Genomic DNA, 144,179 nt, shown 5'->3' with positions numbered 1-144,179 from the left:
GTATGTATGTCTTGTGTGTGTGTCTGTATGTGTGTCTTATGTATGTGTCTTGTGTGTGTGTGTATGTCTGTATATATGTGTGTCTTGTCTTTGTATGTATGTCCTGTGTGTGTCTTATGTATGTGTCTTGTGTGTGTGTATGTCTGTATACATGTGTCTTGTCTTTGTATGTATGTTGTGTGTGTGTCTTTGTATGCATGTCTTGTGTGTGTGTGTTTGTATGTATGTTTTGTGTGTCTTTGTATGCATGTCTTGTGTGTGTGTGTTTGTATGTATGTTTTGTGTGTGTGTGTGTGTGTGTGTGTGTGTGTGTCTTTGTATGTATGTCTTGTGTGTGTGTCTTTGTATGTATGTCTTGTGTGTGTGTGTGTCTTTGTATGTATCTATTGTGTGTGTGTGTGTGTGTGTGTGTCTTTGTATGTGTGTCTTTGTATGTATGTCTTTGTATGTGTCGTGTGTGTCTGTCTGTATATATGTGTGTATGTATGTGTCGTGTGTGTGTATGTATGTGTGTCTGTTTCTTGTGTCTATCTGTATGTGTATGTGTCTTTGTATGTATGTCTTTGTGTGTGTGTGTGTGCCTGTCTGTCTGTATGTCTGTATGTGTGTCTGTATGTATGTATGTATGTGTGCCAGTCTGTTATAGTGGGATACCTAGCTCAGCCTTCCTACTGGGCATTGCTATAAGGAAGGTTAAAAAAAGGGGGAAAAAAGGTGGGGAGGGGAATTAAGGAGGGAGAAGAGGGGAGCTGACGCACAGATGAGAAATCATATTATGCGCAAACAGAGAAGTCGTCTGAATATCACCGAAAGAGGAGACCTTCGTTTGTTCCTTACAACCTCAAGGATCTCATTAATCACTAGTAAAGGTAATTTCAATTTACTTTATTGTTTTCTCATTAAACTTTTTATAAAGTTAAAAAAATTATAAACATGCATTAATTGCAAATAAAAAGATAAATGTACGTACATTTATTTTTTTTAAAACACCCTCCTTTCGAAAAAAATATTCCGCACTTGCGCGAAAACTGGTGGGCGGTAAGGAAATTTTTTCAACCAAAAAGATGCATTAGTGGGCGGTAGTTAGAAAAAGGTTGACTACCACTGCGCTAAACAGTAGATTTCATAAAAAAAAAATTAGAGGTAAGGGAGTATTCCCACCCGGGTGCCCCAGGAAGGAGTGGAAAAACCCCAAAGTCACACTAATAGGTCAAAGGAGCCAGGCACTCCTAGTAGTTTCATCAAGCAGGCATACTTTATTTAGGAACAGTGTACAGCAAACTTTTAGACCTTAATCGAGCTTTTGTCAAGCCTAATACAGTAGTTTCATTACTACAAAGTTGTTTACCTGGCGTTATAGCTCCCTATAGTGCCCCCATCCATAAAGGCCCCTTTGTGGTGCATAAGGGGCTAAAAATTCTTCTGTCACTTACATGATTCCATCGGCGATGTCATTCGGCGCTGGTTCAGGCTCCGCCTCCGCTCTTCCCCTGCCAATGTCACCTAGCCGGGGGACCTAATACACATGCGGGACTTCCCCTATAAGAAAGCTTTTATATGGTATTTTTGGTGACGCTGGATGTCCTCATGCATAATGTGAAGACATCCAGCATCAGTTAGGCAATGATGTGTCGCCTAACAACCCAGAAGTCACTCTAGTGGCTCTCTGATAGACAGCCACTAGAGGTGGAGTAAACTCTGGCAGGTAATTATTGCAGAATAAAAACTGCAATAATTACCACTGCAGGGTTAAGAGACATGGGCACTGCACCCAGACCACTTCAATTAGCTAAAGTGGTCTGGTTGTCTATAGTTTCCCTTTAGGCTTCACAAAGGTTTAATTGTTGGCCATAACTTTGCTGTACACTGTTCCTAAATAAAGACTGGCTGCTTAAGAAAACTACTGGTTCCTGGCTCCTTTGATCTACCAGTGTGGCTTTGGGGGTTCCCCATACCTTCCTGGAACACCTAGGTGGGAATACTCCCTTATCTCAAATGTTGTACAAAATCTACTGTTTAGGTAGTGAGATACCCTATCAATTTAATTGGGAATAGGGGAAAAGCAGAATTGAGCATTTTGACCACTTCTGGAGAAAGGCATCCATTATCCTTCCTGATCCAATCTTCAAATGTTAAACAGTCATCAGATACATTAATATCATGTGGGATCACATGAATATCTACTGAAATGACTGACTGATAGCACACATGCTGTCATTTTTCTCTGGTTTGCTTGAGGTTCATTTGCTATTGATATGTTTCACTTTGTTATAAAATGTCCCTGAATTACCTAGCTTTCTGCAGAAATGAATTACACCTTTTATACAGTAGGATATCCTATGTTTTTAAAAGACTAAAATATATTTCAATTAGTTAAAATGAAGTTTTATTGCAGAATTGGCATTAATTTACTTTCCTTTACCTACAAAATTAAAATAACTACTAACCTTCATAAAATAAGAGAACGCAGGATTAAATTACAATTTATTTTTCTGGCAAAAAGTAATGGAAAGTATTGCTAATGTTCTAATACAATAATTCTGAAAACATATATTAGTGAAGAATGTAGCATGAATTAGGAAATAACATTGAACACTGGGAACCTTAATATGAAAGGATTAATATTAGAATGTGAAATTTTAGATTGGCTTATCCTGTTATTAGTGCGGAGTCATTTAATGGAACGTCTTGGTCAGTTTATTCAACTCAAAATTAGGATTAATGAGATGGCTTTGTGCATAGGTGGACTAGATCAAAGTCAACGTTTGAAAATATATCAGATCCAACTATTTTTAAAATGTTTAAGACACTCTCCAGGCAAGTACACAAACAAACATGACAAAGCAGAGTGCATTTTTTGTGGCATGTCAGTGTCGTGTTTTTGCAGCAAAAAAATCAGTAGCACTCTGTTAGCTATTTCTACACGTGTTGCTCTTTGCCTCTTAACTGTTTGTACTGCCATTTATATTGATATTGAGTATCACTTTCTACTCTTTTTTTTCTACTCTTTAGCTCTTTGCACTATAATTTGCGTTCTCTTCCCTTTTATTTTTTTCTGTCCCTTCTTTCTGTGCTCTACAGCTATTAATATATTTTATTCTTAAATATGTATCTTGTATAAAATGCTTAAAAAAACAATAATAATTCAGCAGCTTTGTTTAGGATTTGGATGCACACTTTTTTTGTTTTGTTTTTATTTATGGGGTACATTGCAGCATACAATACAGTAAAGAAATTGTGTCACATTGTAATTGCATACGTGTTACAATACCCTTATAAAGAAAAGCTTAAAAGAAAAAAAGTAAATGAACAGATAATCAGGCCATGGTCATATCATATACAGCAAAACATCAAAAATAACTCCCTGGGATTCACTAGATTGTCTCCTGAGTAACAGGGTCGGCGAGATCGGCCTTGGGGCTACTGTTGTTTGATATCATGGATAGCAATATGACCCTGTGGGTTAGCTCGCCTCAAAGGGATGCCAATATTAGCTGGTGATCATATCCTGTGTAGTTGGCAGAGGGATAAGGGGCTTTTGCGTCTACTATCCTTTTGTGTGGTAAGAGACCCAGGAGTTCCATCTCTGCCTATTGGCTTAGCGCTTATTTAAGGAGAAAGCTGTAAGTTTTTTCACACATCTAATGTCTTTTACCTTGTCCCTTCACTCCCTCAAGTTAGGTGTGTGCGGAGACCTCCAATGTAGGGGGATGAGTGATTTATCTGCTGTCAACATCAGTGGGAGGCTGCATTGTTTCAAAGTAAGAAGAGGTATAACAGTGTGAACTAAAAGAACAGCCACTAATTTGCTTTATTATAGTGAGTACTGCATCCCAAAAACTCAGAATTGGCAAGCATTGCCACCAAATGTGAAGCAAGAAGCATTTATATATATATAGATTTTTTTTTTTTTTTTTACTTATTTATTTTTTTTTTTTTATCTGTATCTGGGGAAATGAGTGTTAGCAAGATTGTTAGTTTAACTCAATGCACATCTTGTTGCATGTATGGATGCCTGGATGTACCCGTCCATGGTCCATACCTCTGTGATGGTTGTGTGCGAGTGGCTTCTCTGGAAGCTCAGATTGGAGATCTTGAGAAGCAAATCGCAACTTTGAGGGAGATCGACAATCTTGAGAGGAGTCTGCTGCTGACTGAGCAGAGTTTAGTGGGGACAGGTAGTGGAGAGGGAGGAGATATGACAGATGGGGAACAGGCATGTAGCTGGGTGACAGTGGGGCGAGGAAGCAGGGGGGGAGGGAAGAGGAAAGGGCTAGCTAGTCCTGATTTGGTGCAACCTAGCAGATTTGCCCGTTTGAGGGAAGATGTTGGGAGCATCAGCTCAGGAGTAGCTGTATTAGAGGAAGCTGTTACTTCTAACAGCCGAGGTGACAGCCCCTCTAGTACGGGTGGGGATCAAAATGTAAGGAAGGCAAGACAGGTTGTGGTGGTAGGGGACTCTATCATTAGGAGAGCAGATAGGGCAATCTGCCACTCTGATCGGCTCAACCGGACAGTTTGCTGTCTCCCGGGTGCTCGGGTCCGGCATGTTGCTGACAGAGTGGATGGATTATTGGGAGGGGCTGGGGATGACCCAGCGGTCATGGTCCATGTTGGTACCAATGACAAAGTAAGAGGAAGATGGAAGGTCCTAAAGAATGATTTCAGGGAATTAGGTAGCAAACTCAAGAAAAGGACCTCCAAGGTGGTATTCTCTGAGATATTACCTGTGCCACGTGCTACAGTGGAAAGGCAGCGGGAGATTAGAGAGGTTAATGCGTGGCTGAAGTCTTGGTGCAGGAAGGAGGGTTTTGGGTTTTTAGAGCACTGGGCCGACTTTGCGATTGGGTACAACCTATATAGTAGTGATGGATTGCACCTAAACGGAAGGGGGTCTGCAGTGCTGGGGGATAGGATGGCTAGAAGGTTGGAGGAGATTTTAAACTAGTAGTAGGGGGGGAGGGTCATAGCAATCTACAAAATGGAGATAGGACAGAAAGGAGATGGGCTTTAGAACAGTATAAGGAGGGTGGAGACGGGGGGAGGGGCAAGCTCAGAACAGAGAAGCTATGTAATGTTGGTAATTCACAAAATAAACAAGAGACGCATGATATTAAATGTATGCTTACTAATGCAAGGAGCCTAAATAACAAAATGGGGGAACTAGAGGCATTAGCATACACTAAACAATATGATATAATAGGCATAACTGAAACATGGTGGGATGAGACACATGACTGGGCAGTTAACTTAAATGGGTACACATTATTTAGGAAGGATAGGAAAAACAAGAAGGGTGGTGGGGTATGTTTGTATGTCAACCATGATTTAAAGCCAAATCTTAAGCAAATTGAATGCGATGAGGAAAATGTGGAAGCTTTATGGGTAAATATCTGCTTGGGGGAAAAGAAGGGAAACCAACTATTGGTTGGGATATGTTATAAACCACCTAATGTTAATATTGACGAGGAACAACAGCTGTTTGAGCAAATTGAGAAAGCTGCAAATCTTGGTAACACTTTAATTATTGGAGATTTTAATTACCCAGACATAAATTGGGACATAGGGACTAGTAGCTCAGCAAAGGGAATTAGGTTTTTAAACTTGTTAAATGACAACTTCATGTCACAACTTGTACAAGCACCAACTAGAATGGACGCTTGTCTGGACCTGGTTTTAACAAACAACGTTGATCTTTTGACCAACATTCAAGTAGGTGAGCACTTGGGAAATAGTGATCACAATATAGTGTCCTTTGAAATAAACTCAAAAAAACAAAAGCACATGGGGTATACTAAAACATATAATTTTAAAAAGGCCAATTTCAATAAGATAAGGGAAGCTTTACAATATATTGACTGGCATAAACTCTTTAGTGAAAAGAACACTGAGGATAAATGGATCATCTTCCAACAAATATTAGAAAGGTACATTTCTCAGTATGTACCATTGGGAAATAAGTATAAAAGAAACAAATTAAAACCAATGTGGCTTAGTAGAGAAGTAAAACAAGAGATTAAAAATAAGAAAAGGGCATTTAAAGCATTTAAATCAGACAAATCAGATGCATCTTATAAAAGATATAAGAAAGCAAATAATGCGTGCAAAAAGGCAATTAAACTTGCTAAACTTCAAAATGAAAAAATGATAGCTAAAGAGAGCAAAACCAACCCCAAAGCATTTTTTAAGTACATAAATTCCAAAAAACCCAAAAATTAAAGTATAGGTACACTTAAAACTGAAACGGGGGTGTTAGTTAATGAAGACCAAGAAAAGGCAGGAATTCTAAATAACTATTTCTCCTCCGTATATATTAAAGAAGAACCCATGGCAATAGATGTGCAAATGATTGCTACTAAAAACTTGCAGAATAATTGTAATTGGTTAACTCAAGACAATGTGCTGCAGCAACTAAAGAAAGTTAATATAAACAAAGCTCCAGGGCCTGACGGTATCCATCCACGTGTACTTAAGGAACTAAGTGTAGAAATAAGTGAACCTCTGTTTTTAATCTTTCAAGATTCTTTTCTTTCAGGAAGTGTTCCGGAGGATTGGAGGAAGGCAGATGTGGTTCCTATATTCAAAAAGGGTTCAAAATCCTTGCCTGGAAATTATAGACCTGTGAGCTTAACTTCTGTGGCTGGTAAAATATTTGAAAGGTTATTAAGGGATAATATTCAAGAATTCCTTGAGAAGAATATGGTTATCAGCAAAAATCAGCACGGTTTTATGAAGCACAGGTCATGTCAAACTAACTTGATTGCGTTCTACGAAGAAGTAAGTAGAAGTATAGATCAGGGTGTTGCAGTGGATGTGATCTATTTGGATTTTGCCAAGGCATTTGATACAGTTCCACACAAAAGATTAGTGTTCAAACTCAAGGAAATCGGTCTCGATGAAAATGCTTGTTCTTGGGTAGAACATTGGCTTAACATTTTTATAAATGATCTTGAAGACGGCATTGAAAGTCATGTTTCAGTGTTTGCAGATGACACAAAACTTTGTAAAATAATACAATGTGAGCAAGATATTACTTTGCTGCAGAAGGATTTAGATAGACTGGAGGACTGGGCACTCAAATGGCAGATGAAATTTAATGTTGAAAAATGCAAAGTTATGCACTTCGGCGTAAAGAATACACAAGCAACGTATACCCTTAATGGAAGCGAATTAGGGATAACAACACACGAAAAGGACTTGGGAATTGTTATAGACAACAAACTATGCAACAATGTGCAATGTCAATCAGCAGTGACCAAGGCCAGTAGGGTATTGTCATGCATGAAAAAGGGCATTCATTCTCGGGACGAGAATATCATTTTGCCTCTCTATAAATCACTGGTAAGACCACATATTGAATATGCTGTGCAATTTTGGGCACCTGTTCTAAAGAAGGATATCATGGCACTAGAAAAAGTGCAGAGGCGGGCTACAAAATTAATAAAAGGAATGGAACATATCAGCTATGAAGAAAGGTTAACAAATTTAAACCTATTTAGTTTAGAAAAACGTCGCCTGAGAGGGGATATGATAACATTATACAAATATATTCGGGGCCAATACAAACCATTGTGTGGAAATCTATTCACAAACCGGACTTTACATAGGACACGAGGCCATGCGTTTAGACTGGAAGAAAGAAGATTTCGTCTAAGGCAAAGGAAAGGGTTTTTTACTGTAAGAACAATCAGGATGTGGAATTCTCTGCCTGAAGAAGTGGTTTTATCAGAGTCCATACAGATGTTCAAACAGCTACTAGATGCATACTTGCAAAGACAGAATATTCAAGGATATAATCTTTCAATGTAGGGTAATAACTGCTTGATTCAAGGATAAATCTGACTGCCATTCTGGGGTCAATAAGGAATTTTTTGTCCTAGCTTGTTGCAAAATTGTGCTTCAAACTGGGGTTTTTTTTTTTTTTTTTTTTTTTTCTCTTTTGGATCAACAGCACAAAACAGGTGTGAGGAAGGCTGAACTTGATGGACGCAAGTCTCTTTTCAGCTATCTAACTATGTAACTATGTAAGGTACCTTTGTCGGTGCCACATCGCCAACAACATCTGTGGTCGTGGGCTTCCACCTGTGGAGCTTATCCGGCATGTGGTACCATCCAGTTAGGAGCTTTAGGTACAAAGTTAAAGTGATACTCCAGACCCCTAAAGCACTTTAGCTTGCTGAAATTCCTCTTGTGTGAAGTGTTTTTTTTATTTTTTTTATTTAAGTGAGTACTGCATCCCAAACACTCAGAATTGGCAAGCATTTGTTAATGTATATGTGATTTGGAAGATTTTTTTGCCATTAGTAAGTCGTCAAAAGCACCGATTTTAATGCAGACACTGAATGCATCAGGTCAATTGATGCAGATTTGCTCAGGTCTATCAAATTTGCATTTAGTAAATATGAGAATTGCTAATGTGGTCAGATTTTGCTCATTTTCACTAGTTAGTGAATAACCCCAATAGACATGCTAAAACATCAGGTGCCATAATAATTTAATAAATAAAATCAGTTTTAAATACATGCAAACAAAAATTCGTAAAACCTAATATGTAGGCATAAGAGGAGTGGCACTCACATTTTTTATATATTTAAGATTCATTTCAGTGTATTGCTTATATATGCAGTTTAATATAATTTGTTATGGATTTATTTGGATTTAAGCCAACCAGGTGAACTGTGGTTTTCAAAGTAGCATAAATGAAGCATTAATAAGAGCCATACAAAATAGTGCAATAAAAGAGACAACATTAAATAGGATATCTGACACAGAATAACTATCAGAACAAAATACTGAGAGGTAATTTCTCCAGATGGTTCTGATATTGTTGAACAGCACAGTATGCACAAGACTATTAGAATGCAAAAGTAGAAAGTTTAGCAGTAGTTGTGCTTAATTAAATGCCGATTATCAGTTAGAAATAAATTGATACTTTAATATATCCTTCAGCTCAACTATAATCATAACTGCTATTTGAGTCTATGTTTTGCCATATGGGTTTCAATTAACTACATATACATGTAATTTCCATATTCACTTTTATACAGATTTAATATTATAATTTTATACAATTTAAAATGTTATTAAAAGAACACTTCCTTTTTTAAATTTTAGTAGGAACTATCACTTGTTATATATTTAAAGGAACATCCACTGCACAATTTATTTTTTTAAATCACTGTTTAGTAGATATACCCAAAAAAAGTGTCTGCACTTCTTTAGGTATTTTTTTTTCACTAGTGTTTGTCAAAAAGAAACCTGCAAAAGATGTAGTTCTCTTGCCTGCTGCCTTTACAAGCCCTGTCCAATCACAGGCTTTCCAATGCAGCTCAATGAGACATCTTTGCAAGACTGGAGCTCTGGACAATTGCTGCCTCTTGAGTTTTATGTAAAGTGGAAAAAAAACAAAAACACTTTACACAAGAGAAATTTCAGAAAGCTAAAGTGCTTTAGGGGTCTGGAGTATCACTTTAACTTTGTTACAACCCCTTTGGCTGTCAATCAGACAATCAATCCTGTTACTTCCTGATTGTTTAGCTCAGTGGAGCTAAATTCAAGAGGCATCAATTTCACAGAGCATTTGCTTTGCAAAGATTTCTCAGTGAGCTGCAAGGGCTTGCAAAGGCCGAAGGGAATAGATCTGCAGATTTTGTTAGATATACCCTCAAGTAAAAAAAACAACATTATTTAATGTTTTCAATATATCTACTAAATATTTTGGCAGTGGAGTGCACTTTACATTTTTCTGCATATTCCAATGTTTAATCCCAATGAGTGTCACTAAAGTGACAGAAGGTTACAACAAAGGATTGCAATGCTTTATTTAAGAAAAACCTCCTCATAGACAGACTAATTTGTGTCTTGTAGTAAAACAGAAGTGATTTGCATTTTGAATGCTTTCTTACATTGCTTGTAATTACATATTGAAAAAAAATTACCTTATATTATAAAATTGTGATTCAGATGTATATGCAACATCTGCACATGATAAACCATATAAAATCCATGGATTCTTGTTTTAAGCAGTTCAAGATGTTTTTTCAATGTCCATGGATTTTGCATGAGAATTGCATGGATTTTGACAGCTAATATAGCTCACAGAACTATTCACTAGTATGGATATTCTCATGTGCATAGAGCTCATTCTTTGTGTCAGCCATATTGTGGATGATGGTTTCTGCCTAGCATTGCACTAAAAGAAAAAGTATTAATAAAACCTGCAGTTTTAAAATTGTTTAATAACTGAGCTGTTGCATGGGAGATATACTCAGCTTTTGCTATTTTTCTTACAAAAAAAAGTCCATAATGGCCTAAGACATTTTCAAAAAAGATTCTTCCAAAATGTATTGTTTTGTTTGCTTATGAGGAAGCACCCTTCTAGGTGCAAAATGCATTCAATTATTTTATTTTTTAATATTTAAAATATAATTATAAATATATAATTACATTCACACACATAAAAAACTCAGAACTGACAGTGCCCCTTGCTATACTTCCTTTATTCAAAATAAATAAAAAAATATATATATATTCTGGAGCTGCAGTAGAACAAGTGAGAGCAAATGATTGGGCCACCAAGTACACGCTGTAACTAGTGTGTGTAGAATATTACATATTCTATGTTCCTATTTGTATTCATATTAGATATGTATCTATGATAAATAACAGGGTAAATAACAGATTTTAATTGCTATTCTGTACCATGAGAGGTTTGGAATGTGTCTATATCATTACGTGTCCTTTATATGGCCAGAGTTTCAACGAAAAGTTCTGATGTAATTATAGTCATAGCTATATAGAACTGTAGACAAAGAACTTGCGTTGAGTACCCCATGGCGGCCCATTTCCATAAATTTTACCCCTCATATTAATATTGGTCCTTTCAGAGTAAAATATTTAATTATACACTAAGCATACTCACATGCAGACACAGACAATCTCACTGACACACACAAGCTCATTGATACACAGGCTCCTAGACAAACAATCTCACTGATATACATAAGCTCATTGACATACAAACACACGCTCACTCACTAGCAGGCACACACACACACACACACACACATGCAAGCAAGCGCACTCACTAGCAGGCGCACACACACACACAGCTTAATGTAGTGGTTCTGGTGTCTATAGCCTGTCCCTGCAGGCTTTTCAATGTAAACACTAACTTTTCACATAAAAGGCAGTGTTTTCATTGCTTCCTAGTGACAGACACTCAGACGGTCACTAGAGGTAATTCCTGTGTCAGTTCGGATGGCTGAGATCATCAAGCTTGATGATCTCAGCCATAGAGGCAGGGCCAGTTGGACGTGAGGGGAAAAAAGGTGAGTAAAAACACTATTTTTAAAAACAAAGACACACACATACCATGACAGACACACACACCTTGACACACAAACACCATGACAGACACACACACACACCATAACACAGACAGAAACACACACACACACACACCATGACAGACAGACACACACACACCGACCATGACAGACAGACACACACCATGGCAGACACACACACACCATGACAGACAGACAGACACACACACACACACCATGACACAGACACACACACCCAGACACACATATACACCATGAGAGACACACACACACACACACACACCATGACAGACAGACACACACCATGACAGACAGACAGACACACACACCATGACAGACAGACAGACACACACACCATGACAGACAGACACACACCATGACAGACAGACACACACCATGACAGACACACACACACCATGACAGACACACACACACACCATGACAGACAGACACACACACACACACACCATGACAGACAGACACACACCATGACAGACAGACACACACCATGACAGACACTCACCATGACACAGACACACACACCGACACACACACACCATGACAGACAAACACACACACACCCCATGACACAGACACACACACCATGACACAGACACACACCATGGCACAGACACACACACCCAGACACACACACACCGTGACACACACACACACACACAAACACCCCATGACACACACACACACACACCATGACAGACAGACACACACACACCTCATGGCACACACACACACACACACCATGACACAGACACACACCATGACAGACAGACACACACACCTCATGACACAGACACATACACCATGACACAGACACACACACCATGACACAGACACACACACCATGACACAGACACACACCATGACAGACAGACACACCATGACACATCATGACAGGCAGACACACACCATGACACACCATGACAGACAGACACACACCATGACAGACAGACACACACCATGACAGACAGACACACACACCATGACACAACAGACACCATGACAGACAGACACACACACCATGACACAACAGACACCATGACAGACAGACACACACACCATGACACAACAGACACCATGACAGACAGACACACACACCATGACACAACAGACACCATGACAGACAGACAGACACACACACACACACCATGACACATACACTCACACACATAATTAGAACCTGTGTGCAGACAGCTGTCTGGGCTGGCGGCCGCAGGGTGAGCTCTTCGGTCGGCCGCAGGGTGAGATCTGAGGACGGCCACAGGGTGAGATCTTCTTCTAGTGGCCGCAGGGTGAACTCTTCTGGCGGCCGCAGGGAGAGCTGGCTGTTCTGTCTCTTCTCCCCCGCCCTCGCACGCTGCTGAATGAGACCGCGGCCGGAATATGACGTCATATTCCGGCCGCGGTCTCATTCGGCAGCGCGCGACAGCGGGGGAGGAGAGACAGAACAGCCAGCTCTCCCTGCGGCAGCCAGAAGAGCTCACCCTGCGGCCGCAGGTCAGCCAGCTGTCTGCCCGGCCCCAGGTGCCGACGGCCCACCGGGAAATTTCCTGGTATCCCGGTGGGCCAGTCCAGCCCTGGACATACATGCAGACATACATACTGACAAACATGTATACTGACAGACAGACAGACATACATACATGCATACTGACATACAGACATGCATACATACATACATCCTGACACACACATATACATCTCATTTTTCTTGGGTCCCATCAACATGGTTCTGCCGCTACACGTGGCGGCCCTGTATTTGTGTATGTGTCAGTGTGTATCTCTAAGTCTGTGTGTCAGTGTATGTATCTGTTTGTCTGTGTATGGTGTCAGTGTGTGTATCTGTATATCTTTATATCTGTGTGTATTTGTATGTCTGTGTATCTGTGTATCTGTCTGTGTATCTGTGTGTGTCAGTGTGTGTATCTGTGTGCGTAAGTGTGTATCTGTATGTCTTTTTATCACTGTGTGTGTGAGTGAGTGCTTCAGTGTATATATCAGTATGTCTGTGTATCAGTGGGTGTCAGTGTGTGTATCTGTATATCTGTCTATGAGTGTGTGTGTGTATCTGTATGTCTCTCTGTGTGTTAGTGTTTGTATCTGCATGGCTGTGTGTGTGTCAGTGTGTACATCTGCTTGTCTGTGTGTCAGTATGTATTTGTATTCCTGTGTATCAGTGTGTGTCAGTGTGTTTGTATCTGTATGTGTCAGTGTTTATCTGTGTGTTTATCTGCATGTCTGTTTGTCAGTGTATTTGTATGTCTGTGTATCTGTGTGTGTCAGTTTGTGTGTGTATCTCTATGTCTGTGTATCTTTGTGTGTGTGTATGCATGTGTATATATCAACATGTATCTGTATGTGTCAGTGTGTGTATCTGTGTATGTCAGTGTTTGTATATGTGTATCTGCATGTGTGTTAGTAGGGCCGCCATCAGGGGGTAACAACCATGATGGTTGTCATGGGCTCGGCGGCCCTTGGTGGTCCGGGTCCCACGTTTAGCGGCAGAACCACGCTGATAAGGCCCATCAGGTGGCCCTAGCATTTAGGGTCACCCGATGGGCCCTATATCTTCAAGGGCCCGGTCAGCACTGTGTAATAGTGTGACCGGGCCCCTTTAAAAAACTGAAAGAAGTCACTTCCACCCAGCTCACTCCACGCGGGAGGTAGAAGAGAGACAGGCAGGCCATGAAGAGGGAGAGCCAGCTGACTCCCATCAGCTCCAGCCATCCTCCTGCACCGAAAAGGTAAGAAACAGGAGGGTGGATGAAAAATGAGATGTGTATGTGTGTGTGTCAGTATGTATGTATGTATGTCAGTATGCATGTCTGTATGTCAGTATGCATGCATGTATGTATGTATGTCAGTATGTATGTCAGTAGATATCTGTATGTATGTATGTAGATCAGTATGCATGTATGTATGTATGTATGTATGTCAGTATTTGAGTATGTCAGTATGTATGTATGTATGTATGTATGTATGTATGTATGTCAGTATTTGTGTATGTCAGTATGTATGTATGTATGCCATCCTCCTGCACCGAAAAGGTAAGAAACAGGACGGTGGATGAAAAATGAGATGTGTATGTGTGTGTGTCAGTATGTATGTATGTATGTATGTATGTCTGTCTGTATGTCAGTATGCATGTCTGTATGTCAGTATGCATGCATGTATGTATGTATGTCAGTATGTATGTCAGTAGATATCTGTATGTATGTATGCCAGTATGCATGTATATGTGTGTATGTATGTATGTCAGTATTTGTGTATGTCAATATGTATGTATGTATGTATGTATGTCTGTATGTCAGTAGGCATGTCTGTATGTATGTATGTATGTATGTAGATCAGTAAGTATGTCTGTATGTATGTATGTCAGTATGTATATCAGAATGCATGTATGTATATCTGTCTGTATGTAGATCAGTATGTATGTCAGTATGAATGTATGCATTTATGCATGTATATGTGTGTGTGTGTGTGTGTCTGTATGTATGTTAGTATGTGTCTGTGGGTCACTATGTATGTCTGTGTCTGTATGTCTGTGCGTGTATGTCTTAGTATGTGTGTGTGTCAGTATGTATGCCCATATGTGTGTATGTCTGTTTCAGTATGTGTGTCAGTATGTATGTGTGTGTCAGTATATGTGTGTGTGTTTCTGTGTGTGTATTCCTGTGAGCAGGGTTTGGAGGTGGGGGCTGTGGGCGGGCTTGGAGGCGGGCCCAGATCCTGAGCTGTATTAGGGGCCCCAAAATTTCTGATGGCGGCCCTGCACAAATACACAAACATACAGATACACACACTGAGACAAACAGTTGCACACTGACACATACAGAGAAATACAGATACATACACTAACACACACAGATACAGATATAGAGATACACACAGTTACACAGACATACAAATATACACAGACATGCAGATATACACACTGACACAAAGACATGCAGATACATACACTGACACACACAAATATGGACATACAGATACACACACACTGACACACACAGATACAGACATACAGATACACAGACCTACAGATACATACATATACATACACTGACTTACACACAGATACACAGACATACAGATACATGCATATACATACACTGACTTACACACAGATACACAGACATACAGATATATACATACACTGACTTACACACAGATACACAGACATACAGATACCCACACTAGCACACAGAGATACACCGACATACATATACACATACAGATACAAACACTGACATACAAGTCAGGATTTTAGCCATCCTACAGGTCCTGCCTTTGGCTGGGGCTGTTGAGAGTTAAGTTGCTTGCTCCAGGTCAGGCTCCCCCCTCCTCTTGTGCGGTTCAGAGTATGTTTGTGGTGGGAGGATGTGCCAGGCTCGCCATTTCTTCTCGCTCTCCCTGTGGGTAAGTGCCTCATGGCACATGTCTATCGGGTGGCCCTAAGTGCATGGGTCACCTGATAGACTCATGGTTCCCAGCCAGTGAGGTGCGACTGGGGCTGCCATCACTGATTTCTTTTCGCGTACGCCCTGGGACACTGGATTGTAACACATGTGAGTACCACGGGTTGGGAATCCCTGTTCTAGACATATACATACTCTACTTCTATCTGATGATCTATTATTCTTTGTAACATTAATAAAATATGCCATTTGTCAAGTTGTGTACAGCTGTTTGCATAGTTGGTAAAATAAATATATATATATATTTTTATAATGAAAGAAATATTCATATTTCATATTTATGGGGTGATATAGAAGACTATTACCTTTAGCCACTTAAAGAAGTAAGTATATAACTAAAAAGAAAAACTCCAATCACCCTTATTATTGTGTGTGTGTGTGTGTGTGTGTGTATATGTTTGTATATATATATATACACACACACACACACACACACACACACATCACAATGAGACGCTTAGGAACATATTTAAAGAATGTTTTAGTGTCTGATCTCATGAATTAAATTACTATATTAGGGTTGTTGTTGAAATCTAGTTCTGTGTTTTGTATTTTTTGTATACACACCACACTGAATCTTTCAAATTTTAGAGAACAAAATTGAATAGAGGAAGATATTACAAACACATAATAAAAACACATCACCAAATTAGCAGGTCCAGACACCTTTAAAATCAAAGAAAAAAAAGATTAAACACTTTGGTACATACAATACAAAGCTACCATAATGAGCACTAAAAGTAAAAGGTAAACATAATTACTTTTATAAATGTCATATACTCTAGAGATTACATTGTCAGAAATCTAAAGAAAGTGTAGATATTAAATCATTTGTTTTGTCTCTTGGCACAGACAGAGCTTTTCAATTGAACAAAGGAACATTTCCTGTTAAAACTGCCAATGCTGACACAAATATTTTCAAATATTTTTGAAACAAGACAATCAGTGGAAGAGTAAAAGAGTGAATTTTAACTAGTCTTTTTTTTTCCCATTTTTTTATTTATATTTTTTTTTATCAAAGCACATACTAAATCAGTGTTGTCTGTCTGGCTGTTGGTCTGTCTCAAATCTCACACACTATACAAAAGCAGTACCTGCTTTTCCTTTAAAAAGTTAAAAAGTACAATGAAACTCACCAACACAACTTTATTGCATTTGATAGGCTTTGGCCTCATATTCACAATATATTTTCCTTAATAATTAAATCTCCTCTTGAAAAATGTAAAACTATTTTACAGTTTTCTAAATTATAAATCTGCCTTAAATTTTATATATTTGAAAATTATAATAAAGGAATGCTCCAAACACCGAAAGCACTTTAGCTTAAAGATTTCAAAGAAATTAGGCACCAACACAACTTCAGTGGCGCTTTCTGCATTATAACCCTGCCCCTTAGCCATGCCTCCCCTTTTTCACAAAACATATTCCTGTTTGGAAGTACACAGTGTACATACAAAGCTCATCCAATGAGAAATCAGTGTGTGAGCTGAGCTGCTTGCTGACATGACTCCGTCCCCTAGGTATTCACGGGCCATTTTCCCCTAAGCACTATAAAGACAGCATAGAAATGCTATATATTATATATACTTGGTCATAACACATGTGAAAATTTTACTTTATAAATGTCCAGATTATATACTTTATATTAAGGATTTGGTTAAGAAAAGCACAGATTTTACACCAGACACAAAATGGATTCAAAAAGGATAGTTATCATTGGAATGAACACATTTTGTTCAATTTGCTTGTTCCATAACTCCATAAATAGGGACACCAGAAAAATCATCATTAACATATTTTCTAGGTGATTAGTCTTGGAATTTAAATTAGATGGTTTATCATTTTGCAAACGTGGAAAATTTGAAATGGAAATATAACCAATTACTTTGTCTCTTACTATCTACACGTGTATATCCTTTGAGAAAACAGTTCACTTTCAACATCACCATATAGTTCATCAAGCATGCATTATATTTTAATATTTATGTTTAAAAAAATTGAATGTTAAAGATGGTACTTAAAAAAAATTGGCATTGGTAAAGCCATGGTTGAATTATTATTTTCAAATGCTGTATAAGACTACAATCATCTTGCCTACCACATGCCACTTTTCATTTATGTATTATAGGTGATTTATTTTCCTTGCACTGCTATATCCTCTGGTCTTAACTTCTTCATAAAAATGAAAGGTTACCATCAAATGCATAGGTTATCTTGTCGCCTGCCTGAAGTACTTGTTTTAAAGCCCTTTTGATAAATGTCACATTGTCAAGACTTTACGGACACTTATTTAATGTTCAGACATGCTGAATGGTTTGTCTAAATGAACACTTTGTTGTTTCGCTCTAGGAACTTGCTAGGGAATATATGTTACTAACAAATTAATGAAGGGCACACAGGTCTAACTATTTAATTTCAAATATATTTTTAAGTTATTTTCATTAATATTTGACCAACGATTTGTTGCCATTTACTTACACTTAAAATGTAATTTGATGTTAGATAAAAAGGCATATATACATTTCATTGTTAAATATGTAATTATTACTGATATTGAAATTATTATTTGTAGCGGAGCTCCCTGTACTCCGGCTGGGTACCTCTGCCAAGGACCGCTTCCTAGCTGGAACAGGGGAAAACCTCAGCGCTTCTGCCCCAGTCACCGTGGCTTGACTGGGGTCCTCCTGGAGCCTCTCCGTCTTGGACCCGGATAGGGGACTTGCTCTATTTCCTCTCAATGACTGGACGACACACAGTCCTGGGAGCTCTAGTCCTTACAAGGACTTTCCCTGATGAATCCTCCACGAGTTGGAACAAGGTGCTGAGCAGGGATTATAGCCCTTCCCCTTCCAGTAACTAGATGGTACATAGTTCTGGGAGTACAACTGATTTTAATGAGCCAAACTCTGCCTTTTATGCACAGATCCCAGCAGGGGGTCTCTATTGTATTCAACAAAAGCATCTCTGGGCCTGGAAGATAATTGCTGTTAAGACACCCTCAGTGTCTATAAGTAAAAGCGCCGTTTAGTTCACCTTCCCCTCTCACCGTATCAATTCTCCATTCGTATAAATTGTAATCCACGAACCATAACAAGGGGAAGCGGTAATCTCCCGAACGGGATCCGTGAAGGGACTCCGGTTCCCGAACAGAACTTCACGAACTGCCGCTATTAGCCGAACCACGACATCCACCAAGCGGCATACGTTTCCAATAAGCAGTCTCTAAGCGCAAATAATAAATCCCCCCAATAACGAGACAGAAGCTCCGTATTGAGGGTCAAACAGGATCTGGCTTTACTGTGGGCTACCCGCCCGTATTTATGCGGGTCTCCCACTTGGTGGACACTCCCCTAGGGGACCAAATGGAAGACTGAAATTACAGAAGTACAGGAGGACATTCCAGACATACAGTCACAGACTTTTCCCACAATGCAATACGGTTCCCTCCTTCCTGCCCTGGAGATAATTGGGAAAAAATACAATTATCTCCAGGACAAAGACCCATCGCCATTTTAAATATAAAACCAGAAAATACATAAAAAGACATAACTTTATAATAACTGTACATTTCACATTCACATCACATATCCCCAGATAGCCGTGATCTGAGGGCACATTATTGACGAAAAGCGCTTAGATCCCATACGTATAGTTCAATCGCCATGGAGTCAAAGTTCTTACAGTCTTTCGGCAGGCGATTGACTCCATGGGAAGGCTATCTGGGTTTAGTACTTTTCGTCGACGGTAAAACTCCCGAACAGCCGGTGTTCGTACGGGTTTGTCGAGACAGCCAGGCGACCCATGGTTTCAGAGGTGTTCAGCAGAAAGAGTGTCCGCTTTTAGTTCCATGGAATGATAGATGTCCTGCTAATGGGACATCATGCCCTATCCGCAGAATCTCCTGCCGATATTTTGCGGGCACCCCCAGCTGTCGATTCGACGGAGGGGCTACACTCTTTTGGGAAGGTTTTGGGATCCTGTATAGCCTGTCCCCCACCCACTTATACCGTTCCCCATCTATTCCTTCCTCTCCAGCATCTGCTCTATCCCTGTACTTTTGGAGGGTCGGATCTGCCCGGGTTTCCCTCCCAAACTCCTCTGGGGAATCCCAGCGTAAGGGGGCCTGATCTAAGGTACCAGTCGGGGAAAAAGGTCTTACCTGGGTCTCCTCAGCAGGTGGGCTGGCTCCAGAAGCACGGGTCTGAGCACGGGTAGTCACTGGGTTAACGTCCAGGGGGCCCATCGGGGCATAGGCCGAAACCAAAGGGGCCAAATCATTCCCAAGAAGAACATCAGCGGGCAAGTCTTTCATAACTCCGACATCTACGTGTCTAGCTCCCACTCCCCAATCCAAGTGAACACGGGCAACAGGTAAACGGAATACGGCTCTCCCTGCTACCCTCACTGCCACCGTGTCTCCTGTGTGCTGGTGCTCTGAGACTAAGTTCTTTTGGAGCAGTGTCATAGTGGCTCCTGTGTCTCTAAGTCCATTTACCACTCGGCCATTTAGTTTCACAGTCTGCCGGTGTTGCTGGCGATTATCCTGATGGGCTGCTTGCACCGGGTCGGCTTCGTGCAGGATGCCCCAGAACTCCTCCTGCTCTACACAGTGAGCAGCAGGCTGTGGTGGACGCTGATTCCTGTTGGCTGGTTTCCTCCAGGACTGAGCTTGATTGGCGCTATTTAGTGGACACTCTGGACATTTGTGCCCCAACTGTTTGCACAGAAAGCACCTCATGGGTTGTGAATAATCCTGGGCACTGAACTTGGACGGCTGCACATAATTATTGGTTGGTGGTACCACTGGGGTGCGATGCACTGGTGGTTGGTAGGTTGTTGGAGTTGGAGTTGCTGCTGGTCGGTACTCTATTCTGGCAGGGACCTTGGTAACTGTACTGTCCAATTTGCGAGCATCGGTATATTCGTATGCCAAACGGGCCGCCTCGGGTAGGGTAGAGGGTTTTCTATCTCTGACCCACTCCCGGACCCCGGCAGGCAATCTATCGAAACAATGTTCCAGTAAAAACACCTGCAGCACCTACTCCCCAGTTACTGCTTGGCATCCTGCCATCCAGTGGGCTGCAGTACGGTGAACCCTGCAGGCCCATTCTACATAAGAATCACCAGCCTGCTTGTTGGTTTCCCTGAAGCGTCGTCTGTAAGCTTCTGGGGTCACCGCATACCTGGCTAGGAGCGCATCCTTCACTGCCCGGTAGCTGGTGATCTCCTCCTCTGGGATGGCCCGAAATGCTTCACTAGCCCGGCCGGATAATTTCCCAGAGAGGATGGTGACCCATTCATCTGTGGGCACCTGGTGTAGGGCACACTGCCTTTCAAAATCGGCCAGGAACCCATCAATTTCTCCTTCATTTTCAATAAAAGTTTTAAATGCAGCAAAGGGTACCTTTTTCCTTCCGAAATTGTTATTGGGTACCTCTGCTGCTGCAGCTCCTCTTCCCTGGAGCACCTGGTGTGCTGCTACTGCGGCTTGCACCCGTTCCACAATGTCTGCTGAGGGGTTGGGGCCAAAGTGTGCCAGCCTTATTTGTACTGCCCGGTTAAATTGTATTTCTTCGGGTGTTAAATCCAAACTGCTGGGCACATTAGCTCTCTCCATTCCCTGTGTTGCATCCATTTCCACTAGCAAAGCAATAATTTCACGTTTCTTTAAATTGCTTGCTGATCGTCCTCGGCGTTCTAGTATGTCCTTAAGAGTAGCAAGTCTTAACTCTTCGCACTGCATTTCTTTCCTTCAATTGGGCCGTGTAGCTGACCTTCTGTGCTATGGGATTCATCCCGTCGCTTGCCACCAATTGTTAAGACACCCTCAGTGTCTATAAGTAAAAGCGCCGTTTAGTTCACCTTCCCCTCTCACCGTATCAATTCTCCATTCGTATAAATTGTAATCCACGAACCATAACAAGGGGAAGCGGTAATCTCCCGAACGGGATCCGTGAAGGGACTCCGGTTCCCGAACAGAACTTCACGAACTGCCGCTACTAGCCGAACCACGACATCCACCAAGCGGCATACGTTTCCAATAAGCAGTCTCTAAGCGCAAATAATAAATCCCCCCAATAACGAGACAGAAGCTCTGTATTGAGGGTCAAACAGGATCTGGCTTTACTGTGGGCTACCCACCCGTATTTATGCGGGTCTCCCACTTACATAGTTACATAGTTACATAGTTAGATAGCTGAAAAGAGACTTGCGTCCATCAAGTTCAGCCTTCCTCACACCTGTTTTTTGCTGTTGATCCAAAAGGCAAAAAAAAAAAAAAAAAAACCCAGTTTGAAGCACAATTTTGCAACAAGCTAGGACAAAAAAATTCCTTCTTGACCCCAGAATGGCAGTCAGATTTATCCTTGAATCAAGCAGTTATTACCCTACATTGAAAGATTATATCCTTGAATATTCTGTCTTTGCAAGTATGCATCTAGTAGCTGTTTGAACATCTGTATGGACTCTGATAAAACCACTTCTTCAGGCAGAGAATTCCACATCCTGATTGTTCTTACAGTAAAAAAACCTTTCCTTTGCCTTAGACGAAATCTTCTTTCTTCCAGTCTAAACGCATGGCCTCGTGTCCTATGTAAAGTCCGGTTTGTGAATAGATTTCCACACAATGGTTTGTATTGGCCCCGAATATATTTGTATAATGTTATCATATCCCCTCTCAGGCGACGTTTTTCTAAACTAAATAGGTTTAAATTTGTTAACCTTTCTTCATAGCTGATATGTTCCATTCCTTTTATTAATTTTGTAGCCCGCCTCTGCACTTTTTCTAGTGCCATGATATCCTTCTTTAGAACAGGTGCCCAAAATTGCACAGCATATTCAACATGTGGTCTTACCAGTGATTTATAGAGAGGCAAAATGATATTCTCGTCCCGAGAATGAATGCCCTTTTTCATGCATGACAATACCTTACTGGCCTTGGCCACTGCTGATTGACATTGCACATTGTTGCATAGTTTGTTGTCTATAACAATTCCCAAGTCCTTTTCGTGTGTTGTTATCCCTAATTCACTTCCATTAAGGGTATACGTTGCTTGTGTATTCTTTACGCCGAAGTGCATAACTTTGCATTTTTCAACATTAAATTTCATCTGCCATTTGAGTGCCCAGTCCTCCAGTCTATCTAAATCCTTCTGCAGCAAAGTAATATCTTGCTCACATTGTATTATTTTACAAAGTTTTGTGTCATCTGCAAACACTGAAACATGACTTTCAATGCTGTCTTCAAGATCATTTATAAAAATGTTAAATAGAAGGGGTCCCAGAACAGACCCCTGAGGGACACCACTTGCCACCTCTGTCCAGCTTGAAAATTTACCATTAACGACAACTCTTTGTATTCTGTTTTTAAGCCAATGTTCTACCCAAGAACAAGCATTTTCATCGAGACCGATTTCCTTGAGTTTGAACACTAATCTTTTGTGTGGAACTGTATCAAATGCCTTGGCAAAATCCAAATAGATCACATCCACTGCAACACCCTGATCTATACTTCTACTTACTTCTTCGTAGAACGCAATCAAGTTAGTTTGACATGACCTGTGCTTCATAAAACCGTGCTGATTTTTGCTGATAACCATATTCTTCTCAAGGAATTCTTGAATATTATCCCTTAATAACCTTTCAAATATTTTACCAGCCACAGAAGTTAAGCTCACAGGTCTATAATTTCCAGGCAAGGATTTTGAACCCTTTTTGAATATAGGAACCACATCTGCCTTCCTCCAATCCTCCGGAAAACTTCCTGAAAGAAAAGAATCTTGAAAGATTAAAAACAGAGGTTCACTTATTTCTACACTTAGTTCCTTAAGTACACGTGGATGGATACCGTCAGGCCCTGGAGCTTTGTTTATATTAACTTTCTTTAGTTGCTGCAGCACATTGTCTTGAGTTAACCAATTACAATTATTCTGCAAGTTTTTAGTAGCAATCATTTGCACATCTATTGCCATGGGTTCTTCTTTAATATATACGGAGGAGAAATAGTTATTTAGAATTCCTGCCTTTTCTTGGTCTTCGTTAACTAACAACCCCGTTTCAGTTTTAAGTGTACCTATACTTTCATTTTTGGGTTTTTTGGAATTTATGTACTTAAAAAATGCTTTGGGGTTGGTTTTGCTCTCTTTAGCTATCATTTTTTCATTTTGAAGTTTAGCAAGTTTAATTGCCTTTTTGCACGCATTATTTGCTTTCTTATATCTTTTATAAGATGCATCTGATTTGTCTGATTTAAAAGCTTTAAATGCCCTTTTCTTATTTTTAATCTCTTGTTTTACTTCTCTACTAAGCCACATTGGTTTTAATTAGTTTCTTTTATACTTATTTCCCAATGGTACATATTGAGAAATGTACCTTTCTAATATTTGTTGGAAGATGATCCATTTATCCTCAGTGTTCTTTTCACTAAAGAGTTTATGCCAGTCAATATATTGTAAAGCTTCCCTTATCTTATTGAAATTGGCCTTTTTAAAATTATATGTTTTAGTATACCCCATGTGCTTTTGTTTTTTTGAGTTTATTTCAAAGGACACTATATTGTGATCACTATTTCCCAAGTGCTCACCTACTTGAATGTTGGTCAAAAGATCAACGTTGTTTGTTAAAACCAGGTCCAGACAAGCGTCCATTCTAGTTGGTGCTTGTACAAGTTGTGACATGAAGTTGTCATTTAACAAGTTTAAAAACCTAATTCCCTTTGCTGAGCTACTAGTCCCTATGTCCCAATTTATGTCTGGGTAATTAAAATCTCCAATAATTAAAGTGTTACCAAGATTTGCAGCTTTCTCAATTTGCTCAAACAGCTGTTGTTCCTCGTCAATATTAACATTAGGTGGTTTATAACATATCCCAACCAATAGTTGGTTTCCCTTCTTTTCCCCCAAGCAGATATTTACCCATAAAGCTTCCAAATTTTCCTCATCGCATTCAATTTGCTTAAGATTTGGCTTTAAATCATGGTTGACATACAAACATACCCCACCACCCTTCTTGTTTTTCCTATCCTTCCTAAATAATGTGTACCCATTTAAGTTAACTGCCCAGTCATGTGTCTCATCCCACCATGTTTCAGTTATGCCTATTATATCATATTGTTTAGTGTATGCTAATGCCTCTAGTTCCCCCATTTTGTTATTTAGGCTCCTTGCATTAGTAAGCATACATTTAATATCATGCGTCTCTTGTTTATTTTGTGAATTACCAACATTACATAGCTTCTCTGTTCTGAGCTTGCCCCTCCCCCCGTCTCCACCCTCCTTATACTGTTCTAAAGCCCATCTCCTTTCTGTCCTATCTCCATTTTGTAGATTGCTATGATCCTCCCCCCCTACTACTAGTTTAAAATCTCCTCCAACCTTCTAGCCATCCTATCCCCCAGCACTGCAGACCCCCTTCCGTTTAGGTGCAATCCATCACTACTATATAGGTTGTACCCAATCGCAAAGTCGGCCCAGTGCTCTAAAAACCCAAAACCCTCCTTCCTGCACCAAGACTTCAGCCACGCATTAACCTCTCTAATCTCCCGCTGCCTTTCCACTGTAGCACGTGGCACAGGTAATATCTCAGAGAATACCACCTTGGAGGTCCTTTTCTTGAGTTTGCTACCTAATTCCCTGAAATCATTCTTTAGGACCTTCCATCTTCCTCTTACTTTGTCATTGGTACCAACATGGACCATGACCGCTGGGTCATCCCCAGCCCCTCCCAATAATCCATCCACTCTGTCAGCAACATGCCGGACCCGAGCACCCGGGAGACAGCAAACTGTCCGGTTGAGACGATCAGAGTGGCAGATTGCCCTATCTGCTCTCCTAATGATAGAGTCCCCTACCACCACAACCTGTCTTGCCTTCCTTACATTTTGATCCCCACCCGTACTAGAGGGGCTGTCACCTCGGCTGTTAGAAGTAACAGCTTCCTCTAATACAGCTACTCCTGAGCTGATGCTCCCAACATCTTCCCTCAAACGGGCAAATCTGCTAGGTTGCACCAAATCAGGACTAGCTAGCCCTTTCCTCTTCCCTCCCCCCCTGCTTCCTCGCCCCACTGTCACCCAGCTACATGCCTGTTCCCCATCTGTCATATCTCCTCCCTCTCCACTACCTGCCCCCACTAAACTCTGCTCAGTCAGCAGCAGACTCCTCTCAAGATTGTCGATCTCCCTCAAAGTTGCGATTTGCTTCTCAAGATCTCCAATCTGAGCTTCCAGAGAAGCCACTCGCACACAACCATCACAGAGGTATGGACCATGGACGGGTACATCCAGGCATCCATACATGCAACAAGATGTGCATTGAGTTAAACTAACAATCTTGCTAACACTCATTTCCCCAGATACAGATAAAAAAAATAAAGAAAGAAAGAAAGAAAAAAAAAAGAGAAAAAAATAAAAAATATATATATATATAAATAAAAAATAAATTAAAAATTACCTTGATAGTTTAAACCCCTAGTTAGTTAAAACTCCTGGTTTTCTAACTCCTACTTGAAAGAGTCTGCTTTCAAATAATGTGAGCAAGCTCAGTGAGTTAGGGGTGTGCCTTTATAGGGATACAAATCCCACACAGGTGCAATTAATGAACACTCCCCCCAATCAATCAAGCAGCAGCAGCACAAAAGAGGGGGAAAAACCAGAACACCAGAAAAAAAAAAAAAAAAAAAACTTTTTTCTCTTGGTGGACACTCCCCTAGGGGACCAAATGGAAGACTGAAATTACAGAAGTACAGGAGGGCATTCCAGACATACAGTCACAGACTTTTCCCACAATGCAATATGGTTCCCTCCTTCCTGCCCTGGAGATAATTGGGAAGAAATACAATTATCTCCAGGACAAAGACCCATCGCCATTTTAAATATAAAACCAGCAAATACATAAAAAGACATAACTTTATAATAACTGTACATTTCACATTCACATCACATATCCCCAGATAGCCGGGATCTGAGGGCACATTATTGACAAATAGCGCTAAGATCCCATACGTATAGTTCAATCGCCATGGAGTCAAAGTTCTTACAGTCTTTCGGCAGGCGATTGACTCCATGGGAAGGCTATCTGGGTTAAGTACTTTTCGTCGACGGTAAAACTCCCGAACAGCTGGTGTTTGTACGGGTTTGTCGAGACAGCCAGGCGACCCATGGTTTCAGCGGTGTTCAGCAGAAAGAGTGTCCGCTTTTAGTTCCATGGAATCAGAGCCGAACACCGCTGGGCTTTCGTACGGTTTAAAATGGCCGCTGCCTCGTGGTCGACATACGATCGACGGCCACCCTGAAGTCGGTTTAATTGAGAAGTGTCTGCGGTTAACCACAACGTTCTAATTGGGATCAAAAGGTTAACCAGCAGCACACTTCTCTTCTGGGTGGCCATCCGTTTGGTAGCTTTATTCGTTGCAAACAGTCATTCGTATGGCTATGATATTGGAAACAGTCATTTATACGGACGGGAATAAAATAGACGAATCCACCAAAAATAGACAGACGGATGGTTCTGTCACACGGCTCCCCCTTTGTGGAACACTCCGGCAGACCCGGCTTGACCCTGTGGCGGGTCAACTTGGGGATGCCCGGACTAAGAGGTGGTGGAGACGTCCGTTTGCCGAGATAATCCGTCCGCATTTCCGTTCAGCTTACCGGGTCTGTAGCTGATAGTAAAATTGTAAGGCTGCAGTGCCAAGCTCCATCTTAGTAGTCTCCCATTGTCTCCTGAGACCCGGTTAAGCCAAACGAGGGGGTTATGATCAGTCACCAGGGAAAACTCTTGCCCATATAAGTAGGGACTTAACTTTTTCAATGCCCAGACCAAGGCCAAACATTCTTTCTCAACTGCCGCATAGCTCACTTCTCTGGGTAGTAATTTTCGACTGAGGTATGCGACAGGATGCTCTCCTCCATCCTCCCCGACTTGGCTCAACACAGCCCCCAGTCCATACATGGAAGCATCTGTGTGAACAAGAAAACGTTTGTTAGGGACTGGGGCAGCCAAGACAGGGGCATTCACGAGGGCCTGTTTCAGTGCCTGGAATGCAGCTTCACAAGCCGGAGACCACAGGACCTGCTTAGGCAAGTTCTTCTTCGTCAGGCCCGTCAGGGGCTTAGCAATAGAGCTGTAGTCAGGGACAAAACGTCGGTAATACCCTGCTGTCCCCAAGAAGGCCAATACCTGGGTCTTAGTAGTGGGTGTGGGCCAGTTAGCCACTGCTTCTACCTTGGCTGGCTCTGGTCTCTGGCTCCCACATCCCACTCGGTGACCCAGGTACTGTACTTCTGCCATACCTAGATGGCACTTCTCTGGCTTCAATGTCAGGCCAGCGGCCCGAATCTTATCCAGTACCACCCCTATGTGTACCAGGTGTTCCTCCCAGGACCCACTGTAGATCGCTATGTCGTCCAAGTATGCACAGGCAAATTCTTGGAAGCCATCCAGGAGTCTATCCACCATCCGTTGGAAGGTAGCCGGGGCATTCTTCATCCCAAAAGGCATGACCTTAAATTGGTACAGGCCAAATGGGGTGACGAATGCTGACTTGGGGATAGCATCCTCGGCCAGGGGAATCTGCCAGTAGCCTTTACACAGGTCTATAGTGGTCAGGTAACGTCCCCTGGCAATACGATCTAGTAATTTTTCTACCCGGGGCATCGGGTAGGCGTCAGTGGTGGTCCGCTCGTTGAGTCGCCTGTCCACACAGAACCGGGTAGTCCCATCCTTCTTGGGCACCAGGACTACAGGCGAAGCCCAAGGGCTGTCGGAGGGTTCGATGACCCCATTCCGTCTCGGACTGCTTCAGGGATACGGTAGGGTGGTTGTCGTAAGGGGGTTTGTCCAGGGGTCTCTACCTTGTGTACAGTGAGATGGGTATAACCTGGCTCCTGGGAGAATGTTGCCTGCTTCTCCCACAACAATTGCTTCGCTTGTACCCTTTCTGTGGGGTTTAACCTGTCTCCTAGCTGTACAAGGGAGGTGAGGTCAGTCTGGGGGTCCCTTTCTAACAGATCGGGGAGAGGCAAATTCTCAGGGTCATCTGTAGCTGGGGCACATACTGCTGCAATATTCTCAGGTCGTTCTTGGTACTCTTTCAGCATGTTCACATGAAAGGATATCTGGACCCTTTCATCTGTACAGCTGGCTATCAAATAAGTAGTAGCGCAGATCTGCGCTACTACCTTGTACGGGCCTTGCCAAGATGCTTGCATCTTGTTGGCCTTCACAGGTTTGAGCACTAATACCTTTTGCCCAACCTGGAAGGCTCGCTGTCGGGCACCCTGATCGTACCATCTTTTCTGTCTCCCCTGGGCCGCCTGGAGATTCTCCTTTACCATCAGGGACAGTTTCTCCATGCGGTCCTGGAGTTCCAGAACATATGGCACTATGGGGGTCCCCTCCTGCTCTGTCTCCCCCTCCCAGTGGTCCCGGATGAGATCCAGGGGTCCGCGGGTCCATACAGTAACTCAAAGGGGGAGAACCCAGTAGATTCCTGAGGCACCTCCCTGTATGAAAACATCAGATGAGGCAGGAATCTCTCCCAGTCCCTGCAAGTGTCTGTAAAGGTCCTCAGCATCTGTTTGAGGGTACCATTAAAACGCTCGCAGAGACCGTTAGTCTGTGGATGGTAAGGTGAGCTAAGCAAGGGTTTAATGCCACACACTTTCCACAGCTGCTGTGTGAACACAGCGGTAAATTGGGTTCCCTGGTCGGAGAGGACATCAGCAACCGTCTAACCAGGGCATCAGCAACCGTCTCTGCCTCTATATTAGACAGTGCTACTGCCGCTGGATAGCGAGTGGCATAGTCCACCACAGTAAGAATATATTTCTTACCGGATGGACTAGCCCTGGCCAGTGGACCCACAATGTCAACAGCTATGCGGGAAAAGGGCTCCCCTATAATAGGCATCGATGATAGCTTTGCCTTAGGGTGGTCCCCCCGCTTTCCTACCCGTTGACATGTGTCACAAGTACTGCAATACATCCGCACAGCCTGGTTAAAGTTGGGCCAAAAGAAATTCTGTGAGATCTTATAGGCTGTGCGGCGGGACCCTAGATGTCCTGCTAATGGGACATCATGCCCTATCCGCAGAATCTCCTGACGATATTTTGCGGGCACCACCAGCTGTCGATTCGACGGAGGGGCTACACTCTTTTGGGAAGGTTTTGGGATCCTGTATAGCCTGTCCCCCACCCACTTATACCGTTCCCCATCTATTCCTTCCTCTCCAGCATCTGCTCTATCCCTGTACTTTTGGAGGGTCTGATCTGCCCGGGTTTCCCTCCCAAACTCCTCTGGGGAATCCCAGCGTAAGGGGGCCTGATCTAAGGTACCAGTCGGGGAAAAAGGTCTTATCTGGGTCTCCTCAGCAGGTGGGCTGGCTCCAGAAGCACGGGTCTGAGCACGGGTAGTCACTGGGTTAACGTCCAGGGGGCCCATCGGGGCATAGGCCGAAACCAAAGGGGCCAAATCATTCCCAAGAAGAACATCAGCGTGCAAGTCTTTCATAACTCCGACATCTACGTGTCTAGCTCCCACTCCCCAATCCAAGTGAACACGGGCAACAGGTAAACGGAATACGGCTCCCCCTGCTACCCTCACTGCCACCGTGTCTCCTGTGTGCTGGTGCTCTGAGACTAAGTTGTTTTGGAGCAGTGTCATAGTGGCTCCTGTGTCTCTAAGTCCATTTACCACTCGGCCATTTAGTTTCACAGTCTGCCGGTGTTGCTGGCGATTATCCTGATGGGCTGCTTGCACTGGGTCGGCTTCGTGCAGGATGCCCCAGAACTCTTCCTGCTCTACACAGTGAGCAGCAGGCTGTGGTGGACGCTGATTCCTGTTGGCTGGTTTCCTCCAGGACTGAGCTTGATTGGCGCTGTTTAGTGGACACTCTGGACATTTGTGCCCCAACTGTTTGCACAGAAAGCACCTGATGGGTTGTGAATAATCCTGGGCACTGAACTTGGACGGCTGCACATAATTATTGGTTGGTGGTACCACTGGGGTGCGATGCACTGGTGGTTGATAGGTTGTTGGAGTTGGAGTTGCTGCTGGTCGGTACTCTATTCTGGCAGGGACCTTGTTAACTGTACTGTCCAATTTGCGAGCATCGGTATATTCGTATGCCAAACGGGCCGCCTCGGGGAGGGTAGAGGGTTTTCTATCTCTGGCCCACTCCCGGACCCCGGCAGGCAATCTATCGAAACAATGTTCCAGTAAAAACACCTGCAGCACCTACTCCCCAGTTACTGCTTGGCATCCTGCCATCCAGTGGGCTGCAGTACGGTGAACCCTGCAGGCCCATTCTACATAAGAATCACCAGCCTGCTTGTTGGTTTCCCTGAAGCGTCGTCTGTAAGCTTCTGGGGTCACCGCATACCTGGCTAGGAGCGCATCCTTCACTGCCCGGTAGCTGGTGATCTCCTCCTCTGGGATGGCCCGAAATGCTTCACTAGCCCGGCCGGATAATTTCCCAGAGAGGATGGTGACCCATTCATCTGTGGGCACCTGGTGTAGGGCACACTGCCTTTCAAAATCGGCCAGGAACCCATCAATTTCTCCTTCATTTTCAATAAAAGTTTTAAATGCAGCAAAGGGTACCTTTTTCCTTCCGAAATTGTTATTGGGTACCTCTTCCCTGGAGCGCCATCTCCTCTTCCCTGGAGCGCCTGGTGTGCTTCTACTGCGGCTTGCACCCGTTCCACAATGTCTGCTGAGGGGTTGGGGCCAAAGTGTGCCAGCCTTATTTGTACTGCCCGGTTAAATTGTATTTCTTCGGGTGTTAAATCCAAACTGCTGGGCACATTAGCTCTCTCCATTCCCTGTATTGCATCCATTTCCACTAGCAAAGCAATAATTTCACGTTTCTTTAAATTGCTTGCTGATCGTCCTCGGCGTTCTAGTATGTCCTTAAGAGTAGCACGTCTTAACTCTTCACACTGCATTTCTTTCCTTCAATTGGGCCGTGTAGCTGACCTTCTGTGCTATGGGATTCATCCCGTCGCTTGCCACCAATTGTTAAGACATCCTCAGTGTCTATATGTAAAAGCGCCGTTTAGTTCACCTTCCCCTCTCACCGTATCAATTCTCCATTCGTATAAATTGTAATCCACGAACCATAACAAGGGGAAGCGGTAATCTCCCGAACGGGATCCGTGAAGGGACTCCGGTTCCCCAACAGAACTACACGAACTGCCGCTACTAGCCGAACCACGACATCCACCAAGCGGCATACGTTTCCAATAAGCAGTCTCTAAGCGCAAATAATAAATCCCCCCAATAACGAGACAGAAGCTCCGTATTGAGGGTCAAACAGGATCTGGCTTTACTGTGGGCTACCCACCCGTATTTATGCGGGTCTCCCACTTGGTGGACACTCCCCTAGGGGACCAAATGGAAGACTGAAATTACAGAAGTACAGGAGGACATTCCAGACATACAGTCACAGACTTTTCCCACAATGCAATATGGTTCCCTCCTTCCTGCCCTGGAGATAATTGGGAAGAAATACAATTATCTCCAGGACAAAGACCCATCACCATTTTAAATATAAAACCAGCAAATACATAAAAAGACATAACTTTATAATAACTGTACATTTCACATTCACATCACATATCCCCAGATAGCCGTGATCTGAGGGCACATTATTGACGAAAAGCGCTTAGATCCCATACGTATAGTTCAATCGCCATGGAGTCAAAGTTCTTACAGTCTTTCGGCAGGCGATTGACTCCATGGGAAGGCTATCTGGGTTAAGTACTTTTCGTCGACGGTAAAACTCCCGAACAGCCGGTGTTCGTACGGGTTTGTCGAGACAGCCAGGCGACCCATGGTTTCAGCGGTGTTCAGCAGAAAGAGTGTCCGCTTTTAGTTCCATGGAATCAGAGCCGAACACCGCTGGGCTTTCGTACGGTTTAAAATGGCCACTGCCTCGTGGTCGACATACGATCGATGGCCACCCTGAAGTCGGTTTAATTGAGAAGTGTCTGCGGTTAACCACAACGTTCTAATTGGGATCAAAAGGTTAACCAGCAGCACACTTCTCTTCTGGGTGGCCATCCGTTCGGTAGCTTTATTCGTTGCAAACAGTCATTCGTATGGCTATGATATTGGAAACAGTTATTTATACGGACGGGAATAAAATAGACGAATCCACCAAAAATAGACAGATGGATGGTTCTGTCACAATTGCGTTAAAGACTGGTGAGCTAATTATCTCAGAGGAACAGAGCCAAACACAAAAATATAAATATATAAAAATACCCCAAAACATAATAAAATCATAAACTAACCCCACAAAAAATACATATCTAAATAGCCCTGATCTGAGCACACATGTTCTCCAAATAACACTCAGATCCATGCAGTAGAGGGGAAATGCCATGTGTTAAAGTTCTGACTGGTCACATACATGGTCCTATGCCCAAAATAGTTCCAGGGCGTTTGGTGCTTTTGATGGTCAACTTTCGGGAGCTCCTTCAGCTGCAATACTGGGTGCTCCGCCTGGCTCTTAGGTAGCATTTGTTCCCCTTAATCTCAGGCAACTTCCCTCCTAAAAGCTCTCTCTTGGTAGATTTCAAAGTGGTTTAAAACCACAAACCAAGTTGTCCGGAACCACACGGTCACCTCATGCTGAAAATAGTTCAATAACATTCGCAGCTGTTGAGGTAACCGGGAACCCACAAAGTCCTTATGTCAAAATTAGTTCCATAGAGGTCGCAGCTAAGTACCTCTGAGGACTGTTCAGGGGTTTGGTTCATGCGAACGGCCGCCAGAGAGCCAATGTTCGTTTCCATTCGCATAAAGGGAAAGTGCCGAACCAGTGGCACCCAGGGAAAGCTGCTAATGGCGGCTGGGCAGGTTAACTCCCAAACGGTGTCCCAGACCTGAACCATAGTTGGTGAGCAGGAGGCCAGCTTCTACACTCTTTCAGAAACCGGTGGAAAACCTTTGTGAGAAGGAGCATTTGTCACATATCTTCCCTCTCTAGGGGGGTCTAACTAGATCCCAGACCTCCATTCCCAATAACTCGCAGTGCTGTTGGGGAGGAAGGACAATACGCTTCTAGCCCTGAAATTTATACTGCTGCTGGGGAGTGAGACCATTTGTCTCCCCTCCATGGAACATAATCTGCCACTGGAGAGTGGGACTAACTGTCTCCACTTCCTATAATGTACCCTGCCGCTGAGAAGTGAAACCGGTTGTTTCCACTCCCTGTAACATGCTCTGCTGTTTGTTACATTATTCATGTTATTATTACTAATATTATTATCTGTCTTTGAGGTTCTTAAGGATAAAATCCAACTTTTTTGATTATAATAGGTAGCTTTTTGCAAACTGGCTATTTTAGCCTAATTTGGAAATCATATCATCCTATCACAAGTAATTATTTAAGAAATATTTTGGGAAGTAAATTAACTTTTTTTTTTGTGATATCATCCATTTTAAATAAAGTCATTCCTCTTCACCCACTAATTTTTATTCAAGTATAAAGTGTAAAATGGGCTCAATGTTAATGGATCACTTACACCTGTCACAGTGCCAAGAAACTGGGCATCTCATGGTGGCTAGAAAGAAAAAGATGTGAATGAAATCAGAGAAAGCCAATGTTCACTGTGAAGGGGCAGCAAAGTTCACTGACTTAGAGTAGTTTGTTGATGGAACAGCCACATCATGACATGCATGAAATTGTCCTACACATGAGGGTTCTAGAAGAGCAACTTATCCAAAAAGTACCAAGTGAAAACGCTTTGGAGGTTATGTATGAAAAGAATTGTGCTCACTTTTTATTTAGTATATTTATCTGGCACATTTCCTATTTGCACCAATTTCATCCATTATTTGTGCCATAATGTTTCTGGCCGCACCTCTCCTGTCACTTTATTTTACTGTTCTAGAGTTGCTCCCAGTGTATGAAAAGAGCAAGAGGGCACCTTTTTTTCTCAAATGCTTCCATCAGTGTCAGAGTGGTGGGTTTTCTGTGACAGACACGCAGCTTTCACGATCTTCCTCGTTGTTAAAGGAATAAAAAATCTTTCAAATTGCAAATATCTCATGTTTTCCCTAATTATATAACTTATTTGTCTTATTTAGTAAAACCAAGCAAATGTAAAATCTATGGAAAATGAAAGGAACAAAAAAATCAGAAAGAGCAAAAAAGAATGGGGGAAAAAATTGATTATTTTGGCACATTATGAAAAAGGCAGAAAAGAGTGAGCATTGTATAATGGTGGAGTAACAGTTTTGTAGATAAATACCCATTTTGTTTATTGTTTTGGTGCCTGATTAAAAAATTTTTGTACCTTTCTTGAGCTACATGAATTTATTTAACAAAAGTTTTATGCTCTTTAAGAGACTCAGTAAACTGATAGATTAAAGCAATGTGCCCGTTACTATGATGTTGTGAAGTGAGCTGCAGGGTTTCTTCACTAAACAGTGAATTGTGGGGAATTAAAAACCAAATTACCAAATAGAAGCATCTCCAGTTCTGTAGTTTTTCTATGTTGTCCAAATTTGCAGGTTTTTTTTTTTTTTTCCGATTCTTCACCATTCTCAGTTTAGTGATTGAACTCCAATATGTACAAAAAGTTCTAAAAATGGATCAATGATTACGGAAGCCAGGGGAATGTTCCGACTGGATGCTCTACTTTAAGAACTTTTTTCCACAGCTGCTTTACTTATGTAAATCATTATGGGAGATGTTTATTCAATTTTGTAATATGTTGATCTTGTTTAAAAGCTGACATCCTGTGTAGAGGTGGCCCACTTAGAAAAAGCCATTATTTGCATCTACAAATTTCTTTGGAACCCTGGAGAAATGGGTACGGTTGGAAATAACGGTTAATTATTTAACCCCTTAAGGACACATGACATGTGTGACATGTCATGATTCCATTTTATTCCAGAAGTTTGGTCCTTAAGGTGTTAAATGACACAATACTAGTGTGTTTATTCTTTTTTTTTTCTTTCCTTTTATCTTTCTATTTTTTTCTCAAAGATATAAACATAATTGATTTTGTCTAAACAAACTGTTAGCCAGCAAAATGTGAGGAAATAGGTTTAAAAAACAGCGAGTGCATTATTAATAGAAATATAAATGCATAGAGTTTATATTCACATGCATAGAAAAATATGTGTTTGGAAAAGACAATTAATTTCTTTATGCATTGGTAGGACAACTTTCAAATGTGCTTTTGTGCCAAACCTATTATCATGCATAACTAGTTTTGGAAATATTCTTTCCGAACCACAGTTCATCCTGAATTGGGATGGTTGAGTGATAGGTCAAATTCCTGAAGTCCAAGTCAAAAGGTACCCAAATCACGAGATAACTGAAACGTGCAATAGCCAAGCATATTTGTTTGATGTGTAATGGATAGTCACTAAATATGAGAAATGGGCAACAGAGGGTAAAAAGGACGAGCAGTAAAAAAATAAAATCTATATTTATTTATATATTATATATCTAATAAAAATATATTTTAACCCCTTAAGGATACATGACGGAAATATTCCGTCATGATTCCCCTTTTATTCCAAAAGTTGTGTCCTTAAGGGGTTAATATATCTGTTGGTTACTTCTTACTTAATATGTAAACCAAATGACGGGAAAATGCATCTATCAGTATATTGCAAAATATGCACATATAATATTGTGTATATATTTTGCAGTACACTGATTGGCAGAGCTTTATGCCTTTTTGGTTCATGTGATTCAGTTCCCGAACTGAGCTTTCAGTATCAAAATTCTGCTGAGTTAAATCAACTCAAATTCAGGTGTAAAAAAGAAATTCTATTTTTGGAAAACATTGTTCGGTTGTGTCAAATTTTTTTGCTGTGCAAAAGTCTAACAAGCAGAAAATGGATAGCAACAGACAGCATGCATAAAGACAGTACTTTGAGACAACTGACAGAGTATTCAAATAAGGGCCACTGAAATATACCTGGTCATCAATAAAACATATTGTGAATGATTGCAACATGTTAATATGAATAGGATGAAAAGATAAAGACACAAAGCAAACAACATGACAGAAACCTTCTAGAAAAGAATTTAATGAAAAAGTAAAAGAGGGGTATGAGCTGAAGAGCATAAATACTAAAAGACAGAATGCAGTTATTACCTCTAGTAGGCTTTGAGTGGATCTTTTCAAATTTATATAGTAAAGGAATTCAAGATTGCTTGGGATTTGCAAAAGGCATTTACAAATAACAAAAAAGTAAGAGGATTTAAAAAAAAAAAAGATTTTAATATAGGCAAACTAGACGGTTCTTATATCCTATTTAGATCTGGTAAATCGGAGGTCTAATCTGTAAAGGTGATGGTAGATTGATGCAAAGCAAACATGGCAGTCATGGCTAGGACGCAGGACTAGAAAATAACTACAACTTTGTTTTTTTTATTAAATGGTGTGATGTCGATAGGTGAAGAATGCCTTCTCAAAATTTTGATAGTGTAGGTCGGACATAACCAGAGGATATGTAGCAGTAGGGCTTTGCATCTACAGACTCTTCAATAATTTGAAAAAAACTTTTCCATATCATTTTTTGTAAATTGTTCATATGTATGAAAATAGGATAAAAGTCAATGATTATATATATATATATATACAGTTGCAAGAAAAAGTATGTGAACCCTTTAGAATGATATGGATTTCTGCACAAATAGGTCATAAAATGTGATCTGATCATCATCAAAGTCAAAACAATAGACAATCACAGTCTGCTTAACCCCTTAAGACCGGAGGGCGTACAATTACGTCCTTTTTTTAAGCGGCTCTAAAAGCCGCCGGGCGTAATTGTACGCCCCACGTTTTTTTTTTACTTACCCGGTCGCCGGCGATCCCACGCCGGCGATCGCGGTTGGGGGGACTCCAAGGAAGCCCCCTGCGGCACGTCCGCCCTCTTCAGGCCCCCCCGGCTATGTGAGAGTGAGGTCCCTGCGAGGACTTCACAATCACATGGCCGGTATAGCTGGATGCAGCAATGCCAGCAGGGGGACTGCCTGTAATGACAGGTAGTCCCCCTGCTGGCTGGAAATAAAATAAAAATAATTAAAATAATTAAAATAAGTGTAAAAAAAAATTATATACTTAGATCATATATATTATATATATATGATCTAAGTATATATATATATACACAAATACATACACACACATACACCGTCTAGGTGTATTTTACTATATATATATATTAATATCAAATTACACGTAGACTGATACTGATTAAATATATATATATATATATATATATATATATATATATATATATATATATATATATATATATATATTTTGTATTGTATAGAGGGAATGAACTCTACCTCTTACCCTCTTTGCACCAGCAGTCAGTGAAAACTTATTTTCACGTTTTTTGTTATTTATATGGGTTTTGTTTCAAGTGCATACTGACCATATCTAGTTTTTTGGTTTGTATATAATCTACGGGTTTTTGTTTTTAAACATGGATGATTTCTTAGTACAAGCAGGAGCTTACAGCGAACACGCTGAAACCCTCCAATTTTCATCAGAGGAGGCAGCAGATATACTATGGGATGAAACCAGCCAGTGCCTTCCTAGTAATGTTACCCCTAAAGATGTCTACTTTAAATTACTCCGGCTATACAAAAAAAGCACAGATCTAGATTTACATGGCATTTTTATGTCTGATTACTACAAGGCTAAGATGATCCCTCGGGGATTCAGACTGCTTAATATACCCACCATAGGCAGACTCAAGGCTACAGTATGCAGAGACTGGACCCATGTACTCAACAGGACCTCACTAGATCTGATGCTTATAGCTATTAAAGATGTGAAATCTGATTTGGTGGAGGTCAAGCGCAATATAGCAGAGTTGGAAATAGAACACTCAGCACTACTAGCCTCCAGTGAGGGCTTAAAGATACAGCAGCAGCTCAAAACAGAAGTACTCAAATACAAAAGTGAGTTGGTGAAATTTAAAAAACAAAAGTATGAGAGAGTACAGCAAGATTATCATGATCATCGTGTATATCGGTGGCTTGCAGGTGACCGCCCCCCTAGACCTAGAAGGTTTAGGAAGAGAGTGGTGCGTCCCAATATCCCCACGGTGGATATCACATCGGGTGAGTCAGCGTCTGAAAGTGACATACAATCAGACCACACTCCTTTTTTAGGAAAGGTGGGCACAGGGACTATGACCAGAAGCAGACACCGAGGAGACGAAGACACAGGATCAGGAGAGGCCGTAAGATTAAACCCGGCGCCCAAGGGGAAACCGCCACTCAGGAGGTAAATCCCATCTTCAATCTCTCCCGGAGACCCCTCAGCTCTATCGAAATAAGCACTTTAAGCAAAGGGCTGTCGTTTATACCGACTTGTGGCCCTAATGCATTTAAATGGAGTACTGAATTATTTCAATTTGGGAGACAAATGAGATTGAAAGAGTTTTTCCAAAATGCTTCAAAACAGGAGACATCATCAGCTGAGATGGGAACAGGTAGATTTAAGACAAGATCTACATTTGATCCACACAGTACTAAACATACGATTTTTATCCTCTACAGCAAAGATGTCCCAGGAATTTTTTTCTCGCAGATCCAGACAACAGCAAAATATAACCAAACAGGAGCGATCTTTACTCAGGGAACTGTCTAATGATTCCACAATAGTAATCCGCCCTGCGGATAAGGGAGGCGGTATTGTCCTTATGGACTATGGTTACTACTCCGATGATTTAAAAAGACAGCTGATGGACAGCGATACGTATTACCAATTAAAGGGAGATCCCACAGCAGAAATACAGAAGAAACTTGTAGATATATTGGATATGTCTTTAAGGGCCGGATACATTGATATAGCATTATATCATTTTTTGAACAAAACCCATCCCCGCACTCCGGTGATATACAGTATCCCTAAAATACACAAGAATGCTCAGAGACCCCCGGGGAGACCCATCGTCTCAGCCATTGACGGCATACTTGAACCTATTGCACAGTGGCTTGATTTCATCTTTAAGAAACCAGTTGAAGCCCTATATACTTGTGTTAAAGACACACAGTCTCTACTACAACATCTTAAAGCCTTGGTTTTCCAGGACACGATACCGATTTTTATTACCATGGATGTATCCAATTTATATACACTCATCCCACATATAGATGGGGTGGAGGCGATGCGGCAAGTGCTATGCAACACATCACTATATCAAGGCCCTCCGATTGAATCTGTATTGGAGCTATTATTGTTTATTTTGAACAACAACTACTTTAGATTTGAAGACCAATGGTACTTACAGACAGCGGGAACTTCTATGGGCTCGGCAGTAGCACCAAGATATGCGAACGCATATATGTATATGTATGAAGTACAACATATATTAACCCCATATGCAAGATCTATTATGGGGTACTACCGCTACATTGATGATCTCCTTATAATTTGGAACGGCACAGCAGAACAAGCTCAGGATATGGTACACACATTGAACCAGTTACCTACACCAATTAGGTTTACCTCTAATATCAGTGAACACTCAGTCCAATATTTGGATTTGGAGCTGTCCCATGGAGTTAATGGAGTTGAGTACACTCTGTTTTCAAAACCAACCGATAGAAACACCCTTTTGCACGCTCAGAGCGCACACCCGTGGGCTTTGAAGAAATCTATACCCAAAGCGCAATATCAGAGGGTCATACGTAATAACTCAAACACAAAGGCAGCAGAGATACAACTGGAATCAATGACCCAGAAGTTCGTGAACAGAGGGTATGAAGGTAGAGTACTGCAAGAGGCACTCACCCAAGCCAGGTTAGCCCCAAGTCAGGATAAGGCTCACTCTTCACAGCGTATGGTGTTCCCGTTGACTTTTCACAACACTGCAGACAAGGTTACAGCATTAAGGACAACTGGAAGATGATATCTACAGATGACTCTTTGCCTAAAATCTTTAAGGAACCGCCAATGATCTGTTATAGAAGAAACCGGAACTTACGTGATATTTTGGTACATACAGATCCTGTGGACAGTTATACTAAGACACTTAAGTCCAATATACGTGGTTGTATACGGTGCCTAGGGTGTGTTACCTGCGGACACATGATTCCATCTAAGAAGTTTTGCCATCCACACACCAATAAAACATATGACATTAGGTATACCATTACCTGTAAGACACCCTATGTCATCTATAAGCTCATGTGCCCCTGTGGGCTCTACTATGTGGGCAAGACGGAAACCCCCATCTGTGAGCGTATACATGGCCACCGGTCAAGTATCAGGTTGGCCTATCGAGATGGCCAATCTGACAAACCGGTGGCCAAAAATTTTTTGGAGAAGGCACCTCCATTATCCTCCCTCAAATTTGTGAGTATAGACCATATACCTTGTCCTAAGAGGGGTGGTAACAGAGGTCGGATGCTGCTCCAAAAGGAGGCGTTTTGGATTTATCAGTTGGGGACAATGGCTCCGAGAGGGTTAAATGAAAATATCCCATATTATGCATTTATTTAACTCCTATAGCTTGTACTATTTTTTACAGTGCATTATTTAGTATTTAGTCATGTATTTTGATCAATGTCATGCTAGGGTATCTGCCTTTATCATATAGAGAGATATGAATTATGAGGTATTATTATACTCATTTTTTTATGTTTTTTTAGGTATTTTATATATAACTGTATTGCAGAGTGGGTTTCATCGTATTCCACACTGCAATTGGTGTCATTTGCATGGGTGACACTTTTAATTGGGCATATCTTTGCTTTCACAGCTACTTATTATGTTTGTAATTGAGTTCTGCATTATAGCAGAAGATACACATTTGTTCGTATGATGCACTTTTGAATAGATTCCATATATCACATCGTTTAAAATCATTCACCATATTCTCATTCAGGCTGGAGATTTCGGGCACGTAATGTTGCTTAGCAACCGTATATACAACACACGTCACTGCACGTATCACGTGCACGTAAAGTGGGAGGAGCTTATGCGGGTGTGCGCGCGCATACCCGGAAGGGCCCGCGTACACGGCCGATACACTTTCACTGCACCTGGGTGAGTTTTACTAATTAGATTCAACCTATATATTGTCAGTATTTTGCATGTGTATTTATTGTTTTGTTACCCTGACGAAAGTCCCGAGCTGCGACTGAAACGTTGGTCTCTCTTTTAAATTTACTTCAATAAAATTTGGACTTTTACAAGACCGGTGAGCGGCAGTTCTTTGCAACAATATATATATATATATATATATATATATATATATATATATATATATATATATAATTATTGTTATATAGATATTTATATATACTATAAAAAAATAAATATGTAAATACGCAATAAAATTAAATTAAAAAAATAATTAAAAACAAATGATTAAAAAATATATAGATGTGTGTTATTTCGTTCTAACTGTATTGCGATATTAATATATATATATTTATATCAAAATACACATAGAACAAAATAATATATATATCTATATACATACATATATATGTATATATTATTATTATTATTATTGCCATTTATATAGCGCCAACAGATTCCGTAGCGCTTTACAATATTATGAGAGGGGGATTTAACTATGAATAGGACAATTACAAATAAACTTACAGGAACAATAGGTTAAAGAGGACCCTGCTCAAACGAGCTTACATTCTATAGGAGGTGGGGTGTAAAACACATTAGGACAGGAATTTACAATCAAATAAGGTGGGCTGCCCTTTAGGAGAGGGCAAGAGGCAGGTATGTGAGGTAGGGGTTAGTCTTGGAGGCCATAAGCTTTCCTAAAGAGATGGGTTTTAAGGCACTTCTTAAAAGATGCAAGACTAGTGGAGAGTCTGATGGCGGTAGGCAGGCTATTCCATAGGAAGGGAGCCGCCCGCGAGAAGTCCTGCAAGCGCGAGTTGGCTGTACGAGTGCGGACAACGGACAGGAGGTGGTCACGGGCAGAGCGGAGAGACCGAGAAGGGACATACCTATGGATCTGTGAGGAGATATAAGAGGGGCTAGAGTTGTTCAGTGCTTTATAGGTGTGAGTTAGTACCTTGAATTGACTCCTATAGCATACAGGAAGCCAATGTAAGGACTGGCAGAGGGGTGAGGTGTGAGAGAAACGACTAGAGAGGAAAATCAGTCTAGCAGCACCGTTCATTACGGACTGTAGGGGTGCAGTACGGCTTTTGGGAAGACCAATCAGGAGAGGGTTACAATAATCCATGCGGGAAATTACTAGAGCATGGACAAGTTCCTTGGTAGTATCTGGTGCAAGAAAGGGGCGGATGCGGGCTATGTTTTTAAGATGGAATCTACAGGATTTGGCAACATGCTGGATGTGAGGCTCAAAGGTGAGACCAGAGTCAAGTATGACGCCAAGAGGGGGGGCGGAGCCTGACTGCTGAGCAGATCGGTCGCACACCAGATGAGCTCCTGGACCAAAAAATAAATAACCACAAAATACTCACAATTATCTACCTACAGGCGACATCTCAGCCTCAACAACAGAGATAAGCGATGGAGACACTGCTATCTCGAGTCCCTATGCAACTCTGGCGACCAAGACCTAAGAAAGGACTCGTGGCCTACCTGCGGCCTACCCAGACGGAGCGGGGGAAACGGCCGATCCCCCAACCGACTGAGATCCGCTACACAGAAGGCCTGCACAGAGCATCATCCTCTCCCCCCCCCCTGCCGGAGGGGGTTATCCCGGCAACAAACGCAAGTAACCCACAGCAGAGACACCAACCACAGCACACCGACCCCGCCGGGCCATCGACACCCAAAATGGCGGACCCCACGCGGGCCCAGACACCCCAGCCCTACCTGCTCCCGCTATCGGTCAGACTAGACCGACTTCTGGCGGACTTCTGGGCCAAAATAGAGAGCCGCAGGAGCGCCCCAGAGGGGGCCCCATCGACGCCAGCACCAAAGTGTCGCACAACGAAGCCCACAGTACTAACTCAGACCCAGAGAGGGACCTGGAAAGCAGGGAGACGGAGGCGGGGGGCCAAGTGCCGGCTCCAGCGCCCCAACTCTAAACCACAGGGGAGCAGCCCAAAACCTCAACAGGGGGTCGCCCCGGGACCCCCCCCCCCCCCCACAGCATACTTCAACACAAGCGGCAACAAAGAGCTCCACAAACAGCGGGCGACCACGCACCCCGACATACACCGCCCGACACTCGGTGGCAGCCAACAGCCCCGACAGAGGACGGAGCTGTGGAGCGGAGGCGAAGGGCTCAGCACTCATCTATTGCCTGCACAATCGTAAAGCAGGGGGGACCCACGAAAACACGACCACATCAGCCACCCACCGAAATGGAGGTGATTCTGCGCAGCCCAGCAGCCCGTCAACAGAGGGACGCGCTCCGGTGTTACACCTCAACACGGCACACTAGACTACAGCTTGCCAAGGACAGTGTCTCTCTCTCTGCAGGCATCGGCTGATTAGGCTGCGGACTATTATAAAGCAAAGCTCATGAGTATTTCTTTTTTTTATATATTTTTTGTTCCCTCACACAGTTAAACATGTTTCTACTATTTAGTTCCTGCAGTAATCGTATATGCTATGCTGTAGCCTAATTCATACAATCCAGTGGTAAATTAACGTAGTTAATGTAAGCAACATTGAATCTACTTTATTAACCCTGATTACATCAACAAAGATATTTATCTATTAACTAAGCCTGTACCAGACTTATGTACCTGAGAAATGCATGTCTAAATCATATCAGCTCAGCACAAATGTCCTGCTATGCTTTTCACGATTATAATGTTTACACTCTTGTTCTCTTTACTACTACTACTTAAAAAAAAAAAAAGTGCAGAATATCTTGTAATCTACGCGTACACCAACTGTTATGTTATTCACTAACTTTGCCTTATGTCATTTACCCTGCACTATGAAAATAAAGAATTAAAAAAAAAAAAAAAAAAGTATGACGCCAAGACAGCGCGCTTGCAAGGATGGACTGATGTTGGTACCACAAACTTGGAGGGAGAGCGAAAGAGGAGGATCAGTATTAGGAGGAGGAAAGACAAGGAGCTCAGTTTTTGAGAGATTGAGTTTCAGAAAGCGGGATGACATCCAGTCAGAGATGGAAGAAAGGCAAGCAGTGACACGTTGCAGGACGGCAGGGGAGAGGTCCGGGGAGGAGAGATATAGCTGGGTGTCATCAGCGTAACGGTGGTAGTGAAATCCAAAAGAGGTAATAAGTTTGCCAAGAGAGGCAGTATAAAGAGAAAATAGAAGGGGACCAAGGACGGAGCCTTGGGGAACTCCAACCGAGACAGGGCAAGGGGAGGAGGTATCATTAGAAAAGGAGACACTGAATGAGCGTTGGGAGAGATAAGAGGAAAACCATGAGAGGACAGAGTCACAGAGACCAAGCGATTGAAGAGTTTGAAGAAGGAGAGCATGATCAACGGTGTCAAAGGCCGCTGAGAGGTCAAGAAGAATTAGTATGGAGTAGTGGCCTTTTGTCAGGGTACCTGAGGCCTCTACCTCTAAGGGAGGTAGAGACTTGGTGGTTTATCCATCCAGGCGAGCTGTTTCCTCCGTTCCTCGCGGTTCATCCAGTCACTTAAACACCGGCCGCGAGGAATCCACGTCCTTTTCTAGCAGGACGCTCAATACGTGACGTCATGACGCTATCACGAGCGACCTGTCATTCAAGTGTCCGATATCCAATCGGTACTTGTCAGAGGCGTGCTTACCATCCGGAGCCAGGGTATTTAAGCTTACTTCTCTCTTCAGCTCATTGCCCTGTCGTGGTTCTAGCTTGTCTAGTCACTCAGTGCTCTGGTATTCTAGTTTGCTCTATTTGGTTTTGACTCGGCTTGTTGTACTACCCTGCTTCTCTGTTATCCCTTGACCCGGCTTGCTCCTCGTTTATCTGTCTTCTCGTTCCCTCGACCTCGGCTTGTCTCTGACTATTCTCTATTACTCTCGGTACGTTAGTCCGGCCATTCTAAGGCCCGGTATACGTACCTTTCCACTCTTTGTACTCTGCGTGTTGGATCCCTGTCCCGATCCTGACACCTTTGGATTTAGCTGCGATTAGGTCGTTAGTAACTTTGATAAGGGCAGTCTCTGTAGAGTGGAGAGGGCGGAAGCCAGATTGAAGGGGGTCAAGGAGAGAGTTGGAATTGAGGAAATGAGACACACGGGTAAAGACAAGTCTTTCCAGAAGCTTTGAGGAAAAAGGGAGCAGGGATATGGGACGGTAGTTAGAGGGGGTGGATGGGTCGACGGATGTTTTTTTTAGTATAGGTACTACAGTGGCATGTTTAAGGTCAGCAGGGACGATGCCAGAAGAGAGCGAGCAGTTGAAGATGTGTGTTAGAAAAGGCACGAGACAAGTGGAGAGAGATCCAATAAGGTGAGATGGGACAGGATCGAGCGGGCAAGTGGTGGGGCGAGAGGAGCAAAGAAGAGCAGCCACCTCTTGGTCAGTAGCTGGGGAGAATGTCTGAAGGGTAGGAAAGGCATGATCTATGTGTGATTGAGAAACAGAAAGGCAAGGAGGGGAGAATTCTTTCCTTAGCTGTTCAATCTTGTCAGTGAAGTAACATGCAAAGTTATCAGCAGTAAGGTTAGTTTTGGGGGTGGCCACTGCAGGGCGAAGAAGAGAATTAAAGGTGTGAAAAAGACGCCTGGGGTTGCGGGAGCATGAACTAATGAGATCGGAAAAATAGGACTGTTTGGCAAGGGCAAGGGCTGCACTGTATGAACACAATATGAATCTATAATGGAGAAAGTCTGCCTGGGTGCGGGACTTCCTCCAGGAGCGTTCAGCACAACGGGAGCATCTTTGCAGGTAGCGCGTTGATTTAGTATGCCATGGTTGGGGGCGGGTCCTCCTCGAGGTGCTTGTTTGGAGTGGTGCTGCAGTGTTCAAGGCAGATGAAGTAGAATTATATCAAGGCAGTAGAATTATATATGGAGATGGCCCGTGAAGGACAGGAGAGGGAAGGGATGGACAGCAGTTGTGAATCAATGTCATCTGACAACTGTTGGAGATCAAGAGAATTAAGGTCCCTCCTGAGTTGAGGGGGGTTAGGCTGAGGTTTTTGGGTGAGGGGGTATGTGAGAGCAAATGATAAGAGGTGGTGATCAGAGAGTGGATAGGGAGTGTTGCAGATATTAAATACTGTACATGCATAAGTGAAGATTAGGTCAAGGGTATTGCCAGCTACATGGGTGGGAGAATTTGCCCACTGCGATAGCCCGAGGGAGGAAGTAACTGAAAGTAGTTTAGTGGCTGCAGAGGTCAAAGGTGGGTTTATAGGAATATTTAAGTCCCCGAGAATTAGGGATGGAATGTTAGAAGAGAGGAAATAGGGTACCCAGGCAGCAAAGTGGTCAAGGAAGAGAAGAGGGGAACCAGGGGGACGGTAAATAACAGCAATGTTAGCAGAGAAGGGTTTGAAAAGGCGAATTGAGTGTATTTCAAATGACGGGAAAGAGAGAGAAGTGGGGGTGGGAAGAGGTTTAAAAGAGCAGTGAGGGGAGAGGAGAAACCCAACACCACCACCTTTACATTCAGAGTTTCTTGGGTTCTGGGTAAGTTGGAGACCACCGAAGGACAAAGATGCAGGGGTGGCAGTGTCAGAGGGGGAGAGCCAGGTTTCTGTTATGGCTAGTAAATCTATAGAACGAGAGATGAAGAAGTCATGGACAGCAGTGGATTTAGTTATATTGCAAACAGAGCGTGTGTTCCAGAGGGCAGTATTGAAGGAGGATTTAGAGGAACATGAGATGGGTATGGGTATGAGATTAGTATGTGCTGAGTTTGTTGCGAGGGGGCCGGGGTTAGGAGAGACATCACCAGCAGCTAGGAGCAGAAGGATAGAAAGGAAGGGAAGGTGGGAGTAGGATTTGAAAGTTTTGTAGGAGGGTATGTATGTAGAGGATTTGTGAGGAGTTGGTGGAGATAGGCTGGAAAGGTATGTGTAGAGTGCATGGGATGAATAGAGAGGGGAGGGGAGTAAGGTGGAAGTAATAATTATGGTGTTGCTAGGAACAGGTGAGTGAAAGGATAGGGATATTTTAGTGATGAGAGAAGTTAGTGTTAAAGTGAAAAATAGAAGGGAGAACATTAGAAAAAAATGTGTATTATATAGATATGTAGATCATATATACAAACACACAAATATCAATGAGTGATTAAACCAATGTAAGGATGCAGTGTGTTAAATAAATCCAGGTGAGGAGAGGTTTAGTGACTTAATTGGTGTGTTAAGGAAACCAGCTGATGTGCACTATCTATAAGTAAGTTGTCGACCATGGGGTGGGATGGTGTGGGGAGGGTAGGGTGGGCAATCTTCCAGAGATGATACCTCTGCTCTGAAGATTCAGCTGGACTTGGTTGCTTGGGAGTGCTGGGTGTTAATGCTGTTTTAAGGGGCCCAGTCTGAAATATAATATATATATATATCACTATATATCACTATATATAAATAAAAATATTGAAAAAAATTATATATATATATATATATATATGTACGTATATAAACAATATAGAACCTCTTGCACTCCTACATAAGTAATGATACCAGGTGCCAAGTCCCAATAATATATAGAATCAAAAAATTACCGGCACTCTTGGATTTAGTTCATCCAGTTTATTTGTAGGTAGACTAGGTCAACGTTTCAGCTCCCGATCGGAGCTTTCATCAGGACACCAAAGGCATAAAATATTGCAAAAGTCCAACATATATAAGACATCTCTGCCAATCACGTTCCTCCATCTGCCAGAGGTGGAGATAGAGGAAAACTTCTTCTGCAAAGAGAGACTTATTGGATAATGGAACTGGACACTTTATCCCCTAAAGGCTTAAATGAAAAATGTTCCTTCATTTCTTTTTTATAATCATCTGATTGTTTTTGCACTCAAATATCCACCCAATCCAATTGGAGCTTGGAGAGGGGTTTATCTAGGGAAGGTTTCCCTTGAGGATGGTCTCTCAGAAAACCTCTTTTAAACATAAGTTTTTAATTATATATTTAGTTTATGCATTTAATAATACTGTAGATTAAGGTACTTAGACACTCACCGATGGCTATTTAACATAGACAGTCAGGATGGGCAGGGGGATTTATGCCTTTATAATATCTAATTTTTTTTAGACTGTCTCATACAAGGGGTTAATCACAAAGTTGTGTAGCCCCTCCTCAATATTTACACGTAATCACATGGAGTTAATACATACAATCATACTTATTGATGATATGGATACACATTTTGTATTTTTTATTTTTATTAGATTTATATCTTTAACAATTTTAGGCATCACTAATTGATTAATATATATTTTGATATATTGTGGTATACCTACACTCAGGGTACAAACAATTTAATAACATTACACTTTAACTTTATTGTATTCATCTTTTATATCACCTTATCAGGCTTTATTAGATATTTAAGTGTATTATTTTCACATATATGACAGCTATTTTATTTTATTTCATTTTATTTTTTATAGATATAAAAGGCTTTTTGGAATGTATTACATTCACTTGCTATTGGTCCTGTAACTGTCAGTTCTCATCCGCCCTTGCTTGCACGGCTGGAACTTGTTGACACAGCAACCGATCGCTACACCATGGAGTGGGAGGCCTCGTTTATGTAAGGAGAGATTCTCCCACCGGCAGCAGGTTACATAGTAGCAACCAAAGCTGATTGTATCGGCGGTTGCTAGGAAACTGTGACGCTTCCTAGGTTTAGACTTGGCCCACCCTCCATCACGTGATGCGGAAGTTCGGACTGGTGATGCACATGCGGGTACACGCCGTGATGCTGTGATGCCGGGTACACGCCGTGTACGCCGTGATGCCGGGTACACGCCGTGCAGGAGGGGTGATGAGTTACAGCTGATATGGTGAGTGTTTATTGGCAGAGATGTCTTATATATGTTTGACTTTTGCAATATTTTATGCCTTTGGTGTCCTGATGAAAGCTACGATCGGGAGCTGAAACGTTGACCTAGTCTACCTACAAATAAACTGGCTGAACTAAATCCAAGAGTGCCGGTAATTTTTTTATTCTATATATACGTATATATACACATATGTATATATATACATATATTAATTCTACACATATATTTATGTAATATTTTTACATAATTAGGTATACTAATTAATTACAATTAGCGGGACCTGCCTGACAACCCATGCCGAAAGTATAGGGAATTTAATTTGCTAGCACTATATTTAACCCTATAACTTTCCAAGACACCATAAAACCTGTACATGGGGGTACTGTTTTACTCGGGAGACTTCGCTGAACACAAATATTAGTGTTTCAAAACAGTAAAATGTATTACAACGATGATATCGCCAGTAAAAGTGAAGTTTTTTGCATTTTTCACGCACAAACAGCACTTACACGGACGATATTATTGCTGCAATACTATTTACTGTTTTGAAACACAAATATTTGTGTTCAGCGAAGTCTCCCGAGTACAACAGTACCCCTCATGTAGAGGTTTTATGGTGTTTTCAAAAGTTACAGCGTCAAATATAAGGCTTGTGTTTCATTTTTTTCACATTAAAATTCCCAGATTGCTTACGTTGTCTTTGTGACCCTATGGTAGCCCAAGAATGAAAATTACCCCTATGATGGCATACCATTTGCAATAGTAGACAACCCAAGGTATTGCAAATGGGGTATGTCCAGTCTTTTTTTAGTAGCCACTTAGTCACAAACACTGGCCAAAATTGGCGTTTTTTGCATTTTTCGCACACAAACAAATACTAAAGGTAACTTTGGTCAGTGTTTGTGACCAAATGGCTACTAAAAAAGACTGGACATACCCCATTTGCAATACCTTGGGTTGTCTACTATTGCAAATGGTATGCCATTATGGGTGTAAATTTAATTCCTGGGCTACTATACAGTCTCAAAGGCAACGTAACCAATCTGGCGAATTTCAATTTCAAATGTAATGTTCTATATTTGACCCTGTAACTTCCCACAACACCATAAAACATGTACATAGGGGGTACTGTTTTACACGTGAGACTTTGCTGAATACAAATATGTGTATTTTATTTCAGTAAAAGCAAACAGTATTATGACATTGACAGTTAAAATGTCATGTAAAACTAAAAAAATAACAACATTTCTTATTTTCTCCCATTTTTTTCATATTAAATTATGTTTCATAGATAAATATTTGATATTAAATGAAAGCCCTTTTTCCCCTGAATAAAATGATATATAATAAGGGGGGTGCATTTAATATGAAAGAGGTGAATTACGGTTTGACAGACATATAGCGCAAATGCCAGGTTTTGTTTACGTTTTGTTTTGTTCACAACTTGTACGTTTGGCTCAGTCCTTAAGGGGTTAAACTAATAACACACAAATAATGAAATGTTGCCATGTTTTTATTGAACACACCATGTAAACATTCACAGTGCAGGTGGAAAAATAATGTGAACCCTTGGATTTAATAACTGGTTGAACCTCCTTTGGCAACAATAACTTCAACCAAACGTTTCCTGTAGTTGCAGATCAGACGTGCACAATGGTCAGGAGTCATTCTTGACCATTCCTCTTTACAGAACTATTTTAGTTCAGCAATATTCTTGCGATGTTTGACGTGAATCGCTTTCTTGAGGTCATGCCACAGCATCTCAATGGGGTTGAGGTCAGGATTCTGACTGGGCCACTTCAGAAGGCGTATTTTCTTCTGTTTAAGCCATTCTGTTGTTGTTTTACTTCTATGCTTTGGGTCATTGTCCTGTTGCAACACCCATCTTCTGTTGAGCTTCAGCTGGTAGACAGATGGCCTTAAGTTCTCCTGCAAAATGTCTTGATAAACTTGGGAATTCATTTTTCCTTCGATGATAGCAATCCGTCCAGGCCCTGAAGCAGAAAAGCACCCCCAAACCATGATGCCCCCACCACCATACTTCACAGTTGGGATGAGGTTTTCATGTTGGTGTGCTGTGCCTCTTTTTCACCACACATAGTGTTGTGTGTTTCTTCCAAACAACTCAACTTTGGTTTAATCTGTCCACAGAATATTTTGCCAGTACTGCTGTGGAACATCCAGATGCTCTTGTGCAAACTGTAAACGTGCAGCAATGTTTTGTTTGGACAGCAGTGGCTTCCTCTGTGGAATCCTCCCATGAAATCCATTCTTGTTTAGTGTTTTACGTATTGTAGATTCGCTAACAGGGATGCCAGTGAATTTTGTGAGTCTTTAGCTGACACTCTAGGATTCTTCTTCACCTCATTGAGCAGTCTGCGCTGTGCTCTTGCAGTCATCTTTACAGGACGGCCACTCCTAGGGAGAGTAGCAGCAGTGCTGAACTTTCTCCATTTGTAGACAATTTGTCTTACCGTGGACTGATAAAAAGCAAGGCTTTTGGAGATACTTTTATAACCCTTTCCAGCCTTATGCAAGTCAACAGTTCTTAAAAGTAGGTCTTCTGAGAGCTCTTTTGTGCGAGGCATCTTTCACATCAGGCAATGCTTCTTGTGAAAAGCAAACCCAGAACTGGTGTGTGTTTTTTTTTTTTATAGGGCAGGGCAGCTGTAACCAACACCTCCAATCTCATCTTATTGATTGGACTCCAGTTGGCTGACATCTCACTCCAATTAGCTCTTGGAGATGTCATTAGTCTAGGGGTTCACATAAATTTTCCACCTGCACTGTAAATGTTTACATGGTGTGTTCAATAAAAACATGGCAACATTTCATTCTTTGTGTGTTATTAGTTTAAGAAGACTGTGATTGTCTATTGTTGTGACTTAGATGATGATCAGATCACATTTTATGACCAATTTGTGCAGAAATCCATATCATTCCAAAGGGTTCCCATACCTTTTCTTGCAACTGTGTATATATATATATATATATATATATATATATATATATAATCTTGGCATCTTGTCTACTGGACTAACACAGCTAATCCAGTCTACACTATATAGTGTAGATTGGATTAGCCGTATTAGTCCAGTAGACAAGATGCCAAAATACCAGAGTATTGCGGTATGCAATGATACTTTTTTTTATTGGACTAACATAATATTTCAAAGACAAGCTTTCAAGAGTTTTCCTCTCTTCCTCGGGTCTGAAGCAATACATTTATATATAAAATGGGATTTTTTTTATTCATCCCAATAAAAGATTTTAAGACTTAATAACATCTTACTGATGTAATAAAGAATAGGTTATTCACAAAATCTTCACATACAGGTACACATTTCAGTCTGCACTTGATTTTTCTCAAGTCAATTTATAAAAGTTGAATTTAAATAAACCAGAAAAGGAAAGTTAGGCATTGTCAAAGAGAAACCAAATGATATTACACTCCATCAACATACAAGTCGGTTTCAAGCCTGAGTATCAACAGAGTGACATAAGGTGGAACACAAGATAGCTTAAAGAGCTTTAAGGCTCCTGGGGAAAGCAAGAAATTTAAATCAAGTTTTGAATAAATAAAAGTAAATAAAAGTAACCACAACCACCCTATAAGCCAAAACCTGGAGACTGATGAAAGATACATAAGAGTAGGTTAAAAATAGCAGAAATTTGCAATAGACCACACATTTTGTTCTTCAATAGTCATGGGTTAAAGGGACACTATAGTGTTAGGAATACAAAGCTATATGCTTAGTGTCTCTCAGCTCCCACTTATTTCTGTCTCCGCCTCCACCTCCACCAATGTCAGAACGCCTTCAATGCTTTCTTCTTATGGGGTTTTGCAAGACGCTGGATGTAATCACAATATGGTATCTTTTGTAATACATTTAAAAAAGCAAAAGCACATGGGGTATTGTAAAACAAATAATTTAAAAAGGCCACTTTCAATAAACTAAGGGCCATTTTACAATATATAGACTGGTATGAACTCTTTAGGCAAAAAAAAACACTGAGGATAATTGGAATGTCTTTAAACAAATATTAGAAATGAACATTTCTCAGTATGTACCAAGGGGTAATACACATAAAAGAAAAAAAGTGAAACCTTTTAGTAGAAAAGTAAACCAAGAGATTAAAAATAAGAAAAAGGCATTTAAAACATTTAAATCTGACAAATCAGAGGCATCATCCAAAAACGCCAATAATGCATGCAAAAAAGAGATTAGAATGGCTAGACTGGAAAATGAGAGATAGATAGCTAAAGAGCAAAACCAACCCCCAACAAATATTTTAAAGGGAAACTAAAGTGCCAGGAAAACAAACTTGTTTTCCTGGAACTATAGCTCCCCCACCATCAAGAGATATGCAAATGATTGCTGCAAAAACATTGCCAGAAAATTGTGATTGCATAACTCAAGACAAGGTGACACAGCAGCCAAAAAAGTTAATGTAAGTAAAGCTCCGGGGCATGACAGTATTCACCCATGAGTAATTAAGGAGCTAAGTGTGGAAATAAGTGAACATCTGTATTTAATCATTAAAGATTCTTACTTTCAAGAATTGTACTGGAAGATTGGATGTAGGCAGATGTGATTTCTAAATTTAAAAAAGGTTCAAAGTCTTTACCTGGAAATTATAGACCTGTGAGCTCAACTTCTGTGGCTGGGAAATTATTTAAAGTGTTATTAAGGGATAATATTCAAGAATTTATTGTGAAGAACATTGTTATTAGCCATAATCAACATGGTTTTATGAAACATAGGTCATATCAAACTAATCTAATTGCATTATACTGTGGTGTAGCTAGAGCTTTTGCTGCTCGGGGCTGCCCTTGAGTTTACCGCCCCTATCTCGACCCACGTCATGTTCGGTGCAGTACCAGACATACCTCTTTTAAGTACTCAATGCCTCTAGCCCAACAAAAGAGGAGAAAAGAGGAGAAAAAAGATTCTTTTTTGCCATTCTAAAATTCTGCCCCTTTTTTGCCATTCTAAAATTCTGTATAATATTTATATTTTTTCATATATTCTTTTCATTTTTTCATTTTATTGATATACTTCTCCTTTAAGAATCGTTTTTCTCCTCTATACATTGTACTTTTTCCCTTATGGGAAAAGAGGTGCTGTTCCACACCCTATAAAAGATTTTTCTTATGGAAAAACGTTTTTCCGTTTTTATTAGGAACTTGAAATTAATTTAAATTCAGAGAATAAGTATTTTTCTCCTAATATTGTAGAATGTGTCATTTATTGGAAAGTTCTATTAAGCAGTTTTTATTTTAACTAAAGCGAACAGAGTATTTTCAATTGATTTATTTTCCCTATCTGCAAGTATGTTTTATAAGTAAGATGCCAGTCACAAAGATGGCGTCTGAACACAATAACGTCCGGGTTGAAGGACACAGTACGAATTAAACCGTGATGACGTCATTGACGCAAGTCAGGTGGACGGACCCGGAAGTGACATCACAACACGGAAGTGATTTGGACTTTTACCCGCGAAAATTGAAAACGCTGGATGTATTTAAAGAGACTGAATCGGCTTGTGTGTTATGCACCTTTGAAGAAGACGGAAGTCGAAACGCGTTGTGCTTTGCATTTTATACATATTATTTGTTTTAAAGTATTTCAAATAAATTCCTTTATACTCAACCACTTGATCGTTTGAGCTGTGGTGTGGTGTGACCGGAGGAACTCTGGGAGGAGGCTGGAGCTGATCTCGCTGGATTGTACAATATACGGGAGATTTGAGGAGCCTATACAGTCAGAGCCTGCTAGAATAGGCTCTGTATATCGTGAGTGACCCAATACCTATATTGCTCATATCAATTTCATCATACAGTATTATGCTATGTGCATTTTGTCTATGTTTATTTTAGACTGATTCAGTAGACTGCTGAAGAATCTATTGATGTACAGATATAAGTATATTATGTTTTTATATAGCACCCCCCTTGTATATTTCTTTTTTTAGCCTATTTTGTATAGTGCCTTTTGGTGATTTACTGGGCACTTGGGGGTAGTTGTTGTTCACCACCTTTATCTTTAGCATTAATAGCGCCAATCCACCCATATATATTTTCGTAAGAAATATTATCCGTATTTAATGTAAAAAAAATGCTATAAAAGTTTTGCACTATAAGGTAAAGAATGCATATGCAACTTACACTCTAAATGGTAGTGAATTAGGGATAGCAACACATGAGAAGGATTTGGGAATTATTATAGACCACAAGCTAGGCAATAATATGCAATGTCAATGTATTGCCATATTAATTCTTGGGATTAGAATATCATTTGCCTCTTTATAAACCACTGGTAAATCACTGGTAAGACCACACCTTGAATATGCTGTGCAATTCTGGGTACCAGTTCTTCGCCCTGCTTTGACCACACCACAAACTAATCTTTCAGCTGATAACTTTGCATGTTAATTTACTGACCAGATTAAACAGTTAAGGAATGAATTATCCCCTCTGCTCCCCTCTCTATCTCAACCTCATTTGAACCATACCATCCCTACCCTCCAAGACCTTCCTCTCGCTACTGAACAGGAGGTGGCTGCGCTTCTCCTCTCCTCTCGTTCCACCACCTGTCTGCTTGATCCAGTACCTTCCCACCTCATCAGAACTCTCACCCCTTGTCTTGTACCATCCTTAACACACATCCTAAACTGCCCTCTTTCATCTGGCATTGTCCCTGCTCCCCTTAAGCATGCTACTGTTGTACCCATCCTAAAAAAGCCATCCCTAGACCAGTCTTCCACTTCCAACTATCGTCCAATAGCCCTGCTTCCTTTTTCCTTAAAGCTTCTAGAAGACTTATCTTCACTCATATGACTCGCTTACTAAATTCCAACTCCCTCCTCGATCCTCTTCAATCTTGCTTTCGCTCCCTCCACTCTACTAAGACTGCTCTTATTAAAGTTACAAATTACCTAATCACAGCCAAATCCAAAGGCCACTACTCTATACAAATTCTTCTTGACCTCTCTGCTGCCTTTGACACAGTTGATCATGGCCTCCTTCTCCTAACTCCACAATCTCTTGGCCTCTTGTGATTCTCCTGCTGTCTCTCCCAACGCTCCGTTAGTGTCTCTTTTTCCAACAGCTCCTTCTCTCATTGCCCTGGTTCAGTCAGAGTCCCTCAAGGTTCAGTTCTTGGCCCCCTATTGTTTTTTCTCTATACTGCCTCTCTTGGCAAACTCATTAATTTTTTTGGCTTCCACTACCACCTGTACGCTGACGACACCCAGATATATCTCTCCTCCCTTGACCTCTCCCCTGCTGTCCTACAACGTGTCACCAATTGCCTTTATTCTATCTCTGACTGGATGCCCTCCCGCGTTCTGAAACTCAATCTCTCTAAAACTGAGTTTCTTATTTTTCCTCCTCATAACACTGATCCTCCTCCTTCACTCTGTCTCACCCCATCCTTTCAAGCTCGCTGTTTTGGTGTCACTTTTGATCCTGGCCTACCCTTTGCACCTCATGTACAGTTTGTTGCTAAAACCTGTTGATTCCAACTTTAAAACATTGCCCGCATACACCCCTTTCTTACGCAAGATCCTGCCAAAGAGCTTGTTCACGCTCTAGTAATCTCTTGCATCGATTATTGTAATTCTCTCCTAATTGGTCTCCCCAGAAGCCGTTCCACCCTTCTACAATCTGTGGTGAATGCTGCTGCCAGGCTGATCTTTCTCTCCTGTTGCTCCACTCACACCTCACCCCCTGTTGATCCTTACACTGGCTTCCTGTCCTCTACAGGTTTCAATTTAAAATACTAACCATTACCTATAAAGCTTTAACCAACTCTAGCCCGCTCTACTGGCAATCTTATCCTGTCTGCTGCTCGCACTCTTACCGCAAATTCATTCCTGCAAGACTTCTCATGGGCGGCTACTTTCCTTTGGAACAGCATGCCTACACCTGTCAGACTGTCCCCTAGTCTTCACTCATTTAAAAAGTCCTACAAAACCCATTTTTTCAGGATTGCTTATGCCCTCCAAGAGTAACTTCTATCTCTCAAACCTTCCTCTCGCTCTCTCCTATAGGTCCACACTCCACTCTCACTTCCAGTTCTGCTACTTTCCCACCATGTCTATTTGCTGTCTTCCTCAATACCCTTCCTATTGTGTTTTTATACCCCACTTCCTCTAGACTGTAAGCTTGTTTGAGCAGGGTCCTCAACTACCTGTTGTTCCTGTTACATTTTGTTATTGTCTAATTTGGTAAATTCCCCTCTTATTGTAAAACGCTGTGGAATAAGCTGGCGCTATATAAATACCAATAATAATAAAAATAAATAATAATAATAATAATAATAATAATAATAACGAAGGATATTATGGCACTAGAAAAAGTGCAGAGGCGGGTTACAAAATTGATCAAATGAATGGAGCATTTTAGTTATAAAGAAAGATTAACTTATTTATATCTCTTTAGTTTGGAAAAATTGCACCTCAGAGGGGATATGATAGCCTTATACAATTGTATTTAGGGCCAATACAAACCATTGTCTGGACATATTTTTATAAAACAGAACGATACATAGAATTAAGTCTAATGCGATGGAAAGGGTTTTTTACACTATGAGCATTACGAATGTGGAATTCTTCCCTGAAGAGGAAGTTTTATCAGAGTCCATACAAATGTTTGAACAGCAATTGGATAAATACTAGCAAAAACATAATATACAGGGTTATAATTTTGAATTAGTGGGATAATAGCTTCTAGATCCAAGTAGATATCTGACTGCCATTCTGGGGTCAAGGATTTGTTTTCCAAGTTCCAAGTTTGTTGCAAAATAGGATGCTCTTCAGACTGGATTTCTTTTGCCTTCTTTTGGATCAACAGCAAAAACAAATGTGAGAAAGGCTGAACTTGATGGATGCATGTTTCCTTTCAGCTATGTAACTATGTAAACCTTGTTACTTTCACCTAAAAGGCAAACTCTCTAATGAGACAGAGAGGGGTATTTTTCTAAACCCCTACACAACTTAATAGGGTACACATGGGGTGGGCGGCAGCATTGTAACATGGCAGTGTAATACAAAAGTAAATACAAACATACAAAGTTAAGCCCTGCATTCAAACTCCCACTTCTTCTGGGTGGCAGAAATTACTATAATACATATACCAATATATGTAATAAAAACAATAAATAAGTTACCTATGCCCTATACCAAATCCCTCCCTATGCACATTTAAATACGTAGATACATTTTACTCAGGCAACTTATCTTTGAAAATACACACTAATGATATAAATTGCTTGCTTAGAATCAAGTGCCAGATTAAATCATTGCTCACTGTCAAAAAATACCAACTTAAGCTTTACTTGAGCATAACAAATGCAAAATAAAGGTACATTAATTATTGTCATTACTCTGCTAAAAGTCCCATTGTGTAAATCAGATACTGCTGTACTTTGTCTGCTCAGATAATTTTTCCCAGTCAGTTATGATTTGTGAGAACTGAGAACTAAGTCCTCTGACTTATTGTCAAGAACATACCATTTTCATTCAATATGAGAAGTCCAAGCCAGTTCGATATTACCAAACTGAAATCAGTTCCATGAATAATTGGAACTCGTTTCTGAGAAGAGATCGCAGTGAATGCTTAGAAAACTGACAGTTTCCTGAAGTTAAATTATAAAATGTAGAAATTACTTTTTGAGAAAGAGAGTATATCAATAGATCAGTATTTGGCCTTCTGGGATGTATGAAAATCTTTTTTCTTTGAACAAAAAATGGAAAAATGCACCCTCTTGCTTCTCTATGAGCAAGGTTATATGAAGTGGTTTATTTTTCCTCTTTCCATTTGAGATACATGTAGACATAACAGATGGATGAATAGACGGATTGACAGACAGACAGACAGACAGACAGATAGTCCAGACATCTTCCAGAAATATTTGGCCTTCTGGGACATATGAAAATCTTTTTTCTTTAACCCCTTAAGGACACATGACATGTGTGACATGTCATGATTCCATTTTATTCCAGAAGTTTGGTCCTTAAGGGGTTAAACAAAAATAGGAAAAATGATATCATCTCTGTAAGCAGTGTTATGTGAAGTGGTCTGTTTTTCCTCTTTTTATTTGTAATACACGTAGACATAACATATAAATGGATGGACGGATGGACAGAAGATTGGATGGACGGACGGACAGACCGACCAACCGATAGAATGGATGGACAGACAGATAGAGTCCAGACATCTTCCAGAAACATTAGTATGAGTTGTTTTTTTCATACTTACTAGTTTTTTTATTTGATTTATAATAATATTTATTTATTTTATTTATTTGTTATTTTGTAGTTTGATAGGCAGTGGGCACCCTCTGCTGAGCGTATAGAATCCCAGTCCCCTTTGGTACACGACTCTTTATTCATTTTATATAGTTTACACTTTTTTTTACTGCTTCTCCTCTTTTTCACCTCTATTGATTACTTTTTCCCAAATGGTAGGGACATTTTCCAACAGCTTAGTGCAATATATATTATTTTCATAATGTCAAGTGGTAGAAGTGGAACCTATACCCTTAGTAGAGCACTGTAACAAATATTAAGGGAGTAAATTGCCTTACGTGTTCTTGATATATATAGAAGAGCACGTCAAGTGCGTAAAAAAACAAAAGGAACAGAATACAGTGTAGATGGTAAATTATTATTATTATTATTATGATATTTATAGAGGGTCGTCAAATTCCGCAGCGCTTTACAATGGGTGGACGAACAGACATGTAGTTGTAAACAGACAAGTTGGACACACAGGAACAGAGGGGTTGAGGGCCCTGCTCAATGAGCTTACATGCTAGAGGGAGTGGGGTAAAATGACACAAAAGGTAAGGATAGTATTAGACTACTGACAGTTGCAGAAGAGGAATCAGTTGGGAGCTATTAACAGTTTAATTGATACGCTTTTATGAAGAAGTGGGTTTTTAACGAGTGGAGACTGGGTGAGCATCTAACGGATGAGGGAAGCGAGTTCCACAGGAACGGTGCAGCCCTCGAGAAATCTTGAAGGCGAGCATCAGAGGTGGGAGTACGGACAGAAGATAGACGTAAGTCTTCAGCAGATCGTAAGGGCCTAGGCGGGACATACTTGTGTATAAGGGAGGATAGATAGGTGGGAGCAGCATTATGTAGAGATTTGAAAGCAAGAACCAGAATTTTAAATTGAGCTCTATATTTTATAGGAAGCCAATGTAGGGAGTGACAGAAGGATGAGGCATGGGAGGTGCGGGCGGACAGGAAGATGAGCCTCGCCGCCGCATTCATTATGGACTGTAACGGCGCAAGTTGGGAGCACGTAAGACCACTGAGAAGCGGATTACAGTAGTCAAGGCGAGAAAGGACAGTGGAATGGACCAACACCTTAGTCGCATCTGGCGTTAAGTAGGGGCGGATGCACGCAATGTTTTTGAGATGGAAATGACAGGATTTGGTGATAGATTGAACATGAGGCTTGAAGGAGAGGTCGGAGTCAAAGAGAACACCTAGGCAGTGAGCCTGCATGGTGGAGCTGATGGTAGCACCATTGATTTGGAGGGAGACAGACACAGGAGTAACAACAATCTAATACAGGCCCTCCTCTTGGGTCACAACCAATGCAATGGTGTGTTAGAGTATGCCAATCATGTTGTCTTCGGACTTCCCATCACTTTTATTTTGTGGTTTCACCTGTTTAAATTTAATTACATTGATTGGTGGCATTTTCCACCCTTTTCCATGTTGCCTTTCATTAGGGGTAAGTGGGGGAAACGAGACACAAGTTCCGCGTGGCTGGCGGAAGTGACATCACGAAGTGTACTGCTCATCACCAACGCCAACCTTCCTGGACTGCCACACCTCCACCTCAGCATTCCCCTGCCAGAACCATGCTGAACTCATTGTGGGTAGGCAATGGGAGAAGGTCCTACACCAGCGCAGGCTGAAGTGAGCAGGAGTGATGTCGCAAACTATGTAGCATGCCGCCCTCCCAGGACAAGCCATACACCAGCAACCCTGAATAATTTTCCCCAAATTGGTAGCCAATCAGAAGGCCAAAATAGTGACCTTTGGGACAGAGGCACCATATTTGTTAAGGTAAACAGGAAGGGAAGAATATAGAATAAGCCATTAATAAAAGTGCAGTTATTAATAGTGCTAATTTAACACAATTTTACACAATGTGGGGTTCTTAAGGTACGGGCTAGAGAGTGTTACACTAAGAAATGGTTCTATTGGCTGGAGTTCCTCTCCTCCACTGAGACTGGTAGGTATCTGTGTCATGATCTTGTGCAGGTCAGGGATGATATTGAAACTGGGGTTAACTTCAGGGTCTTTGTTTTTTTATCTTAGACATTATAGTAAGAACAGAATATCCAATAATAGAAATTAAAGGAATGGGAGAGAGAGAAAAAAAACAGAACCAAATAACAAATTACAGGTGAGAATAACTAGGCTATGTAGTAAAGGGTTTAGACAATAAGCCCAACCCAAAGTGGAAATAAGGTAAACCTATAAATGAAGTTATAGGTAGGAGATTGAAGATAACCCTATAAGATAAATTTTGTAAGACAAATGTTTATAAATCCAATGTAGGAGTAACGCAGTTTTGTAGCCACAAAGTAATAATAAATTAAAGTCCAGTATAGATTTAAGCAAGTTGGAAGTCAAGCAGGAATTTAGGGTTGTTCAGGCTGGTATGGTGCAAGTCTGTAGATAAAGCAGGAATGTAAAGTTTTTCCGGCAAGTCTGGAGCAGGTTGGTGAGTAAAGCAAGTTATGTCGCCAATAAGGTAAGTCCACAGGTTATAACACAGAGCCATTTTTCGAAGTCTTTCAGGCAATCATCAACTTCAATGTCAAGGCCATGAGGTGAGTTGGGTGTAACCTTTTAAAGGATCTGAATTAGTCCAAGCAGGTGAGGATGAGATGGAAATCTCTGTGCTAGTGGTTAGGGAGGCCACTAGTGGCAAATAAAATCAGTGCAGGAACTTGGTTTTTAAAGGAACAGAATAAACAGAACAAAATGTCTTGTTTGTCAGGATAGGATCCTGACAATCAGGATGGTTGTGGATCACATGGTGCTCTGTCAGCAGTTGCTAAGTAGGATTCCCATACATTTTTCACACATCCTAACACCTCCGTATACCCATCCTTTCTCCCCCCCCCTTTTTTTTCTTAACTCTCTCCTCTCATTTTTCTCCCCTTCCTTCTAGCGTTTACTCTTTTCTTTACTTCTTCCTTACAAGTTTCTCTATTGCCCTCTATTTGGGTAATGGTTCCATTGTGCTTACAAGTCCAATGTGTCATGACTGATTGAATTTCATGAGACTTAAACCTGGGTCAAATGAGTAGTACCAGAACTGGTTGCATACATTATTCCTGTAAATTATCGCTGTACTATTTAAGGCTCGGTTTGCTCTTCATGTTTTCATTTTCTGAGTGTATTATCCATAAAATGCTCCTTTTGGGCTATAAGTTATCCTGCTACTATTGTGATATAAGTATGTTTCTTGACTTTCCATAATAAAAATACTATTAAGCACAACATGCAATATGCAATATTTGACGTAAACTAGTTTATTTGGAAAAACTCCTTAACTTAAATATAGTCATCATAGCATGGCTATATGTAACTATGTGTTGCAAACTGGGTTTCAAATCACTACAATTTTGCATTAAAGTAATAAAACCAAGGGTGAGCAATACATGTTTAAATATATGCTTGCTAAATATATATAGATGTAATATGTCTTTTTTCCACTTAAAATGTTATGACGAATGTCTTTTGTTAAGCAATACGAAATATCAGTTCGGTAACTGGCGCTCCCATTAGTGTGCAATATGAAAAAAACATTAGTTATATAGACTGATGATATTTATGTTTTAAGTTTGTGGATAGCAATGGGGAAACAGAAGTCTCAAAGCCCATTCACTCTAGCTTATTAGATCCCAGTGGAGTGGATTAAAGGATTGTAAATGAACCCTCTATTTACCCATTATTTTCTAATGTCTATTGTGGGCCAGTGATCAGTAAAGAGAAGTTTCCTCTTGATACAGAACATAATAAAGAACTCAGTGAGCAGAAAGCGTAACTAATCTAAATCTAACCACCCATATTGTCTTCCTTTAATCTCCATTATCAAGGGAGGTCATTAAGACCCAACATCTGACGTTTCCAGTAGAGATAAACGTCCTTTAAACTCCCCAGCGATACCCAAAGATTGTTCATCAGAAATGTACAATAGGGAGAACGACATATTATAAAGTTTAAATAAAATAGCATGTAAATATTTTTTAAGTAACAAGTCTTTTCCATTGTATGATAAATGTTATCCTTCACATTTAGTTTATGTGGAAATAACGAATTGTACTTATCTTGCTCAATACCCGATCTCAAATACTTTATTCCTTTTCCTTTACAACTGTTGACACACTTTGTGCTCTATCCTGGTTTTGCTTATTCTCTCTCATAACTTAAAACTACTGGATCAAAATTGTATAGCTTGGGAGAGCCCTTATAAGGGATTTTCTTGCAATGCATACTCAGTCTGCACAGAGCCCTCGATGGGTCATCTTGGATATATTTTAATGTTGTTAATGTTAATGTTCTTTTCTTTTTTTATTTATTCGGTCTATTATATTTAAGGACTTGGATTTTAGAATGGATTTTTGGGGCCTTTTATGGGGCTGAAGGTCATAAGCATTAGACTAATTGGACCCCTCACTATTATTAGGGTAACCAAACATGAAGAATAAGGTCACACAAGTACAGGAAAAATAGTAGATAGCAGTATCTGTTACTGGACTTTACAGTAGCTGGGCTTAACATGCAAAGAACAAGAGATAGACATGTCAATAACAAGAGATAGATACAGGGACGGTGCAAGGATTACAGAGATAGACATGTCAATAACAAGAGATAGATACAGGCTAAGGGCAAGAGATAGACATGTCAATAACAAGAGATAGATACAGGCCAAGGGCAAGGTCAGTGGAGATAGGCTAAATCGATATACAAGCCAACATCCGGGATACATAGAATAGAGTATTTAAGAGAAGCCGGGAATCAAAGAACAGAAAAAATTGCACTCTTGAATAACTAATTCGGTGTGGCAGGCAGGAGAGCGGCGGCATAGCCAGTGAGGAGCTCAAAGATCTCTCTCACCGGTCAGACCATTTTTCTGCTGAAAAATGATAAAATTTAGTGTAGTGCTTAAAAATCAGTACAACAATTCAATAAATATGCAATATATTGAATTCTAAGGTGTCAGAACACCTGTGAAACTTTCAATACACTCTTAAAGTGTTCATGCAACCAATTAATTAATTTATGTGCATAGAAAATTCTTCATAAATATCTTCACAAACGTTTACAAAACACTTATAAAATCTTTTAAAGTGCTAAGTGTGAGAAAAGGTGGGAGGGGAACAGCGCTACAGTACTGATCACAAGGGGGAAAAAAAAGCTGCACACCTGAAAGGAAGGGCTACCCTCAAACCCTTCAGAAAATGGAGAAAACAAAAAACAACAAATACAGGGTGCGCTGGATAAAATAAACGAAAACGATAACACAAAAAGGAAAGTCTCTATAGGTACAGTGTAGACCTTGAGTAAATGTTCTTCTGTTCTCGCTTTGGAATCGCAGTGGTTGGATATGAAACACAAAAGCAGAGAAGGGGGGGACCAATAGTGCAAAACCGTATGGTAGAGAGGATCACGAACAACACAGACGTAGAGAAATGCCAACTTACAATTTTTAGAGCTAAGCCCAGCTCTAGGTAAAACAGCTTACAGTGGTATTTGATACTCCCCACATGTAGGATATAACTGGGCAATTGGAGTCTCCACACGATTCTTTAAAACTTCTGAGACAGACGTCAGCATATAAAATATATAAAAGAAAAAAACCCAATGGTGCAATAACTTAGGTAGTACTGCAACAACAGACAACACAGAGGTCCTAAGAGTGCCAACTTACAATTTAGAGAGCTATAACCAGCTCTGAGTAAAACAGCATACAGTGGTATTTAAACTCCCCACGTGTAGGATATTCCTCTAGTGATGCTTGTAGTGCCGGTCTTATGAAAAATAAAATCACAAGAGAGGGCCCATAGTGTTTTCCTTATGTAAAAATGACAAAGTGATAAAAAGAAACGTACTTACAGTGTTCAGAGCAGCCACACTGCTCTATGAACCAAGCGTAGGTGGAATAATCCCCACCAGGGATTTCTTTTGCAGTACTGGATCTTGTTAAAAATGATGATAAAAAGATCAGCCAGGATAAAACAGCAGCATATAAAGTAAATGAACTAACCCAAAGTAAAAGGTAGTAACAAAATACTTTAATATAAAACAGAGTAAAAATACACAACGCGTTTCGCCAAACAGTAGGCTTTTTCAAGTGTAGAGTAAATAATCCTGGCTATTCACATTATATAGGCAGCTAATTTGCAATGAATTTCAAAGATTGGCGCCAAAATGGCATCATTACCATGTGACTGCAGTCACATGACTTTCAGTTATACATATGATAGGTGGACATATTAAAATAGTGAAAAAAAAATCGTTTTTATATTTTAATAGTATAGGGTAGTACTAAACCCACATATGACCTGAGGGGTATAAAAAGAAATAGACTTTTATGTGAGGGAGGGAAGAAATTAGGTTGTGAAATGAAAGGTTAAAGGTCGCGAGGGCGTGGCCGTTTTTAAACCAAAAAGGTGGGCGGGGTCGGCATAATGCTGTGTGTATTCGCTGGGAATGCAGGGAAATGTAGTCCTGGTCACATGACATTGGTTTACACATATAATAGGTGGACAAGTTAAAACAGTAAAAAATAATCGTTTTTATATTTTAATAGTATAGGGTAGTACTAAGCCCCCATATGACCTGAGGGGTATAAAAAGAAATAGGCTTTTATGTGAGGGAGGGAAGAAATTAGGTTGTGAAATGAAAGGTTAAAGGTCGCGAGGGCGTGGCCCTGGGACCATCTTAGTAGAGTGGAGTGTAAATAGAAGGCGGCCATATTGTTGAAGGGCAAAAGGGGTGAAATGTAAGGGTGGGCACTATATTTAAAGGGCAAAGGGGTGGAATGTAATTATGGTTGGGGGAGAACATACAGAATATTAAAACATTAAAAAACAGTGACAATATAATACAATTTTATGTGCAAATATAAAAAAAAAAAAAGTTAAAAAAAGAGGAAAATAAAGTTGCAGATTGTATATGGGTAAATATTACTAATAAAGGTTACAATGTATTTTGCTACTATTAAAAGAATAATCCTAATAACCATATTAATTAAAAGTGAATATAAATTATTATGAAACAATACAAAGAATTACAAAAAATTAAAAAGGTCAAATTCTGCATTTAAGCCATCTGGGGTTAGTGTCTTAAGATTAAAAACCCATTCCATTTCGGCTTTTCCCAGAATATTTCTTATATCACCGCCTCGCCATGGAATATTGCATATTTGAATAGGGGTGAATTTAAGAACGTTGGGGTTTTTTTGGTGGTGTGTCAGAAAATGCTTGGACACTGTGTGATTTTCAAATCCATTTTTGATGTTTCGACAGTGTTCTGATATCCTAATTTTTAGGCACCTTGACGTCATGCCTACATATTGGAGGCCACAAGGGCACTCCAGTAGGTATATAACATTTTTCGTACAACACGTAATGAACTGTTTGATATTATAACTTTTGTTGGTAATATTGGATTTAAATGTTGTGGTTTTATTTGGGACTGACGTTTGGGTAGTTTTACAAACAATACATTTTCTGCATTTAAAAAAACCTTTGATGTTAGACAAGGTGGATAATTTTTTTGATGGTTTGGTCTTTGTAAAATTTTTTGTTAAAAGCGTTTTAAAATTAGGGGCACCTCTAAAAATGATATTAGGTTTTTCAGGGATCATTTTATTGAGAACAGGGTCTTCAGATAAAATGTGCCAATGTTTGTGGATAGTTTTCCTTATGTCTTTGTTCTTGTTATTATAGTCAAAAATGATGGGTAGGGAAGGGGTAGTGGTGGAGTTTTTATTTTTGTATTTTAGCAGACTACTCCTTTCACCAGACTTGATTTTAGTGATAATGGTTTCAAGTTTTTCTTCTGAATAATGTTTGTCTAAAAATTTGTTTTTTAAAATGTTGCTTTGTTCGTTAAAATCTTCGTTAAGTGTGCAGTTTCTTTTGAGTCTTAGAAACTGGCTTTTTGGAGCGCTATCTAGCCAGGGAGTGTAATGACAACTGTTTTGATCGATGACTGTGTTTGTACACACTTTTTTAAAAAAAGTTTTCGTGTTTAATTTACCATCTTTAATAAAAATGTTTAGATCTAAAAAGCTGATTTCTTCTTTACTAAATTCTGTGGTTAAAACAATGCCTTTGTCATTATTGCTTAAGTGATTTAAAAAGAGTTTTAAGGAGTTTTCAGTACCTTTCCAAATAAAAAATAAATCATCGATGTAACGGAAATATGAGACCAGGTTTGCCCTCCAATCATGGTTACCCCAGACTGCTTCAGTTTCCCAGTCTGCCATGAATAGATTAGCGTAGCTGGGGGCAAACCTGGTCCCCATAGCCGTGCCTCTTTTTTGAATATAAAAAGAATCTAAAAACCAAAAAAAATTGTTTTTTAAAATGATATTAATACCTTCTATGATGAAGTCAATTTGGGGTTGTGGTATTCTCTTTTCGGCTTCAAGTATTGTTGTGACTGCTTTGCAACCTTTGTCGTGGGGGATAATTGTATAGAGTGATGTAACGTCGCAAGTCACTAAAATGTAGTCATTGTGCCATGTAAAATCTTTAAAAAAGAGGAGAAGGGACATAGTATCTTTGAGGTAGGATTTCATATTTTTTACAGATGGTTGGAGTAAAATGTCAATGTATTCCGATAGGTTTGATAAAATAGAGTTGATGCCAGAAACAATGGGGCGGCCTGGGGGGTTGGTTTCATTTTTGTGGATTTTTGGAAGAAAATAAATTACTGGGATTTTAGGGTGTGATTTATTGAGGTAGTTAAATTCTTTTTTGTTTAAAATGTTGGAGTTACTCCCTTTCAGTAAGTAATTATATAAAGTGGCTTGGATTTGAGGGCTGGGGTCTGTTTTTAGCTTCTCATATACATTAGTGTCGTTTAGTTGTTTGTGGGCCTCTTCTATATACATTTCTTTTGAGAGGATTACAAGGCCGCCTCCCTTGTCCGCTGGTTTAATAACGATATTTTCGTCTAATTGTAATTCTTTAAGTGCTTTTAGTTCTTGGGGGTTTAAGTTAAGTTTGTCTGACTTTTTTTTCTTAATTTTATCAAGGTCTTTTAAAACAAGTTTTTCAAAAACCTCTAAAGGTCCGGACTTGCAATTTGATGGATAAAATTTAGATTGTGGTTTAAGGTGGGTATTGATGATGTTAAGGGTGGTGGTGGGTTGGGTAGGGGTGGTAGGAAGGGACGTAGTTTCATTTCCCATAAAAAATCTTTTTAAAGTGGCTTTTCTTACGAATTTGTTTACGTCCAAGAATGCTTGGAAGGGTTTAAATGATGTAGTGGGTGCAAATTTTAAGCCTTTACTGAGAACGGCTATTTGGGTGGATGTGAGTGTTTGTTGGGACAAATTAAAAATACCCCTTTCTTTAATGGGTTTTTGATTTTCTATTCTATTAGCCTTTCTCTCTTGCTCCCTTCTGCCACTTCTCCTTCCTCTAATGAATAACTTCTTTTTCTTACTCGTGATGCTTGGAATGATAGTGGGTGAGACTGTGTGTTGGATCTGATTTCTAAAAAATTATCCTCCGTGTCTATTTCAGAATCTACTGATAGGAGTTGATATCTGTTATGGTTAGTGATGGGGGATTTTGGTTGGTCTGTGTAGCCATAGTTTCTATGTGCAAATCTAGATCTTTGAGGTCTGGGGGAGGCATCCTTATATGTATTTGAAGTGTCATTTCTATAAGAGCTATAGTGGTTGTGATTGTAGTGGTTTTTGTGGTGGTGGTAACGAGGTGAGTGCGTGGACTCCCTTTGGGAGGTGTAGTGATAGGTTCTGGGATGTTTTTTGAGTAAGGGCTGGGGTATTGGTGGTATATATGATCTTACTGTGTTGTCATAATGTACGTTTGAATGTTGGTGAGGTCTATATGTGTGGTCTGATGTGTATTTCAATGCTTGGTGATTAGGTGGGTGTTCATAGTTAGAGTAACGCGAAGTGTGAGCCTTTTTCTGATGTATAGGTGGACTACTTTTATTAAAGTTTAGAGATCCTGAATTGTATTTTGTGTTTTGATGGTAAGTCCTGATTTGGTTGTTTGCATAATCGTGTTTGTCTCTAACATATTTTTTCACTTTTATGTGTTTTGTATCCATTTCTATTTTTTCTATTTTATTTTGGATTAAAATGGAGTTTTGTTTGAACACTGGTGTGTCTATGAATGGGGATAGTTGTTCTTTTAAGTCATTAATTTCTTTGTCTAAGACGGACAATTTCTTACTTTTTTTTATCACTAATGTGTCCATAAGGCCAAAAGTACATGTTTCAAGTTTGTTAAACCATTCATTCATAAATTCTTCATCCTCTTGGTCTGAGGAGGGAAGTTTGAATAATCTTAGTCCTCTAGGGGTAATACCTTCATCTATATATTTTTTGAGAGTAGCGATTTCCCATTTTAATTTAATTTCGCTTGTTAATGCTCTTTCTAGTTTGATAAACAGTTCTTGTTGGCTAAAACTAGGGGGTCTTGGGATGATGGGACTATGGTCACCATTATTGAAAGCTTCATTTATATTGATGGTATAATTACTTCTATAGTCGAAGATAGACATATTAATTGTGATCTGAAGGGAAGCAGCTGGAACCCGGAGGGGAAAGGTAACTGTAGTGAGAAAAGGTGGGAGGGGAACAGCGCTACAGTACTGATCACAAGGGGGAAAAAAAAGCTGCACACCTGAAAGGAAGGGCTACCCTCAAACCCTTCAGAAAATGGAGAAAACAAAAAACAACAAATACAGGGTGCGCTGGATAAAATAAACGAAAACGATAACACAAAAAGGAAAGTCTCTATAGGTACAGTGTAGACCTTGAGTAAATGTTCTTCTGTTCTCGCTTTGGAATCGCAGTGGTTGGATATGAAACACAAAAGCAGAGAAGGGGGGGACCAATAGTGCAAAACCGTATGGTAGAGAGGATCACGAACAACACAGACGTAGAGAAATGCCAACTTACAATTTTTAGAGCTAAGCCCAGCTCTAGGTAAAACAGCTTACAGTGGTATTTGATACTCCCCACATGTAGGATATAACTGGGCAATTGGAGTCTCCACACGATTCTTTAAAACTTCTGAGACAGACGTCAGCATATAAAATATATAAAAGAAAAAAACCCAATGGTGCAATAACTTAGGTAGTACTGCAACAACAGACAACACAGAGGTCCTAAGAGTGCCAACTTACAATTTAGAGAGCTATAACCAGCTCTGAGTAAAACAGCATACAGTGGTATTTAAACTCCCCACGTGTAGGATATTCCTCTAGTGATGCTTGTAGTGCCGGTCTTATGAAAAATAAAATCACAAGAGAGGGCCCATAGTGTTTTCCTTATGTAAAAATGACAAAGTGATAAAAAGAAACGTACTTACAGTGTTCAGAGCAGCCACACTGCTCTATGAACCAAGCGTAGGTGGAATAATCCCCACCAGGGATTTCTTTTGCAGTACTGGATCTTGTTAAAAATGATGATAAAAAGATCAGCCAGGATAAAACAGCAGCATATAAAGTAAATGAACTAACCCAAAGTAAAAGGTAGTAACAAAATACTTTAATATAAAACAGAGTAAAAATACACAACGCGTTTCGCCAAACAGTAGGCTTTTTCAAGTGTAGAGTAAATAATCCTGGCTATTCACATTATATAGGCAGCTAATTTGCAATGAATTTCAAAGATTGGCGCCAAAATGGCATCATTACCATGTGACTGCAGTCACATGACTTTCAGTTATACATATGATAGGTGGACATATTAAAATAGTGAAAAAAAAATCGTTTTTATATTTTAATAGTATAGGGTAGTACTAAACCCACATATGACCTGAGGGGTATAAAAAGAAATAGACTTTTATGTGAGGGAGGGAAGAAATTAGGTTGTGAAATGAAAGGTTAAAGGTCGCGAGGGCGTGGCCGTTTTTAAACCAAAAAGGTGGGCGGGGTCGGCATAATGCTGTGTGTATTCGCTGGGAATGCAGGGAAATGTAGTCCTGGTCACATGACATTGGTTTACACATATAATAGGTGGACAAGTTAAAACAGTAAAAAATAATCGTTTTTATATTTTAATAGTATAGGGTAGTACTAAGCCCCCATATGACCTGAGGGGTATAAAAAGAAATAGGCTTTTATGTGAGGGAGGGAAGAAATTAGGTTGTGAAATGAAAGGTTAAAGGTCGCGAGGGCGTGGCCCTGGGACCATCTTAGTAGAGTGGAGTGTAAATAGAAGGCGGCCATATTGTTGAAGGGCAAAAGGGGTGAAATGTAAGGGTGGGCACTATATTTAAAGGGCAAAGGGGTGGAATGTAATTATGGTTGGGGGAGAACATACAGAATATTAAAACATTAAAAAACAGTGACAATATAATACAATTTTATGTGCAAATATAAAAAAAAAAAAAGTTAAAAAAAGAGGAAAATAAAGTTGCAGATTGTATATGGGTAAATATTACTAATAAAGGTTACAATGTATTTTGCTACTATTAAAAGAATAATCCTAATAACCATATTAATTAAAAGTGAATATAAATTATTATGAAACAATACAAAGAATTACAAAAAATTAAAAAGGTCAAATTCTGCATTTAAGCCATCTGGGGTTAGTGTCTTAAGATTAAAAACCCATTCCATTTCGGCTTTTCCCAGAATATTTCTTATATCACCGCCTCGCCATGGAATATTGCATATTTGAATAGGGGTGAATTTAAGAACGTTGGGGTTTTTTTGGTGGTGTGTCAGAAAATGCTTGGACACTGTGTGATTTTCAAATCCATTTTTGATGTTTCGACAGTGTTCTGATATCCTAATTTTTAGGCACCTTGACGTCATGCCTACATATTGGAGGCCACAAGGGCACTCCAGTAGGTATATAACATTTTTCGTACAACACGTAATGAACTGTTTGATATTATAACTTTTGTTGGTAATATTGGATTTAAATGTTGTGGTTTTATTTGGGACTGACGTTTGGGTAGTTTTACAAACAATACATTTTCTGCATTTAAAAAAACCTTTGATGTTAGACAAGGTGGATAATTTTTTTGATGGTTTGGTCTTTGTAAAATTTTTTGTTAAAAGCGTTTTAAAATTAGGGGCACCTCTAAAAATGATATTAGGTTTTTCAGGGATCATTTTATTGAGAACAGGGTCTTCAGATAAAATGTGCCAATGTTTGTGGATAGTTTTCCTTATGTCTTTGTTCTTGTTATTATAGTCAAAAATGATGGGTAGGGAAGGGGTAGTGGTGGAGTTTTTATTTTTGTATTTTAGCAGACTACTCCTTTCACCAGACTTGATTTTAGTGATAATGGTTTCAAGTTTTTCTTCTGAATAATGTTTGTCTAAAAATTTGTTTTTTAAAATGTTGCTTTGTTCGTTAAAATCTTCGTTAAGTGTGCAGTTTCTTTTGAGTCTTAGAAACTGGCTTTTTGGAGCGCTATCTAGCCAGGGAGTGTAATGACAACTGTTTTGATCGATGACTGTGTTTGTACACACTTTTTTAAAAAAAGTTTTCGTGTTTAATTTACCATCTTTAATAAAAATGTTTAGATCTAAAAAGCTGATTTCTTCTTTACTAAATTCTGTGGTTAAAACAATGCCTTTGTCATTATTGCTTAAGTGATTTAAAAAGAGTTTTAAGGAGTTTTCAGTACCTTTCCAAATAAAAAATAAATCATCGATGTAACGGAAATATGAGACCAGGTTTGCCCTCCAATCATGGTTACCCCAGACTGCTTCAGTTTCCCAGTCTGCCATGAATAGATTAGCGTAGCTGGGGGCAAACCTGGTCCCCATAGCCGTGCCTCTTTTTTGAATATAAAAAGAATCTAAAAACCAAAAAAAATTGTTTTTTAAAATGATATTAATACCTTCTATGATGAAGTCAATTTGGGGTTGTGGTATTCTCTTTTCGGCTTCAAGTATTGTTGTGACTGCTTTGCAACCTTTGTCGTGGGGGATAATTGTATAGAGTGATGTAACGTCGCAAGTCACTAAAATGTAGTCATTGTGCCATGTAAAATCTTTAAAAAAGAGGAGAAGGGACATAGTATCTTTGAGGTAGGATTTCATATTTTTTACAGATGGTTGGAGTAAAATGTCAATGTATTCCGATAGGTTTGATAAAATAGAGTTGATGCCAGAAACAATGGGGCGGCCTGGGGGGTTGGTTTCATTTTTGTGGATTTTTGGAAGAAAATAAATTACTGGGATTTTAGGGTGTGATTTATTGAGGTAGTTAAATTCTTTTTTGTTTAAAATGTTGGAGTTACTCCCTTTCAGTAAGTAATTATATAAAGTGGCTTGGATTTGAGGGCTGGGGTCTGTTTTTAGCTTCTCATATACATTAGTGTCGTTTAGTTGTTTGTGGGCCTCTTCTATATACATTTCTTTTGAGAGGATTACAAGGCCGCCTCCCTTGTCCGCTGGTTTAATAACGATATTTTCGTCTAATTGTAATTCTTTAAGTGCTTTTAGTTCTTGGGGGTTTAAGTTAAGTTTGTCTGACTTTTTTTTCTTAATTTTATCAAGGTCTTTTAAAACAAGTTTTTCAAAAACCTCTAAAGGTCCGGACTTGCAATTTGATGGATAAAATTTAGATTGTGGTTTAAGGTGGGTATTGATGATGTTAAGGGTGGTGGTGGGTTGGGTAGGGGTGGTAGGAAGGGACGTAGTTTCATTTCCCATAAAAAATCTTTTTAAAGTGGCTTTTCTTACGAATTTGTTTACGTCCAAGAATGCTTGGAAGGGTTTAAATGATGTAGTGGGTGCAAATTTTAAGCCTTTACTGAGAACGGCTATTTGGGTGGATGTGAGTGTTTGTTGGGACAAATTAAAAATACCCCTTTCTTTAATGGGTTTTTGATTTTCTATTCTATTAGCCTTTCTCTCTTGCTCCCTTCTGCCACTTCTCCTTCCTCTAATGAATAACTTCTTTTTCTTACTCGTGATGCTTGGAATGATAGTGGGTGAGACTGTGTGTTGGATCTGATTTCTAAAAAATTATCCTCCGTGTCTATTTCAGAATCTACTGATAGGAGTTGATATCTGTTATGGTTAGTGATGGGGGATTTTGGTTGGTCTGTGTAGCCATAGTTTCTATGTGCAAATCTAGATCTTTGAGGTCTGGGGGAGGCATCCTTATATGTATTTGAAGTGTCATTTCTATAAGAGCTATAGTGGTTGTGATTGTAGTGGTTTTTGTGGTGGTGGTAACGAGGTGAGTGCGTGGACTCCCTTTGGGAGGTGTAGTGATAGGTTCTGGGATGTTTTTTGAGTAAGGGCTGGGGTATTGGTGGTATATATGATCTTACTGTGTTGTCATAATGTACGTTTGAATGTTGGTGAGGTCTATATGTGTGGTCTGATGTGTATTTCAATGCTTGGTGATTAGGTGGGTGTTCATAGTTAGAGTAACGCGAAGTGTGAGCCTTTTTCTGATGTATAGGTGGACTACTTTTATTAAAGTTTAGAGATCCTGAATTGTATTTTGTGTTTTGATGGTAAGTCCTGATTTGGTTGTTTGCATAATCGTGTTTGTCTCTAACATATTTTTTCACTTTTATGTGTTTTGTATCCATTTCTATTTTTTCTATTTTATTTTGGATTAAAATGGAGTTTTGTTTGAACACTGGTGTGTCTATGAATGGGGATAGTTGTTCTTTTAAGTCATTAATTTCTTTGTCTAAGACGGACAATTTCTTACTTTTTTTTATCACTAATGTGTCCATAAGGCCAAAAGTACATGTTTCAAGTTTGTTAAACCATTCATTCATAAATTCTTCATCCTCTTGGTCTGAGGAGGGAAGTTTGAATAATCTTAGTCCTCTAGGGGTAATACCTTCATCTATATATTTTTTGAGAGTAGCGATTTCCCATTTTAATTTAATTTCGCTTGTTAATGCTCTTTCTAGTTTGATAAACAGTTCTTGTTGGCTAAAACTAGGGGGTCTTGGGATGATGGGACTATGGTCACCATTATTGAAAGCTTCATTTATATTGATGGTATAATTACTTCTATAGTCGAAGATAGACATATTAATTGTGATCTGAAGGGAAGCAGCTGGAACCCGGAGGGGAAAGGTAACTGTAGTGAGAAAAGGTGGGAGGGGAACAGCGCTACAGTACTGATCACAAGGGGGAAAAAAAAGCTGCACACCTGAAAGGAAGGGCTACCCTCAAACCCTTCAGAAAATGGAGAAAACAAAAAACAACAAATACAGGGTGCGCTGGATAAAATAAACGAAAACGATAACACAAAAAGGAAAGTCTCTATAGGTACAGTGTAGACCTTGAGTAAATGTTCTTCTGTTCTCGCTTTGGAATCGCAGTGGTTGGATATGAAACACAAAAGCAGAGAAGGGGGGGACCAATAGTGCAAAACCGTATGGTAGAGAGGATCACGAACAACACAGACGTAGAGAAATGCCAACTTACAATTTTTAGAGCTAAGCCCAGCTCTAGGTAAAACAGCTTACAGTGGTATTTGATACTCCCCACATGTAGGATATAACTGGGCAATTGGAGTCTCCACACGATTCTTTAAAACTTCTGAGACAGACGTCAGCATATAAAATATATAAAAGAAAAAAACCCAATGGTGCAATAACTTAGGTAGTACTGCAACAACAGACAACACAGAGGTCCTAAGAGTGCCAACTTACAATTTAGAGAGCTATAACCAGCTCTGAGTAAAACAGCATACAGTGGTATTTAAACTCCCCACGTGTAGGATATTCCTCTAGTGATGCTTGTAGTGCCGGTCTTATGAAAAATAAAATCACAAGAGAGGGCCCATAGTGTTTTCCTTATGTAAAAATGACAAAGTGATAAAAAGAAACGTACTTACAGTGTTCAGAGCAGCCACACTGCTCTATGAACCAAGCGTAGGTGGAATAATCCCCACCAGGGATTTCTTTTGCAGTACTGGATCTTGTTAAAAATGATGATAAAAAGATCAGCCAGGATAAAACAGCAGCATATAAAGTAAATGAACTAACCCAAAGTAAAAGGTAGTAACAAAATACTTTAATATAAAACAGAGTAAAAATACACAACGCGTTTCGCCAAACAGTAGGCTTTTTCAAGTGTAGAGTAAATAATCCTGGCTATTCACATTATATAGGCAGCTAATTTGCAATGAATTTCAAAGATTGGCGCCAAAATGGCATCATTACCATGTGACTGCAGTCACATGACTTTCAGTTATACATATGATAGGTGGACATATTAAAATAGTGAAAAAAAAATCGTTTTTATATTTTAATAGTATAGGGTAGTACTAAACCCACATATGACCTGAGGGGTATAAAAAGAAATAGACTTTTATGTGAGGGAGGGAAGAAATTAGGTTGTGAAATGAAAGGTTAAAGGTCGCGAGGGCGTGGCCGTTTTTAAACCAAAAAGGTGGGCGGGGTCGGCATAATGCTGTGTGTATTCGCTGGGAATGCAGGGAAATGTAGTCCTGGTCACATGACATTGGTTTACACATATAATAGGTGGACAAGTTAAAACAGTAAAAAATAATCGTTTTTATATTTTAATAGTATAGGGTAGTACTAAGCCCCCATATGACCTGAGGGGTATAAAAAGAAATAGGCTTTTATGTGAGGGAGGGAAGAAATTAGGTTGTGAAATGAAAGGTTAAAGGTCGCGAGGGCGTGGCCCTGGGACCATCTTAGTAGAGTGGAGTGTAAATAGAAGGCGGCCATATTGTTGAAGGGCAAAAGGGGTGAAATGTAAGGGTGGGCACTATATTTAAAGGGCAAAGGGGTGGAATGTAATTATGGTTGGGGGAGAACATACAGAATATTAAAACATTAAAAAACAGTGACAATATAATACAATTTTATGTGCAAATATAAAAAAAAAAAAAGTTAAAAAAAGAGGAAAATAAAGTTGCAGATTGTATATGGGTAAATATTACTAATAAAGGTTACAATGTATTTTGCTACTATTAAAAGAATAATCCTAATAACCATATTAATTAAAAGTGAATATAAATTATTATGAAACAATACAAAGAATTACAAAAAATTAAAAAGGTCAAATTCTGCATTTAAGCCATCTGGGGTTAGTGTCTTAAGATTAAAAACCCATTCCATTTCGGCTTTTCCCAGAATATTTCTTATATCACCGCCTCGCCATGGAATATTGCATATTTGAATAGGGGTGAATTTAAGAACGTTGGGGTTTTTTTGGTGGTGTGTCAGAAAATGCTTGGACACTGTGTGATTTTCAAATCCATTTTTGATGTTTCGACAGTGTTCTGATATCCTAATTTTTAGGCACCTTGACGTCATGCCTACATATTGGAGGCCACAAGGGCACTCCAGTAGGTATATAACATTTTTCGTACAACACGTAATGAACTGTTTGATATTATAACTTTTGTTGGTAATATTGGATTTAAATGTTGTGGTTTTATTTGGGACTGACGTTTGGGTAGTTTTACAAACAATACATTTTCTGCATTTAAAAAAACCTTTGATGTTAGACAAGGTGGATAATTTTTTTGATGGTTTGGTCTTTGTAAAATTTTTTGTTAAAAGCGTTTTAAAATTAGGGGCACCTCTAAAAATGATATTAGGTTTTTCAGGGATCATTTTATTGAGAACAGGGTCTTCAGATAAAATGTGCCAATGTTTGTGGATAGTTTTCCTTATGTCTTTGTTCTTGTTATTATAGTCAAAAATGATGGGTAGGGAAGGGGTAGTGGTGGAGTTTTTATTTTTGTATTTTAGCAGACTACTCCTTTCACCAGACTTGATTTTAGTGATAATGGTTTCAAGTTTTTCTTCTGAATAATGTTTGTCTAAAAATTTGTTTTTTAAAATGTTGCTTTGTTCGTTAAAATCTTCGTTAAGTGTGCAGTTTCTTTTGAGTCTTAGAAACTGGCTTTTTGGAGCGCTATCTAGCCAGGGAGTGTAATGACAACTGTTTTGATCGATGACTGTGTTTGTACACACTTTTTTAAAAAAAGTTTTCGTGTTTAATTTACCATCTTTAATAAAAATGTTTAGATCTAAAAAGCTGATTTCTTCTTTACTAAATTCTGTGGTTAAAACAATGCCTTTGTCATTATTGCTTAAGTGATTTAAAAAGAGTTTTAAGGAGTTTTCAGTACCTTTCCAAATAAAAAATAAATCATCGATGTAACGGAAATATGAGACCAGGTTTGCCCTCCAATCATGGTTACCCCAGACTGCTTCAGTTTCCCAGTCTGCCATGAATAGATTAGCGTAGCTGGGGGCAAACCTGGTCCCCATAGCCGTGCCTCTTTTTTGAATATAAAAAGAATCTAAAAACCAAAAAAAATTGTTTTTTAAAATGATATTAATACCTTCTATGATGAAGTCAATTTGGGGTTGTGGTATTCTCTTTTCGGCTTCAAGTATTGTTGTGACTGCTTTGCAACCTTTGTCGTGGGGGATAATTGTATAGAGTGATGTAACGTCGCAAGTCACTAAAATGTAGTCATTGTGCCATGTAAAATCTTTAAAAAAGAGGAGAAGGGACATAGTATCTTTGAGGTAGGATTTCATATTTTTTACAGATGGTTGGAGTAAAATGTCAATGTATTCCGATAGGTTTGATAAAATAGAGTTGATGCCAGAAACAATGGGGCGGCCTGGGGGGTTGGTTTCATTTTTGTGGATTTTTGGAAGAAAATAAATTACTGGGATTTTAGGGTGTGATTTATTGAGGTAGTTAAATTCTTTTTTGTTTAAAATGTTGGAGTTACTCCCTTTCAGTAAGTAATTATATAAAGTGGCTTGGATTTGAGGGCTGGGGTCTGTTTTTAGCTTCTCATATACATTAGTGTCGTTTAGTTGTTTGTGGGCCTCTTCTATATACATTTCTTTTGAGAGGATTACAAGGCCGCCTCCCTTGTCCGCTGGTTTAATAACGATATTTTCGTCTAATTGTAATTCTTTAAGTGCTTTTAGTTCTTGGGGGTTTAAGTTAAGTTTGTCTGACTTTTTTTTCTTAATTTTATCAAGGTCTTTTAAAACAAGTTTTTCAAAAACCTCTAAAGGTCCGGACTTGCAATTTGATGGATAAAATTTAGATTGTGGTTTAAGGTGGGTATTGATGATGTTAAGGGTGGTGGTGGGTTGGGTAGGGGTGGTAGGAAGGGACGTAGTTTCATTTCCCATAAAAAATCTTTTTAAAGTGGCTTTTCTTACGAATTTGTTTACGTCCAAGAATGCTTGGAAGGGTTTAAATGATGTAGTGGGTGCAAATTTTAAGCCTTTACTGAGAACGGCTATTTGGGTGGATGTGAGTGTTTGTTGGGACAAATTAAAAATACCCCTTTCTTTAATGGGTTTTTGATTTTCTATTCTATTAGCCTTTCTCTCTTGCTCCCTTCTGCCACTTCTCCTTCCTCTAATGAATAACTTCTTTTTCTTACTCGTGATGCTTGGAATGATAGTGGGTGAGACTGTGTGTTGGATCTGATTTCTAAAAAATTATCCTCCGTGTCTATTTCAGAATCTACTGATAGGAGTTGATATCTGTTGATATCTGTTACCCACCTAATCACCAAGCATTGAAATACACATCAGACCACACATATAGACCTCACCAACATTCAAACGTACATTATGACAACACAGTAAGATCATATATACCACCAATACCCCAGCCCTTACTCAAAAAACATCCCAGAACCTATCACTACACCTCCCAAAGGGAGTCCACGCACTCACCTCGTTACCACCACCACAAAAACCACTACAATCACAACCACTATAGCTCTTATAGAAATGACACTTCAAATACATATAAGGATGCCTCCCCCAGACCTCAAAGATCTAGATTTGCACATAGAAACTATGGCTACACAGACCAACCAAAATCCCCCATCACTAACCATAACAGATATCAACTCCTATCAGTAGATTCTGAAATAGACACGGAGGATAATTTTTTAGAAATCAGATCCAACACACAGTCTCACCCACTATCATTCCAAGCATCACGAGTAAGAAAAAGAAGTTATTCATTAGAGGAAGGAGAAGTGGCAGAAGGGAGCAAGAGAGAAAGGCTAATAGAATAGAAAATCAAAAACCCATTAAAGAAAGGGGTATTTTTAATTTGTCCCAACAAACACTCACATCCACCCAAATAGCCGTTCTCAGTAAAGGCTTAAAATTTGCACCCACTACATCATTTAAACCCTTCCAAGCATTCTTGGACGTAAACAAATTCGTAAGAAAAGCCACTTTAAAAAGATTTTTTATGGGAAATGAAACTACGTCCCTTCCTACCACCCCTACCCAACCCACCACCACCCTTAACATCATCAATACCCACCTTAAACCACAATCTAAATTTTATCCATCAAATTGCAAGTCCGGACCTTTAGAGGTTTTTGAAAAACTTGTTTTAAAAGACCTTGATAAAATTAAGAAAAAAAAGTCAGACAAACTTAACTTAAACCCCCAAGAACTAAAAGCACTTAAAGAATTACAATTAGACGAAAATATCGTTATTAAACCAGCGGACAAGGGAGGCGGCCTTGTAATCCTCTCAAAAGAAATGTATATAGAAGAGGCCCACAAACAACTAAACGACACTAATGTATATGAGAAGCTAAAAACAGACCCCAGCCCTCAAATCCAAGCCACTTTATATAATTACTTACTGAAAGGGAGTAACTCCAACATTTTAAACAAAAAAGAATTTAACTACCTCAATAAATCACACCCTAAAATCCCAGTAATTTATTTTCTTCCAAAAATCCACAAAAATGAAACCAACCCCCCAGGCCGCCCCATTGTTTCTGGCATCAACTCTATTTTATCAAACCTATCGGAATACATTGACATTTTACTCCAACCATCTGTAAAAAATATGAAATCCTACCTCAAAGATACTATGTCCCTTCTCCTCTTTTTTAAAGATTTTACATGGCACAATGACTACATTTTAGTGACTTGCGACGTTACATCACTCTATACAATTATCCCCCACGACAAAGGTTGCAAAGCAGTCACAACAATACTTGAAGCCGAAAAGAGAATACCACAACCCCAAATTGACTTCATCATAGAAGGTATTAATATCATTTTAAAAAACAATTTTTTTTGGTTTTTAGATTCTTTTTATATTCAAAAAAGAGGCACGGCTATGGGGACCAGGTTTGCCCCCAGCTACGCTAATCTATTCATGGCAGACTGGGAAACTGAAGCAGTCTGGGGTAACCATGATTGGAGGGCAAACCTGGTCTCATATTTCCGTTACATCGATGATTTATTTTTTATTTGGAAAGGTACTGAAAACTCCTTAAAACTCTTTTTAAATCACTTAAGCAATAATGACAAAGGCATTGTTTTAACCACAGAATTTAGTAAAGAAGAAATCAGCTTTTTAGATCTAAACATTTTTATTAAAGATGGTAAATTAAACACGAAAACTTTTTTTAAAAAAGTGTGTACAAACACAGTCATCGATCAAAACAGTTGTCATTACACTCCCTGGCTAGATAGCGCTCCAAAAAGCCAGTTTCTAAGACTCAAAAGAAACTGCACACTTAACGAAGATTTTAACGAACAAAGCAACATTTTAAAAAACAAATTTTTAGACAAACATTATTCAGAAGAAAAACTTGAAACCATTATCACTAAAATCAAGTCTGGTGAAAGGAGTAGTCTGCTAAAATACAAAAATAAAAACTCCACCACTACCCCTTCCCTACCCATCATTTTTGACTATAATAACAAGAACAAAGACATAAGGAAAACTATCCACAAACATTGGCACATTTTATCTGAAGACCCTGTTCTCAATAAAATGATCCCTGAAAAACCTAATATCATTTTTAGAGGTGCCCCTAATTTTAAAACGCTTTTAACAAAAAATTTTACAAAGACCAAACCATCAAAAAAATTATCCACCTTGTCTAACATCAAAGGTTTTTTTAAATGCAGAAAATGTATTGTTTGTAAAACTACCCAAACGTCAGTCCCAAATAAAACCACAACATTTAAATCCAATATTACCAACAAAAGTTATAATATCAAACAGTTCATTACGTGTTGTACGAAAAATGTTATATACCTACTGGAGTGCCCTTGTGGCCTCCAATATGTAGGCATGACGTCAAGGTGCCTAAAAATTAGGATATCAGAACACTGTCGAAACATCAAAAATGGATTTGAAAATCACACAGTGTCCAAGCATTTTCTGACACACCACCAAAAAAACCCCAACGTTCTTAAATTCACCCCTATTCAAATATGCAATATTCCATGGCGAGGCGGTGATATAAGAAATATTCTGGGAAAAGCCGAAATGGAATGGGTTTTTAATCTTAAGACACTAACCCCAGATGGCTTAAATGCAGAATTTGACCTTTTTAATTTTTTGTAATTCTTTGTATTGTTTCATAATTTATATTCACTTTTAATTAATATGGTTATTAGGATTATTCTTTTAATAGTAGCAAAATACATTGTAACCTTTATTAGTAATATTTACCCATATACAATCTGCAACTTTATTTTCCTCTTTTTTTAACTTTTTTTTTTTTTATATTTGCACATAAAATTGTATTATATTGTCACTGTTTTTTAATGTTTTAATATTCTGTATGTTCTCCCCCAACCATAATTACATTCCACCCCTTTGCCCTTTAAATATAGTGCCCACCCTTACATTTCACCCCTTTTGCCCTTCAACAATATGGCCGCCTTCTATTTACACTCCACTCTACTAAGATGGTCCCAGGGCCACGCCCTCGCGACCTTTAACCTTTCATTTCACAACCTAATTTCTTCCCTCCCTCACATAAAAGCCTATTTCTTTTTATACCCCTCAGGTCATATGGGGGCTTAGTACTACCCTATACTATTAAAATATAAAAACGATTATTTTTTACTGTTTTAACTTGTCCACCTATTATATGTGTAAACCAATGTCATGTGACCAGGACTACATTTCCCTGCATTCCCAGCGAATACACACAGCATTATGCCGACCCCGCCCACCTTTTTGGTTTAAAAACGGCCACGCCCTCGCGACCTTTAACCTTTCATTTCACAACCTAATTTCTTCCCTCCCTCACATAAAAGTCTATTTCTTTTTATACCCCTCAGGTCATATGTGGGTTTAGTACTACCCTATACTATTAAAATATAAAAACGATTTTTTTTTCACTATTTTAATATGTCCACCTATCATATGTATAACTGAAAGTCATGTGACTGCAGTCACATGGTAATGATGCCATTTTGGCGCCAATCTTTGAAATTCATTGCAAATTAGCTGCCTATATAATGTGAATAGCCAGGATTATTTACTCTACACTTGAAAAAGCCTACTGTTTGGCGAAACGCGTTGTGTATTTTTACTCTGTTTTATATTAAAGTATTTTGTTACTACCTTTTACTTTGGGTTAGTTCATTTACTTTATATGCTGCTGTTTTATCCTGGCTGATCTTTTTATCATCATTTTTAACAAGATCCAGTACTGCAAAAGAAATCCCTGGTGGGGATTATTCCACCTACGCTTGGTTCATAGAGCAGTGTGGCTGCTCTGAACACTGTAAGTACGTTTCTTTTTATCACTTTGTCATTTTTACATAAGGAAAACACTATGGGCCCCCTCTTGTGATTTTATTTTTCATAAGACCGGCACTACAAGCATCACTAGAGGAATATCCTACACGTGGGGAGTTTAAATACCACTGTATGCTGTTTTACTCAGAGCTGGTTATAGCTCTCTAAATTGTAAGTTGGCACTCTTAGGACCTCTGTGTTGTCTGTTGTTGCAGTACTACCTAAGTTATTGCACCATTGGGTTTTTTTCTTTTATATATTTTATATGCTGACGTCTGTCTCAGAAGTTTTAAAGAATCGTGTGGAGACTCCAATTGCCCAGTTATATCCTACATGTGGGGAGTATCAAATACCACTGTAAGCTGTTTTACCTAGAGCTGGGCTTAGCTCTAAAAATTGTAAGTTGGCATTTCTCTACGTCTGTGTTGTTCGTGATCCTCTCTACCATACGGTTTTGCACTATTGGTCCCCCCCTTCTCTGCTTTTGTGTTTCATATCCAACCACTGCGATTCCAAAGCGAGAACAGAAGAACATTTACTCAAAGTGCTAAGTGTGCTTCACAAATATAGTTTTGTGCAAAATTATAAACACATCAAATCAAATATACCAGCCCGGATAAAAGTGCACGATACAATAAATACTAGTGCCAATATCAGGTTTGTGGATACTTAGCAGCAATAAATGTTCTCTGGATGTATGAAGATCAAAAAATATAAAAATATAAAAACACGATAATAATGAAGACTGTTTACACGCAAATTAGAAGTACATTTCTCCCCACTAGATCCCTTCACTCACATTTATTAGAGACTCTCACTTGGCTCTAGTTTATATCCCTTGGAGTCTTTTGTTTTGGGGAACTCATTCCCTCTTGTTTCTGGTGATATTGACTTGTCTTGGAGCCTTCAAATAGGCTAAATTTTAGCTGCAGTGCGCCTAATTCTGAGGGGGGCGCATTAAAAGTTTATTTGCACTTTATTGTATTATAAATGTAAATTAATTCATGTCATAACTCTTCATATAGGTTAAGTAAACATACTTCCAGTCTAATAATGTAACATCAATAAAAACATTTTATGTTTATCTTAATATTTTTTCTGACACCCATGGGGAGAAATAGAACATGGAAAATTTACTTGATGGTTTATCATTTCTAAACTCTAATCCTACATATATGAAAGTATAGATAGCAAATTCGAAATATATTAGACTAAGATATATCGGAATCTAGTTTATATAGATCAGGATTTCGAAGCATACTTTGCTTGTAGAAAGAATGAGATTTGTTTGCGTTATAGAGTATTTAATAAAAAACAAAGAATGATTAGCATTGGTTGCATATAGGAATACAATAAAAACATATTAATAAAAATACAATAAAAATAAAATAATAAAAAAAAATAAAAGAAATTACATTTAACTTGCCAATAGAAATGAGCAGGGCACAAACTGACATATCGGAAGAATAGGGAAAGCATATGGATCTTCATTTTTGTTACAACCCCCTAACTACATGTAAACAATAGCAAACGTGAGGTCTCTGACTATAGAGTGAATTTTTACTGAGTCCATGCTGCCTTCAAAATTACTACATACACTACTGTATACTTGTTCATATGCTATTTGTTTTCACCATCTTACAATAATGCTAGGGACATGCTGCTTTTATATCTGGGGACTGCAAGATACTGGAACAAACTAAAGCCTACTTAAAGCAGTTGGGACAAGCTTGTGATCAATGATCTGGCAGATCAGTCATGTAAGACTTTGGCATCTCAATCACACATGTGTAGCAAATGGCCTACAAATAAAATTAGAAAAATGACTTAACCAGCTCAGTAGCTGCTTTTGTAGCCTCCACAAATCCTTTTAAACTCATTCTCAGCTTACTGACATGGCCAAATACTGCATCATCAGTGAAGTTTGCATATATGACATTTATAAAGTATGACTGTGATGCTTCATTGTGTTCCCATCCCATCATGGCCCTTAGTGTAGCCACTAAGGTGGCCTTCAAAAGGAAAAATGCCTCCACCACTCAGCAACTCTAGAGAAGTCAAGGTGGTGGCATGGGGAAAGAAAGAGATATGGAGATAATAAAGAGAGAGGCACATGAGGGGGTTGGGGTAGATAATTTGAGTAACAGAAAAGGATGAATTAATGCATAATTGGAGTAATAGAAAGGATGAATAAATGCATTAAGGATCAACAAACTTTCAATCCAGAAATACATCCATGCTTATACAAACGGACACACACTTGGAACACACAAAAATACCACCCTGCACTACTCTGCAATACTTATCCAATGCATTCTTTGAATTGGTTGACAGTCCACACAGATACACAGTGCATTTGCATACATGTAAAAATCCTATTTCAGAGAGAATGAGAACTCAACTTTAGATAACAACTTTGTGGTGCATACCACTTTAAGAAAATAAAATAACTATATGTTTACAAAAAGTCTATAAATATATAGGAATTAGTGATGTCCCGAACAGTTCGCCGGGAACCGTTCGCCGGTGAACATAGCGTGTTTGCGGTCGCGAACACACGAGCTGTTCGGTTCGCCCCCTATTCGTCATCATTGAGTAAACTTTGACCCTGTACCTCACATTCAGCAGACACATTCCAGCCAATCAGCAGCAGGCCCTCCCTCCCAGACCCTCCCACCTCCATGACGAATAGGAGGCGGACCGAACACCGCGCGTGTTCGCGACCGCGAACACGCTATGTTCGCCAGCGAACGGTTCCCGGCGAACTGTTCGGGACATCACTAATAGGAATACAAAAATGATTAAAATAAAATGTAATACCTTAAATGATAAGGTACGATCTCCAAAAAGTTGTAGAAGGAGTGATGGTAGTGGCAGTCAAGGAAATAATCACAGGAAATAGCAGGAGAGTCTCAATTGCATCCCTGCATTCACACAGATTTATATGTAAATTCAAATAATTATACTATATGCACAAATACAAACATGCATGCAACCTACATATTTTTGTTTTTAAAATCTTTATTTATTTTTTGCACCAATACGTTATCAAATAAAATGCAGACATCAGCCTGAAGGCAGCATAGAAGAATATACAATGGAACATCACAAACTGAGTGCTGATTGAGCAGAGAATAATTGAGACAAGGGTTTTTATAAATGTTAAGGTGAGCTCTGCTAACTAGGTGACCATCATCCACTGGTAGTGAGGAAGCATCTTGAAAAGCATGCAAGATAAGTAGTGTGTGCGGGCCGTGTTCGGAGAATCCAGATTATATGCCCGATCTGAGACTGTGGAGTAGTGGAGCTCAAAAAAACAGATTGAAGGCTGCAAGTAACTGTGTGATAGTGTACCTAAGATGCCATAGTGATAGGGAGTTCATAGTCATTGTACATGTAATGTACACAGTACTGACACTTTGTAGTGGCTGTGACTGCTTTGTTGAGAAGTTCAGCAATATTAATAATGCCCAGTAACACCTTGTCACCATGGAGGGAGGGGTGAAGCATGTGTATTTGTCTTGCTTTTGGTAGTGGTAACTATGAAAAGGAAATATAAACATGAATATAAACAACAACACATAATAACTTTTTCGGCTGGAACAACTTTTCCGCCCACACTCCCCATTTCTCAAAAGGCTCAAATGCTGTCCCTGCATATCACTTCTTAGTCAGCTGGTATCCATCGCAGAGCGAGGGTCCTAAGGTACCAGTTTGGACATGTTCCATGATCGACCAGCCCTGTTGAATTCAGGGAACCTCTAGGAGCCATCGACTAGCATGTTTTTAATCTGCCATGAGGGCAGACTAGCTGAGAGTAGACGTCGGGTGAAGTGTGGCAGCTCACTGTCTGCAACAGTTTCAGCAATCCCTTTGATTTTGAGATAGTTTCGCCATTGCGCGTCATCCATGGTATCCAGCCTTAGCTTCATAGCTTGGTGTGAGGTCTTAAGGCTCTGGACCTCTTCAGCCATGCCCATTTAGTGCTGTGTGAGGGAAGAGACGTCCTCCTTTGTGGCCTTTACCTGGTCAGTGATTGTGGTCAACTCCTCTCTCAGTTTGGCCAGGTCTTCTTGGAAGATATTGCAGAGGATTCTGAAGAGGCGCATACTATTGCCCTTGGTGGATGGAGCTTCTATTTCACTTGCATGCACCTGGAGGTTAGGGTGTTCAACAGAGGACGAGCCAGGTGGATGCGAACATCGCCGCCATCTTAGGCCTTGGTTTCGCCGGGAACATGTCCTCAATGCTTTAGCTTCTGTTCCTAGAATGGGTTTTAAGGTTTTTTTTTTTAAAACAAAATTTCCATGTGCTCCCAGGATTCAGGTACATTTGTGGGGTTGTGTTGTCACCTGTAAAATGGTGAATCTGGAGGTTAATATTGGAAGATGCCGGAGCTCCGCAAGCATGCAAATGCTTTCGGCTAAGTGCAAACCACGCCCCCGCAACCTACGTATTTACATACCAATTAACACTTACATAAAATGTATATGTAATGTTTGCTTAAAAGCAGAGTACAACCACTGTAATAATATGTGTTCCTTTCCTAGGTTAGTATGACAGGAGAGCCCCACATGAAACCATGCAAATGTTTTTTTTGATTGATAAAATTAAACCACGCATAAGCAGAATAAAATGATCCATCAGTATGGTCTCTAAAACAGGCACTCTAACTACCATAATCACTACAGTTCATGGTTGTGGTTATGGCATCAAATAATCCACTCCCTGGTTTATGTCAAACTGTGAAACAAGTTACATCATAGTTTAATAGAGCTTAGTATTTTATAATGTTGGTGTTATTAATTTAAAAAGTGTTCCTTCTACATTTTTCTGGCTTGTAAAACAAGCACATCTATTGAAAACACGGATAAAGTTCACTCTTTAAGTTTGGGGTGATATGGTCCCACCAAGTCACAATGTAATTGATTCTTAAAGGAACACTATAGTGCCAGGAAAACATACTTGTTTTCCTGGCACTATAGTGCACTGAGGGTTCCCCCACCCTCAGGGTCCCACTCCCGTGATGCTGAAGGGGGAGGAAGGGGTTAATCCCTTACCTCTTTTCCAGCGCCGGGCTCACTCGGCACTGGGACTCTTCCATCAAGAGCCGTGCGCGCATTCAGCCAGTCCATAGGAAAGCATTCTCAATGCTTTCCTATGGACAGTGGCGTCTTCTTACTGTGAAAATCACAGTGAGAAGTGCGGAAGCGCCTCTAGCAGCTGTCAATGAGAGAGCCACTAGAGGCTAGATTAACCCATAGGTAAACATAGCAGTTTCCTGCTATGTTTACAGCAAAAGGGGTTAAACCTAGATGGACCTGGCACCCAGACCACTTCATTGAGCTGAAGTGGTCTGGGTGCCTATAGTGGTCCTTTAATTCACTGTGGTGCTGACTAATCTCTAAATCACTATATATAGAAAACTAAATTGAAAAATATATATAAAAAGGCAAATCTCATAAAATATAAACCAATTTGGCAAGCATATTTGACTACTAGAAAGCGCAAATAATATTATAAATTGTGTAATGCACTCTGTAACCTAAAGCACATCCATAAGCTTGGCATTAATCGCTTGGTCTGAGATGAGATGACATGAATCGATAGAGAAGAAAAGTGGTGATGATGCATCCCTACACCTTGCACCAACTCGTGTCCTGAGAGTATGAGCCCACAATCAAATATATGTCTAGATCTATCTAGGCAGCCTGTAGAATATAATCCGCAATAGTGTAATATTGTCATGATAAGGCTAAACTAAGTTAAACACGAAGAATAGACTAAAATAGATTAACGTATTACCGGGCCTTAGAATGGCTGGATTTAACGTATAAAGAATAGTCAGTAACAAAGTTGAGGTCTACAGACAGAAGCATAAATGAGTAGACAAAGCCAAAAGGTCAGAGATAACACAAATACGGATAGTCAGAAACAAGCCAAGATCAGATAACCAGATAATAAACAAACAGAACGGGCTCTTGGATAACTAGACTAGTGGAAACCACGACAGGTCACTAAATACAAGCAGGTTTGGGTTATAGACCCCTAAAACTCTGGTTATTGGTCCAAATGGGTCCTATGACCCTAGAACGTGCGTGTGCATGGAAAATGTGATGACGCACTCATGTTTACATCTATAAACTAGATGTTGCAGCAGACGCGGCTCAAAGAGAGAGGCACTGAAAACCAGGTAAGTAGCCTCCACCTCTGGCAGCGTGACTACAGTGCCGATCGGGCACCGTGACAAATACAGTTAGGCAGCAGTCATCTTCACCCAAAAATTTACACTACTTACCTTATAAGGGGACACATTTACTGTCACACTTTGACAGCCTCACCTTATTTTTACGGGTTGGGGGGACACTTGCCATGGTGTCCCTCCTGGATTCACCCCTGCAGCTGAATATATATCTCTCTCTCCAGCAATACTGGAGTAATGTTTGAGTAACTTTTGGAAAATGACTGTGTGCACAAAGCAAGGTCCATACAGAAATGGCGGATGTGTCCAAAATGTTGTGGAAAATGTGTCTGCCCTGACCCTGACTTCAACCCCAATTAAAAATCTTGGAGATGAACAGGATAGCTGACTGAGAGCCAGACAAAATCACCTCAGATCACCCAACCTCATTACTGCTCAAGAGGCTGAAACATGCAATTCCCACAGCAATGTTCAAAAATTGCAGCAAGAAATACATTTACACCAATGATTATGGAGTGAAATGTTTGATAATAGTTGTCCACATGTTTGGTGATGTATAATTATATAATATATATTTTAAATATATTAATAACAGATATTCTAACACATGAGGTCTACGTTCCTAGACTGGTTATTATTGAACTCAGAAGTTTCCAATTGTCCATTTGGTCCCTGTTTCCTTTTATTCTATACTTATCTCTTCTATATTTCAGATCTTTTTGTTGCCATTTATTCCTACTCAGTTAGTTTTCTTCCCTTTTTTTTTTCTTGTCTTTCATTTTAAGACTTTGTCCTTTCTCTCATAAATACTGCCTTTCCATGCTCAGTCATTTTGACAGAATTTGTAGCCTTGTTGCTATATATTACAGTGACTTTGAGTTAGCATTACTTGTATGTTTATGACATAATGTTCTTTTTTTCTTTTTATGTTCCTGTATTTTAAAATGATTTATTAAACTTTAATATGAATGAAAACATTTTTTATCTGCACTATACATTAAAAAGGTGGTAAGTCCAACCCAAAACATGCACTTAAATAGCAGATGGGGAACTATAAAAGTTTAAGTTTTTTTTAATTGCAATCCAACTATAAGTGAAAATTAGTTATAAGGAATATTTACTGCTTCTTTTCCAGGAAGGAAAGGCTGCATTCATTGTTTAAAAAAAAAAAAGACAAGCCATGTTCCATCTGCTAGCTGTGATGAAGAGCAGTAATTAATGTATTTACAAGCTTGGTTTTGGCAGCTATGCTAAGGCAAAGGCAGTTCTGACATTGAAAAAAAAACACAGTATGAATGTGCTTCAGACTGAGACACACACTTAATTGTGCTTTGTTAATGATTTTTTTTTTTTCTAATAGCATTGAGTTGTGGGCAGTGATTCAAAGTGTCTGGTGACTTGTAGAACAAATGTTGCCTCTGCCCTTTTTTGGGGGGGATTGTTTATAGCAAGCAGTCAAAGCATGTTTTCTATTAGTCAGCCAAATTAAATAAAAATGTCAGACTGTATTCTTGTTTTTTTTTTTAATTACTTTAACCTTTATAAGAAACACTCTTTGTACGAAAAAAAAAGTACTATTCACAAAGCGAAGGGGTTTATTCACTTAACACTTACCCGTAGTGAATTGAATACCGATTTGCAAAACTTGACAATAGCTTAATTCGTAAAATTTGCAAATAAGCGTGCAAATTTTGCGTTATGGTTTTTAATTCACTGAATACAGAAAAAACTAAACTGCTTTGTTATGAGAAAAAAAAATACCTAAAATGTATACGCAAAGTATTAAAAAAAAAGAAAAAGCTAATTATTCAAGTCAATCATTCAATCTGACTACTTCCGTAGTGTCAGCGTGAGAAGTGCAATGAGTGTCAGCAAACCATCTTTACATATAAATTAAACGTTTGAGTACTCCATTCTAGTGTTTGCACAAAATCCAATTAATTTCTTCCAAACTAAATTAACTGTTCACCTATACCGCCTGGATATAAAGTTAAAAACAGGCTGATAAGAAAATGCAGAATTACATTCTGTAGAGAATAGATCTAGCAATAAGTTTGGTCACTCTTTACAAACTGTTCTGTTTAATCTGTCTCTTCTACTGCCACCGGGCAGCTTACCTAATAATATAATAATAATGAATATGAACTCTGCATCCCTGTACCTGATCTCCTTACCTATTGCAGGAGAGAAGAACTAAAACTACAGGTTAAAACACTAGCATATTTGTTGCACACAATATATATCACATTTGACAAACTCCACTGGGATGATGACTTACAGAATATGTTGTTATAAGGTCCTACAATGACTTTCCGTGACCTGCATTCACATAAATATACAATGCAAAGAAAGACACATAGAACTCAATTTAATTTTGATGGATACACTTTTCAATTGATTTAATATTTTTGGATAAACTTTAAAATGATTTAATAGTATGAACAATATTTTCATTTTGCTATATTTTTTTGATATATTGATATGTTTGTTTTAATGTATATTTTGTGATAATTTAACATTTTGAAAAAATCATTTTAAAAGTTAATCCAAAAATATAAAATTATTTGGAAAGGGTATGCAACAATATTAAATTGAGGCCTATCGTTTAAAGGATGTAGACTAATTCACAGAGTTATATACCAAGGCGGAACCTTTATCTCATTCTCATTTATCTCATGTGGTTAACCCCTTAAGAACACAGCTTCAGAAGCTTATCTTACCCTTAAGGACACAAGCAATTTTTCCATTTGTTGCTGTTTGTGTTCAACTGCAATTTGCATCTTTCTAATTTATTGCACCAACACATATTATATACCGTTTTTTTAGAGGACAAAATGGGCTTTAATTTGATGTCACATATACATATATAAATTCCCATTAATTATTAAAAAAAAGCCCAAAAATGGGGGAAAAAATTAAGAAAACATTTATTTTACAGTTTAGTCAATAATAACATGTGCATAATATGTCCAGCTTAGGAAAAGTAATTCAAAATAAATTAATTCATGTGTCTTGATTTAGAGTACATAATATGTATAGGATTTCAGCCTACTTTGAAAGTTACAGGTCACAAAATGCCTTTTTGACACACAAAGTGAGTTTGCACAGTATATTTTGCAAACCTTATGTGTTCCAAGACTGTATAATACTTCATATGTTGCTCAGCTTTGTCATCTGCGTATAACAATACCCCCTTATGTACCTTTGCAAGGTATATTTGGATATTGGAGGGGCACATTTGAGACACACCAATTCCAGTTTTTTTCAAACTTTGAATTTTTTTACGCTGTGTCCAGGTCCCATTTTGGTGTATTTTAGCAGGCTATATATTCCAACTATCCCATAAAGGCATACCATTTCCTAAAGAAGACGTCCCAGGGTATTTCAAAAGGCATATTTTGAACCTTAGCGTGGGACCATTTTTCCGCTAACTTGTACCAAGTGTAGTGGTAATAAGCATTTTTTTCTGCCTTATGAAAACACAAAGTGAGTTTGCACAGTATAGTTTTCAAACCTTATGTGTGCTACGATTGTACAATACTTCATATGTTACTCAGCAAGGTCGTAGAAATACCCCCGTATGTACCTTTGCCAGGTATATGTGGACAACAATACCCCGTATGTATCTTTGCCAGGCATATGTGGATGCTGAAGGGGCACATTTGAGATGCAGCCATCCAGTTTTTTTCTAACTTTGAAGTTTTACACTGTGTACATGTTTTATTTCAGAGAGTTTAGCTGGTTGGTTATTCAAACTTCCCCACAAACACATACTGTCTATTAAAGAATACACCCTGGGGTAATTCAAAAGGCATATTTTGAACCTTAGCTTGGGATCATTTTTTCGCTAGTTTATTCCAGATGTAGTGGTAATGAGCATTTTTTTGTGTATTTTTTTAAAAACTTTGTTTACTTTTTGAAAGTTGTTTTTAAACTTTTTTGTTTACTTACTTTCTTAAAACATTTTTTACACTTTTAAAATTGTTATAAACTTTTTTTACTGTTAACCCCTAAATAGCAGTAAGCAGCACTAACAGTAAATTCCCCAATTTCCCATAACTCCCACCCCAGCTAGCAAAATATATCATTTTTAAAATATGTAAATTAATTAATTAAATAAATTGAACCCCTAAAGGGGAAAAATAAAAAAAATAGAAGTTAACCCTCAGGGGTTGAAAAAAAAAATCAGATCAAAATTCAGATCACATTATACTGTGATCTCCATAAGCAGTGATCAACTGGCAAGGAAGGGGTTAATTTTTATTAGGACTGGGTAAAAGGGGGGGGGGATTTTTTAAAACTTTTTTTAACTTTATTAAAACTTTTTTTTAGAAACCTTTTTTTTTTAACTTTTTAAAGCTTTTTTAAAATCTTTTTTTTTAATGTTAACCCCTACCTAGCCTAACACCAAATGGTAAGTTTTGTATATATTGTGAATTAATATTGTTTTTGTATTTTATTGTACCCGAATGTAACAATGCAATTTTTGTGGACCCAGGACAGACTTGAAAAACAAGAGAAATCTCTATGTATCTTTCCTGGTAAAATATTTTATAAATAAATAAATAAATCCACACTAACTTCCAACCACCCCAGCTAACTATATATATATATATATATATATATCATTTAAAAATACTACCCTTAAAAATAAATCAAATTTTTTCCCAAGTCATTTAAAGTCAGACGCTATGAGAGTCTTTGAAAAGGCCTGTACTAGTGAGTTGAGAAAAGTTAAACCCATTAAAGGACAACAGAATAATTGAACTAGGAGTGAAAGAAAGGCGTTACAGGACTTGAAGAAAAATTCCTCCATTGTGATTAAACCCGCAGATAAGGGCGGGGGGGGTTGTGATATGGAAAAAATAACAATACCTTAAAGTAATCTTTGAACAACTCAAGATCAAGAGACATATCTACTACTACAAAATAACCCGCTAGAAGATATAAAAGAAAAGTTGAGTATATTTATAAATCAAGGGCTAGAGTCAGGACTATTAAATAAAAAAGAGCATGACTTTCTAGATGTGAAATTTCCTAGAATCCCGGTTTTATATGTTTTACCAAAGGTACACAAAAATACAGAAAATCCCCCGGGAAGACCTATTATTTCGGGGATTGGTTCCCTGTTATCACCCCTATCACAGTTTTTAGACCAATTTTTACAAGATCCAGTAAAGAGATGTCCTTCGTACCTCAAAGAGACTATGTCACTTTTACAGATTTTAAATAGTTTTAATTGGGAAGAGGGTTTATTTATGGTGACCTGCGATGTCAGCAGCCTCTACACCATTATTGAACATGAAAAGGGTTGTGAGGCTGCTAGACATTTTTTAAAGAATGATACAGATATGAACCTTGAACAGATTGATTTTATTATAACGGGCATCCAATTGATTCTTTTAAACAACTTTTTCTGGTTTGAAAATAATTTTTATTTGCAAACCAAGGGTACGGCCATGGGGACCAGATTTGCCCCGAGCTATGCTAACTTATTTATGGCATATTGGGAGGAATCTGAAATTTTCTCAAGGCCAGAGCTCGGGACAAATCTGGTCCTCTACAAGAGATACATTGATGATATCTTTTTAATATGGAGAGGCACACAAGAATCCCTAAATAATTTTTTAAATAACTTAAATATTAACAATTGGAATATTAACTTAACTTGGGAAATTAGCTCCGAGACTGTCAATTTTTTAGATTTAAGCATCTACATAGAAGATAATAGGATAAAGAGTAAAACCTTTTTTAAGACTGTAGATGTTAATAGTTTTATCAATCTTAAAAGTTGTCATTTTAAACCTTGGTTAACCAATATACCAAAGGGACAATTTTTAAGATTAAGACGTAACTGCACAGAAGATGAACAATATGAAGAACAAACAAAGATACTTATTAACCAACTAGTAGAGAAAGGATACAATCAAGACTCTTTAACTAATATTAAAAATGAAGTAGGACAAGAAATAAGAGAAAATATTTTAAAATATAAGAAAAAAGAACAAAAGGAAAACAATAAGATTGTACCGGTCATTTTTAATTTTAGTTCTCATAGCAAAAAGTTACAAAAAATTATGAAGACAAATTGGCATATTCTAGAACAAGATGATAATTTACAGCAATATCTAGGAACACAACCCAAAGTGATATTTAGAGGAGCAAAAAATATTAAACAAACTTTAACCTCAAGTTTTTTAGATAAAGAAAAAAACCCTCAAAGTATATCCATGTTTAAAAAAGAAAAAGGCTTCTACTATTGTGGAACATGTAGGGGTTGTACCCTGAGAAAAAATAAGAATAAAAAAGTCACCCATTTTACCTCTTTTCAGAACAAAAAAACACATGAGATTAAATCATTCATAACATGTAATTCAAAAAATGTGATATACATGATAATATGTCCCTGCGGTGTACAGTATATTGGGAAGACATCAAGACTATTGAAGATAAGAATTAGGGAACACATGTATAATATAAATAGGAAATTTACCCTGCACAATGTCTCTAAACATTTTTTAGAAGTACATGGAGGAAACACCAATGGATTTGAATTTATAGGAATAGAGGCCGAAAAACTCATTGGAGAGGGGGAGATATAGATAGTCTCCTTAGCAGAAGTGAGATGAAATGGATTTTTAATTTGGAATCACTGTCCCCCCATGGCCTCAATATTTATTTTGAAATTAACTCATGTATATAATTTTATATGTTTTTTTAGAGAATTTTAAAAGGATTTTTTATGAGTTATAAAAGCCTTTTTTATTATATAAATTTTTAATATAATTTTTTTTTTATATTTAATATTTTTCCTTCCTTTCTAAATAGGTGTGAAGTACCTCTCTATATAATCATTGTTTTATATGTAAAATGAGTATCTATTTAACGTTTTTTTTCTCTTTTAATTAATACATACTATTGTCTTGTAATGAAAAGTATAAAGGACTGGCAAAACTGTATGAAATTGGACTTTGAAAAATGGCACCGGTATTATTTCCGGGTCCGGCGCCCATAAGACATCATGACGCAAGTAAACATCTGGACGATGAATGATGACGCACGCGCCAGACGTCATGACGCAACGTAATCGGCAGACGCCCAAAGATGACGAAAGCGGAAAACACAAGGGACGCCGGCGAAAGGGGGCCAAATTCTAGAATATTTAAAGAAGAAGTTGGAGATGAGAAGATTAGACCACTTGAGAAAGGCTGTGAGTGCCAAAACGCGTCGTGGTACATTTATTTTAAGGACATTTTACCTGTATTTGACTAGGATTTATTTTAACAAAGTTATTTTACAATAAAGATATATTATATTGGATCTTGCTTTCTAGAGTAATTTGAAGAAGTATTTCCAGTGCAGACCCACCATTATCGATACAGGACGTCCAAAATTGGAAAATCTCATCTCCATACAAGCCCTAAGTCTGAGTCAGCTTGTTAAAGTGACTCAGCAATATGTGAGTTTAATCAGTTACACCAGTTATACTTGAATACCTTTTTTTTAACAATATTACCCTATGTTTCTGTGTTTTATATTTTATTATTTTAGATATTCCCATTGAACCAAGTCTGGTAAAATATTGTATTTGCATGGATTGAGTGCTCTCACCACAATTTTATTTTTCACTGTATTGAGTTTTTGTGTGTTGGAGTGGTTCACACTAGGTGATAGTAGCACCAAACTATACCTTGTTTCCCAAATAACTTTTACTTGTATATCATTTTAAAATATTTAAATTAATTAATAAAATAACTTTAACCCCTGAGGGTTAAAAAAAAAAAAAAAAAAGTTAACCCTTAGGGGTTAAAAAAAATCAGATCATAGTAAAATATTATTATCTGGATTTGGAATCACAGTAGTCAGTAATTTAATCACAGTAGTCAGTGAGTAAATGGCAGTGAAGGGGTTAATTTTATTAAAGCGGGGGAAACGGGGTGTGATTTAACTTTTGTTTGTTTCTTTTGCAGGGAGAAAATCAGCACTGATCCTTCTCCCTGCACTTCACACAGAATGCCTGTCAGAACAATCACAGCTGCAGGGACAGCGCAAGGAGGATTAGCCCCACGATCGCCGCAATTGTGGTGATCTGGGGTTAATTTTGGCGCATGACGGACCGGGTCCGTCATTCGTCATTAAGTGCTTCCCCAGCATGACGGATCGGGTCTGTCATCCGTCATCCGTCATTAAGGTGTTAAAGAGTCTGAAACCAGAACAAAACAGACAAGAGATCAAACCCATAAAAAAATCCTAAAAGTTGGGTACAATATATTGGATAAACAAAGAATGGAAAAGTACGGTCATCAATAAACAAGTCAGGTCAAACATTAATATTATCAATTTGGGTCTGGTCATCATTCGTATGCGCCATTATCCACATGCTGTTAATTGGCAATTGTTGTCAATGTGGCTGTATATATCAGAGGGATTTGTTCATAAAGTAGGGCACAATAAAAGTGGGCAGCATCATGGTTCCTTCTAGATGTAAGTTAACTGGAGCATGCCTTGAAAATTTGAGAGGAATCTATTGCTTTTTAGGGTACTTGCAGACTGACAAAAGGTATAGTAAATATATGCTGTATTTCCTCACCAATATTTTTATTATCCATACAGCACCATGTATTCAGGGCATTATAGAATGTGAAGGCAGATACGAACCATTCAGCCCATCTAGTCTGCCCAATTTTCTAAATACTTTCATTAGTCCCTGGCCTTATCTTATAGTTAGGATAGCCTTATGCCTATCCTACGCATGCTTAAACTCCTTTACTGTGTTAACCTCTACCACTTCAGCTGGAAGGCTATTCCATGCATCCACTACCCTCTCAGTAAATTAGTACTTCCTGATATTATTTTTAAACTTTTGCCCCTCTAATTTAAGACTATGTCATCTTGTTGTGGTAGTTTGTCTTCTTTTAAATATAGTCTCCTCCTTTACTGTGTTGATTCCCTTTATGTATTTTAATGTTTCTATCATATCCCCACTGTCTCATCTTTCCTCCAAGCTGTACATGTTAAGATCCTTTAACCTTTACTTGTAAGTTTTCTCCTGCAATCCATGAACCAGTTTAGTAGCTCTTCTCTGAACTCTCTCTAAAGTATCAATATCCTTCTAGATATACGGTCTCCAGTACTGCTTACAATACTTCAAGTGAGGATTCACCAGTGTTCTGTACAATGGCATGAGCACTTCCCTCTTTCTACTGCCAATACCTCTCCCTATACAACCAAGAATTCTGCTAGCATTTCCTGCTGCTCTATTACATTGTCTGCCTATCTTTAAGTCATCTAAAATAATTACCCCTAAATCCCTTTCCTCTGATGTTGATGTTACGACTCTAGCAAATATTCTGTACTCTGCCCTTGGGTTTTTACATCCAAGATGCATTATCTTGCACTTATCCACATTAAATGTCAGCTGCCACAACTCTGACCATTTGTCTAGTTTACCTAAATAATTTGCCGTTTGACTTATCCCTCCTGGAACATCAACCCTGTTACACATCTTAGTATCATCGGCAAAAAGACATACCTTACTATCAAGACCTTCTGCAATATCACTAATAAAAATATTAAAGAGAATGGGTCCAAGTACAGATCCATGAGGTACCCCACTGGTGACAAGACCATGCTTCGAATATACTTCACTGACTACAACCCTCTGTTGCCTGTCACTCAGCCACTGCCTCACCCATTCAACAATATTGTAATCCAAACTTAAAGATTGCAGTTTATTGATAAGCCTTCTATGTGCAATAGTGTCAAAAGCCTTACTGAAATCTAGGTAAGCAATGTCTACTGCACCACCCTGATCTATTATTTTAGTTACCCAATCAAAAAAAAAAAAAAAAAATAAGATTAGTTTAGCATGATCTCCCTGAAGTAAACTCATGTTGTCTCTGATCTTGAAATCCATGGGATTTCAGATGTTCAACAATCCTATCCTTTAACATGGTTTCCATTACTTTCCTCACTACTGAAGTAAGGCTTACTGGCCTGTAGTTGCCTGACTCCTCCCTACTACCTTTCTTGTGAATGGGCACAACATTAGCTAACTTCCAATCTTCTGGGACTACTACTGTTAACAATGATTGGTTAAACAATTATGTTAATGGTTTTACTAATACACCACTAAGCTCTTTTAATAACTTTGGGTGTATCGCATCAGGCCCCATCGACTTATTTGTCTTTACTTTTGACAGTTGAAATAGAAAATCTTCCTCTGTAAACTTGCATTTTTCCTTTTCCTTTTTCCTAACTGAGGTCCATTTCCTTCATTTTCATCTGTAAATACTGAACACAAATATTCATTGAGACAGTCAGCTAGACATTTATCCTGTTCTACATACCTTTCTTCTTTTGTTTTTAGTCTAATTACTACTTGTTTTACTTTCCTTTTCTCATTTATGTATCTAAAAAAAAAGTTGTCCCCATTTTTACTGACTGTGCTATTTTCTCTTCTGTGTGTGATTTGGAAGCTCTTATAACTTGCTTAGCCTCTTTCTGCCTAATCTTATAGATCTGTCTATCTTCCTCACTCAGAGGTTTTTTATAATTACTTACCTTTTTTTTTTTTTTTTTTTACCATTTTGGCCACATCTGTGGAGTACCACAGTGGTTTCTTATTTTTTTTGCTTTTACTGACAAGTGCAATGCAATTTTCTGTTGCCTTCAGCAATGCAACTTTTAAATAATCCAATTTCTCTTGGATTCCATTTAAACTGCTCCAGTCGGATAATGACTACTTTACACATATTCTAATTTTAGAAAAGTCTGTTTTTGTAACATCTAAAACATTTGTGTTTGTGTGATGTGACTCAGTCACGTTACTTATATGAAACCACACTGACTGATGATCACTGGATCCTAAACTTTCACCTACAGTTTTATCGGATAAGAAATCTCCATTTGTTAACACTAAATCTAGTATGGCCTCTTTACGAGTTGGCTCCTCAACGACTTGTTTTAGAGACAATCACATAAGTGAGTTTAGAAAATGTGTGATCCTGGCACAAGCAGCTATTTTTGTTTTCCAGTTCACATCAGGAAGATTAAAGTCACCCATCATGATAACTTCCCCCTTTATTGTCATTTTATTTCCTCAACTACTAGATTGTCTAACTCTTCTTTTTGTCCCGGGGGCCTATAAATCACACTTACACGAGTTACTGTGTGATTACCAAATTCTAACATAATTTTATTAGGCTAAATTGTATGCTATCCTTCACATGCAAGGTCAACCCCCCTCTTTTGCCTTCTCTGTCTTTTCTAAATAAAGTGTACCCTGGTATTGCTATGTCCCAGTCATTTTTCTCATTATACCATGTCTCAGTAACAGCGACTAAATCTACATTATCAGTTGCCATTATTGATCTTATTCCCTAAACTGCTAACATTTGTAGACATAAGCTTATCATTTTTAACACCCTTGCAACAGGCACCTTCTGTCCTTGTTTTGGGGGGCAATTGGATTGATGTTTTATCACCCTTTCCTCCCCCTCCCCCCAGTTTAAATACATGCTAGCAAAACCTCTGAATTGCTCACTGAGAACATTTGTTCCCTTTTGAGAAAGATGCAAACCATCTTTTTTGTACAGTTTATTTCCATTCCAGACAGAACTCCCATGAGAAATGAAGCCAAATCCTTGCTCCCAACACCATACACCAAGCCACAAGTCCCTAATATGCATCTCCTTGTCATTCTGAGTGTTATGCACAGGCAGAACTTCAGAGAATGACAATGTGGAAGCAACCTGCTGTATATCATTGGCAAAAACACAACAAACTTCCTTTACCACTGAAACCTCATTGCAAGCCAAGTAATTTGTCATTTGACAAGTACATCCAATTCCCCTTCCTGCTTTGCTCACTTAACAATATTACAAATATGTCTCCTGTCTCTGTGAGCAGTAGCTCAAGGAAGACATCTCACAAAACCACTATTGTCCAGCTCCACAACTCTTCTGATAGAATCCCCCAACAACAACTGCTTTCTATCAGGCAGTACTTAAGGAGGGTTGAGAAGTCTCATGTTGTCCTTTATGTGAAGGGACTGGACTGGTGGAAAATGTAAGTGGAGGTGTTTGCCTTTTTCTAAAGCTTCCATACACTGCAATAAAATATATACACTATACCTTTTGTCAGTCTTGTGTACAAAGAAGTATTAGAAAGGAAGGAACAAATGAGTTAACAAGAAAAAATATTTTCAGTCAACATTCATACCATTTTAATATGAACAATAATTTAAAATAGAGAAAAAAATATTTTTTATCTTTTTTACATTTTTTATTTCAGAATACTTTTTTTTAGGAAATGTAGCCTGTGGATCAAACAATGTCTGGGGAAATAATGTACCAGACATAATAATGTCTCTCCATTCACTACTGGACATTTTAAGTGGCAATGTACGCTGCTCCCAATTTAAATGTGACACCTCATTCCTTGTAATCACTTTGCCTTTGAGAAGCAGGTGCAATCTGCAGAGCATTATTGTTCTAGATGAGCTTCCTGTTAGCCCCATTTTTGAAAAGGTGCTAATTACCCAGTTTGAAACAGTTGTGCAAGCTATCTACAGCACTGATAAAATGACACGTTTAGGGAAGCAATGCGGCCATCTGATGATATACCAAACAAAAAAGTATATCTGGCATCAAAATTAAACATAACTAATTCAAATCACACATTGGGTTTTAATTGCGTGCAATTAAAGTAGAAATCAGTAAATTCTAAACTATACATACATCTGGTATCAGTATTCTTCCAGTTAGCAGTACACTAATAAAATTGTGTAACTGGTTTCATTAACATAATTTGTGTACTACTATAGCACAAAGGAAAAATGACAAATTGTACTAGCATAATATCATATCTACAATACATATTACGTCAATGCAGATAATGTTAATTAACTAGAATCATATACTTGTGTTCTTTTCACATTTATTTATGTTACTAAAAAAAAAGAGTTATAGCTTTTATGTGCTGTACTAGCAGTATAAACCCTTATGCTTTTATTGCAGGTTTTCCCAAGACCACATATGACCATGAAGAGTCCCAGGATAAATTGCATGGTCTTTACTTCATAAATAAAGCAGTAGTTTTTTGAAGAGTAAGTTTAATGCTCCAACTGTATTTACTTTATTTCATTCACAGGTATGATAGTGTGCTTTATTTGCACAATTATATACATAGAGTCCTGATACCGGAGAAACTGACGGAAGCCAAGCACAGAGAGATGGACACAGGTTTCTTCAGGAAGGAAGAGATTCTTTATTGGATCACCGATCGGGACTCAGAGGGACTAATGTCACCAAAATACAGCAAGTTCTGAGCCCCGGACAATAGTGCAGGCTCCTTATATAGGCATATAACTCCTCCCATATTAAGCTCCACCCGCACATTCTCTTGACCAATCAATACAAATAAGAATTAACTTCCTGCTTGACCGCATGGCTTGTCCAGCACAATGGAGGAGGGGAATACTACATCCTGTATTCTTGCACATGCTCCGTACACTACTGATCGTATCTTGCCTCGTGCAACCAACTGATCGACATGTCAGCATATGCACGTACACATGCCACGTGGTAATCTCGGCCTACTAAATTTATTTTTACCGAGATTCCACCACATTCCCCCCTTTGATGCCTCTTGATATTTCACAATTACTTGAGGCATCACTTAACCTTGGTTTGCATACACCGCAAGTTACCTTGAACCAGACCAGACTTATCTTATGATGTGAATCTTCAACACTCATCTTCCTGCATTGGTTCTCCCTGATCTAGAGCCTTATATTTATAAATTGCCATTATCTGTGCAGCAGCCTTCCTCTCTGCTATATTTTCTATCAGGCTTTGCACAGACCTAACTACTAAGGGTATAAGACACGGCAGGAGTAGACACAACATTAAAATCAGTAGGACTCCACCTACCACTGCCTTAAGCCCTCCAAACCACTCATACCAGCTACCAAACCAACTACTTGGATTATACCCTTTCCATACCTGAGTAGGCACATGCGCTAGTTTAACCATATGGCTAGTAAGCTCAGCTATTGCTTGCCCTTCGTCATCTATTTGAAGACAGCAATTGCTCAGGTTAAACTTCCCACATACACCTCCCTCTACTGCCAAAAGGTAATCCAAGGCTAATCTATTTTGGTATACTGCTGTCCTCATCCTGGTATTATGCTTCGCTAGAAGATTGAGCGCTTGTGATGTCTCGTTAGTAATGATCTCAACCACCGCCTGTAATCTTATAATACGGTTGAGCATATAAATAGGGGTTCTATAACCAAAGGTACCATCCTCTGCCCACGTGGCTGGCCCATAGTAATCTATAATACGCTGGGGAGGCCATTCATTATCTTCCCAGGCGCCTATCTCTATGGGTCCCCTTTTCTTCCTATGATTCACATCATACACTTTAACACCTAAAGTCTCACCTGTTTCAATAGGTAACAAGAAGAAGGATGGTTTGAGCATACCCAACACACATGCCCCTTCCCAGTCCTGTGGCAACTCCGAATAGGCTTTCTTACCACAGATCCAGTACAAATTTGCTGGGGCTCTCCAGTTAGATGTGATGGATAAATCAAACCACACATCCTTTAAATTGGCGTATCTAGCAAACGGGTTAGATGGTTCTGAGACATTTGAAGCCGACCACCAAGTTGTATTCTTCGTATCATCATCATAAGCTTTTTGCCCTAGACAAGTTAATTCTCCTACAGAAGTATTATACATCATTCCTTTCCTCGCTATGCAAACATAACCTATGATGGAGGTCTTTAATCTCCACTCAGATTTACCTCTAACACTCATATGATAATCGGCTTGTGTAGATATTAATTGGTCAACTGCCTCAGAACCGGACATTACCTCCTTTGCTTCCCAAGGCCATTGGTCTCCCATGTTAGTACCTCCACACACATAGCAGTTGGTAACATTAAGACTACCGGCAATACTCTCGGCTAAATCAATGAACAGGTTTTTAGCATTATGGGGGATCTTATTATCTATGCTCATCTCTTCATAAAAGGAATGGTATACTTGATGAGTTTGGGAGGATACCGTATCAGTCTCTATCCCTATAAACAATACTGTCCCAGGATCTAAACCCGTCCCATATATTTGAAACCCAAATAAATTACTATATTTATCTAAGAACTTGTCGGGGTTATTTATAAGTATATGGACTGGATTGCATTCCATAGACTTACAATATGGGCTGGTAGGCAACTTAGTCACAATCATGTCCTTGTCTACTGTCTGTCCCCAAGTTGCCCACCCCACACAAGACCAATATGGGCAAAAGTTATAATCTCTATTTGGGCATCTAGGACTCACATATTTATTTTTACTACTGGGACAAATATATTTATCGTTAGACCCATACGTCCTCTCCCATCTAAGATCCCCACATACATTCCACGGCTTTCTACCACTTGATATCGCCTTACACGCATCAAATAGCAGAACACCCGAAGAATGTACGGATTCTAATACCGTCTTATTAATTAGGGTCCCCTGAGGATCTCCATTCCTGAGAGTCAACCAAATTGTACGAGGTTGATACTCTGGACTGAAGCACTTAGGTTCTCCTACTCCTAAATGGCACACACTATATTCTATATTTAGGTATCTACATCTTGATACATCTCCTTTACACTCGTATTGTGAATGCCAAATTAGGGTTTGGGAAATATGGTTACCTGTTCTTGTAGTCTTAATGCATACCTCACAGCTAGGAGTGTCGGTACCTCTACCTTCCTGAATATAAAAATACACATAAATAAACATTATCAAAAACACATCTTTCGTCGTCATCCTCAGTCTTCGTCCGTGCGAAGGCACCTCAGCTTCCAGGATGTAAGGGCTGCAGGGAATGGAGTTCTGCTCGTCTTCACAGGGGTCCCTTCGAGACTTTTCCTGGCTTATATACTATACGTCGGTGAGCGGACAGGCTTTATTATGGCCTTCTCACTCACTTACCAAATCCCTGAAACAATAAAATTTGTAATCCACAAGGTTCCTCGTCACTCCGACTGAGTCGTGCGCTTTAACCGGATCTTGCAGGGATTCTCTGGATCTGCTGTAACTTGCCAAGAATCGACTGCTGCTGGTTTAACCCTGGAGTGATGTATCCACGGAGTCACTTCGGCTACTTTTATCGCAGTAGGGGTAGACAAAAGAACAACATAAGGACCTCTCCACTTGGGCCCTAACGGTACATTATTCCACTCTTTAATCCACACTTGGTCTCCTGGATGGTAACTATGAACTGGGGGATAAATATTCACAGGTAATCTATCTTGTACCCATTTCTGTACCTCCTCCATAGTCTTACCCAACTCTACAACCTGCTGCCGGGTAATTCCTTCTCCCAACTGACTCAAGTCCCCCCTTAAGTTGCCAAGTACGGGAGGTGGTCGCCCATACATGATTTCAAAAGGAGAGAGGCCCATCCTTCTGGTAGGTGTACTACGAATTCGCAATAGAGCTATGGGCAAGAGAACGTTCCACTTAAGTTGGGTTTCCTGACACATTTTAGCCAACTGATTCTTAATAGTTCTATTCATTCTCTCTACCTTACCAGAACTCTGGGGTCTATATGCCGTATGAAGCCTCCACTTTATACCAAGCATATGAGTCAGTTGTTGTAGGCACTGATGAACAAAAGCTGGACCATTGTCCGATCCTATAGAGCAGGGTAGTCCATATCGGGGTATTATTTCTCGTAACAGGAATCTCACAACTTCTCCTGCTTTCTTTGTACGAGTAGGACATGCTTCTACCCAGCCTGAATAGGTACACACAACCACCAGCAGGTAGCGATGTCCACCCGATTTAGGCATTACTGTATAGTCAATTTGTAAATCGGACATGGGGAGTCCCCCCATAAACTGGACTCCTGGTGGCTTTACTGGTCCTTGTCTTGCATTATTTTTAGCACACGTTACACATCTTCGTACAATGGCCTGAGTCAAGTTGGACAATCTTGGTATGTAGAAATGTTTTCTGAGAGATTCTTCTGTGCTGTCTCTCCCAGAATGTGTCCCGTTGTGATAGTTTTGGACAATTTCTACCACTAGTGATGCTGGAATGACTATTCTTCCATCTTCTAACTGATACCATTTGTTCTCCAAATACTTTCCAGGTTCAGTCTTTAACCACTCCTCTTCTTGAGCTGTATAAACTGGAGTCCATTGAGACAGTGGAGTTGGTATAAGAGCAGCTATATGCCCCACATACTCCTGTCTTCCCGATTCAGCGGCACGCTTAGCTGTACTGTCTGCCATCCGATTTCCTTTGGTTACATCACCATCTCCTCTCAGATGCGCTCGACAATGTATAATACCGACTTCTCTCGGCTCCCACACTGCTTCCAATAGTTGTAGGATTTCAGCTGCATACTTGATTTCTTTGCCTTCTGAATTCAATAGTCCTCTTTCTTTATACAAAGCTCCGTGGGCATGAGTGGTTAAAAACGCATACTTGGAGTCCGTGTAGATGTTCACTCTTAAACCTTCAGCCAATTGTAACGCTCGTGTCAGTGCTATCAATTCTGCCTTTTGTGCTGATGTTCCTTTTGCCAGTGGCCGAGCTTCTATCACCTTGTCTATCGTTGTTACTGCATATCCTGCATAGCGGATCCCTTCTTTCACATAACTACTGCCGTCGGTGTAATATTGAACATCGGGGTTCTGGATGGGAAAATCACGAAGATCGGGTCTACTTGAAAATACTTCATCCATTACTTCCAAACAATCATGTTGACTTTCAGTAGGTTGTGGCAAAAGGGTAGCTGGATTTAAGGTGTTTACAGTCTCTAAATGCACTCTTGGGTTTTCACACAACATTGCTTGATACTTGGTCATACGGCTGTTACTAAACCAATGATTTCCTTTGTAATCCAACAAAGTCTGTACTGCATGTGGGACTCGTACATAAAGTTCTTGACCCAGAGTGAGTTTATCGGCTTCAGCTACTAGCAGGGCGGCTGCAGCTACGGCTCTTAGACAAGGTGGAAGTCCGCTGGCCACTGCATCCAGTTGCTTAGACATGTAGGCAACAGGTCTTTGCCATGATCCCAAGTACTGTGTCAATACTCCCACAGCCATTCTTCTTTGCTCATGTACATACAGGTAGAATGGTCGTGTGTGATCAGGTAGACCTAATGCTGGGGCACTCATCAAAGCCTTCTTCACATCTTCAAATGCCGTTTGCTGTTCTTGAGTCCATAAGAAGGGGTTGTGCTCTGTACCTTTGATAGCTGCATACAGAGGTTTTGCCAGTATCGCGTAGCTGGGAATCCATATCCTACAGAAGCCTGCTGCCCCCAAGAATTCTCGCACTTGTCTTCTATTCTTGGGTATCGGTATTTGGCACACAGCTTCTTTTCTCTCTGGCCCCATAATTCTTTGACCTTCAGAGATATGGAATCCCAGATATTTGACAGTTGGCAAACACAACTGAGCCTTCTTTCTAGACACCTTGTATCCTGCCTTCCAGAGAATGTGTAGTAGATCGTGCGTCGCTTGCTGACATATTTCCTTTGTAACTGCTGCTATCAACAAGTCATCTACATATTGTAACAATACACACTCTCCTGGGATGGACTCGAAATCCAGTAGATCTTGACTTAGAGCTGAACCAAATAGGGTAGGTGAATTTTTAAACCCTTGGGGCAGTCTTGTCCAGGTCATTTGGCGTTTTGAGCCCGTTACAGCGTTTTCCCATTGGAAAGCGAAGATACATTGACTTTCTGCGGCAATTCGGAGGCAAAAGAAGGCATCTTTGAGGTCTAGGACTGTAAAGTAAGTAGCCCCGCCCGGAATTAAAGCAAGCAGGTTATATGGATTGGGCACAACTGGATGTATACTAACAACCGCATCATTGACTGCTCTCAAGTCCTGCACAGGTCGATACTCATCTGTACCGGGCTTTTGAACAGGCAGCAATGGGGTGTTCCAGGGGGAAGTACAGAATTTTAGGATACCATACCGTATGAACTTATCCAGATAAGATTGGATGTTCTTCTTAGCCTTCTGCGGGATGTGATATTGTCTTAGGCTCACTGGATAAACCCCAAGTTTTAGTTCGATTTTAATAGGTGGAATATTGCGGGCCAGTCCTGGTGGGTTGTTCTCTGCCCAAACTCCTGGTATGTTGAATAAGGACTCATCCCTCCTAGGGTTTTGGCTAGTCAACGCTGTATAAAGTCGCCACTCTTCTTCCTTTGGTACGGATAATGTCATAATACCTGAAGGTCCATTAAACTTTAAGGATGTTGTTCCATTTGGTAGGAACGTAATCTGCGCTTGTAACTTAGATAGCATATCACGTCCCAGCAATTGGACTGGACATTCAGGCATATAAAGGAATTGATGGTTTACTACGTGGCCTCCCAATGTACAGAGTCGACTTTTAAGAACCGGTTTTGCAGCACTTCTTCCAGTTGCTCCTATTACAGTAATAGTTCTTCCAGATGGAGGAGCAACTAGGTCAGTCACCACCGAATGTTCAGCACCAGTGTCGATCATGAACGCACTCCTTTTTCCCCCTATTGATACATCGACCATAGGCTCCGCTCGACCAAGGGGGATGGAGCCCGGTCGGTATAAATAGTCCTCCATGACCGTGTCAGCCAATCCTACAAAGTCCCTACCTTCTCTATCGCGGGACCTTTGCGCTGCTGGATAGTACCTATCTTCCCTTACACTTCCTCTGTTCCCATTACTCCCTCTATTACCATTGCTCCCTCCGGGGCCTCCTCTACCTCTCGCTCTGCCTCTAAAGTTTCCATAACCTGTCCTAGGTCTCTCTCTCTCATACTGTTCTCTTCGCGGACACTCACTTCTCCAATGCCCTTCTTCCCTACAGTATGCGCACTGATTTCTACTCAGAGGTTCCTCATTCCACTTACTATCACCTCTATCTGGGCCCCATCTATCTACGCCTGCGATCGCTACCGCTAGCATATCTGCCTTTCTACGCATCTTGCGCTCTTCCTCTTTCTTCGTCTCTGTTTCCCTGTTCATGTACACTTTATTCGCTACCTCCATTAGTTGGGTGATAGACATACCTGCAAACCCTTCTAGCTTTTGTAGCTTGCGCTTAATATCTCCGTAAGCTTGGCTGACAAAGGCGGAGTTCACCATTCGGGAATTATCTGCGTCTTCCGGATTAAAGGGGGTATACAAGCGGTATGCCTCCAATAATCGGTCATAAAAGACACTGGGCGCTTCATCACTTTTCTGAATCACCTCAACTGTCTTCGACATGTTAATAGCTTTCTTTCCTCCGGCTTTCATGCCAGCAATTATAGCGTCTCTATAGGCTCTGAGTTGAACCATATCTGCGCCATTTACATTCCAGTCGGGATCGGTATTAGGGTAATGTGTTGCGGCCCATGCTGCCGGATTGGCTTGATTCAAAGCACGGGCTCTATCCTCTAGCGCTTTAATGGCCGCTTGATTAATCCTTGTCCTTTCCTCATTATTAAACAAAGTCATTAATAACTGCTGGCAATCAGCCCATGTCGGATTATGTGTCTGAACTATCGAGGTGAACAGATCGGTCATAGCTTGTGGTTTCTCAGTGTACGAGGAATTGTGGGTCTTCCAATTCAAGAGATCGGTAGTAGTGAACGGGACATATACGAAGACTGGGTCAGCATGTGCCATTTGACCTGTGGCATCGATATAGGCTGACCCGGGATTCAGACGAAGAGGCATCTGATAATGCTTAAGTTGTTGGGTACCGGTCAGTTGTCTGGTTAGTATAGAGCTACGTGAAGGGGCGTCAGTTATGGGTTCCAGTCGGGGGGAAATAGGGCATGAGGATGTGGGAGCTTGATTTTGGGAAAAGTTAGTAAATAGAATACTCCCAGCCGAGCTAGAAGAAGCTTGACCGGAAGTTTGAAGTGGCGCCAAATCAGGATATTTACAGACAAGTCCTGGCCACCATGAGGCGACATTGCTCCTCGTGGCATATCTGAATCCATTTTGGCGAGTCGTTTACGGCCTGTCTCCAACAATCAATATATGGAAACTGTCCGTAAAGTTCAGGCCTACCTGACACAGCCACGTGTACACGCTGTATCAGGGTTGGATCCAAACTACCACGTGGCGGCCATGCCGCAACCAAAGTAGGCCACTCCCTAGAGCACAAAGTAACCAAGCGTACAGGAGACATTTTAACCCCAAAATCACATGTTTTGAATCCCTTTTTAAAATTCTTTACCATACAACCTAAGGGATCCGGAATCGTTGACTCCGACGCGCCCATACTTATCAATGGAACGTCGTTGACAACGAATACTATGCACGCGTACTTTTCAACAGTCACACCCGTTTCCTTTGGTAACAGCACCACGTGGTACGGTTACCAAGTGAAACGTACACAATAACAATAAACACTCAGGGAATTCCCGTACACACACAGCTGTTACACCAGTCACTAGATAATCAATATTATGCCCTTTGGCGAAACTATACAGTCACCCACGCTATAATTCTCTATATATGAATTACCCGTCTATAACACACCCCAGTAACATCGTCTTTTACAAATAGCGGTTACAGTACGGTTAGCATAGGTCAAAGCACAATTTAAGGTCACAATACAATTATTAGTGGTTATGGTGTTAAACATGCAATGGACGACAGTGATTAGTACTTATATACAGTGTCAGTAAATATACAGGGTTATGGTACCGTGCACTATGATACAGCAACACACTATTAACACTCTCGCTAGACGGCTGAGCTCGCACTATCTAACAAGATATACACTTTACTAACAATCTTTAACACATTTACAATTCCCAACTAAACTATTGGCCAGTACCTTGAATGGACTACCTAAAACTATCTACATCCGTTTTGGTTAGCCACACTGCCCAAGCACCACATATAGCGAGCTAGAGGACCGAATTTACACAGACGCCTCTTAGTCGATTACTATCAAAAATCTAGTGGGTTCCAAATTTACACGCCTTCCCACTTAGCCAAGATAGGTTGAGAGCTAGCGAACCGAATTTACACAGACGCCGCTTAGTCTCCCGGTCCCTCCGACCTAGCGAACAAAATATACACCCTAGAACGCTAGTCTAGACAAGACACCGGTGTCCGGCTAGGGCTATTTACACCAGAACCCCGCCTGACTAACCAAATCAAACGGTCTTACTAAAGAGCGTTCGATTGAGCGGTGCGCCTTCGCTCCTTCCCTCCGACAGAGGGGGCAGATTCCACAATTCAAACCCCTTATGGGCCTACCGCACAATCGGTATACCCCTAGTGGGTCTGCCGTCTAAAACAGCAGTTGTCTTACCTCCTTGTTCCTGAACCTGAGTTCACACTCATCGACGGGGACACCCCAGCACTTCTTACGTAGAGGCCGATGATCTCCTGGACAACAGACCAGTGGCGCCGAGACGAAGGGAGGTCCACGCAGAAGTTCGGGGGTGCAGCCGTAGAGAACGTGGGCAAAGATAGACCGTCTCACGCCTCTGCCTCTCAGCTACCGTTGAACGATGAGCTTCCCGGCCAATGCACCAAATGATACCGGAGAAACTGACGGAAGCCAAGCACAGAGAGATGGACACAGGTTTCTTCAGGAAGGAAGAGATTCTTTATTGGATCACCGATCGGGACTCAGAGGGACTAATGTCACCAAAATACAGCAAGTTCTGAGCCCCGGACAATAGTGCAGGCTCCTTATATAGGCATATAACTCCTCCCATATTAAGCTCCACCCGCACATTCTCTTGACCAATCAATACAAATAAGAATTAACTTCCTGCTTGACCGCATGGCTTGTCCAGCACAATGGAGGAGGGGAATACTACATCCTGTATTCTTGCACATGCTCCGTACACTACTGATCGTATCTTGCCTCGTGCAACCAACTGATCGACACGTCAGCATATGCACGTACACATGCCACGTGGTAATCTCGGCCTACTAAATTTATTTTTACCGAGATTCCACCACAGTCCATGTAACCATTTTTGTGGTTTTTTTTCCCAATCTAAAAACGGGTACAGAGCATTTTTTAAGTTCGGTGTGGATTAGCGTAATGGTGTATACTGATTTCACTCCTTAACTACCCGGCACTTTTTGTTTAAACCCTTAAAGGGACACTCCAGGCACCCAGACCACTTCTGCCCATTGGAGTGGTTTGGGTGCCACCAGAGGGCACTTCCGGGATTATAGCACAGATATTCTGTGCTATAGTTTTGCTGGACGTCCTCACGCTATGTGAGGACCTCCAGCGTCGCTGAAATCCCCATAGGAAAGCATTGAAAGTATTTGCTTTCCTATGGGGAGGTCTAATGCACATGAGCATTAGGTCTCCAACGTCGCTGGCAGCGCATGCGCAATCGGTCTCCCCCGCCGGATGACGTCACTGAGGGAGGAGCGTGGGCAGACCCTGAACCAGCGCTGAGGGACATCGGCGCTGGATACAGGCAAGTCACTGAAGGGGTTTTAACCCCTTCAGCAACTTGGGATGGGGGGGTGGGAGAAGAGAGTCCCTTTAACGACTGAGCCAGTTGTGGTCAAAACAAAACGTAAACAAAACCTTGAATTCACGCTATATGTCTGTTCAGGCGTAGTTCACCTCTTTCATATTAAATGCACCCACACTTATCATATAGCATTTTGTTCAGGAGAAACAGGACTTTTATGTCACATGAAATATGTATATATTAAACATAACTGAATATGAAAAAAATATGAAGAAATTTGAAAAATTAAGATTTTTAAAAATGGTTTTAGTTCTGCGTGCCATTTTAACTGTGAATGTCATAATACTGTTAGCTGTTACTGCAATGAAATGCACATATTTGTATACAGTGAAGTTTCACGAGTAAAATAGCACCCCCCAAGTACAGGTTTTATAGTGTTTTGGAAAGTTACAGGGTACAATTTAAAATTTTTTAGTTTATACACATTGAAATTTGCCAGACTGGTTATGTTGCCATTGAAACCGTATGGTAGCCCAGGAATGAAAATTACCCCATGATGGTATACCATTTGCAAAAGTAGACAACCCAAGGTATTACAAATGGGGTATGTCCAGTCTTTTTTGTAGCCACTTTGTCACAAACACTGGCCAAAGTTAGCATTCAAATTTGTATGTGTGTGAAAAATGCAAAAAACTGATTTGAATGCTAATTTTGACCAGTGTTTGTGACTAAGTGGCTACTAAAAAAGACTGGACATACCCCATTTGTAATACCTTGCGTTGTCTACTTTTGCAAATGGTATGCCATCATGGGGGTAATTCTCATTCCTGGGCTACCATACGGTCTCAAAGGCAACATAACCAATCTGGCGGATTTTATTGGGAAAAAATGATAATGCGAAGAAACTGCATTTTCACAGACAATATCATTGTTGTGATATGTTTTACAGTTTTTAAACACTATTATTTGTATTCAGCGAAGTCTCCCGAGTAAAACAGTACCCCACTATGTCCAGGTTTTATGGTGTCTTGGAAAGTTACAGGGTTAAATATAGGGCTTGCGAACCATATTCTCTGGACTTTCTGCCTGGGTTGTCAGGCAAGTCCCTCAAATAGTAATAATGAAATGACTTAATCATGTAAAAATATTATATAAATAAATATATATATTTATATATATATTATTTTTTAAATATTTTTATTTATATATAGCTATATATTTATATACAGAAACATATATGTATTTATAACGTCATTCTAAATGTATTTTGATTTAAATATATAAGTATATTAAAATCAAAATACAGTTACAGCAAAAGTATACAGGTTTATCATTTTTTTAATTAAATGTTATTATTTTTATTTCTACATTTTTTTTTCTCAATTTTCTTTAGATTATTTTTATTATATATATATATATATATCTGTATATATATATATATATATATATATATATATATATACAGATATATATATATATATTTAACGTCATTGTAAGTGTATTTTAATATTAATTTATATGTATATTAATATTAAAATGCAATACAAAATTTATGTGTGTGTATGTGCATATACAAGTACTTAGATCATATACATATATATGATCTAAGTACTTTAATTTACTTTATTAAACTTTTTTTAACTTTTACTAACTTTTAAAACTTTTTTACAGGCAGCGGGGGGACAACCTGAGAGCTCAGGCTACTGGCACTGCATGAGCCGGCTATTCCGGCCATGGGATCGCAAGGACCACGCAAACACATGGTCCTGGAGGGCTGGATCATGCAGAAGGGGGCTGCCTGGTCTCCCTGGTAGCCCCCCAGATCGCGACCACCGACGTGGGATCGGCGCCGCTTAAAGGGTTCAAAAATATAAGCATAACAATGATTTGAAACAAGGGGTACATAGCTTGCACATAAACAAGCAGAAAAAAACCCCATCAATTTTGTGCATGGATTGGTATTTAGAAAAGCATGGAAATTAAATAGTGTACATTTACACAATTGTATTATTTTTTATTCATTCATCCATTCATCTGTTATACATTTTATCGTTCACAGAATAAGGTCATTTACTGTAGTAATCAAACCAAATTATTCAATTATTGAATTATTGATGAACACCAAATTACAGGCAGTCGCACGCACGCATGCACGCACACACACACACACACAGTCATAGGCAGACAGTCACACACACAGTCACAGGTAGGCATTGACACTCACAGTTACAGGCAGACAGTCACACAAACACACACACACACACACACAGACATTCAGTCACACACACACACAGTTACAGGCAGACAGTCACACACACACACACACACAGTCACATGCAGTCACACACACACACACACAGTCATAGGCAGACAGTCTCACACACACAGTTACAGGCAGACAGTGACACAAACAGTTACAGGCAGACCGTCACACACACGCACACAGTTACAGGAAGACAGTCACACATACACACACACAGTTACAGGCAGAAAGCCACACACACACACACACACTCTCTCTCTCTCTTTCTTACAGTCAGGGTCTCTTTCTTGGGCTGGAGGAGGAGTGAATTCAGTCCCTGGTGTGTAGTTGTTGGGGAAGGAGGGACTCCTTCCTGCTTCCCTTCGATGTGCAGCAGTAATAGCAGCAGATGATTAGCCCCGCCTCCAATCTTCTTACTTGCGGTGGTTTTGAAGTTCTGGGGTTGCCTGCCTCTGCGTGTGTGAGCTGTGCGGCTGCCATGGTGCCCTGTGCAGCCGCACAGCCCACACATCCTAAGGCCACCCCAGTTCATGGCAACCCTCTAGTGAGTGGGGGGTCCCACCCCTTTCCCCCCCTTAGTACGCCACTGCTAAGAAGAAATTATCCAGTTCTAGAATGACCTAGTCAAAGTCCTTTTTTAAACCCCACTGAGTTATAGTGGTAGGACTAAATTAAACAGTTTGTGATAAATGAGATGATAAAATGGCCAGAGAAGGATGACTAATCATAAGTCATCCTGGAGCTGGAGATCAAGCAGGTAATGACTGTAGAAGGGTGAAGATAATGTGCCTCCAAACTCAGCTCACTTGCAAAATTGGGTAAAGTACTATTGATTAGCTCTGAACAGATTAGATTGTATTGAGAAGTTGGTAGCATCCAGGTCACACTTCTATTCTGATCATTTGGACTGCTGCTGTCATTTGAGGAATCCACAGAAGAATTTTGGTAAACAGATACAAATGGCTGTAGACAAAGTTTCTGAGGCTCTATATAATTATTGTGAAAAAGCAAAAACACTAAAATGTTTAGTTATTATGTTATGGTTTTAACCCCTTAAGGACCAAACTTCTGGAATAAAAGGGAATCATGACATGTCACACATGTCATGTGTCCTTAAGGGGTTAAATAAAGCTGTAAATTAAATTAACATTTTATTTGCCGTATTCTCATGTTCGTTATTTTATAGTTCTGCTAGATTTCTTCTTAATTGCTAAAAATTGTGGTACTCTTTTAATGATTTAATTGCGTAACTTTTTTAATGATTACATTTTCAGATGTATGTGTTTTTTATGTTTCCATTAGTGTATAATAAAATATTTCACAAGATGTGATTATATTCACATGTGATTCAGCAATGCAGATTTTGTTGAGGAAACAAACTTAAATTATTGAATATGTTTATGTTTGTGAGATGTACCTAATTAAAACAGTTTACATAAATGATTTCAAATCCACATCCGTGAGTTTGCATGTTATCATCAATTCTGCGTAAATATCTGGCCATTCTCTAATTATGCCTTTTCTCAGTGATGTGTAACTTCAAAACTTTTTAAAAAATGTGTGAGGAGCCACCCGGATTGTTAGATCTAGCAGTTTATAATAGTAAATAAGGCTTTGCTACTCTCAATATTTACTTTGGATAGTAGTCCTGTGTATATCCTGAAGGTATTCATTTGATGCCTGTTTATTCAGGCTAAGTAAATGTGAGTATTTTGCAATGCTCCTAGAAAGAAATGTCTCTTCTTGGCATGAACATATTTCTAACGCAAAGTCATTAAATTACTTGCAGGAGGAATGCAAGACACTTCAGTTAGGTTGCTGTGTAGATCTAAAGATCTCTACTGAATATGTAAAGCTGGGGAAATCCATACAGGTTGATGAAACACGTCGGAGAGGCAATTTTATTCTTATTTCAATTTTAAAAATGTCTAACCAAAATAAATAAATAATATTACTATTTATAGTATATTTATGCTCTTGTTTTCCTCTTTACATGTACTTATTGAGAGGCTATTTGATTCTTAATAGCCAATTAGACTTCACTATCAACAGTAGAACGCACTGTGGAACGCATGATTCCCGTATCTCAGGAGGCGCATAGAGAACATTGTGATGCACCTCTGTGAATTAAATGCATTTCGGAACACATAACGTCATTGCGTCTTGAATGTGAGAACATCATTGTGACATCATTGTGCCCAGAACCAGATGATTGGTGGAGGAGAATCCCACTCACCTGAAGAAAATGAGCACCAGTAAGAGCTAAGTCAAGATAATTAGTGGGATTTAAAAGAATGGTAGGGTGTAGGGGCAAAGTGTACTTGTGTTTTGTTTGTGATTCACAAACTGTCCCAGAGGAAGTCCCAAAAGACGAAATGCCTTAGACAACTTGCGGGGACTCATTTGAATTAACTTGCTGTTTTTAACCAGAATGTAAGTTATTACATCTGACCTTATTTTCCCTGTTTATGGTTTCTAAGGATTTGGTACAAATTCTGGAAGAATCTGGTCCATTAAAGACACATAAATATTGACACCATATTAGAAGCTATTTTCAAGGCGCATTTTTACATACTAAGTGTGATTGACCAGTTGGAAACACAATTAAATTCTATATGTCACTGCTGTGTAGATCTAGACTGAATACGAGAAGCTGGGAAAGTCCATGCAGATTGATGAAACGTTTTGGAGAGGCAATTTTAATTTTATAACAATTTTAAATGTAATGTCTAACCAAAATAAGTAAATACATAAATAAATAAACAAACAAACATGTTTTTAGTACAATAGTAATACTGCAATAGCCATTAAAACGTAATGCTCATGTGCTGTGTCAAGGCAAACTTTTTATTCTTTTGCTAACAACTCAACTCTTTTGTCTCCTAAAAGGCAACATCTCTAATGAGACAGAAAGGCTGCTGACCAAGAAGTTAGAACACAGAGCTTATTTCTGTGTTTTTATTTGCTTTTGTCAAGACAAGTGAACCAAACACGCAGAATATAACCCAAATAGAAAACGTATTACCGAATCTTAGAATGGCCAGGTTCAGGGCTGGCCTTAGGTGTTCAGGCGCCGTGTGCGAAACAATCTTGTGGTGCCCCCCACCCCCCCAGTCTCTGTTTGGACTCCTTTAAAAAATTTCAGGAGCATTCACAATCTGTCGCCTCCATCCCCTTCTAAAAAAAACCTGCAACCTCTTCACCAAAACCCCTGGCCAGATCTTCACCAAACCCCTGGCCACCACTTCATCAAACTCCTGGCCACCCCTTCCCCTTCATTAATCCCCTGGCCAACCCTTCATCAAACTCCGGACCACCCCTTTCCCTTCATCAATCCCCTCCCACCCCTTCATCAATTCCTGCCACCCCTTCATCTAGTCCCTTGCCCCCTCATCAATTCCCTCCCACCCTTTTATCACCCAACTGCCCCCCTTTTCAATCCCCTGCCCCCCTTCATAATCCCCCTTAATAAATCCCCTGCCAATTAATTCAACCTCTGGCCACCCCTTCACCAATCCCTGCCAACCCTTCATCAGTCCCCTGCACCTCCTCATAAATCCCCTCCCACCCCTTTAACAGCCCTCTGCCCCCATTCATCAGCCCCCTGAACCCCTCATCAATCCCCTTCCCCCTTTTCTCAGCCCTCTGTCCCCATTCATCAGCCCCTTGACCCCCTCATCAATCCCCTCCCCCCCTTTTCCCAGCCCTCTGCCCCCTTTAATCAGCCCCATGCCCCCCTTTTTAATTTCCTGCTGCCCTTCATGAGCCCCCTTAATAAATCCCCTGCAAATTAATCCAATCCCTGCCACCCCTTCATCAATCCCATGCCCCCCTTAATTAAACTCCTGCACGCCTTCAACAAAACCTATTTAATAAAAAAAAAAAAAGTCACTCACAGTAAAGGCTGCTGCTTGCTGCTCCCTGGACCGAGCTGTCAGATCACCTCTCCACCGGTTGAAGAGCACCAGGCGCCGCCCTAACTCACTGAATTGGATCATTCCGCGGCTCCCTCTGAAGACAGAGCACGTCAACGTCACGCAAGTATGCGGCATCACGCCCTCATGCTCCTCCTCCACACTCCATCCTTAAGTGGCTTCCCGGCCGCGGCTCTCTGCTCATAATTTGCAAGTCAAGTGCAAAGCAGCATTATGCACTTGACTTGCTCTGCATTTGAAACTCAGCCGGCCTGCGAGCTGTGTTGGCTGCCCAGCGCCCCTGTTGCCATGGCGCCCTGTGTGGATGCACAGCTCGCACACCCCTAAGGACGGCCCTGGCTGGGTTACACGGAAATAGAATAGATGAGAAATAGCCAAAGTGAAGGAAAACCAGAGATCAGGATAACGATAAGGAGTAGCCGAGTCAGGGAACCAGAAAAAAGGATAAACGAGAAAATGAGCCGAGTCAGGATACCAGAAAGCAGAATAGTCAATATAACACAAGTCAAAATACCAAAATACGCAGACAGATAACAGTACAGCACTAGAGGGAACCACAATAGGGCACTGAACAAAGGCAAAAGGCACTCTTTTATCATAGAGCGCCTTTTGCTTTAAATTTACGCCCCCAAAATGTCCGGGAGCGTGAAATATTTCAGAATTTTTGCTGCATAGCAGCTATGAAGTCGACACACATGCGTCGTGTCATATAAGGGGGTGTGCGTGGCGCGGCTGGCATACGACATACCGTGCTGTCACCGAGAGGAGTCGGCACCCGGAGCTTCACCTTGCGGGTCCGCAGGATTAAGGTAAGGTATCCTGACAGCTTTTATATTACAGAGCCATGTTACATTGCTGCTGCTGTCCTATGTGTGCTCTATTAAAGGATCACTGTATCTCTCCCGGTGATATAAAGGGTTAATTAACACTTTAAACACTTAGCTGATTCCAGCGCCGATATTTCTCAGTGCTTGGTCGAGTTCTTCCTCCATCGACGAAAGAAATAGGAGGAATCTAATGTGCATGCGTGGCGAATGGTGAGAAAAAAAATTAGAGGTTCAGTATTGTTAGTTCTGGGAGTGTTAGATGAGGCCTAAAGAACAGAGATGGAGATGGAACAGTTATATGAAGGTGTTTACAACCAGGAGGAGAAAAGGAAAAAGAGGGCGTATAGTAAACATTTGTTGTATATCATTGAAAAATTGACCAACTAAATTCTATCACCTACAATATTAATAACTATGTACATTAAATATTGGTTGAATATACTAAATGACAATAACAAAAAACAACAACTGCATGCACAGAAAATTACAGCGGCAAACTACAGGTATAAATGGTAGCAATGCTATAGTAACAAATGTTAACATGCTAACAATGTAAGAATAAATGAGGTGAAGTATCTTCCAAGATTTAGTCAGTACCTGGAGTTTGCTGAAAGTTCCTGGGAAACGTAAAATGGAGAGATTCAGCATTGGTTCTGGGAGTGTGACATGAGGCCTTAAGGGAAAAGTTGCAAACTAAATTTAACATCGTTGGAAACCAGGTGATAATTTGAAGCCACGTCACAAGCTATGGGCTGTTGGTAAAAGTGACAGTTTATAGTGTTATGGCCAAATGCAAATGTAATGCGGTTACAATAGCAGCTATTTACCCACAAGATTTTTTTTTTTAAACTTTGTCGACACACAGTCCCAAAAAGTCCATTCACTATCTAAGTCTATAGATTGCAGACCAAAATTACATCTAAGCATCATACTTTGTACATAAAGCATTAGCAATTGAAAATTATTTTAAACATGGACATCTTTTATTAAAAAGTATTAAGAGCTTGCAGTAGAGGGACAGTCTGTGAACACTTCTAGTGGCTGTCACTCTGACACTAGAGGGACTAGAGGGACTAGAGGGACTTTCTGGGTTTGGTCTTGAAAAGATTGTATGACAAAGCTGAACATTCCCCATAGAGACACATTGAATCAATGCAACTCTATAAGGTGATGCTGAATGGCTTCACCAATGGGGAAGCATTAGATTGGCTAAGATCAGCCATGGAGGTGGGCCAACTGCATGGAGACCAGTGCAATGAGGACTAAAATATAAGTAAAGCTTAAGGAGTTGGAATGGGTGGGGTCATCTAAATAGTTTTTTTAAACAGTATAGAGTTAGGAATATGTGTTTCTTTTTTCTAAGGCTATAGTATTCCTTTAACCCCTTAAGGACACATGACATGTATGACATGTCACGATTCCCTTGTATTCCAGAAGTTTGGTCCTTAAGGGGTTAAAGACAGACTGGATCAGGCTGAGAAGGATGGTGTAACGGATTGCCCTAGTCACTTAACCAACTGGCACTGGACTCTGGACCACCTCCTCCACAAGAGAGCTGTTATCACTATGTTTTTCCCTTCATGCTGTGTTGGGACCCTTCAGGATTTAAGGAAGCCTAAACTTAAACTCAGCAATCCCCATGGATTTTAAGAACTCAAGGAGCACTGATCACTCAACCAGGAGATACCCAGAAATATCATGGAACTATACACCGCATCGGAAAATGCTATGATCTGGTAAAATATCAAGTGGGTGATACTCTGCAACAGATCCACAAACCGTAGTGCTATTTAGAGGGGAGGTCAAGGAAGCGATGAGGCATCCAGCAACATCAGGGACTTGAAGAAGCTCCCTTCCATGGGGCGCTGAGATGTTATTAATTGAGACCAGGTCTTAGTAACCAACAGTTTAGAACTCTGCATAAGATAGGGGGAGTCCAGCTAAACTTTAACCAGTGATTACTTGGGCTAGACACCTCCGATCCGAGTGCTTTTTGAACAGCGTGCCCCCTTCCCTCAGCGTGCCCCCTTGCAAGTGATGCAAATGTATATAATGTTTTTGTTATTTTTTGACAATAATGTATACTATGTTTCAAACAATTGTTACATGTTTCTTTTTTGTTTTAACAGTAGTGAAGGGATAAATAAAGTTATTTGAATTGAACAATAAATTATGAAGGAATCCAAATGTTTCACCTGTTCGAAGACAAACAGCATATTATAGCTTTGTCAAGTTCTGGGCTGTACATATGAATGCTAGAAGGATAAGCCTGATTTGACATACTTACTACACAAGCAATTCCCTTAGTGAATTGAAAGACTCAGCTAATAAAATTTGATAAAAATTTATATTTCATCTATATTCCCCAAGTTGGGGTGAAATTTATTAATTTTTCATCTAAAGCTAGAAGTAGACTTCAAAAAGGCAATTATGTTTATAAACTATTGTCATTTATGATTTATACTGAGTGAATAAGACAACTAGATAAAAACCCTCCCTGGTTTAATCAGGTGACCAGAGAGATGAAATGGCGATGTCGAGCAGCTGAAAAACGGTGGAGAAAAGATTACAATGCCGACCTTAAACTGGAATATCTAAAATCTTTAAAATTATATAAATCTAGTATTAAAAATACGAAAAAACAATATTTCACAGATAAGATTACAAAAGCGAAAAACTCAGCGGCAGAGCTTTTTCGCACAACAAACCTCCTAGCAAATCCTAACTGTTCGCTTCCCCAAGAAGAAACATCTCAAAAGTTTTGCGAATCCCTTTCTCCCTTTTTTAAACAAAAAATAGATCTAATTAGGAGCAACATAGTGGTGGAACCTGATGCAGAAACTTTTACACCCTATGATGGTTCGATGTTCTCGAATTTTAAACCCGTTAGTACACCCGAGATTTTGATCATCCTCAAGTCTCTCAGGGCATCGTCCTCATCGCTGGATCCCTGCACTGCTCAGCTGGTGAAGGATGCCGCTGATGTTCTGGCCCCTTATATTGCAGACATTGTTAGTATGTCATTTGCCACCGGAGTTGTGCCTGGCATTCTGAAGCAGGCTGTGGTTATCCCTCTGCTGAAGACACCAACTGTGCCACGCTCCGAGTTGAACAACAATCGACCTATTTCCACCTTGCCTTTTTTGGCCAAGATCATCGAGAGAGCGGCGGTATGGCAAATTCAGCCTCACCTGGAGTCTAATCACATTCTGGATGACTTCCAATCGGGATTTCGACCTGGCAGAGGGACAGAAACTGCCCTGGTTAAAGTCCACGACGATCTCCTGTGGGCCTTGGACAGAGGGGAGGAAATTGCCCTGGTACTCCTGGATTTATCGGCGGCCTTCGATACTATCGATCATGATAGATTGACAGAGAGGCTATTTACTGTGGCTGGTGTGGATGACAGGGCGTTGGCTTGGGTGACCTCGTTTCTCCACGACAGGGTTCAAAGGGTAAAATTGGGGACATTTTACTCCTCTAACATCTCCCTGACATGTGGAGTCCCCCAGGGTTCGGCCTTATCTCCAATCCTGTTTAACATCTATATGAGGCCACTGACCCATATCATCCGCCGCCACACGCTTCCCTATCATATCTATGCCGACGATACCCAGTTGTATTTTCGCCTGGCCAAGAAAAAGGAGGATCAAAGCAATCTTTCTTCCTGCCTACAGGATATCCAGTCGTGGATGGGAGCCAATTATCTAAAACTTAATGGCTCCAAAACTGAATGCATCATCTTCAGTAACCAGGAGGTGAATAGTATCTTTCCCTCATGGCCGGACTCGTTTTCTCCACCTCCGAGTCCTGCCACCAAGGTCAGAGATCTGGGAGTCATTTTCGACTCCAGGTTGACAATGAAGCCCCAGATTAATCAGGTGGTAAGCTCTTGCCACTACCACCTGAGGCTTCTGAGGTCTATTTTTAGATTCATTGCCTCCTCTGATCAAATCTCGGTGGTCAACGCCATCATCGGTAGCCGATTGGACTACTGAAATGCTCTGTACCTTGGACTGCCTCAGAACATCATACACAAGCTACAGTTGATACAGAACGCAGCTGCAAGGCTACTTACGGGTGTGGCCCGCAATGACCATATCACTCCATCATTAAGAGCCTTGCATTGGCTGCCCGTTCGTGAACGGGTTCTGTTTAAAAATGGTTGTTTGGTATTTAAGGCAGTCCATGGTATGGGACCAGACTATCTGAAGGATAAATTCACACGCTATGCTCCCAGTCGATCCTTGAGATCGGCTGATTTAGCCTTATTGAAGATTCCAAATTTTAAAAAGAAAAAGTGCGGAGGGAGAACGAGTGAAGTTCAGGGAGCGCAATTTTGGAACTCCCTGCCTCTGACATTAAGACTTGAGAATGATCTACTGAAGTTCCGCCGGAGCTTAAAAACAGCTTTATTTGCTCAGGCGTATGGGATGACATGAAAATTTTTAACCTGGTCCAAATGCATGTGATTATAATGCTGTTGTTTGCTGGATATGGTTTTATCTGTTTTTTATTGCTGGTATGCGCATCGAGACCCTATGGGTAATAAGACTGCGTTTCTTAAGAATTTGTAATAAATAAATAAATAATAATAATGCTATCTTAAAAAAAAAAAATTGAAAAATATAAATGTTTTTCTTTTTAAATTGCTAATTTTTTTTTTGGAAGATATAAATAGAGGAATATTGAGTTATGCCCACCATAAAAGTTTGTGAAACACTATTTGCAAATTGCTTTTCCTGGCTATTATACATGGCAGCGTCACTTATGGGTTGTTCCACCTCAATCAGGACAGGAAATTCAATTTTAATTAAAAAAAAAAATTAAAATAATGCATAAAAGGGAACAGGCTGCACCAAATATGAATGTTGACCAAACAAGTGTATGAACACAATATATCAATGAAACATAGCTTAAATAAGAATATGGTATAAAAGTCCCAAAGAGAAAGTCCTTAAGTCCTTATAAATCTGCTGAAAATAGTATTCTTGGAGGTCAATCCGTTGTCCTCCTTGCTGAATAAATAATCAGATCTTTTATTAGAGATGAGGCATTTTCTTAAAGTTGTCTCATATGAAATAGAAAGACAAAAATACACCAATAGTGTAACCCTATATATATATATATATATATACACACACACACATATATATATATATATATATTGTAATATACCACACAAACTAAATGAAATCACTATATATATATATACACACATACATATATATATATATATATATATATATATATATATATATATATATATATATATATATATATAGTGATTTCATTTAGTTTGTGTGGTATATTACAATAAATAGTTTTTACCATTCAAAAAATATATATTTTTTTTATTTTTTTTATCTTGATCCTACATCCATCTAATACCCCCAGAGGAGCCTCTCCAAGCACTGGCACTATCCTCCAAATCTGCCTACATATATACTTGGTGGCTATCAAACCACCCATGCTGATTCCACAGAGCATTTAATGCTCCCAAAATATAAGTAGTTTTTATTGCATTTTCTTACCATGAAAAATAGCCAGGAAAACAAAATTACAGTAAGTATAGTGTGAAATTTTCCTTATTCCTGGCGAATCGCGAGAGCATCACTTATGGGTAATAAAAAAGCATATGCCCCAATGAAGGTGGTGAGAGAAAGAAAAAATATTGAAGTCCGCGTAGGAGATTATGCCAAATGAAACACTTTATTTATTATGGTGAACAGAAGATAGAACTCTCCTGCCAAAGAAGGAAGATGAGGAAGATGCTAATTCCAAGTCCAGCTTGTAGCGCTTGATGAACATCACCGGAGATGACCAGGTGGCTGCCTGACAGAACAACAAAACAAGTGTATATAGACACTCTAAAACACTTATACAATGGATTAATATTCATTTATTAAAATTGAAAAAAAAAACATAAAGAACATATAGTGTAATACTTGATCAGAATATAGATCAAAGCTGTATTAGTATGTCTAGAGCACTCACAAACATTGAGTAGATAGAGACTGCTCAGGCCGTCAGCACATTTATATCAATCCTTGACATGGCAGAAATTTCCCCACTTGGATAAAGCAATGGGCAGCCAAAGCAAAACTCTTTATAACAGTAATTAAAATAGCAGGTAAGCAAAGTGCTCCCCAATAAGTTTGCTGATGAATCCCAACATGAGCATCCCTAGTCCAGACGCAAGCACACTTGTCCTCTATGGTAACTGGCTTGCTTGTTTAATTTTTTTTATGAGGCAGCGCTAGTGACGTCAACATAATTGCAACATAATTGCGTAATAGCGTGTAGACATGTTTTGCCATGAACAGCTTCAGCAGATCTACACTCCCACCCACGATATTTAAGTCTGGCTAGTAGGCGTGTATGTCCACAAAAGCCCGGTGTTTGAGTCCAGTGACTGGTTACACTACAAACCCACACTTAGGGATACTAATCCATAGCCTACACATTAAATGACCACTATAGTGCCAGGAAAACAAACTTATTTTCCTGGCTCTATAGTGTTAATAGGTCCCCCCACCTTCTGGTTCCCACTCCCGCTGGGCTGAAGGGGTTAAAACCCCTTTAGCCACTTACCTTTCTCCAGTGCCGGGCTCCCTCGGCGCTGGGGAACTCTCCTCCTGCTGACGTCGGCGCCGAATGCACATGCGCAACAAGAGTCGCGCGCGCATTCAAACCGCACATAGGAAAGCATTTCTCAATGCTTTCCTATCAGCAGCCAGCGTCTTCTCATTGTGCTTATCACAATGAGACGCACGGAAGCGCCTCTAGCGGCTGTCAGATAGACAGTCCCTAGAGGCTGGATTAACCCTCAGGGAAACATAGCAGTTTCTCTTAAACTGCTATGTTTTCAACTGCAGGTTTAACACTAGAGGGACCTGGCACCCAGACCACTTCATTGAGCTGAAGTGGTCTGGGTGCCTATAGTGGTCCTTTAAGGCTGCACAATCAAAACTTAGGGAATAAAGCCAAATAAAGTCCAGATTATGAAAGAACACAAAAGTAACTGGGAATCATGCTTAGAATTTAATAAATAAGAATGAGGATTAATAAAATCATACATAATAATAATATAACTCAGGAACAAAATCTAACTAAAAGTAATAATTTAAAAAGGTTTAGTTTAAAAATAAAATCATACATCGGTACTACAGCATTAAGACCAAAATATGAAACCATTATGTTAAACATTGTATAACAAACAAGGGTGAAAGAATACAAACGTTATTATATATTTTGTTAAAAAAAAAATTATTATATATATATATTTTTCTATCTTTATTATTATTTTATTTTTCTTTCAGCCTTGTTGCTTAAATTGTCATACAGTATTACACTATATGTTCTTTATGTTTGTTTTTTTTGCATATTATGATGTGATCTGACCTTGTACTGTAAGTAAAAAAATGCACTTAATACTAATTTGAACTTTGAACAAAGAGTTTTTACATATATATTCCTTCCTCTTTTCTATGCTATGTGCAGTAGGTGATAACATAAGCAGGCACACCAAGTTCCTACAGAATGTGCAATGGATGGGGTAACCAAGAAGTCTTGATGATATTTTGGATCAGTAGATTTTTGTTCATTCCACAATGAAAAAAAGAACAATTGATAGGCACACCTGATAATGTGCCATTTATTTAAGGATTATTGGTTACTTTGAGAAATTGTTGTTCCCTTTTAATGGATCTGCACATAAGTGTGCCTGTCAACATTTTTCCTTGAGTCCAGAACACAGTGTGCTACTCTAGGGTGCTACTCCCAAAGTCCAAGCCAACCAACCAGAGTGCTCTGAATGAAATCTCATAGACTGGGAAAGGCCTTACAAGGGCTTTTGCCTCACTGCAATCACAATCTACATGGAGACTTCAACCATGTTATTATTATTATTATTATTATTAGATCCCACACCTGCCCCCAATTACTTTATTTATTAGCCCCCATCTGCTGGTCATGGGTGGGAGCATACTATATTCCACCTGGGCTTACTTATAGCATTTATTGTTTTTGCGTATTTGCGACTTCCCAGATGCTAGTCTGTATGTCAGTGACCATCTGGCTTTAAACCTCCCTTATACTAATATTGGGGTCATATTATACTAATATTGGGGTCATATTATACTAATATTGGGGTCATATTATACCAATATTGGGGTCATATTATATTAATATTGGGGTTATATTAACCCCTATAGCATTTGATTTCATGCTAAGGACTTGATTTTATTTGTCTGAATCAGAGTCAGAAATGATTCCAATCTGTTAGAAAAAGCTATTCATATATTTTACCCACAGAAGTCACTATAAAATTATATGGTATTATTTTTACAGATAAAACATTTGAACAGTTTTTTCTAACATAGTAAAATAATTTCTGATGACGATTAAAACAAATTAAGTTGAGGCCTTAGTTTAGAAGACAACTCACCCAAACTGTGCATGCTTATTTTATCTAACCTGTAGAGGGAAGGTTACTATTTTTAAATGATCTAATTACAAGCAGAGCTGGTAGACAAATCAATGAAGTGCATGCACTAGTTTTTGTCGTTTAGTGCACATTGCAAACAGGGGCGGACTGAGAGAGTCCTGGGCCCTCGGGCAAAATTAGGACCTGAGCCCCCTCCAGATATATATATATGCCCCATCAACCATCCCCCCATGTTTCCTATATATATATATATATATATATATATATATATATATATATATATATATATATATATATATATATATATATATATACACACACACACTGTTGTAGATGTACCTTGTATTTGCATGTAAAGTGAATGTATGTACTTTTGGAATAAAAGGGATTCATGACATGTCACACATGTCATGTGTCCTTAAGGGGTTAAGTAGATAAAAACTGTGGGGTGTTGTAGTGGGTGCAAGGGACATGGGGCTGCCGTGGGGGCAGGGGAATAAAGGCTGAAGTGGGTGCTGGGGCATAGAAACTGTAGTGGTTATAGGGGCTGTAGTGGGGGCAGAGGCTGTATTGGGTATAGAGACTATAGTGGGGGCAGCAAATAATAGGGGCTATAGTGGGGGTAATGGGAAATAGTGACTATAGAGGGGGCAGGGAGTAATAGAAGCTATAGTGGGGACAAGGGGTAATAGAAGCTACAGTGGAGACAAGGGGTAATAGAAGCTACAGGGGGTTTGATGGGGCTAGAGGGGCAGCATGGGGTAGGGGGACAGCAGGGGGTCTGCTGGGGTTAGAGGGTCGGCAGGGGGTCTGCTGGTGCAGCAGAGGGTAGAGGGGCTGTGGTGGGTATAGGGGTTGTAGTAGGTAGAAGGGCCGCAGGGGTAAGGGCTGCTGGGGGTAGAGGAGTAGCAGGGTGTAGGGGGGCAGCAGGGAGTAGGAGGCCAGCAGGGAGTAAGTGGGTAGAGGGGCAGAAGGGGGTAGGGGGGCCAGCAGGAGGTAGGGGGCGCCAGCAGGGAGTAGGGGGCAAAGGGGCCAGCAGGAGGTAGGGGGGCCAGCAGGGAGTAGGGAGCAAAGGGGCCAGCAGGTTGTAGGGGGTCGCAGGGGGTTTGCTGGGGCTAGAAGGGCAGTAGGGGGACAGCGGGGGGTCTGCTTGGGCTAGCGGGTCGACAGGGGGTCTGCTGGGGCAGCAGAGGGTACAGGGGCTGTAAGGGATAGGGGCTGTGGTGGGTATAGGGGTTGTAGTATGTAGAAAGGCTGCAGGGGTAAAGGCTGCTGGGGGTAGAGGAGTACCAGGGAATATGGGGGCAGCATGGAGTAGGGGGCCATCAGGGAGTAAGTGGGTAGAGGGGCAGCAGAGGGTAGGGGGGCCAGCAGGAGGTAGGGGGGCCAGCAGGAGGTAGGGTGGGCAGCACCAGGTAAGGGGGCCAGCAGGGAGTAGAGGGGCTGTAAGGTGTAGGGGCTTTGGTGGGTATAGGGGTTGTAGTAGGTAGAAGGGCTGTAGGGGTAAGGGCTGCTGGGGGTATAGGAGCAGCAGGGGGATGAGGGGCAGCGGGGAGTAGAGGGGCAACAGGGACTAGGGTGGCAGCAGGGAGTAAGTGGGTAGAGGGGCAGAAGGAGGTAGGGGGGCCAGCAGGGGGTAGGGGCTGCCAGCAGGGGGTAAGGGGCAGCAGGGGGACTAGCAGGGGGACTAGCAGGGGGTAAGGGGGCCAGCAGGGAGTAGGGGGCAAAGGGGCAGCAGGGGGTAGCAGGGAGTAGGGGGGCCAGCATGAGGTAGATGGGCAGCAGTGGGCAACAGGGAGTAGGGGGGCCAGCATGAGGTGGAGGGGCAGCAGGAGGCAGCAGAGGGTAGAGGGGCTGCTTGGGTAGATGAGTAGCAGGGGGTAGAGGGGCAACAGGGGATAGGAGGGCCAGCAGGAGCTAGAGGGGCAGCAGGGAGTATGGGGCAAAGGGGCAGTAGAGGGTATAGGGGCTGTAGGGGTAGGGGCTGTGGTAGGTATAGAAGGGCTGCTGGGGGTAGAGGAGAAGCAAGGGGTAGAGGGGCAGCAGGAGGTAGAGGGGTGGGGGCAGCAGAGGATAGAGGGGCAGTATGGGGTGAGGAGCAGCAGGGGGACAGCAGAAGGTCTACTGGGGGTAGAGGGGCAGTAGGGAGGCAGCAGGAGGTAGAGGGGTGGGGGCAGTAGGGGTAGAGGGGCAGCAGGGGGACAGCAGAGGGTCTACTGGGGGTAGAGGGGCAGTAGGGAGGCAGCAGGAGGTAGAGGGGTGGGGGGCAGCAGGGGGTAGAGGGGCAGTATGGGGCGAGGAGCAGCAGGGGGACAGCAGAGGGTCTACTGGGGGTAGAGGGGCAGCAGGGAGTAGGGGGCAAAGGGGCAGCAAAGGGTAGAGGGGCTGTAGGAGTAGGGGCTGTGGTGGATGTAGGGGCAGTAGTGGTAGAAGGAAGAGGAGCTGCTGGATGAAGAGGAGCCTTACCTTTGGCCAGAGGGGTTAATCCTTCTCCCAGCAGCACTGGAGCATGCTGTCTCTCCCTGAAGTGCTGCCTCTAACACGGCTCCGCACGGCTCCCTGACCTTTTGACACATGATGTAATTTCCTCTATCAGGAGCCGCACGGAGCTGCCTGATCAGCACTACAGACAGCTATCCTGCTCCGCTCACCAATCAGGCACAGTGAGAGACAGCATAGTGGGTCTTTAGGAGGGCCCTTTAGCTGTCTCTGACTGTGCCTGCCCAAACAAGGGGGAAATTAGCTTTGTAACAGGGGCCCGCGGAGGGCCGTGCGGGGCCCCTGACTGACTGACTGCACGCTGGCTGGCTGGGGAGATTGTTTAACTCCCCAGCTATTACTTTACTGCATGGCAGGCATGCGGGCGGGCCCCCTAGAGCCTCGGGCCCTCGGTCCATGACCGATTTGCCCGAGTGCTCAGTCCGCCCCTGATTGCAAATAGTTCTTTCATTTTTTAAGCCAATTACATGAAATTTGGAAGAAAAACAAATGAACAAGTCTGCTTGTTAGATATTAAGGATGCACAGGTTTTATCTTTCTGCTTATTGAAAAGTTTGCACTTTTCATTGAAATGGTAATATCTGAACAACAGCAAGTAACATCTTAATATCCAGATCTCCAATGGGAATAAGAAAGAAAACTTTATAGAACATGTTTCTTACATTGGAACATCAGACAGAAAAAAACGAGACAGACTGGGTAGACACCTAGGGCAATGTAGTCATCTGAAAAAGACGTCTCTTGTCATCCATCATATTTGTTAACGCTCACATTCACCCCTTGAGGATCGGGTATTTCTGCAGAATGTTGTGTTTCCTTTCAATTATGACATTTGACTGAAACAGATTAGTGACAAGCAGTTTTGATCATCATTTCCCTTCTATATGCATTGAAGCCTAGGTAATACATTACATGCATTTCAATGGAAAAACTGTTATTTTTAAGACCATCCACTGTTGTCAATTTCAGTATATTCCATTTACAATAAAAACATCTAATTAACTTATGACAAAGACCAATTAACATATATATTTTGCACTCGACTAGACATCAACATTATATGTCCTAATAAGCAAGAAAACAGATGTCCATTGTAAGATAGAAATGTTCATAATAACACATTTCATTACTTAATTGAGCTAATCTCTTCTTCTCCCACTTCCTCAGAATGGGTGTTCTAAATTCCACTATGCTGAGGGGTTACAGAGGGCACTTTGCAAGCTGTAGACTAAAAGTAATCATGCTGTTATGAGCATCATAGAATTATGGTTTAATGATATCACAATAACTTTACATTCAGAGCCCAACTAGTTGAGAGAAGTTTGATAATCTAAAAACAAAGATTAATATGAAAATAATAGATGCTTCATGTTGTTTGTTAAATGTAGACTTATGAAAAGCGGATTTTAAAGGCATACTCTAATGGAATCCCAGCCGGCCAACTATTCCCCTTAAAGGGACACTCCACTGCCCAAATGCAAAATAAATAGACTCACTGTTTAGTAGATATAACCAAATAAAAACTTGCATGCATTTAATTATGCATTTACCAATGGAGTTATAGCTAAAACCAGCTTGCAAAATCTACAATTTTCTTGCCTGCTGCTTTTGCAAGCCATCTGCTTCAATCCCTATGCAGACATCCATGTCTCCTTGTTTTAAATAAAGAATTCCTTTTAGAAGAAACCTCAGGTGTGCCTGGATATTTCTTTTTCTCCATTCTGTGGCTGTCCAGACTTTCCAATGAAGTCTATTCCACAAAGTCTTTGCAAAGCAGGTGCTCAGAGTGACTCTTCAGTTTGAGTTAACTTCACTTAGCTAACCAAACCAGGAAGTGACAAGACCTTTGGTCTAAATGAAAGCCAGGGGGGTGTAACCAGGTTAACTTATAAAAGTGTCAATTTCTGTTGAAATCTAGAATAAAAACACAGATGCACTTATAAGTAAATAAGTTATTTATAGATCATTATAGAAAGCTCAAAAACACATTAATTGCCACCAGCATTTATATTTCTATACATCTTTAAACATGTACTCACAACTTCACAACCAACATGTTTTCCTTTTGAGTGGTTTACTCAAAATCTGGGGCACCAGCAGGGCCAACTTGATATTAGGTAAGCAGGGGGCTGAACTATGGGTGTTTCAGGGGCCCAAAGGTACCCATACTGTGCACGCTACCTAGCCTAGCAGCTACATCTGTCTTAAAATGATTTTCTTGATTTGGCATTCTATAGACTTGGATATTCGTTCAACTTCAAGCTGAAATGTAGCAAAATCATAAACCCAAAGCAATGCATAATAGTGAGAGGTGACCAACAGAGGGAAGAAAATGAGAATCAGTAAACAAATAACATAATTCTCCTCCTCTTTGCCCCATATCTGTTACTTTTTCTTATTTGAGAACCAAATGGCAGCAAAATCTGCCTATTGGAATATGGTCAAATATATACATAATATTAATGTTTATTGCACCTTTTCGATAATCTGATTTGTTTTTCCAGATTTTTTTTCATTAAAATAATTTGGCCAAGCCAAACCGCCATATTGTCAAAAGTCAGTCATCTCGAAAAAAAATTAATTTCCAGCAAAGTGGTTTGGGTAAAACTATTTTTTGTTGTACACAAGTCTAGTATATTATGATGTGTTAACCATCCAAATTGTCTGCATGTTTTTAACACTGATTTGCAAATTATTAGTCTTCAAATATGTTTAACACCTCTTTACTTAGTCTTCAACTAAGCAATCTTTATTTTAATTGGTTAATGTGTAGGGCTAAATTCTACAAATTTGGACACATTAACTCTGGTCATTAAATAGCAGTTCTCTCATAGAATATTATAACTGGAAACGTATTTGTGCTTAGAGAAAACAGCCAATAGGTTCTTAACATGTATCATAATTAACATGTGTTGTGAGTGTTAATTACACATTTATATTAATAAATAATCATTTTGATTCTCGTTGCTCATTTGTAAAAAATGTAGGGATATTCAGTAAACAAAGAGAAAAATACCCCTCTCTGTCTCATTAGATTGCCTTTTAGCTGAAAACAGCAAGGTGAATTGCTAGTGTAGGACTCACCCAAGAGCTTACAGTTTAAAGAAAATTATTATGTTGTTATTTATATAGCGCCAACAAATTCCGCAGTGCTTTACAATGGTTATTCCTCTCCACGGAAATCTTTAGTTAAACGCGAAAGATTTATTCGGTCTGAAGAGAAACCAGAGTAAAAGAAAATTGGATTGCTGGTAAAAAAAAACACCAGTTATTTAACTATGCATAAGGAAAAAAATATTGATTCTGCATCATAAAAGCTCAGTTAGCTCCCGATAGCAGAAGGTTAATTATAAATTGATCTTTCTCTGATACAGGATTTCTACACTCCTCCATAGGATCATCAGGTCCAGGTGCGTGTTGGAGATGTGAGAAGGCAGAAGGGACAATATGGCATGTGTGGTAGGATTGAGCTCATATACAACCTTTTTAAGACATGATTAAGGCCAAGATCACCAAACAATTTTTTTGATGCACCACCTTTTAAAAAAGATTGTGTACTGTTGCACTCCACACCTCTTCCAATTTCCAAATATAAAAAATCAATACTCAGTTTGAATTACCTCCAATCCTCACATTAGTGAATTACCCTGATAATCTCATAAAGTTTACCAACTACCAACTTGGATGTAAAAATGCATGCTAACCTAATATGCAAGGGGTACCTCTTGAACCACACTGTAACTGATTTTCTAGGTGTATATAAGTTAAAGCACAGAACAAATAAATTTATGTTATATTAAATATGTGCATTATTGTGGCATTATTGTGTTGAACTCCTTCTAAGCAAAGGCTTTGGTAGTTTTTTATGTATAAGCCAAGAAGCATGAGTTTTGCTTGCATTCACATTTAGTGAATGTATCGACATTTCTAATAGTTGGGATGCTTACCTAAACTGGCCTGTTCTTTTCATATTTTTATATTACACAAAACATATTATATAACATGTGGAAAAAGTTACTGATTTATGACTGCTCTAATGTAATGTTGTTTAATTATATTATAGAATAATACTGTATTTGAGCCAAAAATAATGTACATTTTAGAGCACACGAGTGATAAAATTTCACAAGTGTAGTCATTAGGAAATAATTACAGATATTACATATGCAAGCAAAACTTTTCTCATTTTTTTTAAAGAGTTAAAGCGTCATATAGGGAAATGAGAGCATTGAACCAAAGCTGGTTCATGCTTAAGGGACAAATTTGGTTAAACTATATTGAAAGACATTCTGAAATCACCCTAAATCTGGCCCTGACTTTTATATTCCAATTGTTGAGCAACTGGGAAAAACATAAAATGGCAAGTGACCCAATAAATGCGTGCGTGTCTTTGCAACTATGTTTGAATAAACCTTGAAGCATAATTCTTCAATCTAGAATAGAAATTTGTAATGTTTTACAACCTCTTCATTTTTTATCAACTTGCAAAAATATATACTTATTTGTTATATTATAAATATTCTATTTTCTATAATGTAATATTATTTATTTGGTATTAAGGAGTCTTTATGTGCAGAAGAAATATTCTGTACTTTATATCACAAAATGCTATTTAAAAAGGATATAGTTTAACCACCTAGGTAAATATTACTTGTTATCTTATTTGAGGTCCTAAAATACCTATATTGTGTTTATGTATGTAATATATGAGATAATGGTTTAAGAGACATAAATGTTATTTTACTTATGCGCAAAAAAAAAAAAAAATTATATATATATATATATATATATATATATATATATATATATATATATATATGTACAAAACATTCTAATAATTCATACATCTGTTTTGGGTTAATCTCCCATTCTTATTTCTTCTTTTGAATATGATAGACTGTATAAGCTCTAATATAAGCGAATAAAAAATTGGCAGTGGCTGTTCCAGTAGGGTACAAATATTGAAAGGTGACAAGCCTACATTACAGGGTTACCTAAGCCTTTTTCATATTTTTAATTAGATTGCGCTGTTAATCACTAAGTACTAGTCCCATCTCCCATTAGTACTTTATAAAATGCTAAAAACGATGTTAAAAAATACTTGGAATGAAGCTCTGTGTAAGGATATTCCAGATTCCATCTTGATGTCATGACATGTCACCCATTTTCGCTCAATGGTCCAACCAAATGCTTCTCAAATGCTCAAATGCTCATAGAGAAGCATGTTTCTTTTAGAAAGCATTTAATTGGACATTTCTCACTGGCATAGTGTGCATGCAGAGAAGGGAGGTAGTGGGATGTGGACAAAGGGAAGCAGGGGATTAGAGAAATAAAATGATAAATGAACCAATGTGGGGAGGTGGGGAGGTGGGAAGGCTGGGACAGATCACAAAAGCGTGTAGGGAACAAGGAGAGATAAAGATTTTGCCTTGAAGATGCTACCTACCTGAAAGGATAGAAGCTCACTAGGTCTGCCTCCACCAGATTCCTTTCTCAATGACTACTTCTAAAAGCAGTAATGGTCATGGACATTGGAGTAATTCTTTAAGCAGAATTTTCTAAAGAGTTAATTGATGGAGCTATGGTGTTTTTAAAGGTAACATTGAACAATTCTGCTGTAAGCAGTAGAACACCAATATTTTATATTGTATTTTAAAGTGGTTTATCAATATTTAAGATCTTTATTTCACCTGTGTTAGAATTAATTGCATTATAGTCACAATCAGCACATATGATAGTTTACTCCTAATTAATGCTTTCGCTTCTCTTAGAATTAATCTCCACTAGTGAAAATAATGCAGCATAGTAAAAAGTTGACTATTGCCTGCACTGGATGTCCACTTCTATTTAACATGCTGCAAAATGAATGTTTTGCTCGTTTAATTCCAAATTCATGTTATCCAATCTATTCTGACTCCAATGGATTAAAGGTAGATAGATTGTCCTGTTGATTCCTCCAGAGTCCTCCTGTGGGTAAGGAGTGTTAAAGGACCGCTCTAGCATGAGAAATATAAACATGTATAGTTTTACTTACTTTTAGGGCATAACGGTCTTGCCACAGTTGTCATTCCTCCCCTTTGCGGAGATCATAACTACAGATGACATTAATGAGGTCTGGGCAAACCAGGCAAATGCCCAGTGGGCTGCAATGGGCATGAGTCAAGCCCACTAGTGTGATCACAGAATCTCCCCGGCCGACCTCTTCAGGGCTGATGCAACCTGAGGACCAGCCCAAAAAAGGTCCTCAGGATTTCCCTCCCCGGCCAGCCCGTTGTAATACCTCTGGGCCCAGTGAACTGCTCCCAGAAGTGATCAGACCGTTGCGACAGGTTACCATGGCAATGTTTTGATTCTTTCCGAATAGCCTAGATGAAAGAGCATTCTGCACCACTGGTGATGCGAATGATGTACCTTGCAGGACCATCACAAATTATTATTACACCCTCCCAAGCCCAATGTATGCCAAAGTAAGGAAGAAGAAGTTAGACAATATAATAATAATTATTACAGATTTTTTAATAGTCTAAGCTTCTAAACCCCCCAAATTAAAGTTTATAGCACCACACAGTGCATCCCATATCCCCCACAGCAAAGCCCCTTCTTCCATATACTGTACATTTCTTTAGCCCCATACAGACTATGAACGACAGTGAAGCCCTGTACCCCATAGACATAGTATAGCCACTATCCACCCCACACACAGCACAGACCTTATTGCTTCATTTTGTACAGCCCCAAATCACTCCCACATTGCAGCCGCTATTCCCTTCCACCAGCACAGACCCTATCATCCCCACACACAGTATAACCTGTATCCCTGCTTTTCATTAGAGCCCCTATACAAACACACAATAAAGCCCCTATCGCCTCTACACACATTATAGTCTCTAACCAATTCACTACAACTCCTACCCCCAACACCCCCCCACACACTACTGCCACTTATCCACACACACTAGACTGGGAACAGTCCCATCCACACATAGAAAGTGCCACATGCACACAGCACCACAGGTAGACTACCCAACACATATTACAATTACAAGCAACCTAAAATGCATACAACACAACATGCAGTCTTTCACCCTCACACACAAAACACACAATCTTTCCTCTTTTAACCCTGTCTGTGCCCCACGTATGGTGAAACCAGAGAAAAGTCACCAGTAAACACAGAAAAAGTGTATCATTAGAATTGCTTGCACTGTGTTAAACACAGGGCATTTTCCCCCATGTGAGAGTTCTTCAGCAGGATTCTGCAAATGGGCTACCCTGGAGGGGTATTGACCTGATATGCCAACTTTGAGGTGTATGCATGGCTGAGATGACACATTGTGCCCCCTCCTATTGGGCTGCACTGTCTTAAAATGCTCTGACTATTTTAAGTAGCCTGATAAGATGTATAAGTTTTATGTGTGCGCTGTAACTTAATTTGCATTATGTATGAATATTGGTCATTATGGCAGCACCATTCCTGCAGAATGCATGTTTTGAGTGTGCCCCCAATCCTTTTTGTCTTTACTAAACACCCCATCAAATCTGACTCTATTGTTAACCACTCTCAAAATGTAAACCCTCCTTTACTCTGATTACTTCTAAACTTTGCCTCAATTTAATATTTTGGTTAAACTATTTAAATGACTTAATATTTTTGAAAAAAAAAACTTTTAAAATTATATTTTCATTGTATTATTTGAAATCATTTTAAAATGTTTTGTTTTTCATAAAGAAAAATATTTAAGATGAAAGTATGCTAAAATTATGAAATTGTATTTATGTGTAATTGTGTTAATGGTTTTACATTTTGACTGTATCTTCTCTTTCAGAGTAAAACTTAGCAGACATAATAATGAATGGATTTAGGATTCAGATGAAACCCATCTTTATACAATCACCAACTGACAGTTCAAGATTCGTTGTTTAGTTCAGATTGTCTATCTTTGGTTGTAGAGCAAGTTTTGGACTTCTATAAGGCCCATCAGCCACTTGACAAAAAATAAGTAATTGTAACTCTGCTGGTCACCTGCTGCACTCTTCTACATTTATTATACTGTCTTGTTTGATTAGCTTAAAGGAACCCAATTTTGGCACTCAATCAAACCATAAAAGAAAATGCAACTTCAGTTGGACAGGTGAAATTTTGATCTTAAAGGTTTATACAAAAGGATGGCAGTGAAATCCTCATCTATACATTAAAGTCTCTGTGAAAAACAGTTTACTATGAATCATGTCATTGTCTGTTTCTTTTACGGGTGTTTATCCATTTGAAATACATTTTCACTATTTTGTTCTTCCAAAAGATATGATTAACGGTGATAACTGAAGAGCAGTTTAGTCATCGACTTTTATGAGAAAATTACTTTTCGGCTTTTAGAGATAACCTTATCACTTCCAGTAGTATCTAGCCCTATAACATGAAGTTTCAAGAAAGAGACTCAAAAAATAAAAAAGTAAAGGATTTAGCTAAAAGCCAGAGATACAAAAATCCATGACCTTTATAAAAAAAACATAATTTCAAAGAGAATATTCCTGGGAGCAGTTTAACGATACGGTACAGAAATTTTTGCTTGATTTCCTTAATTTTTCAGCAGTGACCAATAAATCATTTTTAAGGATATATGCACAACAGATATGTTTAAATATATATTGCAAACTATACTGTTTATATAAATAAAAGAAAGCAGAAAGAGCAGTTTACTCACCGACTTTATAATTTCATGATATAACGCTACCCTCACCTCTGCCCTAGATGCTGCATACATTCAACATACATTCACCAATCAGAGAGTTATGAGTCAAATATATTTCAAACTATACTGTTTATATAAATAAAAGAAAGGTAATTAACTTTTTTAAAAAATAATTGTATCAATACAAATGACCTAATTCAGAAAACTTGCTGTGGTCTAAAAAGACATACATTCTGACCACTGTCCTGATATACTTATCAAATATTTTATTATCATGCAGGGAAATATTTAGATAAGAGGAATTCTTCCCTTTTCTGGTATACAGAAGTTCTTTTTAAACAGTAGTACAGAGCTAGTGATAACTATTTTATTCAAGAATAGTTTTTACTTCTTTAAAGTTTTGATAACTTTGCATTTATTTCTATATATCTATCCAGATCCATATGATAAAGTGTGGTAATATATGTGAATATACAGTTTGATCCGGGAATAGATAACTCCCTAATTCTCACGGTATTAGGGAGTTATCTACGAAAAGGCTGAAAGACCTAAATTCATCTTTCAGCCAAATTTACTAATACTAAGTAAAAATTACTTAGTATTAGTAAATTTTGTCCCTACTCGCTATACTGCGAGTAGGGGCATGTCTATTAAAAAGTGAGCAGCCTGTGGCTACTCACTGTTTAAAAAATAAAATAAAATAGGGTCCTCCCTCCCGAGCCCCCACCCGCGACGGGAGGGGCTTTTAAACTAAAGTGGGGGCTTTTAAACTAAAGGAGGGACCTATTGCCCCCCCTGGCCCCCACCACTGAGCGGCGGGTGGGGGCCTTAAGTAAAATGATGGGGGGGACCTATTGTCCTCCCCCTGGCCCCCACCCCTGAGCGGCAGGTGGGGGCCCTAAATACTAATAAGGGGGGGGACCTAATGTCCTCCCCCCTAATACTAGCCCTGAGCGGCAGGTGGGGGCCCTAAATTGAAATAAGGGGGGGGACCTAATGTCCTCCCCCCTGGCCCCCATCCCTGAGCGGTGGGTGGGGACCCTAAACAAGAATAATGGGGGGACCTAATGTCCTCCCCCTGAGCGGTGGGTGGGGGCACTAGACAAGAATAAGGGGGGGGACCAAGTGTCCTCCCCCTGGCCCCCACCCCTCAGCGGCGGGTGGGGGCCCTAAATACTAATAAGGGGGGACCTAAAGTCCTCCCCCCTGGCGCCCACCCCTGAGCGGCGCGTGAGGGCCCTAAATACTAATAAGGGGGGGACCTAATGTCCTCCCCCTGGCCCTGACCCCTGAGCGGCAGGTGGGGGCCCTAAACTGGAATAAGGGGGGGGGGACCTAGTGTCCTACCCCTGGCCCACACCCCTCAGCGGTGGGTGGGGGCCCTAAATACTAATAAGGGGGGGACCTAAAGTCCACCCCCCTGGCGCCCACCCCTGAGCGGCGCGTGGGGGCCCTAAATACTAATAAGGGGGGGACCTAATGTCTTCCCCCTGGCCCTTACCCCTGAGCGGCAGGTGGGGGCCCTAAACTGGAATAAGGGGGGGGGCCTAGTGTCCTACCCCTGGCCCACACCCCTCAGCGGTGGGTGGGGGCCCTAAATACTATTAAGGGGGGACCTAAAGTCCACCCCCCTGGCCCCCACCCCTGAGCGGCGGGTGGAGGCCCTAAATACTAATAAGGGGGGGACCTAATGTCCTCCCCCTGGCCCTGACCCCTGAGCGGCGGGTGGGGGCCCTAAATTGGAATAAGGGGGGGGACCTAGTGTCCTCCCCGCTGGCCCCCACCCCTCAGCGGTGGGTGGGGGCCCTAAATACTAATAAGGGGGGGACCTAAGGTCCTCCCCCTGGCCCCCACCCCTGAGCGGCGGAGGGGGGCCCAAAATACTAATAAGGGGGAGGACCTAATGTCCTCCCCCTGGCCCTGACCCCTGAGCGGCAGGTGGGGGCCCTAAATTGGAATAGGGGGGGGGACCTAGTGTCCTCCCCCTGGCCCCCACCCCTGAGCGGCGCGTGGGGGCCCTAAATACTAATAAGGGGGGGACCTAATGTCCTCCCCCTGGCCCTGACCCCTGAGCGGCAGGTGGGGGCCCTAAACTGGAATAAGGGGGGGACCTAGTGTCCTCCCCCTGGCCCTCACCCCTGAGCGGCGGGTGGGGGCCCTAAAAAAAATGTGTCCCCCCCAAGTGACTAGGGGTCCCCAAACCCCTAGTCACCCTCTTCCCCCCCACCTATAAAAATTATCCCCTACCCACTTTACCCTAAAAATAATGAGGGGGGGACCTTTAACTAAGTACCTGTAAAAAAAAAAAAAAAAAAAATGTACCATTCGATGTTTTCTTTCTTCTAAAATCTTCTTTTTTCAGCCCCAAAAAAGGCCAAACAAAAAAACATAATAACCGATGCAATTATAAAAATAAAAAAAAACACAAGCGCAAAAAATTATAATCCATCTTCACCCATGGAGGGCTCCGTGCAGACTGAGCTCTGCAGAGTGGGGGAAGGCTTTAAAGCCTTGCCCCGCCCTGCAATTAGGCTCAGAGCACTTGGTGGGTTTAAGCCATCCAATCAGAGTTCTCTGACAGGTAAATGAAGAGACTGACAGGTAAGTCTCTACATTTACCTGTCACAGCACTCTGATTGGTTGGTTTGAAATCCACCAATCAGAGTGCTTTGTGTCATTTTACACAGCGTGGGAAAGTTCTTTGGAATTTTCCCACGCTGTGTAATTTGACTCATAACTCTCTGATTGGTGAATGTATGTTGAATGTATGCAGCATCTAGGGCAGAGGTGAGGGTAGCGTTATATCATGAAATTATAAAGTCGGTGAGTAAACTGCTCTTTCTGCTTTCTTTTATTTATATAAACAGTATAGTTTGCAATATATATTTAAACATATCTGTTGTGCATATATCCTTAAAAATGATTTATTGGTCACTGCTGAAAAATTAAGGAAATCAAGCAAAAATTTCTGTACCGTATCGTTAAACTGCTCCCAGGAATATTCTCTTTGAAATTATGTTTTTTTTATAAAGGTCATGGATTTTTGTATCTCCGGCATTTAGCTAAATCCTTTACTTTTTTATTTTTTGAGTCTCTTTCTTGAAACTTCATGTTATAGGGCTAGATACTACTGGAAGTGATAAGGTTATCTCTAAAAGCCGAAAAGTAATTTTCTCATAAAAGTCGATGACTAAACTGCTCTTCAGTTATCACCGTTAATCATATCTTTTGGAAGAACAAAATAGTGAAAATGTATTTCAAATGGATAAACACCCGTAAAAGAAACAGACAATGA

At 39.9% G+C, this 144,179-nt stretch overlaps 1 pseudogene; it reads right to left on the bottom strand.

Moving 5' to 3' along the window:
* Window positions 1–135,305: 135,305 nt before the first annotated feature.
* On the bottom strand, window positions 135,306–135,427 carry LOC134613160 (U5 spliceosomal RNA; annotated as a pseudogene).
* Between the last annotated feature and the right edge of the window lie 8,752 nt (window positions 135,428–144,179).

The sequence above is a fragment of the Pelobates fuscus genome, chromosome 5 (assembly GCF_036172605.1).
Source record: "Pelobates fuscus isolate aPelFus1 chromosome 5, aPelFus1.pri, whole genome shotgun sequence".
In the NCBI taxonomy this organism is placed as follows: domain Eukaryota; kingdom Metazoa; phylum Chordata; class Amphibia; order Anura; family Pelobatidae; genus Pelobates; species Pelobates fuscus.
This window is presented reverse-complemented; position numbering and strand designations above follow the sequence as displayed.